This window comes from Ochotona princeps, chromosome 9 (assembly GCF_030435755.1).
Source record: "Ochotona princeps isolate mOchPri1 chromosome 9, mOchPri1.hap1, whole genome shotgun sequence".
NCBI classification, from domain to species: Eukaryota; Metazoa; Chordata; class Mammalia; order Lagomorpha; family Ochotonidae; genus Ochotona; species Ochotona princeps.
The window spans coordinates 76716496-76855894 of record NC_080840.1 but is presented as its reverse complement, the minus strand read 5'-3'; the positions used below and the strand labels follow the sequence as shown (position 1 = coordinate 76855894).

Below are 139399 nucleotides of genomic sequence, written 5' to 3'. Positions count from 1 at the left end.
CTGCATTCCAAGGCAAGTGCAAGGTCCTAGCCTCCGGCCTGCCCTCTGCTCCGCGCCCTGTCCCTTCCATTCCCCCAGCTTGCCTTTGGCTTTCCACCTCTCGGACTGCCCCCAGCCCGGCGTTCTCCTAGCGCCGCTCCCGCGCCTCCTCCCGCCCCGACCGCACCCTCCCCTGGTCAGGCCACCTGGGCAGCATCCCGCGGCGCCAGGCCGTTCGCACTTGGACACAGGCCCCGCGAGCGTGCAGGGCAAGGCGCGCGTGCACGGCACGGGGCTTTATTGCCTCACCGCGGCTGCAGCGCGCGCGGCTCGCCCCGGAGCGCCGCGCCGGCAGCAGGTTGGCGTTTACGCGTCCCTTGGCAAACAGGCGCTGCGGCCGCCGGGTTGCCGGTGGGCTCGAGTTGCTGCTCCAACATGTGCAGGCGCAGCGTAGTCTCCGTCAGCATGTCCAGGAGCACTTCCTGCTGCAGTTTCAAGTAGTTGTTCTCCTCCTCTAGTGCCTGACTCCGGACCCGCTGCACCTGCGCCTTCCAGCCCACCAGAGCCGGCGAGGGCAGCGGTGCCCGCGATCCCCGCAGCGAGCCCTCGGCTGTCCAGCGGCCGCCGCGGAACACATAGGCCTCGCCGTTGAGGCACATGCGCGGCGCTCCGTAGCTGAGGCCTAGCTCAGCCTGGCGCGTGCGGTGATCCAGCAGGTAGAAAGTGGACATGGAGGAGATGCGGCGCAGTGGCGGGCGCCGAGGGGAGAATCGCCGGGAGAAGTTGTCGGCCCAGAACTGCCGCAGTTGCTCCCACAGGCGGCTGGCGTGGCTCGTGGCCAGGCACTGGAAGGCCGCCAGGGCGAGAGCCTGGTGGACCACTAGTGTCTAGTTTACAAGTGCCCACAAGGGAGCCGCAGGATCCTAAATGGTGAAGGCGGGCCACGGCCACTGTCAAGGGAGCAGCAATCAGGGTGAGCATCCTGCTCCGGGCTGGCCACCCCACCACACAGCTGCCCTTGACTCTTCCCCAAAGATGACCCCACAAGGAATCCCTGGGCATGGGCATGCCTAGCAGGGCCCTGTCTCTCTGAGCTGGCCTGGGGTAGAAGGAGAGGGACTGGCAGCCTGGGCTTCAAAAAGGAGCCATTTTGCTAGGTCGATGGGGGCCAGCTGATGGGGCACTTCCTGAGGTTCTTGTTGCCAGGAACAACAGAAAGGGAGGCTTGGAGCTGGGCCAGGACTCAGATGAAGATGCTGTGTAGATTGGGGTATTCTCATTAGACTTGGTTCTGTGGGTGCGTGGGTGGGTGGGTGGATTGAGGCCTGGGGTCAGAGTTAGAGCTAGCCTCTGTACCTAAGCGTGTCTGCTGCTAAGATCCAGTTGTAGAGCTAGCACAGGCACTGTAAACATGCCCTGAACCAGGAGTGCCCTGTGCCTCCCCCCACCACCCTGCCAGCTGGGAAGACAGAAGTGAGCCCAGGGCACAGTACTGAGTGCCAGGCCTAGACTAGCATTCAGGGCTGCAGGTAAAAGGGCCTGTGCACAGGAAACAAGAGTTTGTTCTAAGCAGACTGTACCCTGGAGAAATCTGCAGCCCAGATAACAGGCAGATCCTGTTCGGCTTTGCTTTTTCCCTAGTATGTTGTCACCTTTTGCTCCCTCCTCCTCCTGCCCCATGGAGTGGGAAAAGAGAGCCGGGGCCCCTTCTGCTGTGCTCTCAGTTAACTCAGCACCTGCTTCCATCCTCATCCACCTCTCTGGCTCAGGGAGGTACTCCTTCAAGCCCCACATCCAGACCCACCCTTCAGGTTGCCCCTGCCAAGAACCTCTCACCTGGAAGACGTGGTGGAGGTGCCAAGCTGCCGTCCCAGACCCGGACCCCATCTCTGAGCTGCTCAATCCCTTATGTATCTGCTATGACTCATAATGCCTGCCTGCCAGGCCAGCTCAGGACAGGCAAGAGCTGTAAAACAGGCCCTGGGTTGGCCCCTGCCCGCACACAGTGCATTTCCTGAGTGTGGCCGGTTGTAAGTCCTCTTGGGGGAGAGTGAGGGACATGTTTCCCTGCTGAGCTGTCAGTCTTTTTTTTTTTTTTAAGATTTTTTTTTTTTTTTAATTGGAAAGTCAGATACACAGAGAGGAGGAGAAACAGAGAGGAAAATCTTCTGTTCGATGATTCACTCCCCAAGTGACCGCAATGGCCGGCGCTATGCCAATCCGAAGCCAGGAGCCAAGAACCTCCTCCAGGTCTTCCACGTGGGTGCAGGGTCCCAAGGCTTTGGGCTGTTCTCGACTGCTTTCCCAGGTCACAAGCAGGGAGCTAGATGGGTAGTGGAGCTGCTGGGGTTAGAACTCGCACCCATATGGGATTCTGGCACGTTCAAGGTAAGGACGTTAACCACTAGGCCACCCCACCAGGCCTAAGCTGTCAGTCTTGACAAGGAGGGGGGTCCTGAGCTGGCAGGCATGTCTCCTCAGGGATGCGCTAGAAGCAGAACCTGTGCTGACAGCTCTTGTCTGAGTGTACCATGAAGTGGTCTCAGGAAGGCATGAGGGCAGCAGGGCAAACTAGGGACTCCTAGGGAGGGCCCCTGCCGGTTGGGAAGCCCTCTTTGGTTTTCTCCCTCGCTTCCACACCCCTTCAAGTTCAGTTCCCTCTTGGCAAGGACAACTGTGAACTCTCAGCTGTCACTGAACAGCATCCATGGGATGGGGTCCTGCCAGCAGTAGGATTCTGGGATGCAGGGCTCACAGCACAGGCAGGGAAGGAAAGGAATAGAGAGTGGAAAATGACAGGAAATAGCTAAGTGGGTAAGAGCTTCTAGCAGTGATAATGTGCAGTAAGATACAGAAAGTGATTTTGGGACAGGAGGAGGGTTGGGACAGATCCAAGCATGGTACTCAGAAGGCACTTGACATTCACACCAAGACCTGAATCATGAGGAGTCCCTAGCCCCATGATGTTCTGGGGCCTAGAGGCAGGAAGGCGCTGTGAAAGATAAACACCAAGTTTGGGTCAGTGGTAGGAAACAAAAGCAACCCCACCTGCCAAGCTCACCTGTTGTCTACCATCTCCTAAACATGGCATTCCAGATCACCGGGGCCACTTTCAGGGCATCTATGTGAATCCACACTCTGTTCAGGGCACCCACATGGATGAAGGAACCCAAGCATCTAGGGGATCATCTACAGCTTTTCCAGGAAACTGTATCAGGAGTGGAGCAGCTGAAACCAGAACTGGCATCCATACGGAATGCCTGTATTGTAAGCAGTGGCTTAACCCCTCTTTTTGTTGAGGTGTAGTTGAAAAATCAACCATGTAAGGGCCATAACCTAGTAAGCTAAGCTCTGCCAGTGGTGCTGGCATCCTGGCTTCAAATCAACTCCCCTCTGGCTATCAGGGTCATCTGGGGAATAAACCAGACTACAGAAAATCTCTCTCTTTCTGTCCTTCTCTTTGGAACTGTACCTTTCAAATAAAAAGAAGATAATATTTTTTTAAAAATCAAGCATATATTTGGGGCCGGCGTGGTGGCCTAGTGGCTAAAGTCCTCGCCTTGAATGCACCAAGGTCCCAAAAGGGTGTCGGTTCTAATCCCAGTGGCCCTGCTTCTCGTCTAGATCCCTGCTTGTGGCCTGGGAAAACAGTCAAGGACGGCTCAAACCCTTGGGACCCTGCACCCACGTGGGAGACCCGGAAGAGTTCCTGGCTTTGGGTCGGCGCAGCATCGGCCGTTGTGGTCACTTGGAGAATGAATCATCAGACGGAAGATCTTCCTCTCTGTCTCTTCTCCTCTCCATATCTTACTTTGCAATAAAAATAAATAAATCAAACATATATTTAAAATGTACAATTTTGTATGTTTCTCCAAATCAAGATATGAAAGGATCCAATATCTCCTGTCTTCTCTGGTCCCATCACTGTGTATTAGCTTGCATTTTTAATAGGATTTATTTTATTTATTTGAAAGAGTGACAGGGAAGAAGAGCCAGAGATCTCGCATCTAGTGATTCTTTCCCTAAATGCTGCAATGACTGCAGCTGGCCAGGCCAACCCAGAACCAGGAGCTTTTTCTGGGTTTCCCAGGTGGATTCAGGCACTCAAGCTCTTTTCTTTGTTTGTTTGCTTATTTGTTTTTATTGGAAAGGCAGATATAAAGAGAAGAGGAGAGACAGGAAGATCTTCTATCTGCTGGTTAACTCCCTAAGTGGGGCCCGGCGGCATGGCCACCTTGAACGCACCAGGATCCCATATGGGCGCCGGTTCTAATCCCGGCAGCTCCACTTCCCATCCAGCTCCCTGCTTGTGGCCTGGAAAGTCAGTCGAGAACAGCCCGATGCTTTGGGACACTGCACCTGCGTGGGAGACCCGGAAGAGGTTCCAGGTTCCTGGCTTCAGATTGGCGCGCACCGGCCCGTTGCGCCTCACTTGGGGAGTGAATCATCGGATGGAAGATCTTCCTCTCTGTTTCTTCTCCTCTCGTATATCTGACTTTGTAATCAAATAAATAAATCTTTAAAAAAAAACAACTCCCTAAGTGGCCACAACAGCTAGAGTTGAGCCGATCTGAAGTCAGGAACTAGGAGCCAGGAGCTTCTTTCAGGTCTCCCACATGGATACAGGGTCCCAAGTCTTGGGCCGCCATCTACTGCTTTCCCAGGCCACAAACAGGGAGCTGGATGAGAACTAGAGAGATGCCTCTTGAATCAGCGTCCATAGGGCATGCCTGCACTGCAGATAGCAGCTTAATTGCAGCATCATGACACAGGCCCTTAGTTTGTATTTTTTTTTTAAGTTTTATTTTATTTTTATTGCAAAGTCAGATATACAGAGAGGAGGAGAGGCAGAGATGAAGATCCTCCGTCCAATGGTTCACTCCTCAAGTGACCACAATGCCCGGTGCTGTGTCAATCCAAAGCCAGGAGCCAGGAATTTCCTCCAGGTCTCCCACGCGGGTGCAGGATCCCAAAGCTTTGGGCCATCTTCCACTGCTTTCCCAGGCCACAAGCAGGGAGCTGGATGGGAGGTGGAGAAGCCAGAATTAGAACCAGCGTCCATATGGATTCTGGCGTAGTAGTCTTCATGTAGGCTTGGTAGTGTGGCTGGCAGGTGTGTGTGTGCCTTTTTCATGGTAGGAGAGTCGTACCACATCCCCATCAACCATGAATTGAAGTTTCTGTTCCTCCATGGCCCAAACAGCATGTGGTATGGTAATATTTTTAATTTTAGTTATTGTAGTCCTGTGGCTTTAATTTGCATTTTTTACGGCTAGTGATATTGGGCATTCATAGTACACACTTTGAATAATTAATTGTTCCAGCCTTCGGCTAATTTGAAAGGTTGAATTGTTTGTCCTATGTTAAGAAAATTTATGTGGGGCCAGCACAACAGCTCAGTTTGGCTAATCCTCCACCTGCAAAGTGCCAGCATTTCGTATGGGCACCAGTTTGTGTTCTGGTTGCTTCACTTCTCATCCAGATCCCTGCTTATGGCCTGGGAGAGCGCTATAGGATGCCTTAAATCCTTGCACCTCTGTACCCATGTGGGAGATCAAGATGAAAGTTCTTGGTGCATTGCTTCGAATCAGCTCAGTTCTGGACATTATGGCCATTTAAGGAGCGAACCACAGGATAGAAGATCTTTCTATCTCTGCTTCTGTCAGGGTCTTCCGTCCCGCAGAAGAATTCACCCAACACTCCAGGCTGTTTCCTGAGGCACTTTATTTTTCCAACCAGTCCGTTTCCCAGCCAGTCGACTCGACTTCTCCCTTTTCCTCCCGTTTGTCTCTGCTTCATTCCCCAGTCTCCTCGTCGCCCCTAGTCTTCTTCTGTCCGTCCGTCCTTCCGTCCCAGTCATACCCTGTCCTCCATCTCAGTCCATCTGTCTCCGTCTTCCTGTCCTGTCTTCCTTCTTCCTGAAACCCCCACGGCTAAATACAATCCTAGTCCAATCAAATTAAAGGTCACCGATGCACGCGGCAGGCACGCCAATCATAACTCTGATCACCCGTAGCACACGCGCCAAGCATGCAGCTACGGGCCAATCAGAAGGCACTTCCTGAAACCTGTGTACCGCCAAGCTCTGGGGGGAGGAGAAGTCTCAGGGCCATCTAAGGGCACACGTGCAGTGCTCCCGACATGCTTCTCTATGTAAATCTGCTTTTTTAATAGATTTTTTTTTTCTGAAGAGTTTTAGAGGCAGAGCAGCAGAGAGAGAAACAGAACCTTCCATTCACTGGTCCACTCTCCGAATGTCTGCAATGTTAGGGGCTGATCCAGGCCAAAGCTGATGGAGGCTGAAGCCCAGCAAGCCCCATCTGGTCTCCCTGGGAGTGATAAGGCCCCATCTTCACTGCTTTCCCAGTAGGTTAGTAGAGAGCTGGATCAGAACAGAACAACGGGGTCTTGAACTCACACTGTGATGTGGGATGCAGACATTATAATGCAATGGCAGGTTAAATTGACCCTGAATTATCTGTCTTACAGAAATTTAGCACTTTAACAAAAGTTAGATAAAACTCGTTGGCAGGGAGGGAAGAAGGGAGTGGAAGGGATAGGAATGGGCTGGTGCTCTCACATATCCCACATTCACAGCAGTTCAAGTTCCAGCTACTCTGTTTATAATCCAATTTCCTGCCAAAGTGCCTAGGAAGGCGACAGGAGTTGGTGCAAGTGGAGACCCAGACTTTGACTGGCCCGGCGGCAGCCGTGGCAGCTGTGGGAGCAGTAGCTCAGAAGTAGACAGAAGACATTTCCCTCTCTCACTTACGTTCATGCTATCTTTCTAATAAATAAAAAAAATTTTTTTCAAAGTCCTTTGTCAGATATATTCTGCGGTCATTTTCCCCTAGTCTGTGGCTTGCTTTTTAGGGTACACATTTTAAATTCAGATGCAGTTCAATGTATTAATTTGTTTTTCTTTTATAGCTCAGAACTTTGATGTATTTGAGAACTGTTTGCCACACCCAAGGTAAATAAGATTTTCTCCTCTGTTTTCTTAGGCTCTATGTTTTTTTTTAACTTTACATTAAATTTTTTCTCCATTTTGAGTTAAATTTTTTTTTAATTTTTTTCTTTTTATTGTATTGTTGTTGACAATCTTTACATAGTTAATTACAGTTAAAGGAAAAAGAAGAAAAAAAAAGAAAAGAAAAAAAAGGTTCAGGGGGATAGGAAAGTGGGCAATGCCATTCCATCGTGTATCTGAGGTAAAGGGGGATATTGAGGGAGAAGCCCCACCCGGTTTCCCGCCCACCCTGAGACCCGGATGTGGGGCATGCTCTGAGATATGTGCTCAAGTGGTGTTAGTAGTTCTCCAGTTATGAATCGCTGCCAGTTTCGCTCGATGAGGTCGTCCACTGATTGACATGGTCCATCATAAAGTCTCCGTTTGCCCCATAATTTGCTGCCAACATATAGCTGAGATGAATGACTGTCCCGTTCTGTCTTCTGTCTTTTCTTGATTAGAGTTCTGAGTCCAGCAGTTCGATTGGGGAGATCTCCAAAGATACTTTGAGGTATTCCTAAATTAGTTTTTTGTATGTTCTACCAAGCACAGGGCCCGGCACAGTCCATCACCCCGATCAGCTGGTGGTTGCAACTGCTGGGTTGTTTCTGTTTTCAGTCCCGAGTTGCACTGGAACCAATGGGTGTTGCAGTCCAGTCTGGTTCGGCCCTTACATCAACCAGTGGGAGCTGCAGCCTAGCCGGGGCGACCCACAATAACCCCCACCAAGCCCGCCCCCTACCCTGGTTTGCCAGTATGTGTAGCAGAAGACCAGTCTGTCCCCCATCCCATTTGGCTCTGGTACTTGTCAATGGGTATTAAAGCTTAGTTCTATCTAATCAACTCAACCATCCAGCCCTCACAGATGTTGTTGAGTGCCTCTCTATCTAGCCATCCCAGCCCCCGTCCTAGTTTTCATGCCCTCCCACGGGAATAGTGATCCAGGAAGGGGGAACCCACTTTTCCCTCCCAGGTCTCTCTGTCCCGGTTTATGCACTCTTTAGGTGGTCCTGTGATTTGACTTGACAGAATTAGTCCCCAGTGCCAGCTTCTGCCAGCTGATGCTGCGGCCCTGATCTAGTCCACATGCAGCGCACAGGTGTTATAGCCTTGCTTAGTCGGGTCTGTCTCTATCCCAGCCAACACTCTCCAGTGGGAGTAGCTGACCGGCGAGGGGACCAGCCCCTTAATCCCTCCACCAGCTCTGCCCCTTCCTTCCTGGATCTCACATGTGCTGGATGGGTGCTGCATTCATATCCAGTACAGGCAACCATGCCCTGGCATTCCATAATGTGTACTGGTTTTGTCGCAACCAAACCCGGCCCATCCCGCACTCTGGTCTGGCGATCGGATTTGCCAGTGGTTGACATGAACTGATTCAGCCCGGTCTGCTCCTGACCCATGCTGAATGTGTGCCAGTGGGAAACTTTCCATGGCCTATTCTGGGCTGTTTCCTATCATGCTTCTTGCGCTTACCTGCAGGGACTGTGTCCTGCCAGAGGAGTTGCCCAGGCTCCTCCATAGAACCCCTCCCAATGCCAGATTTTGCGCTTGCCAGGGGGTTCTTGAGCCAGCCCTACTCAGTTCGCCTCCTGTCCTAGCAGGAACAGTGGTTTTTCCTGGCTGGCTTTCACCCCATTCTGGTTCTTGTTGTTGGATGTTTCAGCCCGGCCATGGCTCGTCCATACCCACATACAGCTCACACATGGCTCAGAAGAGGAGTGAGACCCAGCCTAGTCAGTCCCACATCTACCCTGGTTCTCCATAACACCAGATGGTATTGGGATCTGAACCGGCCTGGTGCATCCAATCCCAGCCCACACTAGTGCCTCGGGTGACTGCAACTGTTTCCTAGATAGAACACAGCCCCCATTCCAGCACATACACTCCTTGGTGGGAGCCTCATCCCAGTTGTGGTGTCCCCTTACCTCCCAGTTTGGGCCTGTTCCTAGCTGTAAATCACGCACCTGCCCGTGGTTGCTCTGAGGACCATTAGGTGCAAGCCTCAAGTTCATTTGGGATTCCCTCATTGCCAGCATTCTGTTTCCTCCATTTTGATTGAAGGGATCCCCATAGAGACTTTGAGGTGTTCAGAGATCAGGTTACTAGCAAGCACAGTGCTTCACGCCCGCAGCACTGTGGGTTCAGGAGGGAGCCTCCCAGGCAGCAGGTCAATGAACCAAAAATCAAAAACTCTCTGACGGGCGGCCAGCAGGCGGAGCCTGGCGCCAAATGGCGCACCGGCCGCCCTGGAGCAGCTCCCCACGTGTACGTGGTAGCTACTGTGTGTTCCCAGGCTTGAGGCGTGGCCATCCCAAGGCCCCCCGGCAGGCAGTGAGGTAGCTGCCTGCGGAGGTTCAAGTCCTTGGGCCCCAGTCCCACCCTTCCTGGCTCCTCCCCCCAGCTCAAGCCACATGGCGAGCAGTAGGGGAGGCCCAGACTTGCTACACAGACCCCCGGGACTCACCCAGAAAAGGGGTAGCCATCGAGGTTCCGGCAAATCTGGGAGCAGCTCCCCACGTGTACGTGGTAGCTACTGTGTGTTCCCAGGCTTGAGGCGTGGCCATCCCAAGGCCCCCCGGCAGGCAGTGAGGTAGCTGCCTGCCGGAGGTTCAAGTCCTTGGGCCCCAGTCCATTTTGAGTTAATTTTTGTTTAATTATTTTTATACAGATGTCAGATTATTCAAAAGGTTAGCATCTTCCTAGCTACCTGCTGGATGCCATTATATGATTGTGTGTGTGAATCTGGAATTTCTGTTCTTTTTAAAAACGTTTTTAAAGGTTTATTTTATTTTTAATTGGAAAAGCAGATACACAGAGAGAAGGAGATACAGAAAGAAAGGGCTTCTGTTCATTGATTCACTCCCCAAGTGGCTGCAACGGCCAGAGCTGAGCCAATCCGAAGCCAAGAGCCCAGAGCTTCTTCTGGGCCTCCCACACGGGTGCAGGGTCCCAAGGCTTTGGGCCATCCTCGACTGCTTTTCCAGGCCACAAGCAGGGAGCTGGATGGGAAGTGGAGCAGCCGGGACGCAAACAGTGCCCATTTGGGGAACCAGCATGTGCAAGATAAGGATTTAGTTGTTAGACTATCTCGCTGGGCGTTCTCTCTCTTTTTTAAAGATTTATTTATTTTTGATTTTTTTTTTTTTTTTTTGGCAACACAGTGAGGGTCCTTTATTTTTATGATCTGTGGAAAACTGACATTCAGATTTCAAATTTTACATTACAAAATTAGCAGCAGCGGTTTTAAACACTTCTACAATGCTGCCAGGTTCCACTTTGCTGACACTAATGAGGTTATTATTATTCCACATTCACAGAGCAAGACCTGGCCCAACAGCGTCTACTGCCACCCACATGCCGCAACACTCAGGATCCATTGGTGACTTCTCTTCTTCCATCTCTTCCTCACCATCATCAGCAGCTCCTGATTGTGCTCTCTGTCAGGTATCTGACCGGCCTGCAGCAGCCCCTTCAGCCTCTCCACTTCAGCCAGGGTCGACGCATTGGCTATTGCATTCTTTATTGCCCCGACATCCCTGGGAGACGGCCCACCCTTCTTCTTGTCCGTCGGCAGATCAGCACCTGGATTAAAAGCTTTGCTTCTCCTAGCAATATCCTTTGCAAGCTGTGCACCCCGTTTGCCCTTGAACATTTTCTCTGCTTCGTGATGCTCTTTTAGCTTCACTTTTTGGAAATCCAGTACTCTGACTTGGGGAATCTTGTAAATGACATAGAGTCTGTAATGCTTCTTGTTGAGGCCAATGCTTCTTGGGAGGCCAAGGGGTCCAGGTCAGCCAGTTCCATGAGACTGTTGTTGGTGAGGATGAGCTCCATGAGGCAGGGCAGAGCCTGGTCAAGCCCCTTGCCTCTCCGTCATATCCGATTGTTGTTCGCTAACGAGGTTTTCAGTCTTCTCAGCAGAGGAAAACCATCCAATTTCCTGATCTCATTGTCCGAAAAGTCAATGGCATCAGACTGGTCTAAGGTAGCACCCGCGGAGGTCCAGCTCACGGTCCTGCACAGCGTTGGTACCTGCGCCACCTGCTCAATCAGCTCCGCCGACAGCTTCACCATGTTGCCACCGCAACCACCACCGCCCACAGCTCCGCAATTTTTGATTTTTTTTAAATTGTAAAGCCAGACATAAAGAGAGGAGAGACAGAGAGGAAGATCTTCCGTCTGATGATTCACTCCCCAAGCAGTCGCAGCGGCTGGAACTGTGCTGATCCAAAGCCAGGAGCTTCTTTCAGGTCTCCTGCATGTGTGCGGGATCCCAAGGCTTTGAGCTGTGTCCTTGAATGCTTTCCCAGGCCACAAATAGGGAGCTGGATGGGAAGTGGGGCCACTGGGCTTAGAACCGATGCCCATATGGATCCCGGTGCATGCAAGGTGAGGACTTTAGCCACCAGGTCACTGCGCCAGGCCGTCTTCTTAAAAATGTTTTAAAAGAAACTTATGGCCAGTACTGTGACAGTGCATTAAGCTTCCTCCTGTGACAGCAGCATCCCACATGAGAGCACGTTTAAGTCCTGGATGCTCCATTTTGAATCTAGGTGTCTGCCAATGTGCCTGGAAAAGCCTCTGTTCCCTACTCCTGGCTTAGGACTGTCCCAGGCCTAGCTGTTGCAGCTATGTGGGCAGTGAACCAGCAGATGGAAGATTCTTTCCCTGTAACTCTGCCTTTCAAATTAATGAAGGAAATATTTTTTAAAGAGACTTTCATTTATTTGAAAGGCAGAGGTGGGACGGTAAGGAGATTGCCACCTGCTAGTTCACTCCCCATGTGGCTGGGCCACAGGCTGAGCTGGGAGCTGGGGGGACCAAAATGTCTGAGCTGTCACAGCTGCCATCCAGGGAGCACATTAACAAGAAGCTGGGATCAGAGACACAGCTAGGACTTGAACTGTGGCACTCTGATGTGAGAGGACCACATCCCCAGCAGCACTTTTAAAAAAAATTGTATATATTTTATTTTTGATAATTTTTACATATTTGATTAGGATGTGAAGGGTCAAGGGCTAGAGGAATGTATGAGACCATTGTTTTGGCATTCTCTTTTTTCCTTCTTATATCTGGGGGAACAGAAAGATAGGGAGAAGCCACACCCAGTCTCCCAACCATCCCAGGGTCCCCAGTGTGGGGCATGCTCCGAGGGTCTTGCTCAAGTATTCTTCGATAGTTCAGCAGTTCTGTATTGCTGCTGATCTTGCCACTTCAATCACAATGAAATCTCTCCAGTATCCACTGGCTGACATAGTCCACCTTTGAGTGTCCATTTGCCTAAATATTCACTGCCAAACCTTAGCTGGAGTAATGGATTGATTTGTTCTGTCCTCTGTCCTCTGCCATGGTACCAGGCATTCTCTGCAGGATCCAAAGTACTGCCATATCCTCTGTGTGCGTCTGGATATGCTGTCCACTGCTCTGTCTAAGCCACCGAGGAGGCCCAGCTCTGACACGCATTCCACGGTCAGACCATGACACCTGCAATTTTCTCCATGGTTGGAGTTCTGAGTCTGGCAGTTCATTTGGAGGGATTCCCAACGAAACTTCATCTGAGGTGATATCAGACCTGATTCTTGTGTGTACATGCCAATACAGGGTCCGGCACAGTCCATCACCCAAATCGGCCTATGCTCACATTGTTAGTTGCAGTTGCTGGATCAGTTATCTCCAGCCCTGTCTTCTACACAAACTAATGGGTGTTGCAGCCCAGCCCGATCCTGCGCACTACACACTCAGCCCCCACTCAAACCGGTGGGAGCTGAAGCCTAGTTTGGAGTGACCCACAGTAATCCTCACGAGGCCCACCTCCTGCCCTTGGTCCCATGCTTGCCAGTATGAACAACAGACTGGTTCTGTCTATCCCACATCCCATTCTTCTCTGATACATGTCAATTGGCATTGAAGCCTGCTTCAACCCATCGAGTACCACTATGCAGCCCACATATATGCCTGAGCTGTCACTCTCTGTCTAGCCATGCCTGCCCTAGTCCTGGTTCTCATTCTCACTAGTCGGAGTGGCAACCCAAGAGGGAGGTGCTCACTGTTTCCCTACTGGGCCCATTCCCATTCCTGGATCTTGCACTCTCCAGGTGGTACTGCAGTTTAACTTAATAGAGTTTTTCCCCTGTGCCAGCATCTGCCAGCTGATACTGCGGCAAAGCCCAGCCAACCCTCACTCTGTCTGGCTTATGCATGTATCAGTAGTACAGTCCACCTAACCTGGGTTGTCCCTGATGCAGCTTACATGCAGGCCAACAAGTCTTGTAGTCCTGCCCAGCCTGGTCTGCCCCCAGTCTCAGCTCTCACGCTCACCAGTGGGATAAGTGGCCCAGTAGAGGAGACCCCCACAGTTCCCCTACTTCGTTTGCCCACTCTCCCCCGGATCTCATGTGTGCTGGTTGGGTGCTGTAGCTCAGTTTGGCATGGCCTGTGTTATCTTGGCATTTGCCAGTGGGTACAGTAGCCTCCTCAGGCCTGGCCAGCCCCCGATTCCAGCTCACGTTGGTGGGAACTATAGCCTAGCCAGTTCATCCATCCCCCAGTCCTGTCCCTGATTTGAACTGACTGGTACTGAGGCCCGACCCAGCATGATTCACGCACCATCCTGGCTCAGTTTCCAGAAACAAGCCTACCTGCTCACTGTTCAGAACTCTGTCTCTTGTCCCTGGGACACTTGGGGCTTCCTCCAGGCCTCTGAAGTTTATCTGATGAACCCTTACTCTAAGGCCAGGATTATATTAAATCAAAACCCCATTCTCTCTCTGTCCAAACTATGTGATATATGAATGTATATAATTGGAAATGTTTTCCAGCTGACAGCTCTGTTGATGGTGTGATTTATTTATTTATCTATTTTTTTAAAGATTTATTTATTTTTATTGGAAAGCCGGACATACAGAGAGGAAGATCTTTCGTCCGATGATTCACTCCCCAAGTGAGCCGCAACAGCCGGTGCTGCACCAATCCAAAGCCGGGAGCCAGGAACCTCTTCTAGGTCTCCCATGCAGGTACAGTGTCCCAAAGCTTTGGACCATCCTCAACTGCTTTCCCAGGCCACAGGTAGGGAGCTGGATGGGAAGTGGAGCTGCTGGGATTAGAACCGGCGCCCATATGGGATCCCGGGGCTTTCAAGGCGAGGACTTTAGCCGCTAGGCCACGCCGCCGGGCCCTTTGCTGTAGTTTTATATAATTATTTGAGTACTAAAAATGAACGTATAAGGAGTTTATATATATTTAAACAAGATTATTAGATTTTTTTTCAAGGATTTCTTTATTTATTGAAAGAGAGTAGAAGAGATCATTTTACACCCATTGTTTTACTCCCCAAATAGCCACAATGGCTGCAATGATTGGGACTGGGCCAGGCTGCAGCCTGGAACCTAGAACTACAACCAGGTGTCCAAGCAGGGTGGAAGGTACTCAAGTACTTGGGCCATACTCTACTACTTTCCCAGGTTGCTTAGCAAGAAGCTAGATTGAAAGTGAAGCACCTGGGAGATGAGTCGGTGTCTGTATGACATGCCAGAAGCATAGGTAGAGACTAAGTTTGTTATGGCACAGCACTGCTCCCCGCCCCCCCGCCCCATGAGTTGAATGTTCAGACAGGGGCTAGTGTTGCATTACAGTGGGTTAAGCTACTTGCCAGAAATGCTGGTATCCTCCGTGAACACCAGTTTGAGTTCTGGTTGCTCTTTCAATCCATCTTCCTGCAAATTATACCTGTAAGGGAAGCAGATGATTACCCATGCCTTTGAACTCCTACCACTTAAACAGGAGAGTCTGATGAAGTTCCTGACTCTTCGCTTCAGCCTGGCCTAGCCCCATTCTGTGCTATGAGAATGAGCTAGTGGATGGAAGATAGCTCTCTCTGTGTGTATCTCTTCCTCTCAGTGTGCACTCTTTGAAATAAATTAACTTATCTGCAAAAATACAATGGGCACTTGGGCATAGTAGTTAAGATACCCACATCCTACTCTCTGATGGGCTACAGTGTCCAGCAACAAGCATGAGAACCAGGGTGGGGAGATTGGGCCTGGCTGGATAGGTGGTGGCACTTGCTAGCATAAGTCTAGGCTGGATAGTGGAGTCAGTTGGGCTGAGCTAGGTTGCAGCACCCATTGGTGTGTACATACGGCCAAAAGAATGTGGAAGAGACCAGACCAGTCTGCTGCACATACCGGCATGCGCAGGAACCAAGGCTGAGGGTAGGCCTGGTGGGAGTTACTGGGGGATTGCTCCAACTGGGCTTCAGTTCCCAGTGGTGTGTGTGAGGGCTGTGTGTGTGGTGGGCAGGGTTGGACTGTATTGTAGTATCCATTGGTTTGTGTAAGAAGTGGGGCTGGAGACAGAACTGATCCAGCTACTGCAACCACCCGTGTGTGTAGGCTGGTGTGGGTGATGGACTGAGCCCAGCACCATACTGGCTAGCACACACAGAAGTCAGGTCTGAGGTCACTTCAGGCAAGGTTTCTTTGTGGACACCCTCTAACTGAACTATTGGACTCAGAACTCCAACCATAGGGAGAATTGCTGGATCTCTGGTCTGATTGTGGAATGCATGTATCAGAGATGGGTCTCCACAGTTACTAAGATGGTGCAGTGGAAGGCATACCCAGATGCACATGGGGAATATGGCAGTCCACTGGGGCTTACAGAGGATGTCTAGTAGCAGAGGATAGTGGGCATAACAAATTGAACAGCTCTCCTTGGCAAGTGTTGACAGCAAGTATCTGGACAAATAGAAAGCCTAAGGCAGACTATATTAGTCAATAGACCTTGGAAGGATTTCCTCATCCTTGGAGCAACAAAATCAACAGCATTTCAGAACTATTGCAACAACTTGAACCCTTAAAACCCTTGGAGCATTCTCCACATTGGAGACCTTTGGGTAACATCAGGTAGCCATTCCCTATTCCCAGGTACTGGTGCCTTAGGATGTTGGGTGCGGTCTGTCCCCTTTTCTCCCCTCTTCTTCCAGAAACAGGAAGAAGAAGAAGTAAATTGGAAAATAAATAAAATAAAAAGAGTGCATCGGTTTGAATCTGCACTCTACTAAAAAAAAAAAAAGATGGGGTGAGGTATTTATTTGAAAAGTCGAGTTACAAAGAGAGAGGGGAGATAGAAAAAGAGAGTGAGAGCTAGGACCCAGTGCAATAGTTCAATGGCTAAATCTTCAATTTACTAGTGCCGGGATCCCATATGGGCTGCTCCACTTTCCATTCAGCTCCCTGCTTGTTGCCTGGGAAAGCAGCCGAGGAAGGCCCAAAGCCTTGGGACCCTGCACCCGCATGGAAGACCCGGAAGAAGCTTTGGATCAGCACAGTTCTAGCCATTGCAACCATTTGAGGAGGGAACCAGCAGATGGAAGATCTTTCTGTTTCTTCTTTTCTCCACAAATCTGATCTGCCTTTCCAATAAAAATAAATAAATCTTAAAGAGAGAGAGAACTCATCCACTAGTTCACTCTCAGGTTAGCTGCAGCATCCAGGGCTGGGTCAGGCTGAAGCCAGGATCTTCATTCAGGACTGGTGAGTGTGTGCAGGAGTGCAAAGATTCAGGCCATCTACCGCTGCTGTGCCACACCATTAACAGGAATCCGTATCAGAAGCAGAGCAGCCAGAACTCAGATCAGTACCCATGTGAGATGCCAGCAGGTAGTTGCTAGCTTTGCTGGCTACACCATGATGCCAGCCCCACATTCTGCTTGTGATCCTGGCTGCTGGTTTTCGCTTTGCCCAACCTCAGCTGTAGAACAATCCTCTGCTGCTTTCCCTGGTCATAAACAGGGAGCTGAATTAAAAGATCAGCTGGGACACAAACCGGTGCCCAAATTGGATGTTGGCACCACAGAGAGAGGCTTAATGTGGTATGCCACTATACCAGTCCCACAATGGATAATTTTATAACAAGCAAATTGTATCTCAATAATTTTTTAAAAAATGATATGAGGTAAATAGAAATTTCTAGATATGTAAAATTTCAAAAACGGTTATGGGAGTAGGCGTTAGGGCAACAATTGGAACTCTACTTGTGATGTCTGTTTACCTTGTCAGAAGGACTGGCTTCAAGTCCTAGCTCTGCTGCTAATTCCAGCATGCTCATGCACACCCTGGGAGGCAGCAGGTTGATGGCTCCCTGCCACCCCCACACAAGCTCTGAGTTGAATTCTTCTGGGCTCCTGACTTCAGCCTGGGCCATTGCAGGTATGTGGGGGAGTTAATCAGTGGATGTAAGATCTCTATTTATCTCTGTTCTTTGAAATAAAAAAAAAGATGATTAAAAAACTTAAAATTTATGGTGCAGGTTTTTTCCCCAGGGAGCAATAGAAGTATATACTCATATCTGTCAATTTATATGTTGTAAATAGAAAAAAAAAAAGAAGAAGAAGGCATCAGGCTCTGAAGAGAATCAATAAGTACAAATCTTAATAGCCAAAATTTGGACCTAGCTCCTGTGTCCCCAGGTCAGAACCTGGGTTAGAATGATGTGATAGAATTGCTATTGTACCCCAGATACATAAAGCAAACAAAGTAGAAGTAATATTCTTACCCACTTTCCTGTAGCCCTTGAACCTTTTTAACTATGTAATGATTATCAAAACTATAATAAAAAAGAAAAAAAATAATTGCTTTTGTACTCAGCAATGAGAAGAAACAGCTCCCTGCTGCTCGCTGCCGCGTGGGTGAAGCTCTCCAAACAGGTTCATTGGAGCCAGACACAGGGTGCTGGGCAGCAGTCCACCCCTTAGGCAGAGCACAGGGAAGAGGTTCCAAGATGTTCCTTTGGTGCCTGAAACCCCGGAGAGTCCAAAATCCTGTACACTGTTCCCAGGCATATGGTATTCCTAGAAAAAAGCTCAACTATAATATCATATCCAGTAAGAGATTAATCAATAGTAAAATAATAAATAATAAATAAAAACAGATTAAAAATTACAATCCCATATTGTACTGAAAGTGGTTTAAAACATCATTTCTGGAATTGTCTGAGTTATACTTGTGGGCTCCAGTTGACTGCAAGAAGTTAACTGTGGGTGGGGTGAGGAGAGCTACTGAGTGCTGCAAGATTCCTTTTACATGAAGCTCCAGAAAAGACACATCTTGTGTAGAGACAGAAAGCAGACCAGGAGATGGAAGCTTGGTAATGGGTGTAAATGTTGTACAATGCTAACACTGGGTTTGGTTCTGGGTTTCCCGGGTAGGAACCCTTGCAATTTCCTCCTGAGTGGCAAGTCTCTCTTGTAGCATAATAAGCTGCTCTCCACCACACCTGGCCTTAAGCCAGTGAGGTGATTATTGGTAGCCTCCAAGCGGTTCCAGAATAAGGAACCATAGCAAGGGAGCCACCCCTGTGATCAGAGATTTGGAACCTTCAAGGCCCCCCAACTCCTGCCTCGTGGGAGGAGTGATGACCTGGAGACAGTTAATAAATTATGTCTACAGTTAATAAATTATGTCTAAATGGTTAAACCTTCATAAAGACGTAAGGTCGGAATTTGGAGAGCTCCTACACTGGGTAAGAATTGTGGTACCAGGAAGGAGGCATACCCAGAAATGGTGAGGAAACCCCACTCACCCCACCACCACACCTACCCTGTAGCCGTGCCTTAGTTGTGTTGTCCTCATAAACTAGCAAGGATCAGGAAGGCATCTTTTCGAACCTAGTGAGTCTGTCTTGCAAATTACAGCATTTGAGGGGGAGCTAGCCATCTGCCTGACAGAAGTGTGGGAATACTGAGCACCCTTTTGTAGCTGACTTCTGATGTGAAACCAGCCTTGTGGGACCAAACCCTGGACCACTGGAGTTGAGTGCCAGAATTGAATTCAGTGGACGGAAGTGGTATTAGAAGAATGGCCACCACGGTACACATATGGAGCTGAGGAGAGAGAACCTCAGAGAAACAATCTGAGGAATGAAGGTGTTCTGTGTGTTCTCCTTGAGGGTGATGGGCGCTATGGTTTGGATGCCACATGTCCTACAAAGGTGCCTGTGCTGCCAGAATCTTGGTCCCCAGTGTGGTGTTGCTTGGAGGTGGCAGGACCTGATGGAAAGTCCTCAGATCTTTGGACTCCCTGCCTCTGAAGGGATCAAAGTAGTTCTCAGGAGTCCTGAGTTGGTTCCCCCCGACAGCAAGCCCAGCTGTGAGGCTCTTTGGCTCCCATCTGCTGATGGAACCCACATAAGCTTCCCACCATGGTGCCCTGTGCTGTTGGGCCTTTACCTGACGCTCACTGATGGGACTACCCAACTGTGATCTTTCCATCTCCAAAACTGTGAGATAAATATATTTATTATTATTATTATTATAAAAGTATATAGTCCAAGGTATTTAATTATCCTATGTATGATAACGTGCATACATTTTTAAATGATGGAACTGGACTTTTAAAAATTTTTATTTTTGATGTTGTTTACATAATTGACAAGGATACCTACCCATGAGGACCACTGATTAGGATGGGGAGGGTCAAGGGATGGGGAAGGTGGGTGAAACAATTACTTCCAATTGTTCTGTTCTTCCCTTTTCTCCTGTATCTGGGTGGTGAACGTGGAAGGGAGGGAGGGTGAGGGGGCCACCCCTAGCTGCCAGACTACATCAATACTCAGGTAAGGGGGATGTCCACTTGATGTCATCTTAGAAACCCCGATGTGGAGCAGAACGTTCTGAAAGCATTCCTTGAGTAGTTTTAATACTTCTGAGATGCTGTAGGCCTCGTTGCTCCAAGGTTGAGAAAATCCTTTCAAGGTCATTGGCTGACAATCTACCCCAGTACTTCCACTCACAGACACTTTTACTGCCAAAGCTCAGCCAGCAGAGTTGTCCAACCTGTTCCATTTCCTGTCTTCTACTGTGGCACTCAATGTCCTCTGTAAGCCCAAATGAGCTGGCCATTACTTCCCGCTTATGTACCTGAGCAAGCTATCCACTGCACAAGAATCAGCAATCGAGGAAGCCCAGTTCTGACACATGCATTACAAGGTCAGACCACAAATCTTATGATCTTCCCTGTGGCCAAAGTTGAGTCCAGTGGTCTAGCTTGGGAGTCCCCAAGAAACTTCACCTGGGATGAATCCAGATCTGACTCTTGTATGTGCCAGCCAGGGTCCAGCTCAGTCTATCACCCACATCAGACTCTGCATACACCAGTGATTATAGTTGTCTGCTCAGTTCCATTTCCAGCCTCATTTTTTTAAATTTATTTTATTTTATTGTATAGTTGTTGACAATCTTTACATAGTTAATTATGGTTAACAAAAAAAGATTCAGGGGGTATAGGGAAGTAGGTAATACTATTATGTCCATATTATTTCCATCGTGTATCTGAGGTAAAGGGGGATATTGAGGGAGAATCCCCACCCGGTATCCCGCCCACCCAAAGTCCCGGATGTGGGGCATGCTCTGAGATATTTGCTCAAGTGGTTTTAATAGTTCTCCAGTTATGAATCGCTGCCAGTTTCGCTCGATGAGGTCGTCCACTGGTTGATATGGTCCATCATAAAGTCTCCGTTTGCCCCATATTTCGCTGCCAACATATAGTTGATATGAATGATTGACCTGTTCTGTCTTCTGTCTTTTCTTGGTTAGAGTTCTGAGTCCAGCAGTTCGATTGGGGAGATCTCCCAAGAAACTTTGAGGTATTCCCAGACTAGATTCTTGTATGTTCTAGCAAGCACAGGGCCCGGCACAGTCCATCACCCCGATCAGCTGGTGGTTTCAATTGCTGGGTTGTTTCTGTTTTCAGTCCTGAGTTGCACTGGAACCAATGGGTGTTGCAGTCCAGTCTGGTTCTGCCCAGCACATACTCGGCCCTTCAACCAGTGGGAGCTGCAGCCTAGTTGGCAGCCTCATTTTCTATGCAATCTGATAGGTGTTGGCAGCCCAACTTAATCCAACCTGCCATAGGCCTGGCCCTTATGCACACCAGCCGTAACTTCAGCCTAGTTGAGGCGACCCCCTATGAACCCTTCCAGCCCCAATTCCTGCATGTGCCAATCCATGCCTCAGCCCAGTCTGCCCCCATTCCTGGCTCTCGTGCACCTCAGTAATAACCACAGCCCAGTAGTTTAGCACCCTTAACTCCCCAGTCAGGCCCATTCCCAGCCTCAGATCTTGAGTGTGCCAATGATTTCTCTGACCCAGGCAGGCATGACCTATCCTGCTTCTTGGCCCTTGCTCTCAGTACTGCAATCTAGCCCTGCCCTGGCTGTCATGCAAACTGGTGGTATGATAGCTTAGCCTGGCATGGCCCACATTCCCTCCTGGTTTCTGCACGTTAGTGTGCTACAGTTTGGCCCTGCCTAGTCCTGCCTGGTCCATCCCCAGAGCCAGCCCATATATGTGCAGAAAAGTGGAAAAGCCTTGCACAGTCTGGCCTACACTCAGCTCTGACTCACTTGCCTACCAGCAGAAACTACAGCCCACTGGGTGAGTTCCCCAAGTTCCCCACCAGGCTTATCCTCAGGTCCAGTCTCACACATATCAGCAGGTGCCAAGCCTATACCCGGTATAACCTGCCCTACCAGTCTCAGCCTTTGTGTGTGTTAGTGGATGTTGTAGCCTGACCCACCCCACACCCAATTCTTGGGTATTCCTGTGGGTGCTGTAGCCTGGACCAGCCTGGCTGCTCCCAAACCCAGTACCCATGAGTTCTGTAGTCTTCCGTGGTCATGGTTAGCTTAGCCTGTCACCACCCCAACTCTCAAGCAAACCAGCAGGTATTGCAATCCCATAGAAGTGAGCTCACAAATCCCCCACAGAATCTGCCCCCAGACCCAGTTCTCTCACATGCCGGTGTCTTAGCCCATCCTAACATGGTCCACCCCTGCCCTGACTCATTGGCAGTTCTGTGGTCTAACCTTGCCAGGCAGGTCCCCCAGCCCTAGCTTTTGTGTGCATCAGTGGGTGGTGGTCAGTGCCAACTAGTCCAACTCAGATCTCCCATGTTGGTGGGTGAATTGGTCTGATCCAGAAAGTTCTTCCAATTTCCCTCCTCCAAACTACATGATTTCAGCCCCCTCATTTCCCTGCAAGTGCAGTGGTCTGGTTGGTGGGAGTCCCCCAGAATTCACTCTTCACCTGTAACAGTCTCTCTCAGGGGTTCCCTCTCCTACTTCCCTGAGCTATCTGCAGGCCTGGTGCACTAGTACACTGGCCTAAAGTTGACATTTTCAAATGTGGCGTTGGAGTGGACTTGTGGCTCAGTGGTTGGGACACAGTTTGGAAACCTTCAATCAGAGTGCTTGGGTTTGAGTCCATACTCTTCCTCTTCTGAGCCACCTTCCTGCTAATGTTTCCTCTGAGAGCCAGCAGGTGATGGCTGAAGTATTCAGGTCCCCGGTGCACACAAATGAGACCTGGTTCCTGGCTTCAGTTCAGCCCAGCCCTAGTTATTATGGGCATTTGGGGGAGGAAAACAACAAATGAAAGCAGCAAGTGAAAGATCTCTCTCTCTCTGCCTTTCAAATAAAATGAAAAGAACTTCAAAATGTTTAAGCTTATTTTATTTTTAGAAAATATTTGTGTATATATTTCAAAGTCAGAACCAGAGAAAGAGTATCCATCTGCTTCTGCACCCCCCACAGGGCCCCACAATGGCTTTGGCTGGACCATTCCAAAGCCAGGACTCAGGAGTTTCTTTCAGGTTTCCCTCATGAGTGCAGGGGCCCAAATATTGGGCCAGCTTCCACTGCTTTTTCTAGACCATTAGCAGGGAGTTGGATACAAAGTGGAGCATCCTGGACACCAAGTGATACACATAAGGGATGCTATATTATAGGCATAATTTTACCTGCTATACTTGGGCCTGGCGTGATAGTGTAGTGATTAAAGTCCTCACCTTGAATGCACTGGGATCCCATATGATCTCCGGTTCTAATCCCAGCAGTTCCACTTCCCATCCAGCTCCCTGTTTGTGGCCTGGGACAGCAGTGGAGGATGGCCCAAATCCTTGGGACCCTGCACCTGCATGGAAGACCTGGAAGATCTACTGGATCCTGGCTTTAGATTAGCTCAGCTCTGGCTGTTGTGGCCACTTGGGGATTGAACCATCGGACAGAAGATCTTCCTCCCTGTCTCTCCTCCTCTCTGTATATCCGCCTTTCCAATAAAAATAAATCTTAAAAAACAAACAAACAAAAAAAAACTTTACCTGCTATGCTATAATTCCATCCCTGAAAACTTTTTTTTTTTTAATTTGAAATGTGGCATTGAGGGTTTGAGCAAATAGGCAATTCAAGTCCAGAATAAGAGACTGAAGAGCAGTCCAAGGGAGGAAGCCATCCAAAGGAGTAGGACAGGGCTGTTAGGAGACCTTGGCTGAGAACTACAGCATTTGAATGTTTTGGGAGGAGACTCCACAGATGGAGAGTTCTAGGGTACAAGAATCCTATAGAAAACTCCAGTTGGTCCTGGACTTGGGCGGGGGGGCGGTCAGCATGGAAAGGACAGTGGACAAGCATATTAAACCATATAAACTAGTGAGTGCAAGTGGAAGTGGCTGGTAGAGCAAGGAGGGAGGGTGGAGCAGATGGCAGGTGGCTGTGAGAGAGGGGAAGAGCAGCAGTCCCCCATTCCCTACAGCTTAAGGGGAGGCACATTCCTGCTGCCCTCCTGGGATTCTCAGACACCTCAGGGCATTTTCCCTGAGTTGGTTTCAGCCCATTTCTGTTTCTTATCAACGACAGTGCCCCAGGGTAAAAGTTCTTAAACTTTTAGGTAAGAACATATCCTAATGCATAAGGATTTCTTACAAACCAATACGAAAAAGACAAATTTCTATAATGGAAAAATGGAAAGGAACACAGACGGTTCACAAAGGAAGAAACATGTGGCTAATAAACATGAAAAAAATGTTTAACTTCACAGTAATGAGATTTCATTGGATGTAATCATACACTCTCCCACCACCATCAATCTGACCAGGCCAGGTTAGTGTGAATATAGAGAAGTGACCATTGCTGGCTGCGGGGTTCTCCCCATAGATTCCTCTAGTACCCCATTGCCAAAGGGGGTGAGCCTGCTGCCCGCCCCCCAGCCTCCCGGAGTGCGAGAGACAAAGAGAGGGACAGGGGTTCTGTCCAGAAGTTCCGGTTTATTTGGGAAGTACAGATACTTTTATTTTTTTATTAATGGCAGGTGCTGCGCTGATCTAAAACCAGTAGCCAGGAACTTCTTTCCGGGTCTCCCACATGGGCGCAGGGTTCCAATGCCCTGGGCCGTCCTCAACTGCTTTCCCAGGCCACAAGCAGGGAGCTGGATGGGAAGTGGAGCTGCCAGGATGAGAACCAGTGCCCATATGGGACCCCAGTGTGTTCAAGGCGAGGACCTTAACCACTATGCTGGGCTGGGGGAGGTGGCTGGGAGACCTAGGTTAGCCTGAATAAACCACCTTTATGCCTTAGCACCGACTTCAGACTCAATGATTTTCTGGTTAAGATGGGCATAGCTCACATGGGCGTGCTTCAACTCAGCTCCTGACTCCAGCTTCCAGCCGGGGTGGCAATGGTGCAAGTACTTGAGTTCCTAACATTCAGGTGGCAGGCCCAGGTTACTGAGATCCTGGCTTCTGCCATGGGCCCAACCCCCACTGTTGCTTATAAGAGCTCTCTTTCTCTCTGTGTCTCGAGAGAAAAGAAAAAAAAAAAGCCTAAGCAGAAATGTTGGATTTATTGATCTCTTTAAAGCCATACATGCAGGTTACAAATGTCTCCCCCCTGCTCCCAGTCTCAGGCCCCTCACTCCAGGTTTCAGCTGCCTTTAGCAATCTGTGCATCTTTCCAGTAAGCTTGCTTGTCTGAGTTCCTATTTATGGGAAACATGTCCCTCTTTAGTGTGAAAGGAAGCCTACTTTATTCAGTACTTTTCCGCGTATCACCTGTTTGCCAGTCTGTGTTCAGCTCATGCTGCTCATTTGATCCTAGTCAAAAGGCTGAGCAGCGATCACCTCATGCTTCTCCGTAACGCAGAACACGTTATGGCAGGCCTGAATCTCATTTTATTTGTATGTGTGTGTGTTTTAAGATTTATTTATTTTTTATTGGAAAGGCGGATATACAGAGAGAAGGAGACACAGAGAGAGACAGAAAGATCTTCCATCCACTCCCTAAGTGGCCACAACGGCCGGAGCTGAGCCAATCTGAAGCCAGGAGCCAAGAGTTTCCTCAGGATCTGCCACCCTGTGGGTGCAGGGCCCCAAGGCTTTGGATGGGAAGTAGAGCATCCAGGACACAAACTGGCATCCATATGGGATCCCAAAGCATGCTAGGCAAGAGCTTAGGCTACCGCACCAGGCCTGGAAGACCCTGTTTTTATTTCAGCAGTTTTCTATGATGGAAGGTAAACCTGTAGCTACCACTGTGATATTGCTATAAACAGTAGCTGCAATGCACATCATTGTATATATATATATTCTACACATAAGCATAGTTTATATAGTGGATGTATTCTAATGACCTATTGATTATCAGTAGGGAAGAAAGACATAGAGGGGGGTCAGTGTTGCGGTGTAAGTGGGTAAAACTTCCATCCATGACTGCAGCATCCTATTTATATCCTAGTTGTTCCACTTCTGACCCAGCAAAGGCCTGGGAAAGAAAGCATCTGGGCAGTGAACCAGTGGGTGGAAGGTCTCTCTATCTCTCCCTCTGTAAAAGTCATTTTCAAACAAATAAATTATAGATATGTGAATTATACACATAAATTTTGTATTACACAGATAGTATGCATTCCCAGGGGTGGAAATTGCTGCATTCAAGGATATGCACATAGATATAAGTCATGTATTTGGAAAACCATCTTGCAGATTATGTCATAAATTAAAATATATTTAACTGCATCTCCCACTTCTACATCTAAAGCTAGAAAATGACAATTTCTGTCAATAAAACAATCGAATACCTCAAATTACTTTTTAGACAGCTCAGGAAAGACCTTGCTCCTCAAGGCTCTGTTCTGTTTTCTCCTCTGAGGAACATTATATATTGAAGCCCCCAAATTCTTATCTCACTTCTGCTCCGGCTTGGGCCCAGGCCCAGAACTCCTTGCCTGGGGGCTTCTGGCTTCACCTCCAGCCTCCCAGCCTCAAAGCTCAGTGCTGGTTTGGGATTTTCTTTGCCTAGCTGCCTCACTCTAATGGGCTAGTCTTTGTAACATCAACACTTCCTGGATTTATTTCTATATAGTCTGGGCTTCCTTAAACCTGTTCTTTTTTTTTTTTTTAAAGATTTATTCATTTTATTACAGCCAGATATACAGAGAGGAGGAGAGACAGAGAGGAAGATCTTCCGTCCGATGATTCACTCCCCAAGTGAGCCGCAACGGGCCGGTATGCACCAATCCGACGCCGGGACCAGGAACCTCTTCCAGGTCTCCCACGCGGGTGCGGTGTCTCAATGCATTGGGCCGTCCTCAAACTGCTTTCCCAGGCCACAAGCAGGGAGCTGGATGGGAAATGGAGCTGCCGGGATTAGAACCGGTGCCCATATGGGATCCCGGTGCGTTCAAGGCGAGGACTTTAGCCGCTAGGCCACGCCACCGGGCCCAAACCTGTTCTTTTTATCAGCATCAAGAGATGACTTTTCAGCTGGCCTCAAAATCTGATAGTCTTCCTTTCAGAGTTCCCCGGAATCATATTTTCTTAAACATCTCAATCAAGATGCAGATCTAAAATCTCTCTGGCTAGGGTCTTCAGAGCTGTTCTGAACCCAACTCTGAACTGGCCTCATGCCATTCACGCCACCCACATCCTGAGACTCAGTCTCCAAGCACACAATACCATTTTCTTGCCTGTGTGTGCCTCCTCCTCCCCTCCCATCTAAAGAGGCTGTCCTCCAGCTGCCCATCTATACAAAACCAGCATACCAGGCTGATCCAGCCCAAATCTTGCTCCTTTCCTTGACCAACCTAGAGGGGAGCAGTTCTTCCGTTCAGGACCCCATCAATACTCTCCTGTACCTTCCTCCTTTGCTGGAATGTGTCCTGCTCACAAATAAAAAGTACTTCAAAAGGTTCATTGAGACATGGAACTAGAAGATCAATTTAGGTGTTGGACTTACCTGTGAGTTGTCTGCCTCTCATAGGGAGTGCTTGAGTTTTGAGTCCTGGCTCTGCTCCGGATTCCAGCTTCCTGCTAATGCACACCCTGTAAACAGCTCATGGGTGGGGCCCTGCAACCCACAGAGAAGACGACCAGGCTGGATTGGCCATAGTGAGCAGGCTAACAGGTAGAAAAAAAAGAGTATTTACCATTCTCTGGTACACTCACCCAATGGCCACAGTGGCTGGGACCGGCAGAAGCCAGGCGCTTCTTCTGAGTCTCCCAGGCAGGTACAGGGGCCCAAGCAGTTGCACCATCCTCTGCTGCTTTCCTAGGCCCATTAGCAGGGAGTTGGATGGGAAATGGAACAGCCAGGACTGAAACCAGACCTCCATGTAGGGTGGCGGTGCTTTGGAGGTGAGGGTTGGGAGAGGGGAGCTTACCTCACTGAGCCAACAGTACTGATCCCCCTCAATTATATTTGCGTTTTAAAGTTTATTTCTATGGGAACATTTTTCTGAACTCGCACATGGATTTTTCCTAAGTATGTCCGTGAAATTTCTCAGGATCCCTCATATAGTTAGCCATAACTACATTTTAAGCAACTTACTTGGAACATGTGGCATTCAGAATGTTAATCTGCTTTGATTACATCCACTTCCCCAGGTAATGAGGCAAGCAGAATTCTTACACAAATATGGGTGCTGGGATTTGCAAGAGACTAAGCTCACACAACCAAACCCAGATCACAACCTGTGTCGTCCCCTTCCAGGGAATAAAGCCATTATTTATAGGGCGACACGCCTGCTGGTTGTAGTTTCTGAATACTCAAGGATCCGGAGTACTTCAGGTCTTGCAAAGGTCGTGAAAAAATCTAGGGCCATTTCCATTTCCTGAGGTTCTCGGGGTATATAAGAGCGGGTTACAAAAGATGGTGGCGCCTTTCACAACCTTTGCCTGGGCACCATCCTTTTCTCTCAACCTCCTTCCTCTGCGTCTTCGTGTGTAACCTCGCCTTTGAAAACAACACGCAAGGGAAGGCCAGATAAACCTCGCGCCGGGCTACTCTGGGCTCTGTATCCCGGTGAGGCGCCTGGGCCCACAGCGATGACTGTGCAGAAACCGAGGCGCCAGCTCGCACCGCGCAATGCGGACCACTCCGGGACGGGCGAGGAGGCCGCACCGGCGCCCGTCAGGGTCCGTCCGCGATGCACCGGCACTGGCCCTTCCGGGTGACCCACCCGGCCTCCTGCCCCTTTCTGCCCCCATCACAGAAGGGCACGAGAAGCCCGTGCCGCCTCCCAGCTCCGAAGACCCCACACGCTCGCACAGCCGCCTCAAGCCGGCCGGACCAGGCGGCCAGCCCGCCCACTGAGCCACCAGGGCAACGCGACGCGGGAAGGCCTGGCCAGACCACCCCGCCCACGACGCGCGCGCGCGCCTGGGGCTTCCAGGCGCAGCCCGCCCTCACGTCTTGTGGCCAACCAACGGCCACTTCCTGCCTCCTTCTAGACCAATCCCCGCAGTCCACGAAGAATAGCCCTAGGGGGCGTATGGGAAGGTGTCTGAAGTGACGGCCACATCGACCAACCGGGTCTCGGAGCCTGCGCGATGGGGCGGGGCTTGGCGCTCGTCGCAGCTATTCAACAACGAGGGGCGGGCGCTGGGCCGGGCTTCGCGCGGTGGGGTCGCTCGCGCGGCCGCGGTGGCCGAGGCCTCTGGGTTCTGCGGCACGTGACGGTCGGCTCTCCTCTGCCGCCGTCTCTCCTGCAGCGCGGGGCCCGGCGTGTGGGTGGAAGGCATCGGCATCAGTGCCCGGAGGTGAGAGGGAAGGCCTGCCCCCGGTCCTCGCGGCCTGGGAAGATCTCGGGGGCTTGAGGAAGGGGCTGCCGCGGCAGAATGGTCGGGTGTGGCAGGGGGCCCAGGGGTTGGGCTGACTCTGCAGGGCCCAGGCCTGTGGCGGCCGCGAGGGGCGAGGCCCTGCTGGAGTTGGCGGAGCCTGGCCGAAGGCCTCGCCGCCGGGGGTCGGGAGGCGTGGCAGGTGCCCTGGGGGGCCTCCGTTGACCTTCTGGGAAGCGAGCTGACTCCTAGGGTTTTGCTTCTAGGGGTTTCTGTCTGGGCGGCATCTCGGTGGACTGGAGTTGTGGGTCGAGGTCTGGAGTGGGGTTGGGCCTAGATAGGTGTTTCTAGTCTTGCGGGAACGGGGAACTAGTGGACCGAAGAGTGAATAAATGGGAATTATCGGCACAGGTTCAGTGTTTGAAAAATGAGAGCCGAGAGGCAACACTGGACGAGGAGCACCCTGCAAAGAGTGCGGAGAATGTACCAGAACGAGAGTGGTGATGGGAAAAAAAAAAGTTGCAGGCGTACACACTGGAGCCACCTTACTGTGGTGTGGGGAGTAAACCAGGGCTGTGCAGGACGTCTCAAAGTTGGAGAACCATAGGAGGAAGCTCTTTTTTTCTTTCTTTTTTTATTTTTCAATATGAGCTAGAGGCCTAGAGAGGTTTGAAATGACTGGCCCAAGGTCATGCCTTCGCGTTAATGATCGCTTTGGGATTACGATTGAGGGCTAGGCACCTTTGGTGTTAATGGTTCAGACCAAGGCCTGTGAACTTGCAGTGCTATTTCTTACCCTTTGTGCCCGGTCCCTAGGATAGGTGTAAATGGGACAGGGAATGCATGATAATTGCCCCCATAAAATAGAGTGAATGCCTCGGCCCACCACCCTGGCATTGTGGTCTTTGGAGGTGACTTAAGGCTTTTTTCCCAGGACGCGCTGTGTGCATTTTAAGGTGATGAAAGAAATTGAAGTTGGTGGGTTTGCTATTTGGATATGAGACAATAATGGTTGAGGGAAGTTAAGCAGAGTGAATATTAAAGGCCTGGGGGCAAAGGTGAATCCTGGTTAAATTTCTTTTTCAAATTTAGGATATTTGGAAAGTTTTGCTTAATAAAATTTTGTCTTAGGGTTAAGAATTGTCTATCTCTCCGGCAGAGTGGAGGGGTAGCAGGTGTGTGCCTTCAGTGTAGTGAAGGTTCCCACAGCAAGACCCCTACCTGTGCGGGAGTTTTCCCTTGCAGCAGCCAGGTAACTGGATCGTGACAAGGCCTCGGGAACTGCATGGGAGTGAATGTCCCCAACAAAAATTTTCCATCCTATCTGGAAGTGGGTGTCAGCGTCCACCCACCTTACTATCTTAACCGGGCAGTTCCATGATTGCATTATCTTCCAGGGGCCCCAGGAGCAAACAGTTTTTACAGTTTGGGCCATCGTCCATCGTTATTGCATCCTTTTAGTTAGCAGAGTTCCTTTTGCCCTGGTGAGATAGCTGGAAGAGGCAGTTGGTGAGCAGACATATAGGCTCATAAACCGGAGTTCTTGGCCTAGTGTGGTAACCAACTTCTGAACCTCTGTGGTTCTCACATCTTGAAAATGGATCTAAGAGTCTCCTTCATGCCTCATCTTTAGCAGACAATCGAGAAGTGGAAATGATTTGCTGGTATGTGAAGGTGGCTTTGAAGTATAATAAACTAGTTCACGTTAGCTCCTAAGAAACAATAAAAAGGTCCATAATTGTAGTCTACATAGCTTACTGTAAAACTAAGCCAACAAATGGATTTTTAAAGCTTAACTGTGAGCTGTAAAAATTAAGGATTTTGTTTCCCAACAAATTCTGAGAATCCCCAGCGTGTTTTGAGTACTCATATCTTCAGCCTCCTTGGTTTACAGAAAAAATAAAGTGCAGTGGGGAAATCAGTTATAATGTCTCTGCAGTGGAAATTAAAATGATAAATGTAAATAAAGTTGTATAGATCCAGATGTAATTTTAAATGGGTGATCGTTTACAGTATAGGTCACTGGAGTTCTGTGTCTCCTTCATCCCCTTGAAGTGCTTATCTTTTGATAAGATGGACAAACATGGTAATGAAGTGAAAAGGTACAAAAAGTAGTGTTAAAATGGTTTATCTGTGGCTAGAATCACTTTCCTTCTTTTCCACTAAAAGGCTTAAATTATGTGAAAATTCAGTTTTGGAACAATTATAATTTAACAAAAGTTATTTTAATATCTAGTAACAGCAGAAATCACTGCTGATATTGCATGTGTGCCATAAAACAGACCCTATCAATCAGTTCATGTGCATTCTGTTTGTTCAGCAATCCAGAGAGGATGTTGTTATCGCTGAAGAAATGCAGCATAAGTTGGGCATTTGCCCCGGATGGCAGGTCATTAGCTTGTGCCTGCACTCCTGTCTGGCTGTGACCTTGTGAAATGGGGAAGGTAGGGCCCGCTGAGGTCCTTATCAGTGAGGGTCTGAGGGTTCTGAGGTATCTCAAACTCTTTAATGTTAACATGAAACTTAACTCCTGTTTTCTTTAAGGATTTTTTTTTGAGGGGGGAGGGAGTTTAAAATAGCTTAAAATTTTAGCTTACATGAAAAGACTGCCTTTTGAAATGCATTGCCTTTTTTTTTTCTCTTTTTCTTTTTTAAAAGATTTATTTGAAAGGCAGAGTTGCAGAGAGAGAAGACGGCACACACACACACACACACACACACACACTCTCTGTCTGCTGGTTCAAGACTGGGCTAGGTGGCAGTTGGAGTGTCACTCAAGTCTCCCACGTGGATAAAAGGGTTCCTTCTGCTGCCTTCCTGGGCACAGGAGCCAGCAACTGGGTTGGAAGTGAAGCAGCCGGAACTCCAACTGGCCCATGTGTGGGGTGCTGGTGTCGAAGGTGGTAGCTTAGCAGGCTGTGCCACTGTGTTAACCCTGTTTGTTTGCATTTAAAAAAAAGATATTTATTTGAAAGGCAAAGTGATAGGTCTGTCTGCTGGTTCACTCTTCAAATGGCTGTAGCAGGCAGGGCTGGGCTGGGCTGGAGCCAGGCACCAGGAACTCCTTTCAGGTGTCTTGTTGGGTGACCTGCCTGCCATCCCAACACTTAAGAGGCTAGATGGGAAGTAGAAGAGCTGGGACTAGAGTTGGCACTCCACGCTGTGGAGGTTAAATCTATTGTAATACAATACCAACTCCACTGTGTGTTTTTTTTTTTTTTTTAAAGATTTATTCATTTTTTATTACAGCCAGATATACACAGAGGAGGAGAGACAGACAGGAAGATCTTCCATCCGATGATTCACTCCCCAAGTGAGCCGCAGCCGGTGCGCGCCGATCCGATGCCGGGAACCCGGAACCTCCTCCGGGTCTCCCACGCGGGTGCAGTGTCCCAATGCATTGGGCCATCCTCGACTGCTTTCCCAGGCCACAAGCAGGGAGCTGGATGGGAAGTGGAGCTGCCGGGATAAGAACCGGCGCCCATATGGGATCCCGGGGCATTCAAGGCCAGGACTTTGGCCGCTAGGCCACGCCACCAGGCCCTCCACTGTGTGTTTTTAAAACCCAAGCAAGAACATTATACTTTTATGTTCCTCTCTGTATCTTCTTGTAGGTTAGAGGAATTAAGAGTTGAATCTCTTTTTAAGAGACTCTCATAAAGAAATGTGTAGAACTGGGCCCAGCGTGGTAGCCTAGTGGCTAAATCCTCAACTTGCATGTGCCAAGATCCCATATTGGTGCCAGTTCGTGTTCCAGCTGCTCCATTTCCCATCCAGCTCCCTGCCTGTGGCTTGGAAAAGCAATCGAGACAGCCCACGTGGGAGACCCCAGAGAAGCTCCTGGCTCCTGACTCTGGATCATCTCAAGTGCAGCCATTGCAGTGACTTGGGGAGTGAACCAGCTGTCTTTCCTTCTCTGCAAGATCTACCTTTCCAATAAAAATAAATCTTTAAAATCATAGAACCAGTTGACATCATTTGTGAATCCTACCAAGTAGTTTGAGAGGAATTAAAACCAATCCTTAGCATCCCCAGAAATTCTTTTTAAAAGACTTTATTTATTTTTATTGGAAAGTCAGATTCACAGAGAGGAGGAGAGATAGAGAGGAAGATCTGCTTCTGAGCCAGTGCTGAGCCAATGTGAAGCCAGACGCTTCTTCCGGGTCTCCCATGCGAGTGCAGCATCCCAAGGCTTTGGGCAGTCCTTGACTGCTTTCCCAGCGTGTGCCAAGGTGAGGATTTTAGTCAGTAGCCTACCGCACCAGGCTCCCCAAATCTTTTTTAAGGAGCTTCTTGTGAATCTGAAGGACAGGAATCAGTCTTCCATCTGCTGCTTCACTCCCCAGGTGGCGGCAACTGCCAAGCAAAGGCCAGGAGTGGTCTTCCCTGCTTGCCCAAATGCATTAGCAGGGCACTGTCAAACCAGACCTAGCATGGCTAGGTGATAATTTGACCCACTGCACCATGTTAGAGCTCCTTAAGTTCTTGAAAAACTGTGCGATGGGGGCACTTAACTCATTCTATGAGACCAATACTATGTGGTGTTGCTCTGATGCCATAACACAATTACATAAGGAAACTATAGGCAGAAATCTTCAATAAAATCCTAGCAAACTGAATTCAGCAACGTATTTTATGGTTTCCTTTTTTCTGAAGATTTATTATTTATTTGAAAGGCAGAGTAACAAGGAGAGAGAGATATTTTCCATTTGCTGGTTTATTCCCCAAGTGGCTACAAGGGCTAGGTCTGGCCCAGGTTGAAACTGGGAGCCAAGAGCTTCATCTTTGGTCTCCAGCCTCTGTGACAAGGGCTTTAAGCACTTTGGCTATTTTCAGCTGCTTTTCCAATCACATTAGTAGGGAGCTGGTCCAGCAGAGTTATACAACGTGACCAACTGGAATTTATTCCAGGAATGCAAGGTTGGTTCAGCTATGTAACAATGGATGTAATACACCATGTTAATAAAGGGTGGTCAGCACATGATCAGAGCCAGAGAAAAGATCCTTTCATGAAGAACATGACTCAAGGAAGTCGTCTCTTGGAAAAATAAAATACACTAACAGACAAACTTGAAAATAGTTTGAACTTCTTACTTAGAGATTTTTTTCTGAGTAGACCCATGTGTGATAAAGTTTCCGGAAGTTAGATTTAATATTTCCTCAGGGTTGTCCATTCCTAAAGTTTATCTAAGTGGTTACCTGAATGTTTGCTGAACATAATTGTGATAATATGATAAATGCCAAAAAGTTTAAATTTGGGGAATTCCTACAGAAAAGTATACGGTAGGGCAGAAAAAAGTAAGCATAGACGTTTTCCTATCTCAGTACTATGATTTATAAATACACTGTTGAAAGAAAAAACAGCATGTAACTAGAGGGAATCATGTTTTCCTCTGCAAATTTATTCAAACATTAGACCTTTTATGGTCAGATCCCTAAGTTGTTTTGAAGGACAAAATATTTATTTATGCTTGCAAAATGATGGACTTCATATTTTTTATGTTAATAGTAAGCCTTGGAGCCAGTAGTGCTGCCCACCACATCTGAAAGTAGGAAAGGAGAGACTCTGGAAGTTCAGTAGGCTGACAAGGCCACACAGAACCAAGGCATCTGACCAGCAGATGCACTGTTCCGCCTTGTGTGTCAAGAGTTGGTGGTTTGGTTTGCTTTTTTAGTGATTAGTTAGTTTGGAGGGTAGAGTGATAGATAAAGACGAGACAGAAAGATCCGACTGCTGCTTCACTTCTCAGTGGCTGCGACAGTCTGTACTAGGCCAAGCTGAGGCCAGGAGCCCAGAACTCTACTTGAGTCTCCCACGGCTTCCCCCCAGCTGGATGGGAAGGAAGCAAAACAGCCAGCACTTTATAACCAGTGGCTTAACCGGCTCCGCCACTTTTCATTTTATTTGGAAGAGTAAGTGAGCTAGTGAGAGTCCATCTAATGTTACGGTTCATTCCTCAAGTGCCCACAACAGCCAAGAATTCAGTCTGCTTTCGGACCTGGGTATTTAAGGCTTTTTCCTGCCTCCCAGTGTGTCCATTAGTAGGAAGCAGAGAGGTAAAGAATTGGGGCAGGCATTTGTGTCCCTCAGCAGAAGGCCTGGATTGCATTTCTGGCTCCAGCTCCTGACTCTAACTTTCTGTCAGTGCAGACTCTGGGTACCTGTCACCCGTGAGTACCTGAATCCTGTCTTTGTCCTTGAGCCCAGCCCCAACCTTTGAATGCATTTGAGGACTGAAACAATGCATGGGGGAGCATGCTCTCTTTTTGCCTGTGAAATTAAAAGAAAAAAGTTTTTAGGGACTAGCATTGTGTTGTAGATAAAACTGCCTGCAAATTGGTTACCCATATAAGTCAATCCCCGCTGTTCTATTTCTTAGAATGCCTGAGAAAGCAGCAGAGAATGTTCCAAGAGTTTGGGATCCTGCACCTGTGTGGGAGACCTGGAAAATGCTCTTGGCTCCTGTCATTCAGTCAACCCGGCTTCGACTGTTTTAGCCATCAGGGGCAAACCTGCGGATGGATGATTCTTTCTGACTGTTCCTCTCTCTGAAATCTGCCTTTGAAATAAGTAAATAAGTCTTTTTTTTTTTTTTAAGATTTATTTATTTTTATTACAAAGTCAGATATACAGAGAGGAGGAGAGACAGAGAGGAAGATCTTCCGTCCAATATTCACTCCCCAAGTGAGCCGCAACGGCCAGTGCTGCGCTGATCCGAAGCCGGGAACCTGGAACCTCTTCTGGGTCTTCCACGCGGGTGCAGGGTCCCAAAGCTTTGGGCCATCCTCAACTGCTTTCCCAGGCCACAAGCAGGGAGCTGGATGGGAAGTGGAGCTGCCGGGATTAGAACCAGCGCCCATATGGGATCCCGGTGTGATCAAGGTGAGGACTTTAGCCACTAGGCCACGCTGCCGGGCCCTGAAATAAGTAAATAAATCTTTAAAAAAAAGGCTCAATTGGCTTACCCATCCCTTCCAAGTGCAGGGAGCCTGTACCCATGTGGGAGATCTGGAAGAAGCTTCATTAAAAATTTTTTTGGGAAAGATTTTTTTTTTTAATTGTAAAGTCAGACTCAGAGAGAAGGAGGGGAAAGATCTTCCATCCACTGGCTGGAGCTGAGCCAATCTGAAGGCAGGAGCCAGCAGCCTCTTCTGAATCTCCCATGTGGGTGCAGGGTCCCAAGGCTGTGGGCTGTCCTCAACTGCTTTTCCAGGCCGCAGACAGTGATCTGGATGGAGAGGAGAGCAGCCAGGATTAGAACTGGTGCCCATATGGGATCCTAGATCATGCAAGGCAAGGAGTTGAGCTGCTAGGCTATCATGGTGGGCCCTTAAAATTCTTTTACAAGGAGAGGATCAAAGTATTAAATGTAAGTGGATTAGGTGATCTTTGAAGTTTGCTTCTGTTTCTGAACATTTAGAAGCCAACTCTTTTCGCTTAGTCTTTGAAGTATTGGAAAAGAAGCCCAAAATTGTGCATAACGGAAAAGCATCTTCACTGACTGATTTCATCTTTTAGCTTTGCTGGGGAGGTTGTTTGGCACAGCAGTCCCTGCTTGGGGTGCTCCTATCCTGTATTGGAGTGCCTGGTTCCAGTCTTGACTAGTTAGCTTCTGATTCAGCTTCTTGATAATGGGTACCCTGGGGGGCAACAGGGCTCCAGGACTTAAGACTGCCTTCCCTCCCACACTGGAGACTGAAGGAGTCCCAGATTTCTGGCTCTGGTAGGTATTTGGGGAATGAAGCAATGGATAGAAGTTCTGTTTCTCATTAAAAAATATATCATTAAAAAATATATCATTAAAAATTGCAAAAGTGATACTTTTTTTTCTTAAAAATTTATTGATTCTTATTGCTGAGTCAGATATACAGAGAGGAGAGACAGGAAGATCTTCCGTCCGATGTTTCACTCCCCAAGTGACCACAACAGCCAGTGCTGCGCTGATCCGGAGCTGGGAACCAGGAACCTCTTCTGGGTCTCCCACAAGGGTGCAGGGTCCCAAAGCTTTGGGCTGTCCTCCACTGCTGTCCCAGGCCACAAGCAGGGAGCTGGATGGGAAGTGGAGCTGCCGGGATTAGAACCGGTACCCATATGGGATCCCGGTGCGTTCAAGGCAAGGACTTTAGCCAGTAGGCCACACCGCCGGGCCCATGATACTTATTTTTTATATCCTTTACCCAGCTTTCCCTGATAATGACATTTTAACTATAGCACAATATCAAACTAAATTTTTTTTTTCTAGGGATTTCTTTTTATTTGAAAGAGTTAAAAGAACAGAGATTTTTTTCCCCTCCACTGGTGTTTCCTCAAATGACCACAACAGCCAGGACTGGGCTAGGGGGAGCCAGGAGCTTCTTCCTGATCTCCCATGTGGATGCAGGGGTCCAAGCATTTAGGCCACTGCTATCCTGGGTGTGTTAGCAGGGAATTGGATCAGAAGTGGAGCAGCTAGGAATCCCATCGATTCCCACATGGGATGCCAGCATGGCAGATGGTAGCTTAAGCCATTAAGTCACAGTGCCAGCCTCCTTACATTTTTTAAAATTACTTAAAGCAGAGACAGGCAATGCGATCTGTGCCCGTTCATTCCCCAAATGTCTGCACCAGCTTAAGCCAGGAGTCCTGAGCCCCATCCACATTGCCCACATGGGCGGCAGGGGCTGTGAACTTGGGCAGCCTTCCAGAGCATGCATTAGCAGGAAGCTGGAATCAGAAATAGAACCAGGGCTAAAACTCTGGCACTCTGAGAAGTGGGTACCCTGATAAGCAGCATGTTAATATCTACATCAAACACCCAATCCAAAGCAGAAATTTGACTTCACTACAATCTACAGACCTTAATTCAAATTTCACCAGTTTTTGTATGTACTTTTGTAGATGTGTGTTGTTCTAGGTAATTATATCAGCAATTTATTTCAGAAATTTTATCATTTTTTAAATAGAAAATATTAATATGAGGATTTTTGTGTGTTTGTTTTTAAGGTATTTGCTTGAAATCCAGAGTTACAGACATAAGAGACACACATTTTGCATCCTCTGGTTTACTCTCCAGCTGACCACCAGTGGTTGGGACTGGGCCAGGCCATATTAGAGGAGTCTGGAGCTTCATCTAGGTCTCCTATGTGTGTGTAGGGAGCCGTGAAATTTGGGCCATATTCCTCTTCTTTCCCTGGCACATTAGCTGTGAGCTGGATTGGAGGTGGAGCAGCTGAGTCAGTGCTCGTGTGGGATGCCTACATCTCTGGTGGCTGCTTAGCCTGTTGCCAGACACACTAGCAAGAGACTTAAACAGTATTAGCTAACTCGCATTTTTTACAAGCTAGATGAAGGTAGGTTTTGGGCTTGTTTGGTTATGAGTTTGCTTTTATATGAAGCTAAAGAAATTGATTAGTAGAGCCAAAATTGTAATTTGTTCATGATCTCTGAAATCATGGGAAGACAGACAAGCTGTTTTCCAGACTTCCTTCAGTCTATTAAAAATTAAGCTTCTAGAGTTTATGGCTTGGCTGTGTACACAGACCCTGCTCGACCCTCCCCTGTGAGTATTTGGTATCTGGTTGGTGTCCATGGAGTGGAAAGCTATCAGGAAACCTTGGTTTGGTGTCTACTTTGTACCGGGCTGTCAGCTAGGAACAAGATACGTTTTCTTCTAACCCTTTTTAACATTAAATTCTTTTTTTTTTTTTTTTTAATATGTTGGATAGGTAAAGCAAAACCTAGTTCACTGTTCAGATGCCTGCAACGTACCAGAATAGGATGAGCTGAAGGGCAGGACATGGGATTCAGTGTAGGTCTCCCACACAGGCAGCAGAACCCATTGATTTGCTGCCTTCAAGGGTTTGCTTTCGCAGGAAGCTGGAGTCATGAACCCAAGTGTTCTTGTGTGGAAATACATCTAATCCAGCACCTTAGTCACCAGGCAGAAGGCTGGCCCCATGTAACAGACATTCTTGCAGTCCATACTTGTGACCACTGGAAGACAGATTCTCTTTTCAACTAGTTCAGGATATCAGTCAAAACCTGCACCATCTAGCTTAGCCCTACAGTATTGGTTTTGTTGATAACTCTTAAGGATTTCATAAAGTGAAGCCACACAAAACTTGAATGTACAGGACCCTACTACACACACACATACACACACACACACAATTGAGTATTGCTGTTTCAACTCCAGTACCTGGTCCTCAATGAGCCGTTGATGTTGTACTTTGTTTGCAACTACTGTGCTTAACACATTTTGCTTTACTTTTATAAAGTTATGGTTGTGTTTAAGATATATTTTCATTGGAAAGGCAGATTTACAGAGAGAAGGAGAAATAGATCTTCAATTCACTGGTTTATCCCCAACTGGTTGCCGTGCTTAAAGCCTCTTCCAGGTCTCCCACACAGGTCAGGGTTCCAGAGCTTTGGGCCATCCTCTACTGCTTTTCCAGATCACAAGCAGGGAGCTGGATGGGAAGCGGGACATGAATCGCACCAGTAAGGGACAAGTGGCGTTCAGCCACCCGAGATTGAGCAATAACAGGTCTGTGACGCCCTTAAATGTCCGGGGCTGCACGCGCGCTACGCTGACTGGCTCAGCGTGTGCCTACCCTACACCGGCAGGCGCGGGTAACCCATTGAACCCCATTCGTGATGGGGATCGGGGATTGCAATTATTCCCCATGAACGAGGAATTCCCAGTTAAGTGCAGGTCATAAGCTTGCGTTGATTAAGTCCCTGCCCTTTGTACACACCGCCTGTCGCTACTACCAATTGGATGGTTTAGTGAGGCCCTCGGATCAGCCCCGCCGGGGTCGGCCCACGGCCCTGGCGGCGGTCGAACTTGACTATCTAGAGGAAGTAAAAGTCGTAACAAGGTTAAGTTTCCTGCACTTTTAAGGAGGGGTATTAGCCAATGGAACCATTGTGCCAGGCCCTCCTAGTAGTTGTTGGTTTCATATTTTGGTTGTTAAGTCTTCCAACACTATAACAAAACAAGAGGGTCACTGGAGGGCCCGGCGGCGTGGCCTAGTGGCTAAAGTCCTCACGTTGAATGTGCTGGGATCTCATATGGGCACCGGTTCTAGTCCCGGCAGCTTTACTTCCCATCCAGCTCCCTGCTTGTGCCCTGGGGAAGCAGCTGAGGACGGCCCAAAGCCTTGTGACCTTGCATCTGTGTGGGAGACCTGGAGGAAGTTCCTGGCTTTGGATCGGCACAGCACTGGCCATTGGGGTCACTTGGGGAGTGAATCATCGGACGGAAGATCTTCCTCTCTGTCTTTCCTCCTCTCTGTATATCTGACTTTGTAATAAAAATAAATAAATCTTTAAAAAAAAAAAAGAGGGTCACTGGAAATTGAATCCCTAATAATCATTGTAGTTTCCATCACCACCATAGTCACTGCCAACATTCCTTCCTTCGCTGTGGCCATCGTGTCCTCCATCATATGCATCGCCTTGGTTTCAATCTCTTGGGCCACTGCAGTAGCCCCCTTTGCTACTGTAATCAGGACAGCTTGCCATAGTTGCCACCTCCTCTGCAACATCTTGTGCTGCCGCCACTTCCATCGTATTTTCCTCCTTTTTTAAGGCTTATTTATTTTTATTGGAAAGGCAGATATACAGAGAGGAGGAGATAGAGCAAGATCTGTCTGCTGACTCACTCCCCAAGTGGCCACAATTGCCAGAGCTGCACTGATCTGAAGCCAGGAGCCAACACCGTCCTCCGGCTCTCCCACACAAGTGCAGGGTCTTAAGGCTTTGGGCTCTCCTCAGCTGCTTTCCCAGGCCACAAACAGGGAGCTGCATGGAAGCAGGGCCGTTGGGACTAGAACCTGTGCCCATATGGGACCCCGGTCATGCAAGGCGAGGAGTTTAGCCACTAGGCTACAGCGACGGGCCTGTGTTTTCTTCTTCTACCACTGCCAAAATTACTTCCAGCACTTCCCAAGTTTCCTCCATGACCCATAAAGTTGCCTGATCCATGAACATGGCTTTTGGATCCAGCAGCAAACTACATCTCAACTATGCTTATTAATAGCATGGTATTTCGGGCCTGGCGGCGTGGCCTAGCAGCTAAAGTCCTCACCTTGAACACGCCAGGATCCTATATGGGCGTCGGTTCTAATCCCAGCAGCCCCACTTCCCATCCAGCTCCCTGCTTGTGGCCTGGGAAAGCAGTCAAGGGCAGCCCAAAGCCTTGGGACCCTGCACTTCTGTGGGAGACCTGGAGGAAGTTCCTGGCTCCTGGCTTTAGATTGGTGCAGTATCGGCCGTTGTGGTCACTTGGGGAGTGAATCATCGGACGGAAGATCCTCCTCTGAATATCTGACTTTGCAATGAATCTTCCAAAAAATAATGTTATTTCTCAGCAGCAATTTGGATATCATCATCATCAAAATTTACAACAAGAGTCGATTCTCTCCCATCCTGCATGTCTTCTATACTTCCGTTTTCAATCTTGCTGTACTTCTCAAGTTTTACTTTTTTGTATCTGCTTTAATATCACAATAACAACAACAAAAAATCTCCCGTACTGTTGACCTTACTTTTTTTTATATGTAGATAATGGAAAGGAAGTAGTTACTGTGTATGCTACTGGTCCTTGGAACGGCTGGCATGAGGCTTTACCAGTCCTCTCCAGGAACGTGTCTGTGGTTCTACGCTGCCACACCTCTGTCTTTCCTGGCAGAGCACACATTGCTGATTCTACCTCTTCCACACAAGAGAAAAATCACAAAACCCTGTACATTTCTTTCTGGGCTCTCATGACCACATGATCTTGAGAATAGCTTCAAAGCTTAGACCAGTTAGTCGTAGCAGTTTTCCTCAACTGCTGTGATTGCTTCCTTTCCTGCACAGCATACACACATATATACGCACATGCAAATACACACACCAGTGGCAGTGAGGCACCAAGGTTGGAAGCAGAAGTTTTGCATCCGTTTGAGACCGAATTCTTTTCCGGCTAATACTATTCTTTATAAAGCAGCACATTGACCTTACTTTTTTTTATATGTAGATCATGGAAAGGAAGTGGTTACTGTGTATGCTACTGGTCCTTGGAACGACTGTCATCCAGGCTCATGATGGACATGATGATGATATGATTGATATTGAAGATGACCTTGATGATGTCATTGAAGAGGTGGAAGACTCGAAATCCACACCAGAGGCCAGCACTCCTCCCCCGTCCCCAAAGGTTTGAAGTGGCCTTTGTTCTTTTACCACAGGGGATCATTGGTTTGTAAAGATTGTTTTCCAAGGAAAGCCAGTTTAGTTTGGCAGCTTTTGTCACATCTTACCAAAGTCTGAATGGCTGGAGTTTGAGGGAAAGCTATGCAAGTTTTTTGACAATTGAAAACAAATTAAGAAAACGTTCTCCCAAGAAAGCATGCTGCTAGTATTTTGATTAAGTGATTTTGTATTATCACAGGTCACCTACAAAGCTCCAATTCCAACGGGGGAAGTGTATTTTGTGGATTCCTTTGATAGAGGAACTTTGTCAGGGTGAGTATTTCCTAGGGAAGAAAAATCTTGGAGGCCAACATGTTTGTAACAGTGTACTGTCACTATTTAAGTGACAGAACACTTCAAAGCAGGGTGGTTAAGAATGCTAAGATCAGGATAATCTGATTTTATGAAAATTTAGCATTGTCTCTCTTCACAGGTAATTTTAATTTTAACTTGTGGCTTTGTTTGAATTATAGGTGGATTTTGTCCAAAGCCAAGAAAGATGATACTGATGATGAAATTGCTAAATATGATGGTAAGAATTGCAGTTTGGGGCCCAGCGGCGTGGCCTAGCGGCTAAAGTCCTCGCCTTGAAAGCCCCGGAATCCCATATGGGCGCCGGTTCTAATCCCGGCAGCTCCACTTCCCATCCAGCTCCCTGCTTGTGGCCTGGGAAAGCAGTCGAGGACGGCCCAAAGCCTTGGGACCCTGCACCCTTGTGGGAGACCCAGAAGAGGTTCCTGGTTCCCAGCATCGGATTGGCGCATACCGGCCCGTTGCGGCTCACTTGGGGAGTGAAACATCGGATGGAAGATCTTCCTCTCTGTCTCTCCTCCTCTCTGTATATCCAGCTTTCCAATAATAATAAAATCTTAAAAAAAAGAAAAAAAACCCAAGGCTGGGATGGAATATTCAGCCTAGTGGTTAATATACCTTAAAAAAAAAAAATTGCAGTTTGATTTGGATATAAAAACATGTTGAGTTTTTTTTTTAAGATTTATTTATTTTTATTACAAAGTCAGATACAGAGACAGGAGGAGAGACAGGGGAAAATCTTCCGTCCGATGATTCATTCCCCAAGTGACCTCAACAGCTGGTGCTGTGCCGATCCGAAGCCAGGATCCATGAACTTCCTTCAGGTCTCCCACACAGGTGCAGGGTCCTAAGGTGTCCGGCCATCCTCAACTGCCTTCCCAGGCCACAAGTAGGGAGCTGGATGGGAAGTTGAACTGCCGGGACTAGAAGCAGCGCCCATATGGGATCCCGGGGCATTCAGGGCGAGAACTTTAGCTGCCAGGCCACCCCACCAGGCCCAGCATGCTGCGATTTGACACTTTTTCTCCGTAACAGTTATTGATGCTGGTTTTATTTGTCTATTTTTTAAGATTGTATAATTTATTTATTTGAAAGTGTTATAGAAAGATAACTTGTATCCACTGGTTCACTCCTCAGATGGTCTGCTCAGGCTGGAACATGGCTCAAGCAATTAGGTCATCTTGCACTGCTCTCCCAGGCCATTAGCCTGGGATGGCTTGGCCACAGACCAGTGCCCATTGGGATGTCAGCATGCAGGCAGCAGCTTTCCCTGCTGCACCACGATGTTCACGTTGTCTGTTAAGACTACTTTCAAAGGGGTATCTGCCTCAAGATTTGCAGTTTCACTGTTTGTGTTGCCCTCGACGTGTTTAATAGGATTAGTCCTATTTAATCATTTATGCTGCTGTCTGTTAGGACAGTATTTTCCAAATCATGCTAGAATGAACACAAAATATTAAAAAATTAATTATTGTGGGCCTAGCATGGTAGCCTAGAAGCTTAAGTTCTTGCCTTGTGTGCTGGGATCCCATATGGGCTCAGGTTCTAATCCTGGTGGCTCACTTCCCATCCAGCTCCCTGCTTGGTGCCTGGGAAAGTATCAAGGATGGCCTTGCGACCCTGTGCCCATGTGGGAGACCCAGATGAGGCTCCTGGCTGCTGTATTCAGATGGGCGCAGCTCTGGCCATTGTGGCCGCTTGGCGAGTGACTCATTGGATGGAACATCTTCCTCTCTGTTTATCTGTCTTTCCAATAAAAATAAATTAAAAAAAAAAAAAGACAAAAATGAAAATTAATTATTGTGATAGACTACTTAAACATGTACTCTAGAAGAGCTTTTTTGTGTTGCTTTGTAGGAAAATGGGAGGTTGATGAAATGAAGGAAACCAAGCTTCCAGGCGATAAAGGACTGGTCTTGATGTCTCGGGCCAAGCACCATGCCATCTCTGCTAAATTGAGCAAGCCCTTCATGTTTGACACCAAGCCCCTCATTGTTCAGTAAGTGTAGTGCCTGTTTGTTGAAAACTTTTTAGATGATTTATTGTAACATTCTTACTGTCTCTCCAAAAAAGTGATTATGAGGGGTGTTCAGAAAGTTTACAAAAATATTTCATTTGAAAAATTTGTGGTTGATTTAAAAAAATTGTTGCACCAAAACACGTGTTTTTTCCACATGGTGAAAGTACTCTTACAAAAGTTACAGTAGGGATAAGCATCTTAAAATAGCTTCTTCCTGTGTAACACATTTTGAAGCAAACGATTGTTCATCCTTTTGATGGTAAGCAGATTTCTGGATTTTAAAAAAAGTGTTTCTTGGGATTCTGGAGTAAGGTTAAATATTTTAGTTCAAAAGTAGTAGAAATGGATCTTTCTCTGAGATGAACATAACATCAGTGGTGAAACAAGTGACCCAGTGGGAGGGAAGTGAAGTAATTTATGGGTGCTTCCTTAATGCCATCAAATTTCTTCTGCTATTTATTATTTATTTTTCTGAAATTAGGTATGAGGTTAATTTCCAGAATGGAATAGAATGTGGTGGTGCTTATGTGAAGCTGCTTTCCAAAACACCCGAGCTCAACCTGGTAGGTACTGCTCTTGGTGCTGCCACCCACCCACCGTTAGCGGATGGGACTCTTAGAGGAAAGCAGAGGAAGTTTCATAGTGCCTGGGAAGCTGAAGGTCTTCTCCCCTGCTGTTTCCGTCTTTGAGAGGCTTGAGAAATTGGGTGTGACAAGAATATGTTTTTATTTGAAATGTGAAATGTAAAAGTTGTCATCATTTGTTTTGATCTTCTCTCTAGCTTCTGATTTATTAATTGTAGTTTCAGTAAGTATTTCTGTTTGATGAAAGAATTAGATGGGTTAGTTTTTTTTTTTTTTTTTAAGATTTATTTGTTTTTCATTACAAAGTCAGATATACAGAGAGGAAGAGAGACAGAGATCTTCCATCCAATGATTCACTCCCCAAGTGAGCCGCAACGGCCGGTCAGAGCCGGGAACCAGGAACCTCTCTTCCGGGTCTCCCATGCGGGTGCAGGGTCCCAAAGCTTTGGGCCGTCCTCAACTGCTTTCCCAGGCCACAAGCAGGGAGCTGGATGGGAAGTGGAGCTGCCGGGATTAGAACTGGCACCCATGTGGGATCCCGGCGCGTTCAAAGCGAGGACTTTAGCTGATAGGCCACGCCACCGGGCCCTAGATGGGTTAATTTTAAGCTCTGTTCAAAATTGCTGATTATTTTTCATTCATAGCTAAACAAACCTTACAAAGCAATCAGCTTTTCTTTCAATGATTTAGTTTTATGAGTAACTTTAGAATTACTGAAAATAGAAATAATCTATTTTGTTTCTATAGGACCAATTCCACGACAAGACCCCTTACACAATCATGTTTGGCCCAGATAAATGTGGAGAGGATTATAAATTGCACTTCATCTTCCGCCACAAAAACCCCAAAACAGGGGCATATGAGGAAAAGCATGCTAAGCGGCCAGATGCAGATCTGAAGACCTATTTCACCGATAAGAAGACACATCTCTATACATTAAGTAAGAATGCTTGGTAGTTGGGGGATTTCATGGCTTAAGTATCTGTCAGCACTGTGATTTAGTGATTGCACATCACTGTGCTACAGATGCAAGTCTCAGTGCGTAAATGAGCCTAATGTGTCCGCACTGGGAGCAGCTTTTCATCTGTAGGCTGAGTTGAGAGCTGAGGTGTGAGACCATTTTAAGAATTACCTTTTGTGTCTCACAGCTGCTTTGTCTGTCCTCTTTTCTTCCATTCATTTGCTTTCTTGCTGCTAAAGCACAGTAAAAATACATATGCAGATCTTCAAAATTACTGTTTCATTGAACTTTTGGGGGGATGCCCTAATGCCTGCATAATTGGATAGGTCATTGGAATAGGTTTTTGTTGTTTTCATTATTATAGTTTTTAACTTGCATGAAAGGCACAAAGTTTACTACCCAATTGCATGCAACAAAGCAGAAGCTGAGGGCTCAGTCCTGGTTTTCCGTGGGTGGCAGTGACCCAGTCACCTGAGCCATACCCTGTTGCTTCCTGAGTGCACAATAACAGGAACTTGGAATGGGAGCAGAGCTGCACCTCCCGCCCGGGCAGTTCCAGTGAGGTACAGAAGCGTCTTGGCTGACATCCTGGCTGAGAGGCCAAATACCCACCCTAGTTTTTGGTTTTTTTGTTTTTGTTTTGTTTTGCTGGTTTGAGATCCGATATATAAATTGACATGACTTTTTTCCTCAAGAATAAGAATATAATAGTCTTTTGTTTTTTACAAAAGTAATATGTGCTCAGGGTATTGCAGTTCTAAAGATGACAGTAAGCAAAATGAAACTGTTAGTTACCTAATGTGACAGGCATTTGGCCTATTAAGATGCCTCTTTCTCACATACAAGGACCTAGGTTTGATATTCCAGTCTGTTTTTTAACGACATCTTCCTGCCAGCAGACTCTGGGAGTTGTGTTTTGTTTGTTTTGTAAGATTTATTTATTTTTATTGGAAAGGCAGATATACAGAGAAGAGAGACAGAGAGGAAGATCTTCCGTCTGATGGTTTACTCCCCAAGAGGCCACTACGGCTAGAGCTGAGCCAATCCAAAGCCAGGAGCTATTCCAGGTCTCCCACACGGGTGCAGGGTTCCAAGGCTTTGCGCTGTCCTCAACTGCTTTCCCAGTTTCCCACAAGCAGGAAACTGGATGGGAAGTGGAGCTGCTGGGATTAGAACCTGTGCCCATATGGGATCCCAGCACATTCAAAGGTGAGGACTTTAGCTGCTATGCTGTCACGCCGGGCCCTGGGAGTTTGTTCTAATTGTGGTCCTACACCCATGTGGGAAACCTGTGTAGAATTCCTGGCTGCCAGTGTCTGCCTAGCCCAGCCCTGCCCGTTTGGGGCATTTGGGGAGCTCTCTGTATGTTTGTTTTTCTGAGAAACAAATAAACGAACAAATGTTTACAACTTATCTGAAATAGTAGTAATATATGTGTTTGTATATATGTATTTAAAGGCACATTTAAGTTTCTTCCCTAATCTATAAGACTGAGTTTTCCCAGACAGTGTCTGTTTTTATCGATATTGGCAGTGTAGAATCCTGTCACCCATCTGCGTTGTCTTGTCAGACACTGAGCTGAGGGTCCACGCTGTACCGTGCATCTCACTCAAAATGGTGTTAGGAATTTGAGCTTACGTTTTTACTCTCTTTTGGTCTTTAAAAGAACAACCATGAGTGAATATGTGGTTTAGCAGATAAAAGGTTTATGTAATTTGGAATTTTAGTAACATGGATGGTGACAATACTTCCTCTGTTAAAAAAGGGTCTTAATTACTAGAAGCTAGTTGTAATAAACTTAATTTGCCTGCTGACTGATATGTAACATTTGTGTCACATTGCATTAATTTTTTATATAATTCTGAAACAAAGTCTTTTGGTGTTCTGAATGTGAAACTATTGTTGGAGTCCTGGAAACCCAAAGAACTACCATTTGTGTTCTGCAGATAAGGAAAAGGGGTAATCTTGCCCAGGGTCCCAGCAGCCTGGAGTGGTGGATCGTGTCTGACTCCAGCAACTGGTCTCGGGCTTGTATGCTGCTGCTTTCTGTTAGAAGGCATGTGATAAAGGGAACTTTGCAGTGATGATTAATTAATTGCTTTTCATTGCATTTAATTTGCTTCCAGTCTTGAATCCAGATAATAGTTTTGAAATACTAGTTGACCAGTCTGTTGTGAACAGTGGAAATCTGCTAAACGATATGACTCCGCCTGTAAATCCTTCACGTGAAATTGAAGACCCAGAAGACCGGAAACCTGAGGATTGGGATGAAAGACCAAAAATACCAGATCCTGATGCTGTGAAGCCCGATGACTGGTGAGTTTGGGGGACCTTTCTGGTTTGAGTACAGGGGAGTGTTTCAGAACTGCAGACAAGGACCGTATTTGCTGTGGTGCCACAGTTGGTTTGTGACAGGACTCTGATCTCTTGATTTGGCTGTTTCAAATGTGCCCTTGAATTCACATTTACATTTGAAGTACTGAAAGGTTAAATTTCAGTTTGAAATTATTCCATCTTTGCTCTGTGTTAGACCATGGAGAACTATCCAGATGGGTTTGTCCTCTATCCAGGGTTCCCAGTCATGATGTAAGGTGGGTAAAAGCCACAGTGTAGCCTGAGCAGGTATTGCTTGGTGACCAGAGCAGCAGGTGTAACCACCTAGGCCTAATCTCCTGGAATAGGGCACAGCAGCTTGAGACTTGAAAGAGGGCAGGGTAAGATTTTTTTTATTATTATATTTTTGACAATCTTTACATAGTTAATTAGGGTAAAAGGGTTCAAGGGCTATAGGAAAGTGGGTAAGACTGTTATTTCCATATTGTTTCCTTCATGTATCTGAGGTTTAGGGGGATATTGAGGGAGAAGCCCCACCCAGTTTCCCACCCACCCCAGGTCCCGGATGTGGGGCATGCGCTGAGAGATACTCATTCAGTTGGTTTTGAGAGTTCACCAGTTATGAATCGCTGCCAGTCTCGCCACTCCAAGCACGATGAGGTCGTTGAAGAATCCACTGATTGACATAGTCCATCATAGAGTCTCCATTTGCCCAGTATTTCACTGCCAACATATGGCTGAGGTGGTTGATTGGCTTGTTCTGTCTTCTGTCTTTTCTTGGTTAGGGTTCTGAGTCCAGCAGTTCGATTGGGGAGATTCCCAAAGAAACTTTGAGGTATTCCCAGACCAGATTCTTGTGTGTTCTAGCAAGCACAGGGTCTGGTACAACCCGTCACCCCAATCAGCTGGTGGTTGCAATTGCTGGGTTGTTTCTGTTTTTAGCCCCGACTTCCATTGGAACCAATAGGTGTTGCAGTCCAGCCTGGCTCTGCCCACCACATACTCGGCCTTCACGTACACCAGTGGGAGCTGCAGCCTAGTCAGAGCGACCCACAATAACCCCCACCAGGCCCACCCCCTACCCTGGTTTGCCAATGTGTGTCGCAGACTAGTCCAGTTTGTCCCACATCCCATTTGGCTCTTGTATATGTCGACGGGTATTGAAGCTTAGTTCCATCTAACCAGCTCAACTATCCAGCCCTCATGGATGTTGTTGAGTGCCTCTCTGTCTAGCCACCCCTGCCCCTGTCCTAGTTTTCGTGCCCTCCCGTCGGAGTGGTAACCCAAGAGAGAGGAGCCCACTATTTCCCCCCCAGGCCTCTCTCACTCGTGGATTGTGCACTCTCCAGGTGGTTCTGTGGTTTGACTTGACAGAATTAGACCCCAGTGCCAGCCCCTGCCAGCTGATGCTGCGGCTAAGCCCAAACAACCCTCTGCTGGCTCCACCCCCCTCCCTTCCTGGTTCTCATGCATGCTGGTTAGGTGCTGCGGTCACATCCGGTACAGGTCACTTCACCTTGGCTTTCTGTATTGTGCACTGGTCATTGTTGTGACCAAACCTGGCTCGACCCACACTGTGTTCTGGTGCTTGGATTGGGCAGGGTAAGATTTGACTAAGTGGTGAAGAAGCGGAAGGGCATTACTGATTGAAGAAGAGTCATGCAGCAAAGAGGAGGAATGAGTTTGACACAGATGAGAGCTCCTTTAATATGGGACCTTTTGTGGAGGCTGAGAATTAGAGTGATGAGAAATGAACTCTGATGTGTATTGGACAACAAGCATGGCTATAATCACACTAGGCCTTGTTCAGATACGTAGTTTATAAATATTTTCTGGTGAATTATTTAAAATTTTTGAGGCTAAGGCCTAAATTTAGAATTCTGTGAGAATCACAATGAGATTGTATTGTGATTCTCCTGCCAGTGTTGTCATACTTTGTTCTGTGTTTAAGGGATGAAGATGCTCCTGCTAAGATTCCAGATGAGGAAGCCACAAAACCTGAAGGGTGGTTGGATGATGAGCCTGAATATGTCCCTGACCCTGATGCAGAGAAGCCAGAAGACTGGTAAAAGATTCCCTTATCTTTTAAAATGGCCTGTCTTATTTAATTGTTTGGGAGACAGCAGGAAGCACAGAATACTCCCAGCCTTTGATTCCCTCATGGGACCTGCAGAAGTAACCTGAGCTGGGCTGGGGTCAGGAATTTAGCCCAGGTCTGTCTAGGTCTCCCACAGGTATAGCAGAAGCCACATAACTGCTAACTGCTGCCTCCCAGGATCTGCATTAGCAGGAAGCTGCACAGGAGCCACAGGCATGGCTCAAACCCAGGCACTCTGTGGGGGCTGCTGGCATCTTAACCAGTAGACACTGGTTATGTATCCAGTAGATACTGCGGTTATGGCTTTTTTTTTTTTTTTAATAAAGTAAAGTTTTAAGCCCAGTGCTCATGCTTACAGTTAACCCAGTTTCATTACTGGGTTATTAATTTATTTTTGTTTGTTTTTTAATGTATTTGTCATGTGAAGTTGTTGTTAACTGGAAATAGAGAAGCAAGAGAAGATGAGAGTTGTGCAGTATGGCCCTGTGTCAGCATCCCGTAGCCTATGTCACTTATCCCTGGTTGCATATTTCCACAGGGATGAAGACATGGATGGTGAGTGGGAGGCTCCTCAGATTGCCAACCCTAAATGTGAGTCAGCTCCTGGCTGTGGTGTCTGGCAGCGCCCTATGATTGACAATCCCAATTACAAGGGCAAGTGGAAGCCTCCCATGATTGACAATCCTAACTACCAGGTTTGTGCCTCTTATGGTTGAATTGCTCTTCTTGGTCTGTGTGTATCTGCTAGGAGGTTTGATCATAGGTTGCTTGCTGTGTGCAAGCTACTGAATGATACACAGAAGGCAAACTCCTTAGGGTGAGACAGAGCTTAGCGTACTGAGAGTTGCAGAGAGAGAGACCTGGAAGCTAATGGCTAACAAGAGAGTTTCTTTAAGCCACAGGATCTGAATCGAGTTGAGTGATGTGTGGTGGGTGGAGGACTGTAAGAGGAGTTGCACAGACAGCAGGGTAAAGGAGCTTGTGATGCTCTTGCCTGTGTTGTCACTGCCCCAGGGATCTGCGTGCTGTGAGCATTTCTCTGGCCTCGTGATTTACAATTGATTGCTGCTTGAAGAACCTGTACCTTTTATTTTAAACCACCAGTGGAAATGTCTGTTTTTAGGCTTCCTTTCCCACCAGCAGTTGATTAGAATGGAGGCTGGAATGGTTTGGAATGAAGTCAGGGATGATGAAGATTTGAAAATAAAATCCAGAAATCTTAGAAATTGCCTGTGTGGAACACCAGACGCATCTCCTTTCTGCTGTTTATTTTTTCCAAGTTACTTCATCACTTGCACATAATTCATCTTAGCGATTTTCTATAATTTGTTGATTATTATCTGTAATAATCCTATAAAACATTTTTTTTCCCCTAGGGAATCTGGAAACCTAGGAAAATACCAAATCCAGATTTCTTTGAAGACCTTGAACCATTCAAAATGACTCCTTTCGATGCTATTGGTTTGGAGCTGTGGTCAATGACCTCTGACATTTTTTTTGACAACTTTATCATTTCTGGCGACAGAAGAGTGGTGGATGACTGGGCCAGTGACGGGTGGGGACTGAAGAAAGCTGCTGATGGAGCTGCTGAGGTTCGTGGGCTTGGACTTATTTCCTGAGGAAATAATTGTTCATAAGATGTCTTTCTTCTTCTCTGGGGATATTGGCATAAAAGTTTCACAAAAAGGGTACCTCAAGATGCATAGCTTCAGTTTGGGATGTGACCTCATCCATGTGGTGACTAGAGTTCTGTGTTTTTTTGTGTAGGATTTTTTCAGTTCATCCATGTATATGTCTTAGTTTGCCACTTCGGGTATACTTTAGGATGCTCTTTAGTGCTAAATCTTGATTCACGCAACACAGAAATTTTAAACTTCAATGTGTAGTGGAGAGCCAAAGGTGGAGAGCCAAAGATAGTGAGATCAAGACGTTCTTCATTCCCTGATCTTGAGGTTAAAGGACCTTTGGCCAAAATTTGTATTTAATGTAAAAAGGAGAGCAGGAAAGTGAAAACTTACTTTTTTAAAAAAAAATAAACTAAACCCTTTTTTCCTGGACTTTGATCTATTGTGTGTTTTTTTTTTCAGCCAGGTGTAGTGGGACAGATGATTGAGGCTGCGGAGGAGCGCCCATGGCTCTGGGTGGTCTACATTCTGACTGTGGCTCTGCCTGTGTTCCTTGTTATCCTCTTCTGCTGTTCTGGAAAGGTAGGCGTTTCGTTTGGAGTCACCCTAACAAAGAATTCCTGTGATATTAGAAATTACTAAGATGGTGTAGGCAGTTAGCCTGCCCTGGTTTCCAGTCATGACTACTCCCCCCACCCCCATCTCCCTGCTAATGTTGACTTTGGGCATCAGTAGTAGTGACGGTTGTAGCTGTAGGATAGGGTCCCTGCCAGTCAAAGATTTTTTTTAATGTTATGTGACTGAGTTGCCTGAAGTTGTATTTGTAATGACTCAGTAGTGGCTGAGCTGCATTTGGTGTTAGCTCCTCAGTGCCAGCTCTGTGTCCAGGTCTTAATGTTGGTGACATTGTTACCAACATCAGCAAGGCCATGTAGCTCTGCTCTTGCTGTCCTTACCTTTTCATTGGTTTACCTTCCACCTTGAACTACACACACACATGCTTTCCCATACATCTGTCTGTGTATATAGCTTGCTTACTTGTGCCTGTAGGCGCTCAGTGATGCCATGATGATGTGCTAATGAAAACGTGCTCAAAACCATCCTGCTTTGAAAATTGTTTCAGAAACAGCCCAGTGCTATGGAGTACAAAAAGACTGATGCTCCTCAACCAGACGTGAGAGAGGAAGAGGAGAAGGAGGAGGAAAAGGACAAGGGAGATGAGGAGGAGGCCGAAGAGAAGCTGGGTAAGAAGTAGACTGTTACAGACCTACCGTTGTGTTGTGATACTGATTAACTAGTCGAAACAAAAGGAAAGCTTGGTTCACATGTGCTTTAACTGTTTTAGAAGAGAAACAGAAGAGTGATGCTGAAGAAGATGGTGGCACTGTCAGTCAAGAGGAGGAAGAGAGGAAACCTAAAGCAGAGATAAAGCAAGAGGTAATCCCGATGTATTTGAAGCAGGAAGTTGAAGGCACATTTTAAGTGAAGAATATTTTCAAAGCATGGCTCTGATGATAAAAATTGTAGAGTCAGTTTTGTTTCAAATATAATAAAAAATCTTAAAGACTTGCAGAATGAGGAGGTACAGAAGGAGGTTCTATCTGGTGGTTTTTTCCCCACATGGCCGCAATGGCCAGGCTGAAGCAAGGAGCCAAGTACTTCATCCAGTCTCTCATGCGGGTGGCAGGGACACACATTTGGGCATTTTCTGCTGCTTTCCTAGGTACTAAATCAGTAGGGCTGGATCAGAAGCAGAGCAAACATCATTCAAAATGATGCTCATATGGGATACTACCAGCATCACAGGTAGCTGCTTAAACTGTTATACCACAGTGCCAGCTGCTATTTGCTAACTTTAAGCTATGTCTCAATTTGAGGTTTTTTTTCTATACTGAAAATAGTTTTTTAGGTTAAACAGAGGTTTTAGAGTGAGTATAATAAAATACATATTGAAATTTCCAAATTGTTACTTATTTCTTGCACAAATCACTGCATTCTGAACTATTCCTTTTGCCCATTCATTCAGCAGAATATTTGTTGAGTGCCCATGGCATTATCAGGAATGCCCTGGCATTATCAGAAAGCAAGATACACAAAGATATCCTGCCTGCCTTTAGGGGCTTAAATTCTAGAGACAAGGCCAATAGACAGTGTGCAACAAGCATTGTAAGGAAGTGAAAGAACACTTAATGTTAGGGAACAGTAAGCTACACAACTTAGAAGCAGGAAAAAATATCAAATGCTGGTGGTTAAGGGGGTTGCAGTATTAGAGACCTTGTTGGAAAGATGACATTTGAGCAAAGTCTTGAAAGGGGGTGAAGGATGATTTTGCTTGGCGATAGCACCCGGGAGAACATTCCAGGTCTTTGCACAAGCCTTCGGTTGTCCTAAAGACAGTAGAAGGCACTACAGAGGAGGGTGCACATAAGCATGATGGTAGGAGAGGTCTTGTGGCGGGGTAACTATGTGTGACTGAGAGAGTAACATCCATATCCACCTCCACGCCTTTTTCTCACGAGTCCTGAGTCTCAGCCTGTGAGGTTCTCCTGAGGCTCCCATCCCAGCTACCGAAACTCCTTTGTCTCCTCTCAAGTTGGGCCATCATGTGCATGGGCCTAGTAAATTGTATCCACAGAGTTTCTGGTCTTTTCAATGGAAACATGGATTTGATCTAATCATTCTCTGGTTGGTTGGTTGGTTGGTTTTCCCCACAGATGAGTTACCCTCAGTCTAGCTGGTCTTGAAAATGTGTGGAATTTCTTTTTAAATGTGCTAATTAGTGAATTTTTTTTTCCCATTAATAGGAGGATGAAATTTTGAACAGATCACCAAGAAACAGAAAACCACGAAGAGAGTGAAACAATCTTAAGAACTTGATCTGTGATCTCTCCCTCCCCTTCCCTTGCAAGTGCGGTCCTGGAGAGGACCTGGCACATCTTAGGTTGACACTCAGAAAACCTCAAGACGTCACCATCAGCAGGTCCCAGTTGAACACTAGTCTCTGTGATTTTAAACATCTAGCAGTAAATAATTGCAGTTGTGACACAAAGGACCCTGTTTGTAGAAAACATTGAACATAATGGTTGTAAGATGTAACATGAAGCAACTAACTTGTATTTTTGTTTTTAAACTTTGTTTTTTAAGATAGAATAATAGAATTTTGCCAGTCTTTAAAACCTTGGCTTAATTTACTATATTAATCTGTCCATTCAAAAATAATACCAACTTCAGAATGCAAAGGGGGTGAATTACAGTTTTTACAACTTTTTTCTTAAGTTTGGTAATTGGTATACAAAAACATTTGAGTGTCTCTATCCCTCAAGACTGATGATGATCATGTCAGAGTGCAGCCATCTGTGGTTATAATCTTGTTTTGCTTGCTTCCATTTCTCAGTTCCTCCTAAGGAAATTGAGGTGAGGGATTGGATGGAAGCCCAAATTTATATAAGGATTCTGTTTAAGTTGTATTAAAAATAGACTTTAAAAAAAAAACAAAACTTTTTCACTGGATGTTGGTTAGACCATAACGTGTGTATTGCCTTGGGCCTGCAGTGAGTGGAGGTGGCTTGGTGCCTTGGGCATGTGGAGCATTCTGGACTGCTGCTGCCGGAGCAGATACAGCAGGGCATGTGGGCTCCAGAGTAGATGCGCTCATCACTCTTGACTGTGTTGACACTGTTTTCCTCACCCATGTCCCCACATTCCCAGCTCTCTCCTTTGCTATGCATCTTCACAGCGCAGCTTCCAGTCCGTTGCTGAAAATAACTATAAGCTCTGCATAGTGTTAAGCTTTATTGTGATTGCGTGTATGTTTCTTTTTTTAAACAGACCCACACCTTTCTAGGGTCAAAGTACAGGATAAAATATACATTTCCATTTCTTTTACTCTGAGGAAAGACTTTAGAAGTCTGATCCAGAGATGAGCCAATTCACAATTGACTAATTGAACACAGGATAAAAGTATTTATGAGAGGAGTGGCATATAGCATGAATTATCACATTTCTGTAGCTGCTAAATATTTTAAGTCTTTATTTGAAATTCATGTAACAGTTGGGTCTTAAATTTACATAATAAAGCAGTCCTTTCAATTTTTTTAAACATGGTTTGTAGAATTTTTTTTTTAAAGTGATCATAGGTTTGTTTTTTTCCCGTGGAATGCAGATGGGTGCTATTGGGAATCTCCCTGTCACTAGCTGTCATCACACCGCATTGAAGTGATTCAGGATTCAATGGGATTTTAGCTTTAGTCTTTCTTCAGAGCATTTCAGATGTGCCCATGAAACTGTTTCTTGCACTGAATGTATAAACACTCACGGTGTTTATGTTGGGGATTTTTGGGGGGAAGGAAGTATATTTGTAAAAGATGAAGGTTGAACCGTTTATCACTTAAATTCCTCTGAGGGTGGGGTGCGTTTTTGTTGCTGTTCAGTGCTTATCCTTTTCATCTGCTGTTCTGTGGTCACAGTGACCTTAGCTATGTAGTAAACTTTCCCAAATGTATTGAGTGCAAATAAACAGTTACTTAGCAAGACCTGAAGTATGTCTGCCAGTTTCTCCTGGAAGCAAAGTGGTGCATCTCCACAAATTGTAGCCTTCACTTTCTTGGAGGTTCCATTTCATTCCTCACTTTGTTCCAGCTGAGAGGTGAAATGACAAGTTTAGATCGTTATTGTTCCTTGCTTTTCCAGCGTTAAGCAGAGTTGATTCAAAACAAAACAGTCGCTTTTCTTTTGTTCAGTTAATTAAATGTTTGCCACATTAATAAGTTAACTTATGACCAACATTAGATTTTAGCTCTTATTAAACAGGTTCTTATATCATTATTTTACAGGCTGGTTACTGGTCCCACTGTTGCAAAATGCTCACTCTTTAGATTATGTTCCCCAATTTTTCTTGACCCACAGAGAACGCTTTAGATTGTCACATGACTAAGCGATGTAACATTAAAATGCTGTGTTAGCTCCTTCAGACTAACCCTCTTTATAGTCCCCATCTGTGCACGTGTCTTGCTGTTTCAGTAGTGGATTCAGCTTCAGTGGACCACCACAGGAGAATTTGCCAATACCCACAATTTGTTAGGGACAGTAAAATACCTATCACCACATGTATTTGAGTCCGTCTTTTTTTTTTTCATATTTAGTTCTGGCCCCTTCCTGCCTAATTGTGGTCTAACAGTTTCTGTGTGGAATGCTGTGGGTAGTTTTGGGGTAACATGATTTAGAGGTTCATTGAACATTTCCCCATCACCCCCTTTATTTGCAAAACACAGAAAGAACCCTTCCCTCCCCTCTCCCTCACCCCTGTTTCCTCCTCCACATGGCTGCAGCTTCCCGGGCTGGGCCAGGCCAAAGCCAAGAGCTCTCTTAAGTGCCTCGGTGCAGGCACTTTGATGGGGGGCATTCAGGAATCCAAAGACTTAAACTGTAATGCCAGACGGCCACTCCCAGTCAACTTCACATGATCGGGACCAGCCTCCGTGTTACTCATACACTTCCGTATTTCACAGCTATTTGGGAAGGTCATCCCCCTAAGAGTATGTGCCAGTAGGCTTTCGGATTGCTTTGCTGAAGTGACGCTATGTAGCACTCTCCTAAGTTACCGGTACCCTTCTTTCAGTAGTTCATTTAGAAGCAGGGCTTTCCTGCTTCTACTAAGTCAGTTGTCTGCTGCGTCTTTTTCTTTTTTTGTTCTGGCTTAGTATTAGTGGAGAACAGGCCTTGATGGGGCTGGGCGGAGCCACAGGCAGGCTGTGCGAGCTCCTGCTGTCAGTGCAGCCTCCCGGGAGCTCCTCGGTTCACCTCTTACGTGCTCCTAGCATTTCCGGTCGACCCCCTCCCACACCATGCAGCTTCGCTGAGCACTTCCTTCCTCCAGCTGCAAGTTTTCACTCTGCCGACCGTGCTCGCAGTCCCGGCTCAATGCAGTCGGACTCCGCACATCTTCTGGGTCTTACAAAAACTTGTTCAGGCATTGTAAATGAGACTGGCAGGAGACGGAGCAAGACAAAGCGTCTGCCGAGTCCCCCGGCCCCGCGGCCCCTTCTGACGAGAAGGGAAAGTGGCCGGCGCTGGAACTGCGTGGCCAGATCCCGGAAGGCGGAGAATGGGGAAGCGCTGCCCGCCAGGCGGCTGGCTACGCCGCTCCGAGTCTCGGCCCTGCTTCCCTCGGGGGACCCGGAAGAGCCTGCCCTCTGGGGCGGTGTTCAGGAAACCTCCGGTCGCCGCTCGGACGCGCTCCCGTCAGTCACCCGAACCTGGACCTCCAGGACTCGGGCCCGCCCACCCGTCGCGCTCCAGTTCCTTTTAAATACCGCTCGGCCGCCCCAGTGTGCTTCTGACGTGCTCGTCTCCACGCCTGTGGGCGGCCCGCTGCTGCTCTCCTCATTGGTCAGAGCTTCTGTCAGTCAGCCGTGACGCGAGAGGTCACGGCAGGCGCCCCGCCTTCTTCCGAGAGCCCCGAAAACAATTTTAAGATGGCGGCGGCAGCGGCGCGGAAAACAATGGGGTCGGGGCGGCGGGGACAGGCCGCGGCCTGAGGTGGGCAGCGAGCGGCGGTCTGGGGTCGGGCCGAGCGGGCAAGGAGGAAGGTCCGCCGCCGCGCGCGAGCCCCGCTCCGCCGCCCGCGGGGGCATGGCGCGGCCGTGAAGCGGACAGGGGCCGCGGCGGGGAGCGCAGCGCGCAGTGCCAGCCGGCCCCGAGAGGCCGGGCCCCGGGCCCGGTCCGAGCAGCCCGCGGCCCATGGTGCTGCCCACCTGCCCCATGGCGGAGTTCGCGCTGCCACGGCACAGCGCGGTCATGGAGCGCCTCCGCCGGCGCATCGAGCTCTGCCGGCGCCACCACAGCACCTGCGAGGCCCGCTACGAGGCCGTGTCGCCCGAGCGCCTGGAGCTCGAGCGCCAGCACACCTTCGCCCTGCACCAGCGCTGCATCCAGGCCAAGGCCAAGCGCGCCGGCAAGCACCGGCAGCAGCCGCCCGCCGCGGCCCCGGCGCCCGCCCCGGCCCCGGCGCCTCCGCCCGCCCCGGCCGCGCGCCTGGACTCCGCCGACGGCTCGGAGCTCGGCCGCCCGGCTGCGGTGAGTAAGAGCGGCTGGAGGGGAGAGGAGCGCGGCGGGGAGCCGGGCGGTTGTCATCTCCGGGAAACGGCCCTGTGACCTCGCTGTGGTCCTTGCGTGAGCCCTGGGCAGCTGAAGGGTTTATTTTGGAGACGGTTAGCAGAGGTCAAGTTGCCGGATCGTAAGGAACTTGGAGCACTGCAGGCCTGGCTCATTTATTCAGCAGATGTTGATTGGGTCCGTGCTGTAAGCAGGGCCCGGGCTTTAATATGGAAATCAGTCGGCCTTTCAGTTCACCGAGCCAGACTGCTTCTGAATGGAAAAATACATATAATAATAAATCTTTCATTGACTTGCCATGCAAGTATTCCTTGTTTAGGCCTCACTGTGTACTTAAGATCCCTGCGGAACTGTTGTCAACTCCAGCTTTAACTTAGGAGGCCTGTGTTAACTCTCTACTGTTACATAGTTGTTAGCTGCATTGATTGGTTTCTCAGTAGGTATTGGGGAAATTTGTAAGTTTAAAAGTTGTGTCTCCCTCCACCTCTGGCCCGAAAGTAACTTAGAGAAGAGCATTTTTGTTTGTAATTTTTTTTTTTTTTTTTTTTTTTTTTTTTTTTGTCATTTGTAAGTTAAGACGAATGTTACCAATTCAGTTTGCTCAGTGTACTTGGTCTGACTTAAGTCTTCAGGCGGTGTCTGCCTTACTCTTGAAACTCTGCAGGCTTCTCTGGCTTCAGGGCTGAGGTTCAACCTTTGGGTCTGGTTTTCAGGGGGCAGTGTGTCCTCACCAGTCTTTACTGCCCCTACCTTCCCATCCACTCCTCCCCGCCCCCAATACACACACACACACACACACACACACACAGCTTCTGCTCTCATCTTCCTCTGCCTCTCCAGCACCAGCCTGGCTCCACACCCCACTTTCTTTGCTTATTGTATGCACTGCTGCAACTCTTCAGTAAACTGGGAGATTGTTGGGCTTCTTACTCCCCGCAAGGTGCCTACCTGGTTCATGATGGGTGAGTATAGGTGTAAACACACTTCCTAAACCTGAGTGGCTGCTGCTAGACGCTACCCTGCACCTTCCAGAATCCCACCAGGTCGCAGAAGCCGCTCCTCAGCCCCTGCCTCTGCTTAAAGGCTGGAGTCAGACTTCCGTGGGCCCACAGCAGTTAGGATCTCCCTTTTCCTTGGGGAAACCAATCTGAGACTTTTTTTTAAAGATTTATTTATTTTTATTGCAAAGTCAGATATATACAGAGAGGAGGAGAGACAGAGAGGAAGATCTTCCGTCCAGTGATTCACTCCCCAAGTGGCCGCAATGGCCGGAACTGAGCTGATCCGAAGCAAGGAGCCAGGAGCTCTTTTGGGTCTCCCACGCAGGTGCAGGGTCCCAAGGCTTTGGGCTGTCCTCCACTGCTTTCCCAGGCCACAAGCAGGGAGTTGAATGGTAAGCAGGGCTGCCGGGATTAGAACCAGCACCCATAAGGGATCCCGGTGTGTTCAAGGCAAGGACTTTAACCGCCACTAGGCCATGGCGCCGGACCCTGGGATATTTATTTTGAGCACAAAGTCACATATTTAGGTCCCATGTAACCAACTAATTGAAAGCTTCTGGAGGCAGGAAGGACCAGGTCTCGGTGCTGTAGCGCATGCTCAGTGAATCCCATTGGACCTGGTGGTACTGGTCCTGAGTAGTCCAACCTCCTGTCCACTGACCGCAGAATGCGGAGTGTCTAAACCTGACAAGCCAACTTACTGACAGTTCTTGTAAAGTTAAGGTCTTGTAGTGTTAGAGTAATAAAAGTTCATGAAACTGATAGTTTCACAGGTCAGTTGCCTTGAACCTCAGCTGTGTAGTAATAATGATTCAATCTTTGGTTAAGGTGGGAGTAGGTGAGTTTTTCAGTGCTGAATTCTTGAAGAGAACCTGGGCGTTTTCTTTAGGAAGAGAATCCTGAGCATTGGCCCCTGAGTCTGGCTTCTCAGCCCTCTGGCTGTGAGAGGCTGCTGTTTGCCGAGCTAAGTTGCTGTGCGACCACGTGAAGGCCTGACCCTGGACTCCTTCAGTGTAAACTGTGGGGTGGGAATTATGCTTTTGGGTCTTTGCTAGGAAGAGAGCCCATTTCATTGCAGGCTTCACGTGGTTTTAGTTGAGTTTCGTGGCCTTGGAATGGGCTCACGGGACCAAAAGGAGAGGATTGCTAAGGCATCAAGGGCATTTTCCATCACCTTGCACCTCATTTTTTAGGATTAGGGGAGAGAGTCCTTGATGAGGTAGGGTTTGGGAGATACCAAGGAGAAGGTGTCCCTTTTAATCATTATTTTTCATAACTGTGTTCTAATTAATTACTCCTTGCGTTAGGAAAAATTCTTTTTTTTCTGCGTGTGTGGTAGTACTTTGAGGCAGTCATGTCACAGCCAAATACTTACCAGCAAGCCACATGCATGCGTGAAGAGGGATCAGACACACTGCTGTTCACCTGTACTTCAGCTGATTGGTTCTCTTCTTGGAGAGCCCCACTGCCTAACTCCTGAGCATCATCATCTGCTGGAGGCAGATCGGGGACCAAGCTGCAGGCCCTGTCTCCTAGAGTTCTTGAGCCCTGAGCATCCATTGCCTGCTTCTGCTGGAGGCGGAGAGGGGGCCGAGCCGCAGCCCCGTGTCTCCTGGCATTCAGGGCCTGAGCTTCCCGATGTGCTTTTAAAAACAAGGAGCAGAGTTCCAGTGACAAGATTGACTTTTTACTGGCAGTGCTGGGTTGTGGTGGATTAGACAGTCACTGTGGCACACACTCACTTTGTACGTGAACTAGTCTTTGTAATGACTTGAACATTCTCCATCTGTGGTAACATGCTCTTTAGGTTCATTTCCAGTCCCACCATCCACTGTTGAGCAGAGAGAAGTTGTGTGTGTGTGATGGTTGTGGAAGGAATGGGACGGTTGCGTACCAGCCTCTCATCATGGGAGCTGCCTTCCTGACTTAATTTAAAGTGTGAAATTTCTCTCTCTTCCTAAGATTTATTTATCTGAAAGTGTCAAAGAAAGATGAGCATCTGTTAGTTCACTCACTCAAATGGCTGCAACAAGCATGGCTGGACCAGGCCAAAGCCAGGAGCCAGAATCTCCATCCCAGCCTCCCTTGTGGGTGGTAGGGGCCCAAGTACTTGGGCCAGCACCTTCTCCTTCCCAGGTCTAATGATGGGGAGCCTCATCAGAAGCAGGACAGTTGGGATCAGACCAGCAAGCCTTATAGGCTAAGGTGTGATTTGCCCATTCCCTTGTTCTCTCTCCTCTGTTTCCCTATCTCCCTCGTCCTATTTGCAATTAATTTCAGACTTGCTGAAAAGTTACACATACAGCTGGAGGAACATCTATATATTCTTTTTTTTTTTTTTTTTTTTTTTAAGATTTATTCATTTAATTACAGCCAGATATACACAGAGGATGAGCCGCAACGGGCCGATGCTGCGCAGATCCGAAGCCGGGAACCAGGAACCTCTTCTGGGTCTCCCATGTGGGTGCAGTGTCCCAAAGCTTTGGGTCATCCTCGACTGCTTTCCCAGGCCACAAGCAGGGAGCTGGATGGGAAGTGGAGCTGCCGGGATTAGAACCGGCGCCCATATGGGATCCCGGGGCTTTCAAGGTGAGGACTTTAGCTGCTAGGCCACGCCGCCGGGCCCAACATCTATATATTCTTTACCTAGCTTTGTTGTGCCATTTGTGTGGGCAGTCCCCCCACCACCTTACTTTGGTTCTTGGAACCCCCTGAGGGGGCACTGAACAGTACAGAACTCTGCCCTCAAGCACCCTAGGGTATGCCTTCTGGGTGTTAAGAAAGGCGTGTAAAGTTTTAGTGATTACTTTATAGATCAAATGTTTCGTAAGAAGTATGCAAGTAAGATTATTTCCACGAAGTAGGTATTTTTGACTGTAACACATGTATGGTATTGTGAGATGATTTTCTTCAAAAGATGACTGATTTATCTTTAGGATCCTATTCTTTTGCGTGACATCTGGGACCTTGTCCTGGTTCTTCTTTCCCTTTCCCACTGGGTCTTCTCCTCAGCTTGGAGATGTGAGCACAGCGCTGCACCAGGAATCCTTGCTGCCACAGCTGCTTGCTCTCAGGGGTCCCTCTTCTTCCTGCCCTGACCCTTTCCACCTGCACCCGCTCCCGCCCATCTACCCACCCTCGGTCATTCGCTTTCGCTTCCATCCCCGCAGAAAATACCAAGGGTGAAATGGCCAAACTTGTTAGCTTCTTAGCTCATCATTCTTCTTGACTTCTTCCTAAGGCTCTTGGCTTCTGCTCTCTTCTTTCTTTCAAGGTCTTTGTTTTGTTTTTCCTCATTCTTCTTCCTGCCTTCTCTTAGTAATTCACATAGCATGTATTTGATTGCTTAGGCATGGAAGATGTCACCATGAACAAGAAAAACCAAAACTGTTCTCACAGAGCAAGAGAAGATCAGTAATTTTAATAGATATTATTAAGTTTTAATATATGCTAAGCAAAAATTCAGGAGGGGACCTGCCGCGATAGTGTAGTGATTAAAGTCCTTGCCTTGCACACCCAGGATCCCATATGGGCGCCGGTTCTAATCTCGGCAGCCCTGCTTCCCATCCAGCTCCTTGCTTATGGCCTGGGAAGGCCGTGGAGGACGGCCCAAATCTTTGGGACGCTGAACCCACCAAGGAGACCCAGAAGAAGCACCTGGCTCCTGGCTTGGATTAGCTCAGCTCCAGCTGTTGCAGTCACTTGGGGAATGAACCATCGGAGGAAAGATCTTCCTCTCTGTCTCTCCTCTCTGTATATCCACCTTTCAATAAAAATAAATAAATCTTTTTGTTTTGTCTTGTTTTCAGGTTTGTTTTTTATTTTTCTTTACATTTTATTATTATTATTATTATCATTGTATGGTATAATTCCATAGGCTCCTGGCATTTCCCTTATCCCCTCCCCAATTTCCTCCCCCCACCAGTTCCTCTATATCATTACTAAAATATATTTCTTCATGCACAGTCATATGTCCATCATTGCGGGCATGGACAATGGCAGAGAGTCCAGCATCCTGTTGTCAAGATATAGTGAACAGTTTCATTGTAAGTCCATCTTTGGAAGTAGAGATGCATACTACATTGTATCCTCACACCTGGATGTTAGTCTCTATTTCACAGCTGCTGTACATCCCCTCAAATGAAAAGTCATAATATAAAATCAACAATAGAAAGAAAAATAGAAATTTACAATGCCATGAAGTTAAATGACACATTACTAGTTATGACAGTATCCATTACATAGCTACTATACATCCCCTTAAATGAAAAGCCACAAAACAAAATCAACATCAGGGAGAAAAAAGAAATTAACAACACCATGAAGTTAAATAACATGCTACTAAATGACTAACGTGTAGCTGAAGAAATGAAAAATCAAGAACCTTCTTGAAAAAAAGTGATGCTACTGTATGATCTACGAGTCATTCAATGATTTAATCAGAAGAAAGTGTTTTTGAAGAGATAGAACTAACAGAAAACAACAAAACCCATGAGATGTAGTTTCTGCTGATTTTTGTTGAAGTGTGTCTCTTCTACACAATAAATAGATCGGTTTTGTTTTTTAATCCAGTCTACTAATCTATGACATTTGATTGAGCTTAAGCCATTTACATTCAAGCTTAATATGTATGGGTGGTACTTTGGTCCTGTCATTTTAGGAATGGGTTGTTCATTGGTTTAGTCTTCTGTTGTCATTTTACTGGGATGTTCTTCCCATTTGCCTTTGGTTTCGGTAGGTGCTATTCCTCTTCTCTGTGAAGAAAACATCTTGAAGTATCATTTGTAGGGCAGATTTGGAAGAGGCAAATTCTTTTAACTTTACTGTGCAAGAATTTTATTTCATTTTCAAAGACAAAAGAAAGCTTTGCTGGATATGTTATCCTAGGTCGACAATTTTTTTCTTTTGGAATCTCGAGTATGTCACTCCATTCTCTTCTGGCCTGTAGAGTTTCCTGTGAGAGATCTCCTGTGAGTTTAATTGGCATTCCTTTATATGTCAATTGAATTTTTTTACGTGCACATTTCAGGATCTTTTCCTTATGTTCAGTTGAAGAGAACTTGAAGATCTTGTGTCTTGGTGAAGATCACTTTTGATCAAGACTGTTGAGTTCTGTGCCCCTCCTGGATCTTGTTTCCCAATTCTTCCTCTGGATAAGGGAAATTTTCCTTTATTATTTCATTAAACACATTTGCAAACTCAGCTTCTGTTTCTGCACCTTCTGGGACTCCCATAACTTTTTTTTTTTTTAAAGATTTATTCAGTTTATTACAAAGTCAGATATACAGAGAGGAGGAGAGACAGAAAGGAAGATGTTCCGTCCAATGATTCACTCCCCAAGTGAGCCGCGACGGCCGGTGCGCGCCAATCCAAAGCAGGGAACCTGGAACCTCTTCCAGGTCTCCCACGCGGGTGCAGGGTCCCAAAGCATTGGGCCGTCCTCGACTGCTTTCCCAGGCCACAGGCAGGGAGCTGGATGGGAAGTGAGCTGCCGGGATTAGAACCGGTGCCCATATGGGATCCCGTGGTGTTCAAGGCGAGGACTTTAGCCACTAGGCCATGGCGCCGGGCCCTCCCATAACTCTTATATTAGGCTTTTTAATAGTATCTTTCAATTCTTGAATACGTTTTTTGGTCTGATCCATCTCTGCTTCCAGCTTTTGGTTTGCTTCCCCCTAGTGACAGGAAATATCTTCCAATTCTGAGATTCTTTCTTCTACTTGCTTCATTCTATTTTGGAGACTCTCCATTGTACTTTTAATTTGCTCTACTGTGTTCTTAATTTCTGATATATCAGCCTTGATTTGCTTTATTGCTTCCTTAAATTCTTTGAACTCTTGTATGTGCTTCTCATTGTTGATCAGAAGCTTTAAAATAAGTTTTGCAAATTCTGTGACCCCCATTTTCTTGATGTCTTCCTCAGTTAACTCTGAGGTTGGCGTAGGGTTTTGCTCCTTTGCAGGGAAGTTTTCAGTAATATTCATTGTGCCTTTGTCTCTTCCTTTGCTCTTGGTCATTGTACTTCTGGTTAGCAGAGTCTTCTCCTTGGGACAGGTTTCTAAGCTGTGTCACCCACAGGTCTACAACACAGTTTTACTTACTATTGTTGGTACACAACTCTTGCTTGCAGCCACTTATGCCACAACCTCCAGTGAGTTCCAGGTCTGGGTTCTTAGGCTAGATTTCGACCGTGGTCTCTACAGCCCCAGCTCCTGGCTCACCACTCTCCACCTCCTGTGGTACCGGCTGAGGCTGCACCGTTGTCTCTGCAACCTTTCTCCCACTTCCGGTTGGAGCAGGTTCCAGGATTAGAGAGACACCAGGTATCCTATATAGTTAGGTTGTTGGTGGTGCTGATCTTGCCAGAACCTGTTGGATGTTATGTCTGGTGCCACACAGACCTATTTTGACCCGTACGATGAAACGGTATTATTTTCCTGTGGGACCAGTGCAATCCACTGAGCTAAGTGAGTTCTCACGAGCTCAGCACATGCACAGTTCTCTGTTGTCCCCTGCAGTCCTAAAGCTATTGCCACAGTGTGCAAAATGGCGCCTGACATACCACCACTGGAAATCTTAATCTGCTGGCCGTCAGGTCTGAGGGCTACCCAGACATCAGGTCTGAGGGCTACCCAGACCTGTCTTGGGTGGAACCTGTAGAATGACACGTCGCTGCAGTTCACTGAGTCAGAAATGAGTTCACTCCCAGCTCAGTGTATGCTCCGTCCTTTCCCTTGCCTTAGCCTCTGTAAGCAAAATGGCGCCCAATCCAGCTCTAGAGGACTGACTGGGCTGTGAAATCCACCCTGTTCCCTCACTGCCCGTCTGGGATCTGCTGCTCTGTCTCTGCTCTTGGTCAAATCAAACGGACCAGCAGGACAGACAGTTCTTTGGGTTCACCTCCCAAGCTCCCAGTGAAAGTCCCTTCCCACCTGGCTGCTGGTGGAGTTCCGGCTGCTGGTGGAGTTCAGATCGCTGTTAGCTGAATGCTGCTGGAGTATCAGTCACTGCAACACCACACCATTGTGTCTGCTGCTTTGCTGTGTCTGTCAGTCTCCAGGTACCCCTCTGCTGTTGTTCTGTCCTTTCCTATTTCCTGGAATATGTCCTCTGTGCTTCATCCTGATTAAATGTTTTTCTTTTTTTTTTTTTTTTTTAAAGATTTTATTATTATTGTAAAGCTGGATATACAGAGAGGAGGAGAGACAGAGAGGAAGATCTTCCGTCCGATGTTTCACTCCCCAAGTGAGTCGCAACTGGCCGATGCGCGCCAATCCGATGCCGGGAACCAGGAACCTTTTCCGGGTCTCCCACACGGGTGCAGGGTCCCAAAGCTTTGAGCCGTCCTCAACTGCTTTCTCAGGCCATAAGCAGGGAGCTGAATGGGAAGGGGAGCTGCCGGGATTAGAACCGGCGCCCATATGGGATCCCGGGGCGTTCAAGGTGAGGACTTTAGCCACTAGGCCACGCCGCCGGGCCCTTAAATGTTTTTCTATCTGTTTAAACGTGTCCTTACCCTATTCCGCCATCTTGATTCTCCAAAAATAAATAAATCTTTAAAAAATTTTTCACAAAGTAATGTGGTACCAAATGATTGTACCTGCTTAACATAAGGGCTGATAATGTGAGATGCATAAAACTTTTTCCCTTAATGTAAGTAGAATTACTGAAATCATAGTAAGGTCTGGACAGCAGGCGGCAGTCCGTCATGTGGAAGCCTGAGGAAAGAGCATTGTTGTTCCAACACCTTCAGTCTGTGTGGCAAGAGAGTGCTGAGCTTAGGGGAAGAACAGAAAGGTCCTGGCATCTGGAGAGGCCAGGCAGGGGCAGAGCCGGTGTGAGGGCCTGCTGCAGGAGGAAGCAGTGGGATCATGGCGTAATCCAACTGAGGCTTTTCTTTTTGTTCTCATTTCATTTGAATGGCAGAGACAGAGGTCTTCCGTTTTCTAGTTCACTGTCAGCAAACCTGCTGCAGGCTGAAGCCAAGCCCTGGAACTTAGTCCTAGTTGCCTACGTAGGCAGCAGGAACCCAGCTATTTGAACTGCTGTGTGCTGCCTCCCAGGGTGTGCGGTAGCAGGAAGCTGGATTAGAAGCAAAGAAGCCAGGACTTAAGTTCCCATACAATATGTGAGCTTCCCAGGCAAGGACTTAATAAGTATATCAAATGCTCACTCCTAAGTTACCTTTGTGGGGCCCGGTGCAATGTCCTAGTGGCTAAAATCTCATCTTGCAAGCACTGGGATTCCATATGGGTGCTGTTTTGTATCCTGACTGCTCTACTTCACACCCAGCTCCCTGCTTGTGGCCTGGGAAAGCAGCGGAAGACGACCCAAAGCCTTGGAACCCTGCACCCTTATGGGAGACCCAGAAGAAGCTCCTAATTCCTGGTGTCAGATTGGCTCAGCTTTGGCTGTTGCAGCCACCTGGGGAGTGAACCAGCGGACAGGACATCTTTCTGTGTCTCCTTTCTGTGAATCTGCCTTTCCAATAAAAATAAATGTTTAAAAAATTCTGTTGCTAAGTGGAGGGTGTGTGCAGTTAGAATAGGCAAGAGTAGATGCAGTTGAGGTTTTGTGGTGGTCCAGGCTGCTGGAAGTGCTGCTGGTGGAGAAGGAAATGGGTTTGTAGGGCACCTCCTGAAGGTAGAGGTAACAGGATTTGGTTGCGGTCTGTCATTCTTGGATGTAGGAGAGAAAGAGCAAGCGACAGTGAGAATTGGAAAGGGAGGGTTTCTGATTTGCTGGCTGGGTGTCACGTTGTACCTTTCTTTCTGGGAGGCATCGCTGACTCCCAGGACTGCAGCCATCACCTGCACTGAGCCAGATCCACGTTTTCACTCCCTGCATTCTAAGACACAGTCTCTTTTTCCTACCAAATCTCTCTGTTTTTGTTTTCCCTCATTGTTTTGCCAAGTCCAGTTACCCAGAGTGGAACCCTTGGAATTACCCACTCCTTTCCCTTCATCCCAGGCCCCAGGTGGGGGTTTGTTTCCAACAGCATTGAGTCCCAGCTGGAATCCTGGACTCCTGTGGTTCATGGACCTGTGACACAGAGCTTGGTGGGCACAGAGGGCCAAGTTAAGGGCTTAGAGCCTGTGGGAATACAAGGGAAAGGAAGGGGTGCCGCTTGAGTATATTTGGAAGGCTTTAAAGAATTGACTTTCAAGATGGGTCATAAAGTTTCCAGAAGCTTTTCTCAAAGGGTATTACACAGAATACTAATTTCATAAGCTATTAAGAAAGTTCTAGAATGGAACAAATTTGGGAGACAGTGTGCCAAGCAAATTTGAACTGTTTCCTTTATTTATGACATTTCTATACCTTTAATATGTGGATATGCAGGAGGGCTTGAGCTTTTATCAAGGGACATCTAATAGGATTTTGATTCCTTGGATAGTCACATGGGGTAGTTTTTCAGTTTGATGGCTGAAGTGCTAGACACTAGAAGATAAAGATGGAAAGGTGTGGGCAAGAATCATGAAAAGCTTTACTCTTTGCGTGCTGCTTGCCTGCCTAAAAATGTATTGTTTGGCAGTTTTGTTGTTGGAGCACCGTGGAGTGCACACACACAACACGAACTAAGAGGGTGTGATGTCACCGAGTGACAGACGCTGAGTCGGCCATGGTTAGATAGGCTCCATCACTGAACAGGACATTAGGAGGTGTCACATAACAGTGAATTTTCAAACACACATTTTTTTTTTAAGATTTATTTTATTTTTATTACAAAGTCAGATATACTGAGAGGAGGAGAGATAGAGAGGAAGTGGAGCCACCGGGATTAGAACCAGCGGCCATATGGGATCAAGGCAAGGAACTTAGCCACTAGGCCACGCTGCCGAGCCCTCAAACACACATTTTAAATTGACATCTAAAGCTTTCATCGTTAAGTTTTTTAAGATGATCACAAATTAGAGCACATTTATTGCGTGGGTCAATTGGGTATGTAATCGTTTAAGCAGTATATCTATAGGGTAACAATTTTAAATGCTACATAACTTAATAGCAAGTAGCTATTTTAAAGATTTTTTTTTTTTTTTTATTGGAAAGGTGGATATATACAGAGAGGAGGGAGAGATAGAGAGGAAGATCTTCCGTCCGATGGTCACTCCCCAATGAGCACAACAGCTGGAGCTGAGCCAATCCAGAGCCAGGAGCTCTTCTAGGTCTCCCAAGGATTTGGGGCATCCTCAATTGCTGTTCCAGGTCACAAGCAGGGAGCTGGATGGGAATCAGGGCTGCTTGGATTAGAACCGGCGACCATATGGGATCCCGGGCGTGCAAGATGAGTATATTCACCACTATGTTATCGCGCTGGGTCCACAAGCAGCTATTTTAAAAGGAGAGAATAAAAGGGAAAAAACTGCTATTTATATTTGTACGGATTAATTTCTAGAGAATTATAAATATTAACATTTAAAAATAAGTTACTTCACTTGGGCTCAGAGTGGTAGCCTAGCACACACCAGGATCCTATTTTGGGCACTGGTTCTAATCCCGGCAGCCCCGCTTCCCATCCAGACCACTGCTTGTGGCCTGGGAAAGCAGTTGAGGACGACCCAAAGCCTTGGGACCCTGCACCCACATGGGAGACCCGGAAGCAGCTCCTGGCTCCTGGCTCCTTGCTTCGGATCAGCTCAGTTCCGGCCGTTGCAGCCACTTGGGGAGTGAATCAATGGACAGAAGATCTTTCTCTCTGTATATCTGACTTTCTAATAAAAATAAACCTTAAAAAAAGTTACATCCTGGATCCGGTGCAGTTGCTAGCAGCTGAGATCCTCGCCTTGAATGTGCTGGGATCCCATATGGTCGCCAGTTCTAATCCCGGCAACTCCACTTCCCATCCAGCTCCCTGCTTGTGGCCTGGGAAGGCAGCCGAGGACGGCCCAAAGCCTTGGGACACTGCACCGTGTGTGAGACCTGGAGGAAGTTCCAAGCTCCTGTCTCCGGATCAACGCAGCACTGGCTATTGTGGTCACTTGGGGAGTGAATCATCGGACAGAAGATTTTTCTTTCTGTCTCTCCTCTCCGTATATCTGACTTTGTGATAAAAATAAATCTTAAAAAAAAAAAAAGAAAAGAAAAAGTTGCGTCACGTTTTAAAATGTAGTCAGTTAATATCTCTATAGTGCTGTTTTTCATTAACCACTTAAAAAATATTTTCCTTTAGCAAAAATATTTTAAAGATTTGTTTATTTGAAAGGCAGATTAAGAGAGATGGAAAGGAAGAGAGAGGTTTTCCATCTGCTGGTTCACACCCCAAATTGCTATAGTTGGAGGAGAACCACTGAGCCAGACAAGCCAGGAGCCTCTTATGGGTCTGCCACTTAGGTGCGGGGGTTTATGTATGTGGGCCGCCTCTCACTGCTTTCCTCAGTGGATTAACAGGGAACTAGGTTGGAGATAGAACAGCCACAGCTTAGACTAGCACTCATGGGATGCCAGCAGTGGCCGCAAACAAATTTTAAATCTACTTTTTCTCTCAGAATTGGCATTTCTATTTTTATCACAAATAACGTATATGATGTATTTGAACTTAGTGTGCTTGAAAATACTTTTGTCACCATAGCGTATTCCTCCACAACAGAGCTAGTGTTTAGCCTGCCAGTGAAGATGCCTGCGTCGTGCTGTGGGCTGTGTTCCAGTCCCCACTCAGGCCTGCTCTTGCAGACCTTGGGAAGCTGCAGGTTCAGCTCCTACCTTCAGCCTTGGTCCAGCCATACCACTGCAGGCACTTGGCAGAGAACCAGTGAATGGGGACTCTTCTTCTATCTCTTTGAGCTTCTCAAATTAAAAAAATATATATTTTAATGTAGCTTGGGCCAGTGTTGCAGTGAAGCAGGTTGAGCTGCACCCATGTGTCCTGGCTTATTCCACTTCTAATCTAGTTGTTTGCTGATTTGCCTGGGAAAGCTGTGGAAAATGGCCCAAGTGCTTGGGCCCCTGCCGCCCACATGGGGAGCCTGGAAGGAGTTCCAGATTCCTGGCTTTCACCTACTCTAGCCCTGGCATGTGCACTTCTCTGGGTGTCTCTCTCTTTCTCTATGTAACTCTACCTTTCAAAAAAATAAATCTTTTTAAATTTTTTAATTAGGGGGAAGAACGGAGATAGGTGCCAGACTCAGCAGGCTAATCTTCCATCTTCAAGCCCCAGAATCGCATCTGGGTGGCAGTTCATACTCCGCCTGCTCACTTACCAGGCCACCTCCCTGCTATGGCCTGGAAAAGCAATGGAGGATGGTACAGGTATGTGAGACCCTGCACCCACCTGGGAGACCCAGAAGAGAAGGCTTCAGATTAGCTCAGCTCTAGCTATTGCGGACATTCGGAGAGTGAACCAGCAGGTGAAAGATCTATCTCTGTTTCTCCTTCTCCCTGTAAATCTGCCCTTCAGATGAAAATGATTTATATGTATTTTTTTGTATTTGTTTTTGTTTTAATCTAGGGACTAGTGTGTTGGTGTTATAGGCTAGTGTTCTGCCTCAGCACCATATGGGTGCTGGTTGTAATCCTAGCTGCTCCACTTGGGGAGTAAACTAGTGGATGGTAAACTATCTGTCCTTCCCTCTCTCTAACTCTGACTTTCATATTTTAAAAAAAATCTTTTTTATGCTTGATTAATTGATTGATTGATTGGAAAGGCAGATTTACAGAGAAGAGGAAAGTCAGAGAGGAAGATCTTCCATCTGTTGATTCACTGCCCAAGTGAACACAGCAGCCCAAACTAAACCAATCCAAAACCAGGAGCCAGGAGCTCTTTTGGGTCTCCCACACAGATGCAGGGTCCCAAGGCTTTGGGCCGTCTTCCACTGGTTTCCCAGGCCACAAGCAGGGAGTTGAATGGGAAGCAGGGCCACAGGGACTCGAACCAGTGTTTAAATGGGATCCCAGCACATACAAATCAAAGGCTTTAGCCACTAGGCCACCTCGCAGGGCCCCAAAATAAATCTTTTTTGGGCCCAGTGTGGTGGCCAAGTGGCTAAAGTCCTCGCCTTGAACACGCCGGGATCCCATATGGGCGCCAGTTCTAATCCCAGCAGCTGCACTTCCCATCCAGCTCCCTGCTTGTGGCCTGGGAAAGCAGTGGAAGGCCCAAAGCCTTGTGAGCCTGTACTCGCGTAGGAGACCCAGAAGAGTTCCTGGCTCCTGGCTTTGGATCGGCTCAGCTCCGGCCGTTGTGGCTCACTTGGGGAGTGAATCATCGGATGGAAAATTTTCCTCTCTGTCTCTCCTCCTCTCCATATATCTGACTTTGTAATAAAAATAAATAAATCTTCCAAAAGTAAATCTTTTCTTAAAATTTTAGTTCAAAGTAAATCTTTTAAATTTACTTTGACAATAAAATAAAACATATTTTTCTCTTTAAAGTGCTGTGCCATAGTGGGATTAAGCCACCACCTGCAATGCTGGCATCTCATATGCGCACAAAGGCTCACGCTTTACTAGTTCACTTTCCAAGTAGCCACAACAGCCAGAGCTGAGCCAGAGCTGAGCCAGGCGCTTCTTCAGTTCTCCCATGTGGATACAGGAGCCCAAACACTTGGACCATCCTCCAGTGTTTTCCCAGGCACATTTGTAGGAAATTGAATTGGAAGTGGAAAGGCTGGGATTCAAACTGGTCCCCATATGGGTTGCTAGTATTACAAGCAGTGGCTTAACTTGCTGTGCGACTACCCTGGCCCCTCACTTCACAGTACTTTGTGTAACCTGCTGTGCTCAAAACCTGTTGGAAAATTAAAAACTGTTCACTTTAAAATACTTTTACCAATCCAGTATTTTTTGGTTAAAAACTTTTATGGGGGCCTGATGTGGTGGCCCAGTGGCTAAAGTCCTCGCTTTGAGTGTGCCGGGATCCCGCGTGGGCATCGATTTCTGTCTCAGCTGCTCCACTTCCCTTCCAGCTCCCTGCTTGTGACCTGGAAAGCAGTAGGGACAGCCCAAAGCCTTGGCGCTCTGCACCCAAGCGGGAGACCTGGAGGAAGCTCTAGGCTTTGGATCGGCTCGCTCTGGCCATTGTGGCCATTCTGTAAATCTGCCTTTCAAAAAAATAAATAAATCTTTTTTTTTTTTTTTTTTTTTTTTTTTTTTTTTTTTTTGAGTTTCATGGAAGATGTGTACTGTGTCACCTAGTGGATAAAGCCATTTTGCAAGTCCAGTTGATGGTGGTGTTTTCATGACTGACATCTCACTGCCCAGAGCTGGTTGCCGGCATGCACAGCCTTGGACTGAGGCGTTGCCGCATCCCATGAGGTACATTACTTCCTCATCTCTTCCCCACATTATTATTTTTTTTTAAGATATATTTCTTTTTATCACAAAGTCAGATTAAAGAAAGGAGGAGAGATGGAGAGGAAGATCTTCCGTGTGACGATTCATTCCGCAGTTACCACAATGGCTAGAGCTGAGCTGATCCGAAGCCAGGATCCTCTTCCAGGTCACCCACCTGGGTGCAGGGTCCCAAAGCTTTGGACCGTCCTCGACTGCTTTCCCAGGCTACAAGCAGGGAGCTGGATGGGAAGCAGGACTGCTGGGATTAGAACTCTTGCCCATATAGATCCTGGTGTCTGCAAGGCAAAGACTTTAGCTGCTAGGCTACTGCACTAGGCCCTTGCCCACATTCTTGTTGCTCTCTTGTGGAGTACTCCTTTGAAGTTCTTCATGTCATTAGTTGAGAGTAGAAGAGCAATGTTTAAATTGAAAAACCTGTCCCTGCTAGTCTCTCTGTGGTTTGTCTGAATTCAGAACATCCCAACCTACTTTGGTAACTTAAGGCCTCAAGTCAGCAGGAGGGACTGGTGTGTGGCTGAACATTTGAAGCAGTATCCAGGACAGCACGCCCAACAGAGCAGCATGTTGTTGGGGTGTCGTCTGGCTGCACAGAAGCCTTTGTAAGGTCCAGATGACCTGATTTCTCCCGTGCCTTCCTGTGTCCGTAGTCCTTCCTCAGGCTAACTGGGAGCACCTTCTCGCTGCTCACAGCTCTGTTCCTGGGCCCGTCCTCCTGGATGCCCTCCTGAGTTGGCTCCTCCAGCTGCCAGGTATCTGCCCTCTGTTGGGACAGTAGCCACACTAAGCCATAATCAGTCAGTCAGCTTTTGCTGTACTCCATCAGATGTGAGCCACTTGAGAACAGTACCAAGAGGCTAGCCACATCCTTGGCAGTGAGCAAGTAATGGTGGGGTAAATATTAGCACATGACATGATGAAGGGAGCTGTGGAGTTAGAGTTGGAAGCTGTGGCATTAGGCCGGCAACGTTTTGTTTGATTATGTTTTTAGGGTTGATCGATTTATTTGGAAGGCACAGTTGAAGAGAGAAGAAGAGGAGACAGAGAGAGATCTTCTATCCTGTGGTTCACTCCCTGTGTGACAGCAACAGTCAGGCCTGAGCCGAGCTTCTGTGCCTCCTATGTGGGTGCAGGAGCCAGAGAACCTGAGCTAGGTTCCCAGGCCATTAGCAGGGAGCTAAAGATTGTAAGTAAAACAGAGAGCGCATCAGCTGGCACCCACGTGGGACACTAAATAGTCTTACCATAGTCTTATTTAAAAAGAAAAAAAGAGTAACTTTATTTTTAATTTTAGAATCAAGAAACTTTTTACAAACCATATGTTCGAAAAATTTATTTTCAGTAATGTAAGAGCTTACTAATAAAGGTGTATAGTGATTAGAGACTAATTTTAAAATCAAAGATATGATAACTTCTGTAGTTCTCTAAATATGAAAGAAGAAAAATTCTTCCTGGAATTTATGTGTTGCTGTGTAGTTCTTGGTTGCTGTAGTAGTCAGAACTTAAGGGAATTACAGGCCAGGAGTCAAGAAAACCTGAGTAAGGCAGAGTTTTAACCTAAATGAATTACATGATTTTAGGCTCCAGTTCTCTCTTCTTTTGAAAGGTATTAAGGGGGGAAAAAGTTCTAAGAGACCAGAGATTGGAAGCTTACTGGAAAAATATTACAGGGAAATCAGTCCTGCACAGTCTAGCCTCTTTTTTTTTTTTTTTTTTTTTGTTGTTGTTAAGATTTATTTATTTTCACTGGAAAGTTGCAGGGGACCGTGCAGTAGGTGTAGATGGCACGAAGGTGTGAAGAGAACAGCTCCCCTGCTTGGCAGGGCCCAGGGGAGCTTCCAGCTGTTTGGCAGGGCCCGGCGGATTTCTCTCTGACCACCTTGATGCAGTCTCACCACCCTTTTGCATGGACACTCAAGCACCCCACTAAGAATCCTGTAGTCTATTGAGGCATTGTTTGCCCCTGTGAGATGGCTTTGGCAAGTAATATGAGCTTGAGAGTTAATGTTACTGATAATGTCTTGGTGAGTGGACCTTTAACCGCGCACAGGAGTACAATTAAACCCATGCCATTTCTGGACACCTTGTTGTGTGCCTACCCATTGTCCTGAAATCTGGCCCAGACATATAACATGCCTGCTGGAAAATGGCTTAATAGAATTTTACAAACTAACAGAATTGATGGGAGTATGAGTGGAAACTGCTATGGCAAAAAATATATAGTTACTGTGACCTTAAAGGTTAGCCTGTCCTTGCAACTTTTAGAGCATAGAAAATGCAGCTGTTTTAGCCGTTTTTATAATTTTTTTAACTAGAGGAAATTTAGGGCAATTTTACTAACATCACAGAGATATACTTTTGATTATTGTTTAATTGTCTATGGGGTTGTAGGGTTTGCAGTTGTAGGGGGATTTAATGTTTGAAACTTTTTGCCTTAGATCCTTATGTTCTTTTCTTTTGATGTATCTTTCCCATTATGTGATAGATAAGTTGTGAAAATAAAATGTAGTAGGTAGGAATGTTTTACTGATTAGTAGGTAACCATCTGTGCCTCGGCCTTGGAGTTCCGGCTGTCACCTAATGGCTACTTCTGAAGAATGAATAATGGCTTGCTTTAAAGAAACTGATTATAGTAACTTACAGAATTATCTTTAAGAGCACCTGGTTGACCATGAAGTAAAAATTAATTGGACATCTGTGTATGCTGTCTTAGTTCTAAAGTTAAAGATAAAAAATCAAACGTTTGTGCAGAGGCTAGTGATGTGTCTAAGTAAATAAAAAGGAGAGCTTTTTTTGGAGAAAAAAGGCATATAGCAAGAACACACCAAGTGTCAGTGTCTGTGTCTTTCTTTATCGCCGACTCCACGCACCCTTCCCGAGCTCCGAACTCTCGGCTGGAGCTGGACTCCGGCAGAAAGTCAGATATACAGAGAGGAGGAGAGACGGAGAGGAAGGTCTTTCATCTGCTGCTTCAATCCCCAAGTGATACAATGGCTGGAGCTATGCCTATCAGGAGCCAGGAGCCTCCTCTGGGTCTTCCACATGGGTGCAGGGTCCCAAGGCTTTGGGGTGTCCCTGACTGCCTTCCCAGGCCACAAGCAGGGAGCTGGATGGGAAGTGGGGTCCGCTGGGATAAGATGAGGTCCGCTGGGTAAAGGATCCTGGCATGTGCAAGGCGAGGACTTTTGCCACTAGGCTACTGTGCCCATCCCGCAGTGTAGGTTCTTTAGCAGTGTGGTTTAGGGGAGTCAGTAGCCCACAAACTATCTCTTCTCCTTATTGGGGTTTGAAAGGTTGTGAGTGTTGCTGACTAGCTGACGGTATCAGGGCTTTTTCATTAAGGAGCCCTGAGCTGACTGGGGGTAGTCTACCGTGGACACCAGGGCAGCTGGCTGTGTCACTTACACATATGTGAAGTGCCAGCCTAGGGCTCATGGCATTCAGTTGGATATGCTGAGACATTGTAAGTAGCCCCACTGCCAGGTCGAAATGGCAGTATATTATTTAAGCTACACAACAATTTCAGCATGGTCAGTGTCATAGAAACTGAAACACAGAGGATACCTGGCCAAGGTGGCCAGTGAGGAAGACAGAAGACAACACATTTGTGTTGACTGAATGTCAAGGTCAACAAACACCAGATCAACCAAGTCGTGAAGAAACTGCACCATTGATGTAGTGACAGTCAATGCTCTGAGCAGACCCAGCAGAGAAGAGAACGCATCTATGGAACTAGCTCCTGATTACAGTGATCCGAGGGTTGCCAACAAAATTGGCATCATCTCAGCTGAGTTCAACTGACTACTTCTAAATATGTATTTCCATCACTAAACAATGACAGTAGATCTGATAGTAATCTCAAAGTGTATCCCTTGCCGAAGTGTAACAAGAATGAGCAAAATGAAGTCAGTTTCAGAGAGCGAAGGTGTAAAAAATTAACTGTTATGCACCCTTTTTTTTGCTGTTTTAATAATTTTTTTATTGATTACATTGCATTATGTGACATGGTTTTATAGGCGCTGGGATTCCCCCCACCCCTCCCCAAACCCCCCAAACCCCCACCTATGGTGGATTCCTCCACCCTGTTGCATTACCAGTTCAAATTCAGTTGAGATTCTTTCATTGGAGGCATCTACCAGGCATAAAGTCCAGCATCTTATTGTCCAGATAAGTTCATCAGATGCACCTTTTTTTAAATTTAAAGATCTATTTATTTTTATTGGCAAGACAGATATACAGAGAGAAAGAGAGACAGAAACATCTGTCCACTGGCTCAGTCCCCAGATGGCCACAAAGACCAAAGCTGAGCTGATCCAGAGCCAGGAGCCAGGAGCCTTTTCTGGGTCTCCCACAGGGATGCAGGGTCCTAAGACTTTGGGCCATCCTCAACTGCTTTGCTAGACAACAAGCAGGGATCTGGATGGGAAGTAGAGCAGGTGGGACACAAACTGGCACCCATATCGGATCCCAGTGCTTGCAAGGTGAGGATTTGACCATTAAGCCATCGTGCCAGACCCACACCTCTTAAGCTAGTTCAGGGCAGGGGGAGTGGCAGCTGCCAGGCTAGCCCAGCTTCAGGAAGGTTCTTAGTGCGCTGTGGCCTGCAGGCACCCCACCACAGGCACTTCCCACTGCCAAGGGGTGGGGGATGAAGGGGAGTGTTGTGGGAGTCCGAGAAATGATTAGCTAGATTGTTGGCTAAACCAGCTCTTGCAAAGGTGGACATGAAGCCCAAGAAGGCAGCCAACAAGGGTGAGTCGTCAGACGATAAGTTCAAGGAGAGGGCAAACAGACTGAGGTGGCCAGCCAACAAAGTAAAGAATACGTGCCTGTGGAAGACAGACGGTAAAAATGAGGGGAGCCCAGCCTCTGGCGAAGCAGAAAACAGCAAAGCCAAGGCTGATTAACGCACACATTGTGTGTTATCAGTGGTCCTGTCTCCCTTTCTTGTACAATCCAGAGGAACATATTTGTCCACTATTTTATTTTTTTAGTAGCTCTAGAAATATTTTTTAAAGGTGCAGAAGCCCACCTCATCCCATTTTTTTCAGTGTAAATGATTTTTTTTAAGAGGTGAGATCATTTGCTGGTTGTTTATGTTTTGGTACAACCAGGGACAGTGGTAATTGGAGTAGGGGAGGCTCTGCCTGGGTGTCAGCTTCATATTGCGTAGGTGGGGTGGTTTTCATGTCCTACAGCACATTGCATCCTGAATGGCAATCTGGAGTCATGGTTGTGCATTTCATCTGTCTTGGAGATTTTCAGTTACTTCTTCTGTATTGGTCAGCAGAGCTGTTTTCAACTGGCTAATCCTCCACCTCCAAGTGGAACATTCCCATATACACACTGGTCTGTGTCCTGGCTGCTCCAGTTCCCATCCTGCTCCCTGTTTGTGGTCTGGGAAAGCAACAGAGGGTGGCACGAAGCCTTGGGACCCTACACCCACAGGGAAGAAGCTCCTGGCTCCTGCATTTGGATCAGTTCAGCTCTGACTATCGTGGCCATTTTGGGGGTAAACCAGTAGATGGAAGATCTTTGTCTCTGTCTCCCCTTCTCTCTGTAAATTTTTTTTTTTAATTATGCTGGGCGCCACGTGGTAGCCTAGTGGCTGGAGTCCTTGTCTTGCATGCACAGGGATCCCACATGGGATCCAGCTCACGGTTTGTGGCCTGGGAAAGCAGGTACACGGCAAATGCCTTGGGACCCTACACCTGTGTGGGAGACCTGGAAGAAGCTCGTGGCTCCTGGCTTCAGATTGGCTCGGCTCCATCTGTTGTGGACACTTGGGGAGTGAACCAGTGGACAGAAGCTATCTCTCTGTCTCCTGTCTGTGTATCTGCCTTTCCAATAAAAATCTTTAAAAAGAAAAAATGTGATAAAGTAGTGAAGCAGTTAACAAAATCAACTTCTTGGTTAACTCTGGGAGAGGTGCAGAGAGGGGATTAGGGGCTTGTTTTTAAGATTTATTCATTTTAATTGGAAAGGCAGATTTACAGAGAGAAAGATCTTTCTACTGGTTCACTCCCCAAGTGGCCACAACTAAGCTGATCCAAAGCAAGAAGCCAAGAGCTTCTTCTGGGTCTCCCACGCAGGTGCAGAATCCCAAGACTTTGGGCTGTACCCTGCTGCTTTCCCAGGCCACAGGCAGGGAGCTGGATGGCAAGTAGAGCAGCCAGGACACAAACTGGTGCTAATATGGGATCCTGGAGCATGTAAAAATGAAGACTGACCGCTAGGTTACTATACTGACCCAAAATCAGAAATTTTAAGGAGGCTTGTCAAATTACATTGGTGTGTGTGTTTTGCCTAGCGTATTATTAACATACACACTTTAAGCAAGGTGGGGAGGCTGAGGTTGACATGTTTAACCTCCAGGGTGACGCCAGTTCTGCTGGTCCTAGAGCTATGTTTTGAATACCAAAGCTCTAAGATGCTGAGGCCATTGTTTGTTAACTTGACTACTGGAGGTGTGGTGTTATTACATTTTACATTATTACTTGTGTATGTATGCAAGACGCTTTTCGCCTATAAAATGGAAAATTTAGTGTGAGAAAGATAAATAAAATGGTAAACCTGAAGAGTTAAGCATTCCAAAGCATAAAAGCCCTGATACTGTGTCAAAATTCTCCTGGGAAACAACCAGTGGAGTGTATACACCCCCAGTTGGCTCAGTGTGCATCCACGAGTCAGCTAACTACAGGGTAGAGGTACCTGGAAAAAAAAAGTTGCACCTTATTAAACATGTATAGTAGACTGGTTGGTTGTTTTTTGTGTTGTTTATTTGCCTATTCACTGTTCCCTACACAATACAGTATAGCTATTTAGGTATTGTAGGTTATCTAAGGTGAGATTTTAAAATATGAGAGGTTATGCATGGGTTCTATGCAAATATAGCACTTCTGTGTCGCTGTCCCGCAGCGATGGACTTGGTGCACGGAGCCGATAATAACACACGTGGACCCTGACTGATGGTCAAAGCCGTAGTTTATTAGAGGCATCAAACTTTATACACTGAGGGCCATATAGGATAAGGGAGGAAGTATTGAGCTCATCAACAAAACCATCAGTGCTTTTGTTTGAAACTCTTTTGTCTTGTATATTCCACAGGATGTTCTCATGTACATACTCTCCACTCAACTGTTCTTATGCAAATGATATCCAATAAGGTATACAAAAGGTAGCCATTTGGTTATTCTTCTCCAAATATTATCCAACCAACTGTAATCCTGTGCTCACTGACCTTCTAGGGTCACAATGTCCTCCTACACTTCTGTTTTGGTTTAAGACTTATTTTGTTGGGCCCAGCAGCGTGGCCTAGCGGCTAAAGTCCTCGCCTTGAAAGCCCCGGGATCCCATATGGGCGCCGGTTCTAATCCCAGCAGCTCCACTTCCCATCCAGCTCCCTGCTTGTGGCCTGGGAAAGCAGTCGAGGACGGCCCAAAGCTTTGGGACCCTGCACCCATGTGGGAGACCCAGAAGAGGTTCCAGGTTCCTGGCTTCGGATCGGCACGCACCGGCCGTTGTGGCTCACTTGGGGAGTGAATCATCAGACGGAAGATCTTCCTCTCTGTCTCTCCTCCTCTCTGTATATCTGACTTTGTAACAAAATAAATAAATCTTTAAAAAAAAAAAGAGTTGTTTATTTTGTTTATTTGAGAGGTAGAGTTAAAAGGGGGAAAAAAACAGAGATCTTCTGTTTGTTGATTCATTCTCCAAATTGCCACAACTGCCAGGAATGGGCAAGACTTGAAGCCAGGAGGCTGGAACTCCATCCAGGTCTCTCCCATGTGGCTGGCAGGTATCCAGGTACATGGAATGTCTTCCACTGCTTTCCCAAGGTGATTAACAGGGCACTGGATTCAAAGTGGAGCATCCCGGACTTGAACCAATGCTGGCATCTCATATGGTGGATTAATGTGGCCTGCCACAACATCATCCCCCAACTCGAGCATCCGAGGATTTTGTTATCTGTGCCAGTCCTGGAACAGTCTTTGAATTCCAGGGCACAGCTGCAGAAATTCCCATGTGTATTCTTGATTACAGGCAAGGAAGTGGCATCCCTGGTTCTCCAGACTGATGAGTCCTTAGTCTGCAGTTGTCAAGCTGGAGGAGCTGTGGTGTGGTCCCCATGCAGCTCCGAGCTCTAGGTGGGCAGATTCTAGGTTGCCTGTTCTTCTGTTCAGGTCCTCAGTGACAGGAAATCCATTCAAATCTGGCAGGACAGTTCAGTTTTTAATTTATTCAGAGACCTCTCACAGATATTCTTAGAGTCACAGTGAGCCAGTTATCTGGGCATCCTGTGACCTATTCAAGTTGACCAAAAACCAGCCATAAAATCCCACAACAAGAAACTAGCACTTGATCCCATGCTCTGTGGAGAGTCACATAAAAGATTTAAGTAATGATGATGATTAATTTGTTTATTAGCTACTATCTTTGCACTCATGTAGAGGGCAGAATAAAATGAGAATGGGTAGAGAAGGGCTGGCAGTAAGGAGGCCAATTAAGAAGTAAGGAGACTGGGCCCGGCAGCGTGGCCTAGCGGCTAAAGTCCTCACCTTGAAAGCACTGGGATCCCATATGGGCGCCGGTTCTATTCCCGGCAGCTCCACTTCCCATCCAGCTCCCTGCTTGTGGCCTGGGAAAGCAGTTGAGGATGGCCCAAAGCTTTGGAACCCTGCACCCGCGTGGGAGACCCGGAAGAGGTTCCAGGTTCCCGGCATCGGATGGGCGGGCATCGGATTGGCGCGCACCGGCCTGTTGCGGCTCACTTGGGGAGTGAAACATCGGATGGACGATCTTCCTCTCTGTCTCTCCTCCTCTCTGTATATCCGGCTTTCCAGTAACAATAAATCTTAAAAAAAAAAAAAAAAAGGAGACTTACCATGTACGTATGTTCAAACACAATAAAAAGGACAATAAAATGCAGAGGAGGGACTGTGGAAACAGAGGAAAAGACCAGGCTCCAGAGATGCCAACATGGAAAAATAGGCAGGATGTGGTGAATAATTGGGAATTTAGAGGAAATGTGTGGAGTTAAGGTTAAAATAAAAATTTCTGATTGAGGCCTGGCGGTGTGGCCTAGTGGCTAAAGTCCTCGTCTTGAACGTGCCGGGGTCCCATATGGGTGCCGGTTCTAATCCTGGCAGCTCCACTTCCCATCCAGCTCCCTGCTTGTGGCCTGGGAAAGCAGTCAAGGACGGCCCAAAGCTTTGGGACCCTGCACCCATGTGGGAGACCTGGAAAAAAGTTCCTGGTTCCCGGCTTCCTATCGGCTCAGCCCTGGCCGTTGCGGCTCACTTGGGGAGTGAATCATCGGATGGAAGATCTTCCTCTCTGTCTCTCCTCCTCTCTGTATATTTGACTTTGTAGTAAAAATAAATAAATCTTAAAAAAATTTCTGATTAAAAAAAATTCGTTTTCATTTGAAAGAGATCTTCCTTCTGTAAGTTCACTCCTCATGCTTGCAACACCCAGGCCTGCACTAGGCTTGAACCAGGAGCTTAAAAATCCTTGTGGGTCTCCCCAAGGTCACAGGGCCTCCCAGGCTGGGTTCATACCTGCTGTCTCCTGGTGTGCAGGTCAGCAGGACTGAACCTGAGTATAACAGCTGGAACACAGTCCCGGCCTCCCAGCAGGGGTGTGGCAGCGAACTGAACTCTCAGGAGAGCCCGTGCCATGCTAGGGAGTGCTGAGGAGTTGGATTTAGTCTTGCAGGCACCAGTGGGTGGCTTTGGCCAGGCAGCTGAGTGATACAGTACTCAGTCCACAAGGGCACAGAGCACAGTCCCTGTGGAGATTCCTCTCAGGTGTCCTGTGGGTGCCAGACCGCTGTGTGGGAGTCTCCCTCACAGCTTGCCTCTGAGTGCCCCTTTTAGCCCAAATGAGTATAGCCCTTCTGCACTTTGGTCATTGACTTTTGGTTAACTTTTTTGGTTAAAGAATGTTTAGAATTCATTTCCTAAGTTTTATGGTACAACTTGGGTACATATGTGCAGCCTTTTTGAGTCACAGTGCCCACTGTGCCAGTCTGCCCACCTGGAACCATGAAGCTGCAGGAGCATCCCTGCTGGGAATCCCTGCTGGGAATCCCGCTCCCAGCTGATGGGCCTGGGAAAGCAGCAGGAGGTGGAGTTAGTGCTTGGGTCCCTGTCCCCATGTGAAAGGCCTGGATGGATTCCGGACTCCTGGCTTCAGCCTGGCACAGCCTTGGCTGTGGCAGCCATGTGGGGAACACACCAACAAATGGAAAATTTCCATGTCTCTCTCTCTGTGACTGTGCTTTTCAAATGATTAAATATGGTTTTCGGGGGAGAGGGGGAATAAGACCTAATTGGCTGTCACTGCATATTCACAAACACGCGCTAACATTGCTTTTGAACCACACGTGCCTTTACTGTCTGCTCTTGCCTCGACTTGTTCTCACTAAGCTTGGTTTTCTTCTTTGTGAAATGGAGGCGACAGTATCTGCCATTGCAAGGTGTTTCTGCCTGACACAGTGCTTAGTGAATGACTGCCAAGGTAGACATCTAGCACCGGTTTGATTGCCACTTAGGATGCCACATCCTGTATTGGAGTGTTTGATTTAAGCCCCAGCTGTTCTACTTGGGAACCAGCTTATTGCTGAACACATCCTGGAAGTCAGTGGGGAAGTAGCTGACCAGAGACTGGATGCGGGGGGTCAGTTTCCTATTAGTGAATCAAGTCTGGTGCTGGAAGGATAGAGGTGAATGAGGGTGTTTCCTGTGCCTGAGCTGGCAGACAAACACCAGAGGTAAGCCACATGTGTGGTATGATTTTAGGTGTCACGGTGGAGAGCTGTGGCAAACTGCAGCCGCTCTGGACATGGAGTGGGACTTAGTAGGCCCTGCATGCTGTACTGTTGCATGTTGTTGCTTGCAGAGCTTCCTGGATGAGCAGAACCACCTGTCTGCCTACCTCCCTTAACCCAGTGCCCTTTAAGGCAGATGGTGTGGCCCCTACTGCTGCCTGCTGAATCTCACTATGCCCTAACCACATGAGCTGCTCGGAACACTCCCCTCGCAGACACCCTGCCAACCCTGCCGTCTAACTTCCCCTGCTGCTTCTCAGCTATAGAATGTAGTACCTTCTCATCAGCTCTGCCACTTTCTGGTCCAAGTCCTCATTTCTTCGTCTTGGATAGCTGCCTCCTCTTTGTCCCTGTCGGTGGTTGCCCTCTTCCAGTGTGCTCTCTGTCCCTGTTGATCTTGTCCCTCCACCCAGATGCTTGCACACGCTTCCCTGCTCACTCAAGTTGCAGTCTGTCACACTTGTCCCTCCCATCTGTCTTTCCTATGTCACTGTATCTTCATGGTCTTCCCTGCCTGCTGTGTTCCAGCCACCGGCCACCTCCCTGATGATCAGCTCCTACCAGGCTGTTGCCCAGACCTGTGTGCTGTTGTCTCAGCCTGGGTCTTCCAGCAGTGTTAGCATGGCTCCCTCTCATCTCCTAAGGTTTGAGAGCACACTTCACCCTCAGAGGCCTTGCGCGAGTGTCTTAGTTAAAATTAGAAGCCCCACAAGCTTCCTCTCAGTGCTGTCTAGAAAGTACTTCCCTGCTGGCCCTGCGGGACGGAGTTCTGCCTATGTTGCTTCCTGCTGCCTCCCCACGGCCCAGGGAGTGGCCGGTTCAAACAGCTCCCAGTGGATCTTAAAAGTTCAGTGAGAGAATGAGGAGTTTGTAAGAAAGGGTCAGTCTGGGCCCGGCGGCATGGCGTAATGGCTAAAGTCCTTGCCTTGAATGCCCCGGGATCCCATATGGGCGCCAGTTCTAGTCCCAGCAGCTCCACTTCCCATCCAGCTCCCTGCTTGTGGCCTGGGAAAGCAGTTGAGGACGGCCCAATGCTTTGGGACACTGCACCCGTGTGGGAGACCCAGAAGAGGTTCCTGGTTCCTGGCTTCGGATCGACGCAGCACCGGCCGTTGTGCTCACTTGGGGAGTAAATCATCGGACGGAAGATCTTCCTCTCTGTCTCTCCTCCTCTCTGTATATCTGACTTTGTAATAAAATAAATAAATTTAAAAAAAAAAAAGGGATAGTCACCCAAGAGGTCAAGGACTGAGCCGGGCACACACTGAGGAGAATGAGAGCAAGAGGCAGATTGGAGTATGCCCCTCTGACACGAAGGCCAAGAGACCAGGTAACAGCTGAGTGTGTACGTTAGGCGTGAGGGATCACAATTTGGGAAATATATACCCAGTGGATGCTTGTATCCTGCCCTCTGCCACACTGTCCCCGGGTGTGCAGAGAAATGTCCTGGGGAGATGACCCTGCCATCCTGAAAGGAACCTGTCTGTGAAAGGACAGCCTGCCAGGAATGACCTCGGAGGTAAAAACAGATCCGGAGAGAATGTGTGGATGTTGAGGGAGGGAGACCTTCAGAGAAGGAAGGAGTGGCTCAGTGCCCTGTGAAGGGGGTGCAGCTGGAAAAGGACCCAGCCAGTGGCCTGGGTGAGTGTGCCAGAGAACCGTGTGTGGAAACACTGGGAAGTGAAGGGAGAGGGTAAGCCGGACAGTGAGAAGTTAGCAGATGCCCAGTTCATGGTTGTGAAGTGCTTCACAGCCACCTCAGGAAGTAGTTGTAACTTCCCTCTCCAACATGCCCTCACCTTCCACCCACTCCTAAATGAGGAACCAACACTGTTCTACATGTTAAGTACTTTGCCTGTGAGCACATGCAGCTAATATGCGAACGGTTATGGCTGTCCACTGTGCTAAAGGGTAGAATAGGCTGGGGATTAAAAGATGGAAAGTATAGGGCCTGAAACTCAAGATACGCAAGTCCACACTGTACCACCTGACTGCAGCTCCTGGAGTTCTGGCTCCTGGCTGCAGCTCTCTACTGTTTGCAGACCCTGGCAGGCAAAGGGGATGGCTCATGTGATTGAGTTCTTGCTTCCCATGTGAGAAACTTTTTTTTTTTATTAATCATTTTTTTTTAATTGGAAAGGCAGATCAGATTTACAGAGAGAAGGAAAAACAGAAAGCTCTTCCATCTGCTGGTTCACTCCCCGGGTGGCTGCAGTGGCCAGAGCTGAGCCGATCCAAAGCCAGGAACTTGGAGCTTCTTCCAGGTCTCCCAAGCGGGTGCAGTGTCCCAATGCATTGGGCCATTTTCCACTGCTTTCCCAGGCCACAAGCAGGGAGCTGGATGGGAAGTGGAGCTGCTGGGATTAGAACCGGCACCAATATGGAATCCCAGTGCGTTCAAGACGAGGACTTTAGCCACTAGGCCACAGCACCGGGCCTGATTTTTTGTTTTAACGTGTGGTAATGATGTTGTGGTTATTTTTTAAAGAGCTTTTATGTTTTAGAGAAGTGTTTAAGGAAAAAATGTGATTCTTAGGCAAGCCAGGAAACAAGCAAGGTATGTAGGAGACGGGCTCTGGCTTTGGTGATTGAGCTTGTTCTTCTCTGTATGTGTGTAAATCTTCCGTAATAAGGGGGTTGTTTATGTTTGAAGATGCAGGGGAATTTGAATACTGCTGGGATTTTGGGTGAATTTTTATTTTGAATTTTATGGTACAATTCCATAGAGTCTGGTATCTCCCCCCCCCCGCCAAATTCCCATCTTCCCACTGATTCCCCGATATTGTTACAATAGTATAGTCCTTTATAAGAAGTCATAATTCCATTAGTCTGTCTAAGTGTGCTCTGACGCTGCTGGTACAGACAACGTCAGGCAATCTGGCATCCCATTGTCTAGATATGTCCAACAATTTCATTGGGAGTCCATCTTTGATTTGGAAGTAGGGATGTGTATTACACTATCTTCACATCTGTGTGTGGTAGTCTGTATTACTCCATCACTATACATTCCCTTAAATGAGAAGCCACAAAATAAGATCAACAACAGGTATGAAGTTAACAACAACAGAATTATAGCACCATGGAGTTGAAAAAAACGCAGCACTGAATAACCAGCACATGGGTGACGAAAGGAAAACACAAAAGCAGTTTGCATGGTGGTTTCCTTATATTAGAACATGTGGAATTTGTCGGTTTTGGATTGACTCATTTCACTGAACATAATGGTCTCTCGTTGGAATCATCTAGTTGCAAGTGGTACAATTTCATTCTTTTTAATGGCTGAATAATATTCCATGGAATAGATGTGCCAGTTTCTTTAATCTTCTTTGGACACACATCTAGGTTGTTTCCATGTCTTTGCTATTGTAGGTTTGTGCTGCTGTAAATATAGGATTGCAGATCCCCTTCTCATATGCAGATTTCAGTTCATATTCCTAGCAGTGGGATAGCTGGGTCATATGACAAATTTATGTGCAATTCTCCAAGCACTCTCCATACTGATGTCCATGGTGGCTGTACTAGCCTACACTCCCACCAGCAGTGAAGAAGGATACCATTCTCCTCACGTCCACGCCAGCAGGTATTGTTAGTAGAGTTCTGAATGTAGACTGATCTCACTGGAGTTAGGTGGTACCTCAACGTGGTTTTCATTTGTGTCTCCCTGACAGCTAGGGAGCCTGAGCATCTTTTCATATGTCTGTTAGCCATTTGAATCTGTTCTTGTGAAGAATGTTCGTTTCCTTTGCCCATTTTTTTTTCACAGGGTTTTTTGTTAGTTTGTTTTACTGTGTCTGGGTTTCTGAAGTTCTGTGTAAATCCTGGACCCGCACCTGTCCCCTGTCACTTCTTTTCTAAGAAGTTTTTCCCCATTACTATTTCTTGGAGTGTGCTTCCTATGTTTTCCTTTAATAGTTGAATGGTTTCTGGGTGTAGATTTAGGTCCTTGAACCATTTAGAGCTGATTTTTGTATACTGTGACAGGTGTGGGTCTCAGTTTTAATTCTGTAAGCTGCTATCCACTTGTCCCAAGCATTTTTGAAGACCAGGCTTTTTACCCAGGTTAGGGAAGTTTTCATTTATTATTTCATTGAATACACCTTTAATCCCAGCTTCTCTTTCTGCACCTTCAGGAATTCCTATAACTTTTATGTTGGGCCTTTTAATGGTATCTTAATTATTGGATACTTTTTTTTAGCTTGGCCCAGCTCTGCTTCAAGCTGTTTGTTTCTCCCTGATGACAGGAAATTCTGAGATTCTTTCTTCTGCTTCATTCATCCTATTTTGGAGACTCTCCACTGTAGTTTTAATTTGTTCCATTGTATTCTTAACTTCTGAAATATCTGCCTTTATTTGATTCATTCCCTGTGTGACATATTCCTTAAAGTCCTTGAACTCCTGTATTATGTGCTTCTCATTATTGGTCAGAAGCTTTATAATGAGTTTTTGAATTCTTTGTCCCCATTTTTTCATTGTCTTCCTCAGTTAACTCTGAGGGTGGTAGAGGCTTTTGTTCCTTTGCAGGAGAGTCTTCAGTAACATTCACTGTGCCTCTGTCTCTTCTTTTACCTTTTGTCATTGCAATTCTGGTTGGCAGATTGTTCCCCTTAATGCAGGTTTCTAAGATATACAGGTCTACAGGTCAGTTTTTATGTTCAGTTAGTTTCCCCAATTAGGAAGACACCAGCTGTCCTAAATAACTGGTTTGTCGGCAGCGCTGATTTTGTCCACACGTGCTAGCCATTAAATCTGAGTGCCACCTGGAGTTATTTTGGGTGGAGTTTGTAGAGTGCCACAATGGAACTATTTTTTTCTGGGGAGCCTGTGCAGTGTTCTAAGCTGGAAGTAATTTTGTTCCCAGCTTAGCTCTTGGGCAGCCCAGCTGTCCTCGCTTCAGTCTAACAGTGCCTGATCCTGTGAAAATGACTTCTAAGCTGTACTGACTTAGTGCATGTGCCTTTTACCACTGCTTCTCCTAATCTCTGAGCTCTTGCCCCACCCTGCAAGGTGGCGCCCGGCAGGGCATCGACATAGATCCACGGCTGTTGGCTGTCAGATGCAGGGACCACACAGACCCTACAGGATATGAGGCTGGCGCTGCTTTCCCTGTCAGCTTAGCTTTGTTTGATTAGCTAAAAATGAGCCTACTCTAGGCCCTCCCTTGTAATCTGCACTCTGCCCCACTACACAAGATGGTACCTGACAGGGCACTGCTGGAGCATCAAAGCTGCTGACTTTCATTTCTGGGGACCACACAGACCCTGCAGGACACGAAGCTGGCGCTGCCCTCCCCATGAGATCAGCTCTGTGCTAGCAGTCAGAAGTGAACCCACTGTGGGCCATCCCCTCAACTCTGCACTCATGCCCCCCAAACAAGATGGCGCCTAATCTCTGAGCTGTCAGTCCCATCGTGCCACTGGTCTCCCCTGTGAAATCTGCTCTTTCTCCGCTCATTGCTGGGCCAAACTATAGAGCTGGATTGGCAGATCTCGGACTGCATTTGCCTCCTGAGCTCTCTGTGCAAACCCAGGGTCCCACCTGGCTGCCACAGGAGCCAAGCTGCACCCGTCTCTGGATCCCTGGCTATCACTGGTGTCCAGATCACCACTTGCCAGCCACTGGTGGGTTTTTTTGTTCACTGCAACACCGCTCCACTGTGGCCGCTTCCTCCCCATGTCCAGGGGGTCTCCAGGTACCCCTCTGCCAGCTGCCTGACCTCTGTCTTTTCCTGTAATCTTGAAGCTCCTTGTGCTTCACCCTGTCTGATTCTCCATCATCCCAAACGTGTCTACACCCTATCTTAACACGCCATCTTGCCTTCCTCATGGAGTATTTTTACATACTGAAAAGTGATGTCTCAGGCTTGTTACGTTGTCCAGTCGACAGGGAGGGGCAAAGGAAAAGACTTAGGGGCTGGCATGGTGGCTTAATTGGCAAATCCTCCACCTTCAAGTACCAGCATCCCGTATGAACACTGGTTCCTGTTCCAGCTGCTCCACTTCCCATCTAACCTCCCTGCTTATGGCCCGGAAAGGCGATAGAGGATGGCCCAAAGCCTTGGGACCCTGCAAGCGCCTAGGAGATCTGGAAGAAGCTCCTCGCTTCAGATCAGCTCAGTTCCAGCCATTGCAGCCACTTAGGGAGTGAACCAGCAGACAGAAATTCTTTCTGTTTCTCCTTTTCTTTGTTAAGTCTGCCTTTCCAATAAAAATAAAATAAATCTTTCAGAGCAAATTTTTGTGGGCAACTTGCTGCACTGGAGCTTTCATCGTGTTGGGGCTGTGCCAAGGGGCCTCCACCAGTGGGAGTTTGAGTGCTCTCCCTCCTGGGCTGCTGCGCTGTGGCTCAGGGATTACGCCAGGCTGTTGGGAGTTCTAGTCACAGGCAGTTGCTGGTTCTGATACTTGTTTTCCTTTAAGTATTTTACAAAGAGTTGGTTTTGGCCCTGGCTGGTAGGGTTTCATGGTAGCCCGGCTTGTTTCTGGGCAAGGATGCCATTGTGGTCTCCTGTGTCTCCCTAGGCGTGGGGTGCACTTTAAGATGCTGACTCATGACTGGCCTGCCGCTGAGGCAGTTTCCAAGCACATTCCTCTTCAGGGTCCTTTGGAAGGTGAGCTGAGATCCTGAATTAACGGGGGTAAATCAGTGGGAATCAGTGGCATGTCCCCACAGTGCTTGAACCTTAGCAAAGTATCAAGTTGCTGTTTGTTGTATGTATTGTTTGTGTTCTCAGATCATTGAAACTGTGAATGCTGTGTGGAAGTGGTTGAGGAGAGGGTCTGTTCCAGCCACATCAGGATTCCCAGGTGAACATCAGAGAGCGGGCACAGCTCATGGGAAAGGGGAGAGTGGCTTGGAGTTTGATTGAAGTTACTGATATTAAATGCAGGAGTCCTGGTTTTCTGTGCTCCACCCTATACTTTTCACTGGGGTGAGCTGAGTGCAGCATGGGTGTGGCTGCAGAACTGGTGGAGTGTTCTGCTGGACTAGTGCCTGGAGGACACAGGAATGAGAAACCTAGCTCAGGACTAGAGACAGAGCAGCCAGGAGCTATTGAAGGGCTTTGGAGGACAGGATCATGCTGCCAGACTCACTTCCCATGCCGTCCCTCATACTGAGTGTGCAGGGCTGGTGGGTGGGGTGGCAACAAAATCAGCTCTAAGGAGCCGGGTGTTTGGTACCACAATTCAGTATGGGATGCTGTGCCTGGTTAGAGGCCCAGTTACTCCACTTCGATTCTAGATTCATGCTAATGCTCACCCTGGGAGGCAACAGATGTTGGCTTAAGAACTTGGGACCCTGGCACCCAGGTGGAAGACCTGGATTTAGTTCCAGGCTCATGGCTTGAGCCTGTCCAGTCTTTGCTATTGTGAGCATTTAGGGAGTGAACCAGCAAGTGGAGGCTCTGCTTCTGTCCTCTCTCTCTGCCTTTCAGATAAAATCAAAATTTTTTTAGTTGTCTTTAGCATAGAAAAATAATTCCAGTGAAGGGAGATCAGTTTTGGTGAAAGAACAGTAGGAGATTTCAGTAAATGCTAGGGTGGTAGACTTAATGGAACATGGTACTGCTTGGTTAACAGGAACAAAGGTACGGACACAGAGGACCCTCATTTCTGCCTTACATGGCTTGGTGACTCATAGTGACCTTTGAGACATAAACAGAGAAAGAATAGCAGAGCTGGAAGCAGCTGACTTGGCCTCTGTTGGACAACTTCTGCACTGTGTGTGTGGACCTGCAGAGGTGGGTGGCATAGGGGTGGGCATTGAGTTACAGGTGAGTGTTGGCACTGTGTAGCTCCCACAGTCTCTGCTCTTCATCCTAATAAAGGTGCCAGGACCATCAGGTGGGCACTTCTGGGAGGAATCAACCAGGAAATAAGATAGCGGGTAACCACAGTAAGATGACAGGTGGGCAACTTAACAGATGAGTCACCCCTAGAGAGATCAGAGGGAAGAAGTGTTCTGGGCAGGAGGGGGCGCTTTGAGCAGTGTAAAGCCTGGTGACCAGAGTGTGAATAGTCCTGCATCCAGGTCCCTCTTTTTTTTTTTTTTTTTTTTTAAGGTTTATTTATTTTTATTGGAAAGTCAGATATACAGAGAGTAGGAGAGACAGAGAGGAAGATCTTCCATCCGATGATTCACTCCCCAAGTGAGCTGCAACGGGCCGATGTGCGCCGATCCGATGCCGGGAACCAGGAACCTCTTCCGGGTCTCCCAAACAGGTGCAGAGTCCTAAGGCTTTGGGCCGTCCTCGACTGCTTTCCCAGGCCACAGGCAGGGAGCTGGATGGGAAGTGGAGCGCCGGGATTAGAACCGGCGCCCTATGGGTTCCCGGCATGTTATCACACTGGGCCCCAGGCCCCTCTTAAGTTTGTTCTGAGTGTCATGTTCAGTGTTCAGAGTTCCAGTGAAGAGAGACAGGAGGCACTGGCAGGACTGCTCCTGTGTTCCACAGCCACTTGTGCCAGCTCAGAGTGGAAGAGTGCCGGGGGTTGATTGGTTTGTTTTTGGTGGGTTTGACCACAGAGCACTCTGGGGTTGCAGCAGTGAATAATTAAAGAGACAGATGGAAGCTAAGGCTGCTCTCCTTAGAGACCTAGTGTAGAGACAGTGATTGAGTGATCACACGAGGTGCCTATTCAGCTGCATTTGAATGGCAAAAGAGCCTAGAACCCCTCTCCCAGAGTAGAGCATGGCATTGACCGTGGAGGGCAGTGCCTGCTTGGGGAGTTCCAGCAGGCTCAGGGGTGGGGCATCTTCAAGCTCCCTTATCACTTTACAGCCCCTAACTTTTAACCTGTTGGAGTGGTTTTCCTGTGTGTGCTGTAAATTCCTGAGGATTAGGTCAGGGTTTACTCATCTTTGCTTCCCCTGGAGTGCCCTGTGCATGTCAGACATGCCTGCAAATGCTCACGGCGTAAAATCTGCCAGGGTACCACATCCTACACTCCACAGCCTACCTGCATTTCCAGTTACATTTTCTGAGTAGTTTAGAAAACAGCCTGGTGTTTCTTTTAGCTAAAAACAGCCTACACTACAAAGTTGAATCCTTGCTTTGGAACGTGTTTGCAGCTGTTTGTGTGTGGATATTGGAAGAGGGAGTGGCAGTGGTTACAATTATTAGGACAAAGGAAGATTTTGTTACTAATCTAGACGGCCAGCTGACTCATCAAGGGCCTGCACTCTTTTCCATCTGGGTTCATAGACAGCCCAGACCTGGTACTGTGCAAAAAGAGAAAATAATAGGAAAATGATCCAGGAAGTAGTAACACCTTATTTTTTATTTCTTCTGATCAGTTGGATTTGAAAGTTATCTCAAAGAAACAGATTTAACAGTTAAGAAATGAGACATTTGGGCCCAATGGTTCAGTGCCCAAATTCTTACCTTGCCTGTGCCAGGATCCTATATGGATGCTGGTTCGTGTCCAGGCTGCTGCACATTCCACCCAACTCCCTTCTTATGACCTGAGAAAGTGGAAGGATGGTCCAAAGCCTAGGGACTCTGCAGCTGTGTGGGAGACCCGGCAGAAGCTCCTAGCTTCAACTTGGTCAACTTCAGCCATTGTAACCATTTGCAGAGTAAACCAGTGGATGGGAAAAATCTTTCTTATTGTCTCTCCTCCCTGTAAATCTAATCTGCCTTTCCAATACAAATAAATTATATGAAATAGCATGGGCAAAGCCTCATGATTAGGGCCTTTCCAGCTGTTTCCTCTCTTCTCTTTAGAAAAAAAAAAAAAAAGAAGAAATGAGACAATTTTGAGATGGGTGGGGAAAAAATGGGAACATTAAGAGTGGGGATTTTGGGCCCGGTGGCATGGCCTAGCGGCTTAAAGTCCTCGCCTTGAAAGCCCCAGGATCCCATATGGGCGCCGGTTCTGGTCCCAGCAGCTCCACTTCCCATCCAGCTCCCTGCTTGTGGCCTGGGAAAGCAGTCGAGGACGGCCCAAAGCCTTGGGACCCTGTACCCATGTGGGAGACCCGGAAGAGGTTCCTGGTTCCTGGCATCAGATCAGCGCGCATCGGCCCGTTGTGGCTCACTTGAGGAGTGAATCACTGGACGGAAGATCTTCCTCTCTGTCTCTCCTCCTCTCTCTGTATATCTGACTTTGTAATACAAATAAATCTTAAAAAAAAAAAAAAAAGACTGTGTTAGGCAGGTGTGAGTTCCAGCCAACCCAGCCTCCATGCATGGAGTTCGCTGAATTCTACAAATAGAGAGTTGGGGGAAATGGCCAGGTTCAGGTACACAGAATTTAGGTTTCCAGCGATGACCTCACAGCTGCACGTGTGTCCTCTGGCTCCACTCTGAGAATATTGCTGCCACATCTCAGTCCATCTCCCTTGCTGTGACAGAACACCTGAGCCTGTGTCATTTATAGAGAATAGGTTTATTTTGCTTGTAGTTGGGAGTCCACAACCAGGTGGGTGCATCTGCTCGGCTTCAGGCGAGGGTCTTGTGTTGCTTCCTGCATTGCAGAAGAATGAAAGGGCATGTGCCAAAGAGGTAAAACCCAAGGGGTCCCCTTACTTTACCGCAGTCTGCTCTCAGTACAGCTAGTCCAGGCCTGTGAGGGCAACGGCTCAACCGCCATCCGTTCAGAAACGCCGCGTTAGGAAGCGAAGCTGCATGTAAGTTTGGTGTGTAGCATCAGGCTCATCATATCCTGAAGAGCCCACTGCCAGTCTAGGGACACAGACGAGATGGGTGTGGCTTCCAGGCATGGAACTGTTGAGGGGAGTGGGGATGTGTTCCCAGGGCAGGCAGAGCCCGCAGGTGAGCACTAAGGGTATGGGCAGGTGCTGTGTAACTGAGTCACCCTTTGTGATGTCTTCTAGCATCTCCATGACACGGTGAAGAGGAACCTTGACAGCGCCGCCTCCCCACAGAACGGAGACCAGCAGAACGGTTATGGAGATCTTTTTCCCGGGCACAAGAAGACCCGCCGGGAGGTCCCCCTGGGCGTTGCCGTCTCTGCCAACGGACTGCCCCCCTCCTCCCCTCTGGGCCAGCCTGACAAACCCCCTGGAGGTGATGCTGTGCCAGCCAGCGGGAAGCACTCCATGGGGCTGGACTCCATCAACAAGAAGTGTTTGGCTGACACGAGCCTCCACCTAAACGGAGGCAGCAACCCCAGCGAGGCATTTGCTCTAAGCCTGGGAAAAGAGCTGAAGCAGGAACCTGTAGACGATCTGCCCTGCATGATCTCTGGGACCGGGGGCGCCATATCACAGAACAACCTCATGCCTGACCTCAACCTCAACGAGCAGGAATGGAAGGAGCTGATCGAGGAGCTCAACAGGTCTGTGCCCGACGAGGACATGAAGGACCTGTTCAATGAGGACTTCGAGGAGAAGAAGGACCCGGAGTCTTCCGCTTCTGCCACTCAGGCTGCCCTGGCCCAGGACATCAACATTAAGACGGAATTCTCGTCGGCACCCTTCGAGGAGGAAGAGCTAGGCTCTCAGCAAGTGAGGTCCGGGTCTGCAGGACAGACCTTCCTGGGGCCTTCGTCTGCCCCCGTGAGCACAGATACCTCCAGCCTCGGAGGCTCCCAGACTCTGTTCCACACCTCTGGGCAGCCCGGGACAGACAACCCCAGCCCAAACCTGATGCCAGCATCAGCCCAGGCCCAGAATGCACAGAGGGCCCTGGCAAGCGTGGTGTTACCTGGCCAGGGGCCAGGAGGGGCCTCAGAGCTGTCATCTGCTCATCAGCTCCAGCAGATCGCTGCTAAACAGAAGCGGGAACAGATGCTCCCGAACCCACAACAGGCCACTCAGGCTCCAGCCCCAGGCCAGATGTCCACGTGGCCACAGGCAGGGCCTTCCCACAGTCCTTTAGATGTTGCTTATCCCATGGAGAAGCCCGCCAGCCCTCCCAGCTATAAGCAAGACTTCCCTAACCCCAAACTGCTCATGATGAGCAAGAGCTCCCCGCGGCCCGGAGGCCCCTATCTGCAGCCCAACCACGTAAGCCTGCTGAGTCACCAGCCGCCAAACGGCTTGAATCAGAACTCAGTGCCTAGCCAGGGCTCGGTGCTGGACTATGGCAACACGAAGCCCCTCTCTCACTACAAGGCAGACTGCGGGCAGGGCGGGCCCGGCTGCAGCCAGAGCAAGCCAGGCCTCATGGCTTACCTTCCCCAGCAGATGCCGCCTCTGAGTAATGAGCAGAATCCTTTGTTTATGATGAAACCAAAGCCAGGAAATATGCCCTTCCGATCTATGGTTCCACCCGGCCAGGTGAGTGTGTTCCCGCTTTCTCCCACCCTCTGTATGTTGCAGATAGGATAAGCTTGCCTCTTGCCCTGGAGGTCATTCAAGGCTGAAGGAGTTGAGGAAAGAGAGGAAGGAGCTTATGCCTCTGTGTCTCTTAGGAGTGACAGTCTATAACATAACCAGGTTTGGCTTCTTAACAGGAAACAGTTCCCCCAACATAGGCTGATCTTTAGGCACTTCCTGCACAGCCTAGTGGCTGCGCTGTGCAGGGAAAGGACGCACAGAAGGTACTTCTGGAGGCTTTGCTGTTCGCCTTGTGCAGGCCTCGGTGTGGGTCACCTTGAGTCATTCTACGATGTGCTGCTCCCCAGCTGGTTCTTTGCTTGTTTCCTCCAGAGCCTGTAACCCAGCTGAATCCAATTGCTGTGTAGGGTAGGAAAAGACCCTTCGTGTTGTCTCCTGGTTTTCACTATTGTAATGCTGAGGTAAATGCCTTTGTGTGTTGGTCTCTGGATTTGAAATATACCCTTGTGCTTAAAAATTAAAAATTTAGTAGGCCAGTGTTGTGGCACAGTGGATTAAGCCACTGTTTGCAACTTGGATGTCCCATATCAAAGCATCATTTCAAATGCTGGCTGCTGCTCTTCTAATCCAGCTAAAATACCTGGAAAGGCAGCAGAAGATAAACCAAGCACTCGGATGCCTAGCCACCCACATGAGAGACCCAAATGGAGTTCTTTGCTCCTGGCTTTGGCCTGACCCAGACCTTACTATTGCGGGCTTTTGAGGCGTAAATCAGCAAATGAAAGATTCTGTGTCTCTCCCTCCGTGTTGCTCTGTCTTCCAAATAAATAAAGGAATATTTAAAAAAAAAAAAAAGGCCAAAACCCCAACACTGTTAAACAGTCCCTCCCCTTCGCATTGGGGGTTACGAAGCCGTGGACACCAAACCCTACACATGCTGTACATTTTCCTGTTGCCCCTTCAGCGTGGCCACATAGACCAGAAGTCATTTCTTCTTCCAAGGCTGTAGACTTGCTACTTGGGCCTTGGAACCTTATGGGAAGAAATAAGGGTTCCTGCAACATAATCCCTGTGAAAGCACAGCAGTTGATCTTACAGCCAGCACGGCCCCGTGTGCCTGACTGCCAGGCAGCAGGTGCAGCACAGATGGGTGGAGTGAGTAAAGAAGGGACAGGATGTCATCCTGCTACTCCCTGTGATAGTGACTCAAAGCTGATGAATTGTTTGCTTCTGCAGTTCTCCATTTTAATATTTTGGGAACAGATGTTGACCACAGGAGGGCTCTAGTGGCACTCTGAGGACATTGACACTCATATATGGATGAGGGTGTAGAAGATGAGTGTACTTTAGGGAAGTGACAGGCATTGCGTGTTGCTCATAAACCATAAAAATGCTCCTGAACCAAGACACATGCCCTGTAAGCTGACTTAACAGAAGTCATCCAAACTTACAAAGACATGTACAAGGTGCTCTTTTTTAAAATTGTTTGCGTAGTTGAGAGTGATACACGCCATGTAGGTGTCTGCTTAGGGTGAGGCGGGTTGACCTATGGAGGTTGTTGATAGGGACAGATGTTTCAGGTTTTTTTCTCCTGTGTCTACAGTGGGGAAAGGGAAGGGTCCACTCCTTGCTGTCAAACTACATTGGCACCCACGGATAGGGGTCAGTTATTTGATGACACCTTAGAGATGCTACAAGGGGAACAGTGTTCCCAGAGTGTCTTTGGAGTGCTTTTAATAGTTCTGAGACATTGTCGACTTCATTGCACCAGGGTTGAGAAAATCCAAGGCATACTGGCTGACCAAATCACTAGGCCCAGGAACGTGTTGCAAAGCTTTGACCAGGAGAGTGGTTCAACCTATTCTGCTTTCCATCCTCTAACAAAGCAGTTGATGTCCACTGCTGGCCTGGATAAGCTGGTTGCCATGTCCCCTGTGTGCATCTGGACATGCTGTCCATTGCACAGACATCAGCAGCTTAGGAGGCTCAGTCCTGATACATCCACTACAACATTATACCACATACACTGTGATTTCTGTGTAGTCGGGGTTTGAGTATAGCCATGTAGCTGAGGAGACCCCCAAGAAACCAGCCTGGGATGACCTCAGAAAGGCTTCATGGCTAAGGCTCACATCCTGGGGCAGTGGGGTAAGCTGCTGCTTGCAGCACTGTGTCTCATATCTTTGTATTCCATGTGTGTGTCTGTCTTTCCCTGTCTTTCTCTATAACTCTGCCTATAACTCTGACTTTTCTTTTAAAATTGTTTTTATGTTTATTGAAAGGCAGAGTTACAGAGAAAAGAGAAGAAAGATTTTCCATCTGCTGGTTCACTCCCCAAATGGCCACAGTGGCCAGGGCTGAGCCGATCTAAAGCCAGGAACCAAGAGCTTCCAGGTCTCCCACGTGTGTGCAGGGTCCCAAGGCTTTGTGCCATCCTCGACTGCTTCCCCATGCCACAGGCAGGGAGCTGGATGGGAAGTGGAGCAGCCAGGGCACAAACAGGTACCCATAGGATATGTTGGGGCTTGCAGGTGAAGAATTAGCCTATTGCACCATGAGTCTTGTCACAATAAAGTAAATCTTTTTTTTAAAGTGCTAGTTCTAATACCAGCTGCCCCACTTCAGATCAGACTTGCTGCCAGTGTCCAGACACTGCATGGGTGGGTCCCTGCTCCCCATGCAGAAGACCCAGATGGAGTTGGGCTACCGTTTAGTCCCAGGCCCAGCTGTTGGGGCCACTTGAGAAGTGAATCAACAAATCAAAGATCTCTCTTTCTGTCTTCCCTGGTTCTGTCCCTCTGCCTTTCAAATAGGTAAATGAGTTTAAGGGAGGAAAAAAAAAGGTGCTATCAGCCATCAGCCATGACCTTAGGAAAGGTAGAGTCCCGCAGTGACTACTTTGATAGCCAAGTCCCGCTTTGCATCTGGTGAAGTACTCAGGAAACCTGGGCCTGTGGTTCCAGGGTCACACAGAAACTCATCAGAATCAACCTGAGGTTCGACTCTCAGATGAAGCAGCTCATGAATAAGCACTCACAAGATGGAACTGGTGGCTGTCTTGTTGCTATTGGTTCCCCATTTTTCTTCTAAATGTTAGGTAGTGAGGGGTGGGCATTTGGTAGAGTTTAAAGATGCCATCTGGGATTCCTGCAACCCTTGTTGGCGTGCTGGGTTCAAGCCCTGGCTGCTTTTCTGACTGCATCTTCTTGCTGTTGAGCCCCAAGAGAGGCAGCAGGTCTCAGGTAGGTCCCTGCCACCTGCACAGCAGACTTAGATTGGGCTCCAAGCTCCTGGCTTCAGCCTGGCCCAGTCCTGCTTCCAGGATTTGAGAAGTGACCCACTGGGTGGGAGGTCTCTCTGTTCTTGTCCCTCTGCCTTTTAATTGAAAGTGAAAATCGGGCCCGCAGTGGTTAAGGTCCTCGCCTTGCGCCGGTTCTAATCCCGGCAGCCCCGCTTCCCATCCAGTTCCCTGCTTGTGGCCTGGGAAAGCAGTCGAGGATGGTCCAAAGCCTTGGGATCCTGCACCCACGTGGGAGACCCTGAAGAGCTCCAGGTTCCTGGCTTCGGATTGGCTCCTAACTCCGGCCATTGTGCTCACTTGGGGAGTGAACCATCCAACGGAAGATCTTCCTCTGTCTCTCCTCCTCTCTGTATATCCGCCTTTCCAATAAAAATAAATAAATCTTTTTTTAAAAAGTGAAAATAAATATAAGTTTAAGTAATGGTAATACTTGGGATAATATTATGGTTGCTTTTGGTATGATTCATTTTTGCCCAAGTATTAGCAGAACACCTGAATCTCTATAAAAGTTCTTAGTGACACTCAGTATTTTTGGAGCATTGCTCTCTGACAGAAGCTAAGCAGCCTCTTCAGTGCATGTGCTTGTGTGTGCGTGGATGGAGTACAGAGCTAGCCCCAAACCCTGGGTTCATACACACTTATCGGGCCCCTTCAGAGTGTCCCTCCACTTCCCGCTGCGGAGCAGGCTAGCACATGCTAGGTGGGTCGTGCTAGGCGCCTGCATATGCGGGCGGTGCAGCCCGTTGGTGGCTGGCTGTTCCAAAGGCCTTGGTCAGGGAGGGCGGCGTCCTCACGGGCAGTGCTGATCCGACTGATGAGTGCTGATGGACTTGTGCTTGGTTTCCTCTGACAGGAGCAGAACTCCTCCAGCGTCCCTGTGCCGGCCCAGGCCCCCAGCGTCGGGAGCCAGCAGCCTGCCGTGTCTGTGGCCAGCACCCACAGCAGCTCCCAGTACCTCGGCAGCCAGCAGGCCGCTGTCCTGAAGCAGCATCAGCTGCTTTTGGACCAGCAGAAGCATCTGCAGCAGCAGCAGCAGCAGTTCCTACAAAGGCAGCAGCATCTCCTGGCAGAGCAAGTAAGGGCAAAGGAGGAGAGCCACCTCCTGTCCCAATCCCCCTCCCCCAGTCACACAGCAGCTGCCAGCTTTGCTTCTGCTTTGCCTGCCTGGCGGCAACGCTTCACCCTTGAAAAGCCCCTTCCAGGAGTGTGCCATTTCTCCTGCAAGGGTGCCACATGTCAGAAGACGTTTGTGTCACCCAGTGAGGAAGAACGAGCCTAGAACCTGCAGCTGAAGCTACATTAGAACAGGCATTTGTTGCCGCTCTTGAGAAGCATCTGGTTGAGGCTGGCACTGTTCTGTAGGTTAAGCTGCTGCCTGCGCAGCACCAGATCCAACCTCCAGTGTCCCGTATGGGTGCTACTTTGAGTCCCATTGCTCCATTTCCAGTCCAGCTCCCTGCCAATATGCCTGCGAAAGCAGTGAAAGCTGACCCAAGTCTTTGAGCCTCTATACACACACAGGAGAATTGGAAGAAGACTCTGGCTTATGTCCTCGTTCAGAACCAATAGATGGAAGATCTCTCTTCTTCCTTCTGTTTCTCTGTAGCTCTGACTTGTAACTTTCAATCAGTAGATTTTTTTTTTTTTAAAGATGTATTTATTTTTAGTAGAAAGTCAGATATACAGAAAGGAGGAGAGACAGAGAGAAAGATCTTCTGTCCAATGATTCACTCCCCAAGTGATCGCAATGGCCGGTGCTGCACTGATCCGGAGCCAGGAGGCAGAAACTTCCCTCAGATCCCCCATATGGGTGCAGGGTCCCAATGCATTGGGTCATCCTCAACTGCTTTCCTGGGCCACAAGCAGGGAGCTGGATGGGAAACGGAGCCGCCGGGATTAGAACCGGCGCCCATATGGGATCTGAGGCGTGTTCTAGGCGAGGACTTCAGCCACTAGGCCACAGAGCCGGGCCCTCAGATCAGTAGATTAAAAAAAAAAAAAAAACAGAAAAAGGCAGCAGTAGCTGGCATAGCTGCATCCCACATTACAGTGCCCAGCTCTGCTCACTGCAGCTTACTGCTGTGCCCACCTGGGAAGCAGCAGCAGATGACTCCATCACTGAGATCCCTGCTCGAGCGTCCAGGCTGCCGGCTGGGACCTGACTCAACCTCAGGAGAATGAACCAGTGTGTGGAAGATACCTGTGTGGATGTGTGCGTGCACACATTGATTCTCTGCATTTTAAATAAATATTTAAATTATTTTTATTGTAAGGTCAGGTATCTAGAGAGGAGTAGAAGCAAAGAAAGATCTTCCATACATTGATTCACTTCCCAAGTGGAGCTAAGCTTAGCTTATCTGAAGCCAGGAGCTTTTTTCCCATGCCGGTGCAGGGTCCCAAGGCTTAAAGCCATCTTTGACTGCTTTCCTAGGCCACAAGCAAGGAGCTGGATGGAAAGCAGGGCTGCCAGGATTAGAACTGGTGCCCATATGGAATCCCATCACATTCAAGGTGAGGACTTTAGCCACTAGGCTACCAGGCTGGGCCACATGTAAACAGTTTTAAGCATACTTTTCAAATAAATGGTTCAGGAGCTGGCATTGTCACGACTGCTCCATTTCCAGTCCAGCTCCTTGCTAATACTTCTGGGAAAGTAGTAGAAGACAGTCCAACGGCTTGGATGCTTGCACGCATAAAAGAAACTCAGCTAGAATTCCAGGCTTCTGGATTCTACCTGGCTCAGTCATGGCTGTTGTGGTCATTTGGGGAGTGAAGCTTCAATGGAAGATTGCTCTGTGTCTCTTCTCTTCTCCCTTTCTGTCTCTGTTCTCTTTCTCTCTCTCTCTCACACTCTCACTCTCAGTCTCACTGTCACTCTCTTGTCTTTCTCCTTCCCTCCTTCTGTGTATCTCTGCCCTTCAAATAAATAAAATGAAGCTTAAAAAATAAAATTTAAAAAATGACTCATGGTTGACGGCTTCCAAATCGCTATCATGCAGAACTGTTAGTTTGCTGTAAGCTCAACGTGAAGCTGTGCTCTAAGTTCTCGAATTCATGTATGATGTGCTCACTTGGTCACATGCAACTGCCCAGGTTACAGACCAACCTTCTCAGGATATTAAATATGGAATGGAGTTTTTGCTCAACTTTAGGACATCTACAGTTCACTTTGGTGTGCCTGGATTCAAGCCCCCACTGCAGTTCGCATCCTGCTTCCTGCTGTTCCATACCCTGGGAAACAGTGGCTGAGGGCCCAAGTGGGAGACCCAGGTAGAGTCCCAGGCTCTACTTCAGCACGGCCTAACCCTAGCTGTGGTGAGCATTTGGGAGCTGAACCAGCTAGTCAGTGAAAGATGTGTGTCTTTCTCTCTCTGCCTATCATAAAAACAAGTAGTCTCATTCCTCCCTCCTTTTTTTTTTTTTTAATTTACTTTACTGATAGGGAGAGGGAGAAAACAGTCATCCAACCGCTAGTTGTCTTGCCGAATGACCACAGCGGCCAGGTCTGGGCCAGGTCAGGGCCAGGAACTCCATCTGGATCTTCCATGTGAGATTCTGGCCCAAGTGTTTGGGCTATTATCTGCTTTCCCAGGCACATTAGCAGGGAGCTGGATCAGAAGTAGAGCACAGAGGACCAAATCAGCACTGTTGGATGAGATGCTGTTGGTACATGCAGCAGCTTAGGCCACTGGGCCACAGCACCAGCCCCCGACACCTGTTGTTAGTTCACCACTCCTTAGGTTTGTCCTGTCCTCCTGTGGCCTGCAATCTCCCCGCAGGAGTTCACTGGCCTGTTTTAACAGGAGCCATTTGTGAGTGACAGCCTTGGGTGATTGACGCTTCTCTGGCCTGCCTTGGTTGTTGATTTTCTAGGAAAAGCAGCAGTTTCAGCGCCATCTGACCCGCCCGCCACCCCAGTACCAGGACCCAAACCAGAGCCCTTTCCCACAGCAAGTTGGACAGTTCACAGGTAAGGTGCTGCCATGGGAGCCGAGAGCGCAGGCACCTGTGGCTGCTTGCTGTTGGGTCCTGACTGGCCCCAGCTCTGTGCTGGGAGCTGGCTGGTGACTTGGGGTGAAGCAGGAAGCAGCCCTTTGCCTCTGTGTCCCTTCAGAACCCAAGCTGCTTCAGACACAGGGAAACTAAACACCCGCCTTGGTGTGCTCACTTCATGTCCCAGAGGCAGCTAGCTTCACAGTGGATGGGTGGCCAACAAAGGTGGGAATCCTGACTGAGCTGTCAGCTGTCCCCTTGGAGACGTGCTGCGGACCTTGCTCAGGCAGTGCTCTGAGAACTGCCCTGGCCCTACCTGCACTTCCCCTTGCAGTGGCTAAAAAACTGACCACATGCCTATGTCCTGGGGAGGCCAAGTGGGCTTTGAAGTTTGGGCTAACCGGGAGCTGCCGACTGGCCATGGCCATGGCCATGGCCCAGGCTCCCTCGCACATTGCAGTGGACCATTAAGGGAAAGCACATAGGTGCTCTCAGCTCCCTTCTTCACCCAGTTTTTATTGTGAGGAAGAGGAAACTGAAGCCCTAGCCCATGGCTGCATTGTGGCTCGCCCACCCGGAAAAGTCAGTTTCCCAGTTCTGATGTCCCTGAAGCCAGAAGCCCTAGACAGCCAGGAACCCACTGTCCCCAGCACGGGCTTTCTGCCGAGCCCCTCTGGCCCTCCGGGTTTTCTTCTTGGCCAGTAGAGCACTGATCATGAAATAGCTGGTATTAGGATAGTCCCTTATACCAGGGCTGAGAACTAACTCCTTGAGGTGTCTTGTCATCTTGTCACTATTGGTAGTATGATGCCAGCCTGATGAACAGGACCCTCTCTTTCTCCCAGGGTCCTCCGTGGCCACGCCGGGCATGAGCAACCTGGGTCCGTCCAGCTCTCGCTGCCCTCGAGTGTTCCCGCAGGCTGGGAATCTGATGCCAATGGGTGCTGGACACACCTCCGTGTCCTCTCTCCCCTCCAGCCAAGGCCAGCAGGAGCGAGGGGTGGCCCCCTTCGCCAGCTCGCAGGGCATGCCTCCCAGCAGTCTGTATGGCGTGGCCTCTGGCATCACACCGATTGTCACCCCAGCCCCGCCCCAGGCCTCCAACGGCCACAGCCACATGGCCCGGCAGACAGCCATCGGCCCGAGTGCCTCCGTGTCAGCTGCCTATGGACCGAACTCTCTGGGCAGCTCTGGCCTCTCACAGCAGCACGGTAAGGGAAGCCTGAACTCTGGCTTAAGCAAGCCTCAGGTCCCCCGGGTGTCGGCAGCCATGGGAGGCCAGAATGCCTCGTGGCAGCATCAGGGAATGCCGAGCCTGAGCAGCCAGAGCCCAGCCAACAGCACGGTTGGCCCCTTCCCGGCGGCCTCCAGTTTCCATATGCAGCAGGCCCACCTGAAGATGTCCAGCCCGCAGTTCTCCCAGGCGATGGCCAACAGGCCTGCAGCCCCCATGAACTCCACAGCGGCCACGGGCGCCATTCTGCCAGCTGTGAGTGCGCAGCCCAGGACCAGTGCCGCCGCCGCCCCACCACCAGCGGCCCAGCAGCAGGCCATGCCAGGCCTGAGCCCTGCCGCGCCTGAGCTCGGGGGCTTCAGCCAGAGCCCCGCCTCCCAGATGGGCGGCCGGGCAAGCCTGCACTGCACCCAGACCTACCCCATGCGGACTGCAGGCCAGGAGCTGCCCTTTGCCTACAGCGGACAGCCAGGTGGCAATGGGCTGTCCAGTGTGGCTGGACACACTGACCTCATCGACTCCCTGCTGAAGAATAGGACTTCAGAGGAGTGGATGAATGATTTGGATGACCTTTTAGGGGCTCAGTAGGGAGAGATTGGTTATGTTTTTAAGATCTATATCCTATATTTTTGTTCTCAGATTTAAGAAAGAGCAACTACTTTGGACCAAAAGTGCATGGCCCAGGATGCTGGGCAGGAAGAACCTGGGCCCATTCAGGGTGTGCAAGGCTCCTGGGTCAGCAGTGTAGCCCCTGGGGCTAGTCCCTGCCCATATGCTGGCAGCAGGCCCCTTGTTGCCTCTCACGGCGGTTCTCTAAGTGACCAAAAGCCCACAGCAGGAGCAGTGTGGCCCGGGGAAGAGGCCTGTGGGACTGCGCTCAGCAGTGCTCACTTCCTTTCAGCTCTGCACCTGCCCCAGCGCTGTGCACAAGTGTTTGTGGAAACTTTATATACCATAATTATTTTGCAACTTATAGCATAGAAAATATATATTTGTAATGTTAGAAAGGTTTGTAAACAGCTTAGGAGTGGTGAGCAGCCTTGGCAACATGTGGATTCCTCCTCTCTGTCCGCTCTCGGGAGGAGGGCAGGTGCTGGGACTCACCAGCAGCCCTGGGCAGTGCCTACTGCCCTCTGGAAGTGGCTCAGCGTGCGAGGGCTGTGCCCTCCAGGCGTGTGCAGCAGCTTCCCTGCACCTCTGCATGTCCCATGACCTTTCCGTCTGCCTCCTTCCTCTCTGCCGCTCTCCAGCCAAAGTGGGAAAGAGTGGTTTCTGTTGGAGGGGATAGAGCTAGCCAGGAGGCCACAGGCCTGGGGGAGGGAGCTCCGCTCCACCGAGGGCCTCTGCGCCCTGCACCATGACTTGCACTTTCACAGAGATCGCTTTATAACACTAACACGCCCTGAGATGCAGGTGGGTCTTGCTGTTGATGAGTTCTATGAGTTGATGGACTTGACTGAGCTGAGAGGCAGGTAGAGGTGCACACACAGGGCCGGGAGAGGCCATGCCTCACTCCCCGTGTCCCTGGAGCCTGAACGCGGCTCTGTCTAGAAACGTCACAGGTAAGAACTAGGCCAGGAGAAATATGGCCAGCCTGCAGTGTCCGGAAGGGCCTTGCCCACTTGCCCATTTGTTGTCTTGCACCACAGTGCCTTGTTTCTGGGGGTGCTCAGGCCCTCGGATCCCAGATAGCCATTTGCCAGCACAGGTAGAGTAGGGGCTCTTTCCCCTCTCTCAGCCTCCCTGCCTTGCCCCAGATCCTCAGCTTAGCTCTCCAAAACCCCCGTCCTGCCCACCACGCAGGCTGGCCAATCAGAAGGTGAGGACGGTGTGTCTGCAGGTTTTCTACCAAAAAACAGGGCTGGAGGCCAGCCTGGCCCTCTGCCGCGCCCCCAGGGCCACTGCCCTGCTGCCAGCCTGGCCCTCGCCCTCTGCCTTATTGCCGGGGTTGCCACACAGACAGGGGCATCTCATTGCTGCAGTGTCCTAGCAATAAAATGTGACTCTTAGTCGCGCCCAGGGAGCTTCCCGTGGCTTTATTTATGAATCTGGTTTTGGGGAGCAGTGGGGAGAGCTGACATCCGGCGGCCCCCTTCCCCAGAGCCACGACTCAGAAGAAAAGGGTGCTCGGACTTCCTACACATTCGCTTTGTGTAAATAAATGTTTACAGTTTTATATGGAAGATGGAATGAGCGTTAGAGCTGCCGACTGTATATTTTTTACTTTTATAGATTTTAAAAAAAACTATCATCCTTTATATATGTGTTTTGGGGGGAGCTGTGATAAGTTTTATGGCAAACAGTTGGTATTGTTAACTTTTTATTGTCATCAAAAGTACATGAAAATCCTATTAATCCCGTTATTATTCTACTGCCCTTAACCCAGGTATACACCAAAAAAGAAATCTTTTCTTTTCTTTGTTTTATCATTATAAAAATAATAAAAGTATTTTGTTAGTATGGAAACTGCCTGTGCTGTTGACTTCTGTGGGCCCTGTCGTGGGGGGAAGGGCAGCAGGTTCCATGAGTCTCAGATTGTAGGATGACAGGTGCTAAATCGGAGCTCATGGCACGCTGAAACACCAGCCCCCTGAGTTGGACTGCACAGCCTCAAAGAAGCTGCAGGCCTACAGGGTCAAGGCAGGGGCCGCTTCCCTGGGCGCAGTAGGCTTAGCTTCTCTGACTGTGACACTGGCATTCCTGTCCCAGCTGCTCCACTTCCAATCCAGTTCCCTGTTTATGGCCTGGGAAAACAGCAAAGGATGGCTAAGTCCTTGTGCCCACACTCACATGGGAGACCCAGTAGAGGTTCCTGGCTCGGAATTGGCTCTGTTTCAGTCTTTGCAGCCATTTGGGGAGTGAACCAGCAGACAGAAGATCTGTGTCTCTCTTCTCTTTCTGCAAATCTGCCTTTCAAAGGGAAATAAAAACTTACCCAAAAAATGGGCCTGGCACAGTGGCCTAGCAGCTAAAGTTCTCGTCTTAAATGTGCCAGGATCCCATATGGGGCTTTCAAGGCGAGGACTTTAGCCTCTAGGCCACGCCGCCGGGCCCTCCCAAGCTCCTTTAAACTTTATCCGTCCAGCATCTCCCTGTGGCAAACCTTGCGCACACTTGTGGGTCCTTGGCCCAGGTTGACTTTGTCTACCTCTTGTTCTGGCAGGAACAGTGTCCTTACCCAATCGTCCTAAACACAATCCAGTTCTTACTGTTGAGTATTGCAGCCCAGCCTTACCTGGTCCACACCCAGACACAGCCCTCATGTGGTTCAGCGAGACATGAGACCTAGCCTAGGCCATGCTACACCCACACTGGCTGTCACAAACACCAGTGGCTGCTGGAGTCTAGCCCAGTCTGACGCTCCCCAGACCCAGTCCCCATCCATGCTGAGGGAGATTGCAGCCATGTCCAGCCAAGCCAGGCGTGTTCCAGACACAGATCCTGTGTGTGCCATCGGAGATTGCTGTTCCATATACTTCCCAGCATATTCTGCCTCACGTGCTGATTAGTGTCATGGACCAGCCTCACCTTACCCATTCCCTGTCCCAACTCTCACTGGGAGGTTCTGTGATCTAGCCCTGCAAGTTCAGTGGCCTTGTCCATGGAAGACCCTCAAAAGTTGTTCCTCACTTGGTCATGAACCCTCAGCTCCCTGTTTGACCCCACCTGTGTCATCCCCCAGACTAAATGTCAGTCCACACCCCTGAGTCCCCAGAACATGGCACTGGGTGAGCCAAGGACTTCACCCGGCACCATTGGTGCCCGGGCCACCCAAGCCCTTTCCTGCCCTAGGGGGCCATGCCACCCAGCTGTCCATACCTTTGCTGGTCAAAAGACTTCCAGGCTGGGGAAGGGCCTGAAGCCCAGCTGAGTCTCCCCTTCCCCAGGGAGCCATGCCACCCAGCTGTCCGCACCCTAATTGGAGGTCCACATGGGCATGTATCCCTCTTAACTACGTAAACATCATCAAAAATAAAATGACTTTATTACTTTAAAAAATTCAAGACAGTAATCCAGACCAGGCAAGGTTACAGTACCCACCATCACACATGTGGGTCAGGTTGGGGGTGGGCCAAGCTGGGCCAGTTCATAGCACCCACTGGCAGATGTGAGTACCAGGACAGAGTACAGGACAGGCCAGGTCAGGCTGCAACACCAGCTATTTCACATTACGGCCAAGACTGGAGGCTGGCTGGACTGGGCTAGGCTACATCAGCCACCAGCATGAGCTTGAACTGGGGGCAAGCTGTGCTGGACCAAGCAGCAGCATCCCCAGTGAATAGCATGCCCAAATGTACATGGGAGATACAGAGTCCATTGGGACCCGCAGAGAACGTCTACTACAAAGCAAAGGATTAGAGGGCAGAACAAATTGGACAACTCTCCCAGCCACAAGCATTTGGACCTTGGTAAGATTTCCTCATACTTGGAGCAACAAAATCAACAGCCTTTCAGAACCGCTTGAGCAGTGCCCTTGGAGCATACCCCACGTTGGAGACCCTGGGATGAGTGGGAGGCTAGGTGAGGCTTTTTCCCTTATCTCCCCCTCTCACCCCAGATACAGAAAAAATAAATTTAAAAAAAATGTGGAAACAATGGTCTTACCCACTGTCCTGTGGCCCTTGACCCTAATCAACTATGTAAAGATTATCAAAATAATAATTCATATTTTTTAAAAATCAAGTATTGTGCTCTTGGAGCATGCTCCACATCGGGGACCCTGAGATGACATACGGTGGCCGTTCCCCAACCCCGGGTACTGTTGTGGCTAGGATGCTGGGTGAAACTTCTCCCCTCTCTCCCTCCGTTCCCCCAAATACAGGAAGAAGAAAAAGAAAACTGGAAACAAATTGTTTAATCCACTTTCTCTTATTCCTCGACCCTTCCCATCCTAATAAGTGGTCCACCTGGCATGTATCCTTCTCAACTATGTAAACATCATCAAAAATAAAATGTAAAGAAAAATGCACAAGATTAGGTGGCCAGTGTGATGGTTCAGTTGATCCTTCACCTGATGCATGCACCAGGATCCCCTATGGGCGCCAGTTCTAATCCCGGCTGCTCCACTTCCCATCCAGATCCCTGCTGTGGCCTGGGAAAGCAGTTGAGGACGGCCCAAAGCCTTGGCACCCTGCACCCACATGGGATACCCGGAAGAAACTCCTAGCTCCTGGCTCCTGGCTCCTGGCTTTGGACCAGCTCAGCTCCAGCCGTTGCGGCCACTTGGGGAGTGAACCAGCACTCAGGAAGATCTTTCTCTCATTGTCTCTCCATAAATCTGACTTTCCAATAAAAAAAAATCTTTTTAAAAAGAGAAAGAAGGAAAGAAAAGGAAAATTCATTTTCTTGTGCAATAAGGACTGAGAAAGTATCTGTCCTGGACACCATTGTTCCCATAACAACAACATCCTGGAAGGCTGGCACATGCCCAGACAGCAGGGTCGCAGGGCACGGGGTCCTGCAGGCTGGATCTGCCCTGCCCAGCGTGGTGCTGTGCCCAGCCTGTTTCTTAGGCAAGGAAGTCAAAGTGCAGAGGAGTAAGTAGTTCTAGTTCTTGTTCTTTTTTTTTTTCCCCAAGAAAGGGGAAATAAGTCACATGTGTTTGTTCGTTTGTGCAAAAAGGAAGGCAGGAAAGATAACTCAGAAACCAGAGATTAAGCCCTGGCAGGCAATAGAAGGCGAGGGTTGGGGAGGCTAGGAGGAGGGCTCAACTGCCTCTCTGAGCAGAGCTTTGAATCATGTTAACATTCACATAGTGAATCCAAGCAACACAGATGAGAGAAATCCATCCTGCGTTTTCAAAGAAAAGAAACAGGTGGCTGAACAGCAGTTCAGAGGACTAAAGCCGTTAACATCCTGGCCTCAGAGAGCAGAGGGTGGCCCCACCCTGAGGCCCCCGGCTGAGGGGACCACAATGCAGAGACCTCAGCCTGCCTAGCTGAGGCAGCATCATGCAGACAGCAGCAACCAGAGCTTTCTTAGGGTGGGGGGTGGGGGGCGGGGAGCAGGAGAAGGAAATAGGCAATTGTCTTAACAGCTCCACATTCTGCATTGGCCCATGTCCACTGAACGGGAAAGTTCCCTCCACACAACCTTAAGGGCGAACAGGAGCTCCCTGTGTACCCCCAGAGGGAATGTGCCACCTGTAACACGGGCCCCTTGCTTTCAGTTTAATAATGGTAGTTTAAACCTCCTTTTAAAAATGTCAAAGACTGGGCCCGGCGTGGTAGTCTAGCAGCTAAAGTCCTCGCCTAGAACGCGCCTTGGATCCCATATGGGTGCCGGTTCTAATCCCAGCAGCTCCACTTCCCATCCAGCTCCCTGCTTGTGGCCTGGGAAAGCAGCAGAGTGTGACCCAAGTCTTTGGGACCCTGCCACCACCTGGGAGACCCAAGAAGTTCCTGGCTCCTGGCTCAGCTCCAGCTGTTGCGGCCCCTTGGGGAGTGAACTAGCCAATGAAAGATTCTCTCTGCCTCTCTCTTTCTCTCTCCTCCCCCTACCCCGTGTGTGTGTGTCTCCATCTCTCTGTAACTCTGCCTTTCAATATAAATAAATAAATCTTTTAAAAATAGATATAAAAGATGTTCATAGAGGCCGCCATCATGATGTAGTTGCTTAAAGTGCTGCCTGCTACTCCAGCCTCCCATATGGGCACCAATTCAATTCCTGGTTTGTCCATTTCCAATGCAGCTTCCTGCTGATGGCCTGGGGAAGCAACAGAGAATGGCCCACTCCTCTACACTCATTTGAGAAACCTAGATGAACCTCTTGAGTTCAGTTCAGCCCAGCCCCAGCCCTTACAATCATTGGAAGAATGCACCAGTGGATGAAAGATTCTCCGTGTGTGTGTGTGTATGTGTGCAGTCTCTCCTCTCTCCCTCTCTCTCTATCTATCTCTCCCTCTCTCTCTCTGCCTTTTAAAGAAATAAAATCTTTTCCTCAACTGTAAGCAACTGCCTAGGCAAGTGTTACGCTGCTGGGAGAAAAGCAACCAATAGCTGGCCAGTATCCTGGACTTGGTTAATGCTAAATCTGTATTAACTATACCGCAGTGGCAACTAATAGTTGCCTAATCTAGTTGTTTAAAAAGATATGTGGCAGAGGGCAGACGCCAAGATGCCAGGAGACAGGGCCTAGGGACCAGTGTGTGAGTGTGCATGGGCCCTAGGTAGGCAGGCAGGGCCCCAGGTTGGCACAGCACACTGTCAGGAGACTGGGCCTGAGGATCTGCACACTTTTGGGCATGGGGGGCTGTGGATTGCTCAGGGAAGGAGCTCTGGGCATATGTGGGAGGGAGGACTGCTGAGGGAGGATGTGAGAGGTGTGGAGTGACTTCTTGGGGATTCTACCAATCTGGTTATTGCACTTGCATGTAAATAAGGGAGCTGAGACTGGGTGTTTTAGAGGAGGAAAACCAGAGGACCTTTTATGGCCAAACCAATATACTCACCCACATGGGAGACCAGACCTGGGTTTGTTGATCTCAACCGCCACCTACTGATGTGCACGAAAGCCATGGTTAGGAGGCCTGCAAGCAACGGCTAGACCTCAATACCCAACAGTGAGTGTAGGAACAGGGGATGGGTAAAATTAGACTGGGCCATGACACTAACCTGCACACAAGAGAACTGGGTCTGAGAGCAGATTTTGTGGGGGAGCATGGGCTCACCCCTGTGGAACTGCAATATTCACTGGTTTGATCAAGAACTATGGTGGGTGAGGGCTGAGCGAAGCATAACCGTGGAACTCAGTGATACTCATGGGTACTGGGGTTGCAAACTGGTCAGGCTGCTCCAGGCTGCAGCACCCATAGGCACACCCAGGAATAGTGTGGGGTGGGCCAGGTTGTAACACCCCAGCACATGCAAAGGCCAAAACTGGGGAGGAGGGGCAGACTGTACTGAATAAAGACCTAGGACCCAGGCCCAGTGCTTGTAACCTAGCAGCTAAAGTTCTCAACTAGCGTACGCCCCGGGATCCCATATGGGCGCTGGTTCATGTCCCGGCAGCTCCACTTCCCATCCAGCTCCCTGCTTGTGGCCTGGGAAAGCAGTCAAGGATGGCCCAAAGCTTTGGGACCCTGCACCCGCATGGGAGACCTGGAAGAAGCTCCTGGCTCTGGACTGGCTCAGCTCCAACTGTTGCGGCCGCTTGGGGAGTGAATCATCGGATGGAAGATCTTCCTCTCTGTCGATCTTCCTCTCTGTATATCTGACTTTCCAGTAAAAATAAACAAATCTTTTTACTTTCTTTTGATAATCTTACATAGTTGATTAGGGTACAAAGGGTCAAGGGCTACAGGAAAGTGGGTAAGACCATTGTTTCCACACTAATATCATTTTTCCCCCCATATCTGGGGTCAGGGGAGAAACAAAGGGAGAAGACCCCACCCAGCCTCCCATCCATCCCAGGTCCCCGATGTGGGGCATGCTCTGAGGGTCCTGCTCAAGTGGTTTTGATAGCCCAACAGTTCTAAATTGCTGCCAGTCTCACCACTCCAAGCACGATGAAATTTATTCAGAATCCACTGGCTGACATAGTCTCTTCATGTTTGGGGTTCTTAGATCAGATCAGCAGTTCAGTTGGAGGGCTCTCCAAAGAAACTTCATCTGAGGTGATCCCAGACCTGATTCTTGTGTGTGCTTGCCAGTACAGGGTCCGGCACCGTCTGTCGCCCAAACCAGTTTATACACATGCTGGTCGCTGCAATTGCTGGGTCAGTTCTGTCTCCAGCCCTGTCTTCCACGCAAACCAATGGGTGTTGCAGTCCAGCCTGATCCTGCCCACTTCATACTCAGTCCTCATGCAAACCAGTGGGAGCTTCAACCTAGTTGGGGCGACTCCCCACAACCCCGACCAGGCCCGATCCCTACCCTGGTTCCTGTGCTTGCCACTACGTACCGCAGACTTGTTCAGTCTATCCCGTTTAGCTCTCATATGTCAATGGGCATTAACTCCTAGTTCAACCCAACTAGTGCTACTATAAGGTCCATGCACATACTGGCGGGTACCTGTCTGTCTAGCCACCCCGCCCCTGTCCTGGTTTTCATGCTCTCCAGTAGGAATGGTAAACCAAGAAGGAGGTGCCCACTATTTCCCTTCTAGGCTACTCCCAGATTATGCACACTCCAGGTGGTTCTGGAGTTTAACTTGACAGATTTAGCCCCAGTGCCAGCCTCTGCCAGCTGATGCTGCGGCAAAGCCCAACCAACCCTCACCCACTCTAATTTTTGCTTGCACCAGTCAGAAAAGTCAGCTCAACCTGGCTTTTCCCTGATCTAGGTCACATGAGACCCACAGGTGTTGTAGCCCTGCCTGGTCTGGTCTGCCCCCATCCAAACTCATGCTCTGCAGTGGGAGTGGTTGTCCAGCAGGAGAGCCCACATTCCCCCTGCCGGCTTTGCCCCCTCCCTCCCTGGTTCTCACATGTTTGGGTGCTATGGCTGCATCTGGTATGGCTCACATCACCTTGGCATTCTGTAATGTGCACTGGTTTGTGTTGTAACCAAACCCGGCCCAACCCACACTCTGTTCTGGTGCTCAGATTCACCAGTGGGTGATGTGAATTGGTTCTGCCTGGTCTGCCCCTGACCTATGCAAAATGTATGCCGGTGGGTATCTTCTCTGACCTGGTCTGGGTTGCTCCTTATCATGGTTCTTGTGCTCACCTGCAGGGACTGTGTCCCAACAGAAATGTTTCCCAAGCTCCTCCATCAGAACCTCTCCCTATGCCAGATCTTGTGCCTACTGGTGGGTCCTTGGCCAGCCCTACTTTGTCCACCTCTTGTCCTGGTAGGAACAGTGGCCTTTCCTTGCTGGCCTTCAATCCATTCCAGTTCTTACTGTTGGATGCTTCATCCCAGCCAAGGCTTGTCCCTACCCAGACACTGCTCACACATGGCTCAGTAGGGGCAGAGACCCAGCCTAATCTGTCCTACATCTACCCAGGTTCTCCAGAGCACCAGATGGTGCTGGCGTCTATCCCAGTTAGGTGTACCCAGCCCCCACTCACACTTGGGCCAAGGGAGATTGCAGCCATATTCAGACCAGAACGCAGTCCCACTCCAGCCCCCGCACTCTCCCATGGGAACCCCAACCCAGCAAGGGTGTACTCTCACAGCTCCCCAACCGAGCCTGTTCCCAGCCCCAGATTATGCACACACCATGGTTGCTCTGACCTAGTTGGCTTAGCCCCTCAACTGTCTCAGCCTTTGCCTTCAATGCTGTGGCCTAGTATCCCTGGCTCATGCAGACCACTCAGTGTAAGAGCCTAGTTTGACCTGTGCTCCATCCTGATTTCTATTTTTCCCTGTGAGTTAAGGTTTGCTCAGTTCAATCCAGTCCATCCCCTTCCAGCTGCAGCTTGGCCCACCCCACATCCTATTTTAGGTGCACATTCAGGTGCTGCTGCCTTGACTTGCCCAGACTGTTGTCGGTTCCTTTACCCAAAAGTGATAGCAGGCTCCATGGTCACACCTAGCTCAGCCCATCACCACCCCAGTTCACGAACTAACCAGCGGGACTTGTATTTCCACAGGGTTAGGCCATAGAATCTTCCCCCACAGAATCTGCCCCGACCTTGTTCTTTCGTGTGCTAGTTAATGTCTTGATCCTGCCAAGTGTGACCTGTCCCCAGTTCCACCACTCAGTCAGGTACTGGTAACTAGCCCTGCCAAACATGGCCCCAACCATTAGCTTTCATGTGGACTGGTGTGTGGCAGTCAGTGATGCTCTATGCTAACAGCCCATCTCAGGATTCCCATGTGGGCTGGTGAATCAGTCTGGCCCAAATAGATCTTATGGACTCTCCCCTCCAAGCCACCAGGTCTCAGTCCCCATGCTTGCCAGAAAGTTCCATGAACCCATTGCTGGGAATCACCCAGAATCCATCCCTCACCTACACTCACTCTGACCTTATCCATGGATATCCCTAGGCAGCAATTACATATCCTAAAAACCCCAGATCTTGCTGCCGGGCAAGATCTTGCTCAAAGCCTAGGACTTGGTCACTGCCTGGTAGCAGTGACTTTGGCTTGAGTTCCCAGCATTGGGTCCAGCCTGGCTGGGGCACCTCCCACAGCCACCACACTGCAAGGGGCTCCTCTTGCCCCAACCCTACAGCTGAACACTGCCCAAACTCTTTGTGCCACAAGATGTTAGTGGCAGGGCAGAGCCAGGGCCTTAATCCAGTTCCCAAGTTTCCTTTTTTAAGATTTATTTATTTTTATTGGAAAGGCAGATACATACAGAGAGGAGGAGAGACAGAGAGGAAGATCTTCCATCCAATGGTTCATTCCCCAAGCGGCTGCAACGGCTGGGGCTGAGCCAATCCGAAGCCAGGAGCCTGGAGCCTCTTCCAGGCCTCCCATGCGGGTGCAGGGTCCCAAAGCTTTGGGCCGTCCTCGACTGCTTTCCCAGGTCACAAGCAGGGAGCTGGATGGGAAGCTGGCCGCAGGGACACAAACTGGTGCCCATATGGGATCCCGACATGTTCAAGGCGAGGACTTTTAGCTGCTCTGCTGTTGTGCCGGGCCCCTCATTGTGTACTTAGCCTGAGGGAAGAGATCTCTCGGGACTGAAGAAAGCTTAGGATTCAGTCACCGCCTGGCAGCAGTGACTTTGGCCTGAGTCCCCACTGGCATGTGTGAGATCTGGGTCTGGGATTGGGCCTGGTGGAGGAAGTTGGGAAACCACTGGTGGGCTGTCACTCCCACTGGTGAGAACGTGAGTCAGATGTAGGTGTTGGCCAACCCAGGCAAGGCTGCTTCAGTTGTCCGCAGGTGTGTGGGCTGGTTCTGGGGTAAGGTGGGAGGGTGGGGGCTCCAACCAGGGCCAGGCCAAACCTTAGCACACTGGCATGTGCAGAAGGCAGGATAGAGTGCAGCCATGCAGGGCTAGGCTAAGCTGTCACACCTACTGGTTTGCTTGCAAGCCAGGGATGGGGGCAGGCTGGGCCAAGCCAGGCTACAGCATCCACCAGCTGCAGTTAGTACTGGGGATGGGCCAGGGCAGGCCAAGATATAACATTTGATGGCAAGGCCAAACTAGGTGAATGGGTCATGCCAGGCTGGGTTGGAACATCCACAGACATGCACAAGGTCTGTGGCTTGGAGCAGGTCTGGTTAGGGAGCTAAAGGGCTAGACTTCTGGGCTGCAGTTCCCACTGGTGAGCGCAAAAGCCAGAACGGGGGCAACAAACTGGGCTGGACATGGCTGTAGTATCCTTGGCACAGGTATGGACAGGGCCTGGGGTGTGCTAGACTCAGCTGGATTTCAGCACCCACCAGTGCTCCCAAGAACCAGAGTGGGTGTAGGACAGGCTGGGCTAGGTCTTGGCACCTGCTGAACCACATGAGTGGGATTTGAGGGTGAACTAAGTGTGGCTGGGCTGTGGCACCCAACAGAAAGAGCCGGAATCAAGGGATGGGGATGAGGTAAGATGGAGTTGCTGGCTTCCAGCTTTGGCTTGGTCCAGCACCAGCCACTGCAGCCTTTTGAGGAGTGAAGCAGCAGGTGGAAGATCCCTTTCTTCTCTCTTTGCAACTCTGCAACTCTGCCTTTCAAATGCAATATTTATATAAATGAAAAGTTAGTAAGGACACTCACATTCCACATTGATGTTCCTGACTCCACTCTAATCCCAGATCCCTTTTAATGCAGGCCTTGGGAGGCAGCAGTGATATGCAAGTGGTTGCAATAGTTCTGAAATGCTGTTGATTTCATTACTGCAAGGTTGAGGAAATCTTTCCAAGGGACATTGGCTGACATTGTCCACCTTAGAGTCTCCACTTGCCACACTTGCTGTCAAAGCTTGGCCAGGACAGTTTTCCAATTTATTCTGTCATCCAAGATACTCAATGTTCTCTGCAGGCCTCAATGAACTGCCATGCCCCCCATGTGCATCTGGGCATACTGTTCCCTGTACAGGCTTCAGCAACCTAGGAGGCCCAGCTCTGACACAGGCACTCCACGGTCAGACCACTTTCCGGTGCTTTTTCCTGTGATTGGAGTTTTGCATTCAGTGGTTCAGTTCAGGAGGTCTCCAAAGAAAACTCACTAGAGGTAACCCCAGAACTGACTCCTGTGTGTGCCTAGGGTCCCCAACATAGACATGTTCCAAGAGTTCTGCTTAAGTGGTTTTGATCGTAGGATGACATCCCTGGGTACTGATACCTGTGGGCTGCTAGGGCCTGTGCTCTCCCCTTCTCTCCCTGCTTCCACCAGGTACAGAAAGAAAAAAAAAATTGGAAACAATTGTCTCATCCACTTTCCCCAATTTCTCGACCCTTCCCATTCTAATCAGTGGTCCACATGGGGAAGCATCCTTTTCAACATAATCTAAAATAAAATAAAAATATTATATGAAAATGTATTTACTTATTTTGAAAGGCAAAATGCCACGGAAAGAGACAGAGATCTTCCATCTATTAGTTCAGTCCCCAAATGGTTAGCGCTGGGCCAGGCCAAATCCAAGCGCCAGGGGCCCAAGCACTTGGGTCACTTTCCATTATCTTTTCCCAGGCCATTGTTAGAGAGCTGGAGTGGAAGTGGAGCAGCCAAGACTAAAACTGGCTCTCATATGAAATGCCAGTATTTAGGTGGTAACCTTACCCACTACCACAGCACAAGCCAACCTCCATCCTGTACTGGTTTTTAAACACCTTTATTGACACAGTTTATAATATGTGAATATTAGTTTTCTTTTAATTGACACAGAAAGAGAGAGAGAGATACTGATTCAATCCCTAAATTCCCAAGTGGAACACGGTTGGATCCACTTTGAAGCCAGGAATAAAGAACTCAATTCAGGGCCCGGTGCAGTACCCTAGTGGCTAAAATCCTCGCCTTGCACATGCCAGGATCCCACATGGGCACCGGTTCTAATCCCAGGGAGCTTACCATCCAGCTCCCTTCTTATGTTCTGGAAAAACAGTTGAAGATGGCCCCAAGCCTTGGGACCCTGCACCCGCATGGGAGACCTGGAAGAGGCTCCTGGCTCCTGACCTTGGGTCAGCACAGCTCCAGCCATTGCAGCCACTTGGAGAGTAAATCAATGGATGGAAGATCTTCCTCTCTGTTTCTCCTCCTCTCTGTATATCTGACTTTCCAATAAGAATAAAATAAATCTTAAAAAAAAAAAAAAAAGAACTCAAATCAGGTCTTCCTCAGTGGGTAGTAAGCATCACTGTTGTCTTGCCTGTCAGGGTCAGCATTAACAAGAGAATGGGGAGAGCTGGCATTGTGGCAGCCGCTTGCAGTGCCAGCATCCCGTATGCAAGTGCCGGTTCTGGGCCCAGTTCCTTTGCTGACCCAGCACCTTGCTAATGCAGGACCTGCAAATGCATCAGCAGATGATCCAGGTGCTTGGGTTCCTGCCACTCACATGGGAGATCCAGATGGAGTGGATGGAAAATATCTTTTTTTAATTTCTCTGTCATGCTGCCTTTCAAATAGATGATAATAGATAGATAGATAGATAGATAGATAGATAGATAGATAGATAGATAGATATAAATAGACTGAAGTCAGGAGCCAGAGCCAGGAACCACTATATATTTTAGCTGTTAGGCTAAACACCCATTCAATGTGCCTGTTTGAAGTGAACAATTCAGTAATTTTTAGTAGATTTAATCAAGTTGCATAAACGCTATACCAAGCCAATTTTTTTTTTTAAGATTTTATTGTTATTGCAAAGCCGGATATACAGAGAGGAGCAGAGACAGAGAGGAAGATCTTCCATCTGATGTTTCACTCTCCAAGAGAGCTGCAACGGGCCGGTGCGCGCCGATCCGAAGCCGGGAACCTGGAACCTCTTCCGGGTCTCCCACGTGGGTGCAGGGTCCCAAAGTCTTGGGCCGTCCTCGACTGCTATCCCAGGCCACAAGCAGGGAGCTGGATGGGAAGTGGAGCTGCCAGGATTAGAACCGGCGCCCATATGGGATCCTGGGGCTTTCAAGGCGAGGATTTTAGCCCCTAGGCCACGCCGCCGGGCCCACCAAGCCAATTTTAAGACACTTTGATCACCTCTCACACCCTAGACCAAGATACCCACAGTTCCCTTCTCCCTGGATCTACCTTTTCCAATCATTTCACCCAAGTAGAGTTTTAATAGGTGGGTGTTTTTTGCATTGGGTACAATCAGCACAGTGTTTTGAAGGCCGCTGCCCTGTTTGACTGGATGTCTGGTGACACTTGAAGATCTGCAGTCTGGCTTCATGGTATTGCATTTTTTTTAAAGGTTTATTCATTTTTTTTATTACAAAGTCAGATATACAGAGAGGAGAAGAGACAGAGAGGAAGATCTTCTGTCCGATGATTCACTCCCCAAGTGAGCCGCAACGGCCGGTGCTACGCCGATCCGAAGCCGGGAACCTGGAACCTCCTCCGGGTCTCCCACACGGGTGCAGGGTCCCAATGCATTGGGCCGTCCTCAACTGCTTTCCCAGGCCACAAACAGGGAGCTGGATGGGAAGTGGAGCTGCCGGGATTAGAACCGGCGCCCATATGGGATCCCGGGGCGTTCAAGGCGAGGACTTTAGCCGCTAGGCCACGCCGCCGGGCCCGGTATTGCATTTTTTTAAACAGGTCCTAGGCAGCTGAACCCATGTGTGTCACCGTGGTAACCAAGGCCCTAAGGCTGGGGTCCTGGGAGACCCTCACTAATGGCTGTTGGTGTCACCAAGAAACCTGAGCTTTCATGTCCAGTTGGCCTCAGACACAACAGGATCTCTAATCTCAGGAACCAGAGCCAAGGGATGGATGTACATCCTGGCGTCAGAGCACATAGTGTATAAAGTACCATTCTTACACGCTATCTCCTGTGCTTGGGAGAGGATCACGCCCAGGTGGACATAAATTAAGTTGGTCTGCTGCAAAAGGACTTCTTGGAGTGGTGGTGAGGGTGTGGAGGACTCAGCCACTGGCACTGGCTAGAATTTATATGGCTCATGAGATGGATCCATTTGAAGAAAAACGGAAGATTTCTGAAACCAGGATGTGCAAGGCCTATGCCCCTAATCAGCATGGAGTGGCTACGGAAGGCGAGATTTATATCCTTCAGCAACCCTTTAGAGGTCAGAAACCTCAGGAGGGAATGGAATGGAACAGACAGGTAGTAAGCTTAGAATCACAAATTAGAAGTCAGGACTCTGGGGTCTAGTGCAGTGGCTTGACTGGCTAATATTCCACCTCCAAGCTCAATATTCCACATAGGTGCCTGTTTGTGTCCTGGCTGTTCCACTTGCCATCCAGCTCCCTCCTTATGGCCTGGAAAAGCAGTGGAGGATGGTTTAAGTCCTTGGGACCCTGCACCCATGTGTAAAACCAGGAAGAAGTTCCTGGCTCCCAGGTTGGGCTAACCAACTGTACCCACTGGAGCATTCATAAGCCAGAGTGCATACGGGCTGGTTGGGTTTTGCCGTAGCATCATCTGGCAAGTGCTGGGACTGGGGCAAATCCTGTCAAGCTGCAGAACCACCTGTAAAGTGCAACATCCAAGGCTTGGAGTGGGCCCAGTAGGGAAATTGTGGGCACCTCTCTGATGGGTTGTAACTCCCACTGGTGAGTATGAAAACCAGGGTTGGGGCAGGCATGGCTAGACAGAGAGTGGCACCTGTAGGCACAGTGTGGGCTGGATAGTGCGGCTGGTGGAGCGAGGTGTCAATGCCCATTGACATGTACGAGTTAAATGAGATGTGGGACAGGCTAGACCAGTCTGCTGTTCATACTGGTAAGCACAGGAACCAAGGCTTGGGAGACCTGAGGTGGGGATCATTAGGGGTTATTCCCTCTAGGCCACTACTCCCGCTGGTGTGCATGAGAGCCAAGTGTGTTATGGGCAGGATCGAGCTGGGCTGAAGCACCTATTAGTTTGCATAGGAGATGGGGCTGGTGAAGGAACAACCCAGCATTTGGGGTTAGGCTGATGTGGGTGACAGAGCCAGAGCCAGTATTGGCAAACACACACAAGAATCAGCTCTGGGATTATCACAGATGAGGTTTCTTTGGGAATCCTCCCAACTAAACTGCTGAACTCAGAACTCCAAACATAGGGAGAATTGCAGGTTGCATAGTCTGATCATGGAGTGCATGTGTCAGTACTGGGCCTCCTCATTGGCTCAAACAGTGGATGGCACACCAGATGGAAATGGATGATATGGCAGTCCATTGGAGCCTGCAGAAGACATGTGGTGCCATTAACAGAGGGCAGAACAAATCGACCAACTACCCCAGCCAAGTGTTGGCAGTGAATATCTGAGTAAAGAGACTCTAAGGTGGACTATGTCAGCTGGTAGACTCTGGAGGAATTTCATCGTGATTGGAGCAGCAAAATCAACAGCAATTCGAACTATTAAAACCTCTTGAGGGCCCGGCGGCGTGGCCTAGCGGCAAAAGTCCTCGCCTTGAAATCCCCGGGATCCCATATGGGCTCTGGTTCTAATCCCGGCAGCTCCACTTCCCATCCAGCTCCCTGCTTGTGGCCTGGGAAAGCAGTCGAGGATGGCCCAAAGCTTTGGGACCCTGCACCCGCGTGGGAGACCCGGAAGAAGTTCCTGGTCCCGGCATCGGATCGGCGCGTACCGGCCCGTTGCGGCTCACTTGGGGAGTGAAACATCGGATGGAAGATCTTCCTCTCTGTCTCTCCTCCTCTCTGTATATCCGGCTTTCCAATAATAATAAAATCTTTAAAAAAAAAAAAAAAAAAAACCTCTTGAGCAGGACCCTTGGAGCATGTCCCACATCGGGGACCCTGGGATGACATTGGGTGGCTATACCCCATCTCCAGGTACAGAGGCAGTTGGGAGGCTGGGTGTGGCTTCTCCCCTTATTTCCACCTATCCCCCCAGATACAGGAATACAGGATGAGGAAAAAAGAAAACGTGGAAGCAATGGTCTCACCCACATTCTTCTAACCCTTGACCCTTCCCACCCTATTGAACTACTTAATCATCATCAAAAAAAAAAAGAGGGGGTGGGGCCAAGTGCAATAGGGTATCAGCTAAAGTCCTCCCCTTGAACATGCCGGGATCCCATATGGGCACCAGTTCTAATCCCGGCAGCCCCACTTCCCATCCAGCTCCCTGCTTGTGGCCTGGGAAAGCAGCTGGGGACGGCCCAAAGCCTTCGGACCCTGCACCCACGTGGGAGACCTGGAAGAAACTCCTAGCTCCTGTTCTTGATTGGCTCAGCTCCAACTATTGCGGCCGCTTGAGGAGTGAATCAACGGATGGAAGATCTTCCTCTCTGCCTCTCCTTCTCTCTGTACATCTACCTTCCAATTAAAAAATGAATACATCTTAAAAAAAAAAAAAAAAGAAAAAACGAAGTTTCTGGCTACTGGCTTTGGATTGGCTTGGCCCCAGCCACTGGGGAGTGAACCAGTGCATGGAAGAACTCTGTATCTCCTTTCTCCATGAATCTGCCTTTCCAATAAAAATAATTTTTTAAAAAAATTTTTTTAAACCTTACCAGGAAACCCCAGAAAGATCTAGCTATTTATTTGAAAGGCCAACAGAGAGGAAGATACACAGGAAGAAAGTCTCCCATCCAGATGGTCGCAGTGGCTACAGCTGCTGAGGCCAAAGACTGGAACCTGGAACTCCATCAAGGTCTCCCACCTCAGTGCCGAGTACTTGCCCATCTCCACTGCTTTTCCAGGTGCCTTAGCAAGCAGCTGGATTGGCAGTGAACCAGCCAAAGTCATAGATGGTGACTAAACCTGCTGTACCGCAACAGTCTTATATTAATGTTAATCTCTGGATTTACATTGTTGGTAGTTAGATGCTAACAGAAACTGCATGAAGGGATAGCCCAAAGCCTTGGGACCCTGCACCCATGTAGGAGACCTGGAGGAGGTTCCTGGCTCCTGGCTTCAGATCAGCTCAGCACCAGCCGTTGTGATCACTTGGGGAGTGAATCATCGGACGGAAGTTCTTTTCTGTCTCTCCTCCTGTCTATCTGACTTTGCAATAAAAAAATAAATAAATCTTTAATAAATAAATAAATCTTTAAAAAAATTAAGTCAAAAAAAGAAAAAAAAAAGAAAAAATTTTTAAAGTCATTATTGTTCTGTGTCAAGTGCATAGTTTGTGCTGTGTGTCCCTGCTGCCGTCCCATTGCCCCTACTTGGCTGGTGTTTCTTCCTGCTGGAGGTCCTGGGCGTCCAGAAGGTTCCACAGGGCCACATAGAAGCTGGAGACACAGAGAGCTTGGGGAGAGCATTCACGTCTCTGATACTGCTGCCTCCAGGGCGGGACCCCAAGGCCCTGGGCAAGTGCCAAGCACCAAAATTCTGGAGAAAGGCTCCAGAGGCTGAGACCAGCTCCCTTCTCTGGCCAGGAACTTCCTTTGAAGCTTCCTGCAGCTTTTTTTTTTTTTTTTCCACAGCTATCATTTTATTCTAACACATTGCATGTATGGATATAACAAAATAAGTCAATAGTAAGAAAATTAACTTCTCAAACAGGGTATTTAGAACTATTAGAATCACTCTAACAGTATAAGAGTTTTAAATCCAATAGAGACACTAAATGGTATCTCAACAAATTCTATAAAAATTGTTCATTAGTGGTGACTTTAAGTTCAATTGAAATTTGATTTTTCTTCACAGACTGTCAGTTTCAGAAACACAACAAACACATTTCCAGGTTTGAACCTTTAAGTATTTTGAGACTATGCCCTTTAGTGAAACCAACTAGGTAAACTGGGTGGCTTAGTACAACATTAGAACACAGGAATCTTCCATAGAAAATGAAGAATTTAAATATAGTAAGGGAACGCCCCTAGCACCAGGAAGTAACTACAGAAGATGTGATTCTGCATCCCTCAGCAACCCTTAGAATTAAGGATTGGGAAGTCTCTAAGGGGCAATATTAGGTAGGCAGCTAGTTCAGGGCCATGAGCTTGGAAGTCACTCCCTCAGCCTGCAGTGGTTACTGACAGGACCCCCACCACTGTGTACCAGCCCGGAGACATCATGTGGGTCGAGAGACATCACTCACAAACCCTAGAACCTCGCTGGAAAGGATCTTAACTGGTGATCCTGAGCACTCTCATGGCCTTGAAGGTGGCTGAAATCAACCCTAGATTCATCATTCCCAGCTAAAGAAGGCCACATCTGACCCGGAAGAAAAATGGACTGTTCAACACACTGGAGTACCCTTAAAGATAAGACTCTGTGGTTCTGTCAGGATGCTTAGGAATGGGAACTCTGGGATACAGGCATTAGGAATTTAAGCTCCAGGACCCTGCCAGTGTTCTGGACTACATGTGACTGAGACAATGGTTTGACTCAGGTGTTAGAGAAGTGGGGAATGTTATAGGGTGCACCCAGTGATACCCAGCACCCATTGACAGTGGGCAAATGAAATGTGGCCATGTCCCCTACCCTCTGTCCTCAAGGTGGGTCCTAACAGCAATGGAATGTTAATTCCATCCTCAACCACTCCCCCCACCACTTAGGTATTTGCTCCTGCCCACCTGTGACTCACCTATCATCTGAGAGAGGATGGTATTGCATTGTTGTGTAACCACTCCCCTCACAAGCCTCTTTAAAAGGCCTGTGAAGCAGGGGCTCTCTCTCTTTCTGGTCAGGTGCTTCCATTAACTCTGGCACCTCAACTCTTGGCTGACCCAGGACAGGTAATCCCTGGAGCATGGTCTCTGTGTAGTGCTTAGATGGGACAATGGATATAATAATGTTGTTTCTGGTCTGTGTATTATCAGGAGTTCCAGGAGAGGTGAGACCTAGCAGTAGTGGAATGTGGGCAGAGAAGCCAGGGAAAGGTGAATGTCTGCAGCTTTGTAAGTGGATTTCCTGGCCTAAGAGGAAATGAGGGCCCACACTGGATATGTGCATACACATGGGCTTTGAAGGAATGCCAAGACCATACTAGCAGGGAGAGACGCATGGCCATTATCAGGCAATGGGCAAACAGGAAACACTGCACCAGGACATGAGCAGAAACCAAAACAAGGCCTGTGGTCAGGGCAGCTCAGTGTTTGGCTCTCATTGCATGACTGCTCCTGCCAGAGCTTGCCTGGTGCCAGGGACAGGCGTGGGGACCACTCCGGCCCGTGAGAAGTCCCCACAGCCCCAGGCTGGGAGCATCAGGCATTCTGGGGTGCTGATGGGCAGTGGGCATGTGCAGGCTGTGAGACGCAGGCAACGGTACAGCAGGCACCAGGTCGCAGTGCTGCACTCTTAGCTGTGGGGCTCACATGGAAGGAGGCTGATTGGGGAAGCTGGATGGAGCTCAGGGGCCACAGGACTGATCAGGCAGATGGACTTAGGGTGTCTCCACTGCCCAGGGCAGTCCCCACACTTCCTTCCTGCTGCTTGCCTGTGGCCCTTGCTACTTCTGACCAAAACTCACGTCAAGTCAGCTGTGACCAGGAGGGGAAGTGGTTGAGCGGCCCTGGGAGCATGCAGGAGAGGTATGCTCAGGTGGTTGCACAGCCCTCAGAGCCCCGACCTCAGAGCTGCTGTGGCTCTCTATCTTGAGTTAGTCTCGGCTCACAAGTGCAGGCTATAGGACCTGAGACCTTGGGGCTTTGGGGGCCTGGGGTTGGGGGTCGGGGCTCTGCAGTTCGAGTCCAGTGTTACTGAGCAGCCTTGCAAAGGAAGTGCAGAGAGACAGGTAAGCAGTGTGCACAGGCCAGGGGTAGGGACCCCATGCCTGGGACTGGAGCCAGGATGAACTGGGAAGGGCCAGGGAGACACTGCAGCTAGGCAATCCCCCAAGTAGGGATGGGCAAAGGTGGATGGCACTGGCTCTACCAAGGTCAGGTCTATGCATAGATAGAGACAACAACAAGTGGGAGGAAGTAGGAAGGCTGTCCCAGTCTGGTTTCTGGCTCCCAGCCTAGCTGGGATCCCTGGCTCTGTGGGCCCGATCACATGCCCCCTCCTCCTTGTGTTCCTTTGTGGAGAAGGGCGGGGAGGCACTGGGGCCGCCCTTCCTCTGTGCATTAGATGTGTTGATAACAGCTCTATGGCTGGCCCTGTCTCCGGCACCATGAAGGACGAGGTGGCTCTCCTAGCCACTGTCACCCTCCTAGGAGTCCTGCTGCAAGGTGGGCACTCTCCTGTGGGGGGGGGGGGTGGCTCAGGCACCTGGCCTGAGTGCCAGCTGGAGGTGGGGTGTTTGTCACCCCAGGCTGGAGAGGGGGTGGGAGGTGAGCTGAGGAATCCTGGGTCGGGAACACAGCCAACAGGAGTGCCTGACGTAGGGGACCGTGTGCAGGCTGGTGGTCCCTAGACCAGAGGAAGGAAGCCTACTTGTCTGTTGAGCTGTGGGAGCTAGGAACTAGAAGGATAAGAGAATGAGTGGGGCCACCATGCGCCTGGGGCACAGCTAACCTCCTCAGTGGTCTCAAGCAGCAGGCCCCCATCCTGTGGCCTGGCAGGACTTCTCTGCTCCCCAACCTGCCTCACCCCCACATGTGCCCACTTCATCCTTATCTCAGACGCTCCAGAAGGCATGCTGCTGGCCCCGAGTGTGGGCTAGGATAAGGCAACCCCAGGGGGTGCACCCAGGATCGGCCTGGCTTGGCCTCTGGCCGCACCCGCAGGTTGGTCCTCAGGCCTGCACTGAGTTGGCATGGCAGGCACTCGGGCTGGCTCTGCAAGAGCTTGGCCTAAACGCCTCCCAGGAAGGCACCCACCCCTGGGGCCAAGGTCCTGCTTACTGAGCTCCCTTAGGGGCCAGCTACCCACAGTGGATTGGGGAGGGTGGTGGAGTCCCAGCTGCAGCCACTGTCAGAATCACTCTAGCAAGATGTGAGAGACCCCCTGAGACCTCCAGGGACACCCTGGTGAGGGCACTTCCTGTTCAGGGGGCCCTTTAGGAAAACTGGTGGAAATTAGACACACTGCCTGCTTTGCAAGTCAAACGACTCTTGGAGCCCAGGCAGGTGCTCTTGTGCCCTCCCCACCGGGCATCACAGGGTAGGCCCAAGCATGAGGAAGTTGGAGCGTGGAGCCCCGCGAAGACCCAGGTTCCCACCCACGCCTCACGACGCCCTCCCCCACGCTGCCCACAGCCTACTTTTCCCTGCAGGTCATTTCTGCGCGCAGGGCCTTCCGCGTGTCACCGCCGCTCACCACCGGCCCGCCCGGCTTCGAACGTGTCTACCGAGCCCAGTGAGGCAGCAGGGGTTGCGGGCAGCGGGATGGACAGGGTCGCCCCCGGGGGTGCCTGGGTCCTGTGCCAGGCCCAGCTACGCATCGTCTGGCCCGCCGCCCGCAGGGTGAACTGCAGCGAGTACTTCCCGCTGTTCCTCGCCGCTCTCTGGGTCGCCGGCATCTACTTCCACGAAGGTCGGTGCGCAAGGAAGGGGCGCGCGGGGTGGGGGGTGCTCGGCCACGCGCACAGGCGCTCACCGAGCCCCCCTCCTGTAGGCGCCGCCGCCACCTGCGGCCTGGTCTACCTGTTCGCGCGCCTCCGTTACTTCCAGGGCTACGCGCGCGCGGCTCAGCTCCGGTGAGAGGCGTGGCGAAGCTCGGGGGGCGGAGCACGGGCGGGGCTCCCTGAAGGCCGCGCGGGGCGGGGCTCCCCGAGGGGCGGAGCTCCCAGAGGGCAGGGGGCGGGGCTCCCTGAGGGGAGGGCGGGGCTGGCTGAGGGCCGCGCGGGGAGGGGTGGAGCTCGGGGGCGGGCGGGACGGGGTGGGGCATGGCCCACTGAGGGCGGGGCGGGGCGTAGCTCGGGGGCGGGGCTCCCGGAGGGCCGCGCGGAGGCCGGGGGCGCTGGCCTGATCCCAGCCGCCCGGCGCTCGCTGCAGGCTGGCCCCGCTGTATCAGAGCGCCGGCGCGCTGTGGCTGCTGGTGGCGCTGGCGGCGCTCGGCCTGCTCCTGCACTTCCTCCCTGCCCCGCTGAGCGCTGCGCTGCTCCGCCGGCTCAGGACGCTGCTGCCCTGGGCCTGAGAGCCTTCAGGAGAGGGCGGGTGCCCCGCCTCTGCCTCAGGCGTCTGATTAAAGTTTCTGTAACTGGACTCAGTTTGTGTAACTGCTTTCCCCGAGGCGGAGAGGGACGCGGTGTGGCAGGCTTCCTGGAGGGGGCGTGGGCGGGCCCTGGAGGAGAGGGGCTGCTTCCTCATCCCGTGCCGCTCCGCAGATCTTAGCAAGTAGGAGTGGCAGGGAGGGGGTCTCCTCCGACTTGGGGACCCAAGGGTAAGGCGCCCCGGTGATGACACCAGGTCCCTACAGGGCACCACTGGGGGGTGCGCGGTCACGGGAGCACTCACATTGGAGGCACATGCTTCATTAACCCTTTATTACAAGTCACGCTCTTATAGAAGTATATGTGGACTTACGTGAAAAAATCAAATGTATCCAAGAATAAAAAACACAGCACATAAAGTAGTATATGCATTCCAGTGTTCGCGCCGGAGACCGGGCACCCGAGGGGAAGCTCTTCTGCTGCGGCCCGGCGGACGATCTGGGCGGCTAGGCCGGCCCTCAGGCACAGTGTGGGGCCCCCTGCCTCCCCCGGCCTGGTGGGCAGCACCAGCTCCTGGGGCCTCCGGGCCAGCGGCGGACCCCAGGCCAGCCCAGCAGCGCAGCCGTGCTGTTGGCGTTGAGTGGGCATCCGCACCCGACCCTCCGGGGGCCGCAGCGAGGACACCGGCCGGGCCGCTGCGGGGCTCCCTCCATCCCAAGCCCTGCAGCTCAGTCGGCCTTCTTCAGGAAGATCTGCAGGAGCCATGGGGGGGAGGGGGCGCCTGTCAGGTGGCTATGGAGGCAGCGGGCCCCACCCCGGCCCTGGGCCATGCCTCACCTCACTCAGAATCACCCACACGGGCGAGTCGGTCTGGATGGAGAGGCGCAGCGCTTCCAGAGGCCCGAAGGCCGGGTCCACCTCGCCCTCGGCCACGCCCTTGTAGAAGGAGCCTGATGGGGCAGCACTGAGTCGCTGCCGGGGGGCTGCCGAGCCCAGCCCCACCCTGCCCTCCCGCACTCACCTATCTGCAGGTAGCCATCAGGGCTCCTCGGGTAGCGCAGAGTGGCCACGCGGCCCTCCTGCAGCGCCTCCTTGTCGGACTGGGGGTTCTGGGGGTGTGGGGGTAGCAGTGTCAAGGCCCTGAAGTTGGTTGCCACAGGAAACCCGTGCTGCCACGCACACCCACAGCCCGACCACACTCACGTCAAAGGGCAGCACCTCCACGGAAGTGTTGAAGAGCTTGTCCTCTGGGTGCTCGATGTTCCCGCTACGGAAGAAGAACCTACGGCCAGGCCGGCCTGTGAGCTGCTGGGAGGCAGCCCGGCCCCACGCCATAGGGTGGCAGACTTCTCCCAGGGCATTTACCAGCACTACCTTAGTCCTCGGCAGACACTGCCCCAACAGGAACCTGCCCTTCTCACATAGGGAAACTAAGACATGGCAAAGCCAGGTCATCTCCTGGGGCCACACTGCCCCTCCCCACCCCAAGGTGGACCTGTGGGTATCTGCACTGACCGCTCCAGGCGCAGTGGCTGGAAGAAGCGGAAGCGGATGAAGTCCCCGGCAGCCGGCGTGAAGGCCCAGAAGAAGTCCTCACGCAGGTAGGCCTTCTCCAGGGTGAAGTGCTGGTATGTCTTGAGGCTGGTGCTCACCTCAGCCGGCGGGTTCACGTGCTCCTTCCGCAGCGCCTGCTTCCCGAAGTCCTTGTCCTGCAGCCGTGGACGGCCGATCAGGAGCCCTGGCCTGGCTCTGCCTGCTGCCCCACTCCCCGGCCAGGCAAGTGCGCCTGCTGACCTTTACCTTCAGTTTCTGGATCTTGCCGGCCAGCGAGGAGTGTGTGCCCACGTGCTGGAAGAGTGATGGCTTGAAGCGGATGCGCAGGTTGGCCTTCTGCCGGTCGCAGTGCTTCTGTGAAGAAGAAGAAGGCCCCGGGGCTGGGCTCAGCCTGGCCGCACACAGGACACGGGTGGGTGGGTGTGCACTGCCCATGGTGGCTCAGCCCCTCTTCTGCAAAGCTCTGCTCACCGCATCCTTCTCTGGGTTGCAGACCTTCACCCACAGAATATGGTCCAGGAGCCAGTCAATGGGCTTGTCCCGGTAGAACATGAGTGTGAACTCCACGATCAGGCTCAGGTCCAGTGACTTGAACATCTTCCCTGGGTGGGGACAGGAGGACCGGGATAAAGCCAACCATGCTGAGCCGGCAGCACTACCCTTCACTGCTTCTTCCTGACCCACAGGGTGCAAGGCCAGGGAAGGTGCCAGGACTATGCCCACAGGTGCGATTCAGGCAGTGTTGACACAAGGGAAGCTCCCCATGCAGAGGGTAGTGCCCAGGCTGGCACGGTGAGGATGGCAGGGCGCACCGATGAAACCCAGCTGGGAGAATTCCAGGATCATCCAATCCTCAGAGGGCTGCTGCAAGGCGAAGTTCTTCATGGTGCTCAGATAGTTCGGCTTGGCTACAATGTCGTCCTCCAGCTGTACAGGGGCCAGGCAGATGGTGATGGGACTCAGGATGGGCACCAGTGGGCACAGGGGCAGGGCTCCCGACCCAGGGTCCCAGGACTGACCTGCACGTAGTAGACTCCCTTGGACTGTGCATACATCATGAGGAAGCAGTAGTCGAGGTTCTGTTTGGTCCTCCACCTATGGGGCCACAGATGGGGCCTCAGGAGCTGACACCTTGGTGCAGCTGCCACCCACAGGCCACCAAGTGCCTGAAGTACCCTCCCAACTCCCTCCCCACTTGCCGGGAGCCTCTGGTGGATGGAGACCCAGAACTACTGCAGGCCAGTGCCCCACACTCAGGCCCCAAAAGATGGGCTCCGGGCACAGGAGGGCAGGGCGCTTAGGAGGGCAATGCCAGTACCTGACTCTCTCCTTGGGGTCTCCAAAGGATTCACGGAGGCGGGAGAAGTCAGGGTAGAAGTGGGGGGAAGGGGAGATGACCTCCAAGAGTCCCGAGTGGATCTCCGTGGGGAACCTGGGTGGTGGAAACAGAAAGCCAACTGCATTGGGACATGTTACCTCCAGGGGCTGGAGGCCTCAAATCCCACCAGACCCTAATCCGTTGACTGCAGACCCCTCCCAACACCCCACCCCTCAGCCCTACCCCTGCGCTGCCTCCCTGAACCCTCCCACCACAGCTGTCTGGGGCTGCTGGGACTCACAAGGCCTTGATGTTCTCTGTCACTGCTGAAGTGTACTGAGGGTCAGTCTGTGGAGATATCAGGCACCTTCCCTCAGCCCAGATGCCAACCCAAGTAGCCCAGAAGATGGGATGGGGGAAGGGGCTCAGAATAGAGAAGCCCCCACAGATGGAGGGTGTGAGCCCCGTCAGGAGCCCAGGGAAGGCCGGGCTTGGATCCCTCCAGTGTCTTCCGCCCCCAATACCGCATGCCTGCATCACTCGCCTCGGCGATCAGCACCACGATGACCGAATCCTCCTTCTCCTGTGGGCTCAGCTCCGAGATGAGCGAGTGCAACGTGTCGGTGAGGTACGAGTGTACTTCGCGCCGGACGCTCGGGATGCCCATGACCACCGACACTGCGGGGTGCAGATGGTGATGTTGGACACCATCCCCCCTCATGCCCCACCACCAGCCTCGTTCCACTCCCCAGGGACACCCCTACCTCCGGTGCGGCCCTGGCCCACACGCACCGCTGGCTGCAGACTGCTCTCCTTGGCCAGCAGGTGCGGCAGGTGGTGGAAGACAGTAGGCAGGTGTAACACGTGCCTGTGTGAGATGTTCCAGGGCTTCAGCCGGGGGTCCTCTGCGGGAGGAGGGATCGGAATAGGACAAGTCAAATGGCACAGCCTGGGACCTGCGCGGTGCCCAGCCCTAGCCAGCCTGGTACTGCTCCGGAGCTCACCTGTCAGGCGGCCCCAGGTGTGGTTACTGTCACCCTCCCGCAGGGCCTGCCTCTCAGACACAGCCCTCTTGATCTCTTCCAGCACCAGGTTGAGCTCCTTGGAGCGCTTAAGGCTCTCCTGCTCAGCTGCGTGCAGACGGTCCCGCAGCGCCAGGAACTCTCGCTGGTAGATGTCCACCACGTCGCCTGTGGGCAGAACACAGCCATTAACAGGGCACGGGCTGGGGCCTGCCTCTGGCCCTGCGGGATGCCCTGCGACCACCTGCAACAGCCTCAGACCGAGCCCCTTGCTTCTGGCTAAGTCTCAGCCTCAGCCTTTCCCTTCTGCACCCACCCCTAGGCCTTGGGGGAGAGCCAGCCTCCCCGGTCTCCTCCCAGCAGATAGGAGGGAGCCAGGGCACAGGGTGCCCATTCTTCACCTCGGGCACTACCCGACTCCCCCACTTGCATAAGCGAGAAACTGCCAGACCAGGCCTTGGGTCGCCCAGCCAGATCCAAGACTGGCATGGGGAGTGGCCTGGAATGTGGACCTCTGGGCCAGCCCAGGGGGAGGGCTGCTTGGCAGCAGAGATGGCTCCCTGGGACGGACAGCGCCCAGGGAGTGGGACTGAGGTAAGCCACAGCTGGTCCCAGCAGCAGCAGCAGCTCACCTGCTCCTTCCCACCACCTCCCTTGGGAACTAAAGGCAGAACAGCCCCAGAACAGCCCAGCTGGGGAGGGAGATGGGAGTCAGGTTACTGGAACTGAGCACTCAGGGTCAGGTTACCCTGGAAACCTGACCCTAGAAGGCCACCACTTGGGTTCACTGCCTTGGCCTAGCTGGGGGGGAGCTGATGGGATGGGAGGAGCCTTAGGGCCAGGACTGGGGCACCAGGGCTCTTGCCAGGAACCCCACCCTGGCTTCCCAGCCCAGTGTATGGAGCTCAGGGTCCCCAGAACCACCTGGTCTCCCCTCTCCCCCAGGTCCGAGTCGACTAGCTGGCTGCCGGGAACTGACAGACCCCATGCTCCCAGGGGCACCTGCCCACACCTTCCCTTCCATCATGTCCCACAACACTGCAGACCCTGCAAGGGCCCTGTTCTAACCCTCAACCCTCTGACTGTGCATGCAACTGTCTTTGCCTGTCCAAGTCAGAAGCTGGGAAGGCAGTGGGTAGGATGGAGCAGGGCCTGAGGGGCTCTGGGCTGGGACAGGGTCAGCCAGAGAGAGCACTGGGGTGATGTGGGGCCTGGAAGAGTGACAGCTATCTGCTCCTTTAGGGCCTTGCATCCTGCCAGGAAGGCTGCCAAAGTCCAGTGGGCATCCTGGATGGCTGAAGCCTCTCTGGGGGTGGGCCCCTCTAGCAGGTGCTGAGGCTTACAGGGCGGCCCTTCTCCAGTGTGAGAGTTCCCTGGTCTACCTTGCCGGGAGTCTAGGAGTCCCTTCAGGGTGCTCTGTGCTCCTGGTGGCCCCTTCCTCACTGGTCCCTGGGACACCTGCTACACCTCCCATTCCATTTCCTCTTCCTGCCTGCTGCAGACTGTAAGCCAGGGTCTAACCCGGCTTCTAGCTGGCATCGCCCAGCTGCACTGTGCACTGGCCGTGGAGTTGGCTAGGTAAGAAAGAGAAGTGGTCACAGAATAGCTCAGATGTGCAGCTTCCTTTGAGGTCCCCAAAGATTCACTGACAGTCCCTAGATAGGGGGCAGCCCCAGGCCACCCCTCTCCTTGTCCCATGGGCTCCTGGGGGTGGGAGAAGGACCTCTGGTACTGAGTCCCTGCCCTTCTCTGACTGGGGCCAGCCGGCCAAGACACAGAGCTCCCAGGGTGGCCCCTGTAATTGAGGATGTGACCTCAAGGACTCATTCCCACCCTTCAGGCCTTGCCTTCATGGCCACTTTCCCAAGGACCCCCTCCTGTCCTCCCCTCAGGAGGGGACCCACCTGGAGACAACGGACTCCCCTTCTGTGGTCAGGCCCTCGCCCAGGTGGGTTCCTTACAGACAGTGTCCTGGCCACCACTCCTACAGGACCTGGGATGGATCCTGAGGGGTCAACCAGGCCACCCTCAGGCCTGGGGCGAGGTGCAGGAAATAGGGAAGCCCTAAGAGGAAGGCAAGAGAGGGTCACTGGCCTCTCTGCCTGTTGTAGCTCAGGCCTCCTGCAGAAAGGCTGGGAGGCAGGAAGGAAGCAGCTTCCGGGGGCCTCATGGCCAGGCTTGGGTGGACAACAGCTCAGAGGGCCTCAGCAGGCCCAACTTAGGCCCAACAACTGCAAATCCACCAGCAGACCCCAGGCCTGCTCCTGTCCAGTGCCCAGACCAGAGGGCAGGCTGGGGGAGGGGGCAGGCAGCTTCATCAAGTTTCACACATCAAGGGACAGGTGTGGGGAGGCGGAGGTCGCTCAAGGGGACTCCACAACAAATTACCCTGGGCAGCTCACTGCCTCCTCCGTGCAACTTCTGGAGGGGCATGGTCTGGGGACAGCAGGTCCAAAGGGCTCCCACCTGCTCCCATCCAGGTGCTCCCGGGTGGCACCCTGGACTACAGGGAACACTGGCCACCTCTGTGACCTTGTGTCTCCGCCCCCAGAGAACTCCCGGGGGCCTCGGCAAGCCAGGCGGACCCTCCAACCCCTAGCATGGGGGAAATAACGGTACCCGCCGAAAGCCAGCACCCCATGGGGCACTGACCGCCATGGACCCAGGGCCTAGCCCAAACCGCCGGGGCACCTCGTCATTTCAGCAGCAAACAAGTGCGGGGAGAGGAAGGAGGGGCGCCCCCGCGCGCTCGGGATGCGGATGGTGGGGGGCTCCGGGTCGGTTCCCGCGGCCACCGGTCGGCCCCAGGTGCGCCCCAGGTGCCGCGGGCGCCGGGGGCTCACCTTTCTGGCCGCTGAGCGCCGCGTACCAGGACAGCGAGAGGAAGGCGCACAGGCAGAAGAGCAGCAGCGTCAAGAAGGTGCCATTGCGGAGCCTCATCTCCTCGAATGCGCGGCGGGCGCCGGCGGGGCCGAGGCCTCATGGCCCGGGGGACCGGGGCCGGGGCGCGGAGGGGCCTGGGGCGGCGGGGCCCCGGCCCCGGGGCGCGGGTCGGGCCGGGAGCCGCGCCGACTGATGCTAACCGAGGCGAGGTAGCCGCTGGCCGCCGCAGCTCGGCAGCGGGGCCGGGCCGGGCGGGGCTGCGCTGGGCGGCGGGAGCCGCGGCCCGGCCTGGACGAGAGGCCGCCGAGACGACGGCGCAGGGCGGGGCGGTCCGCGCTTAAAGGGGCCGCGTGCGCCGCCGCCGCCGCCATCGCCGCGAGGGGGCGGCGCGCTCCGGGAGGGACGGAGTGGGCGGAGGAGGCGGCGCCCCCTCGGCCCCAGTGCGTTCTCCGGGGAGTGTGGGGCTTCCCTCGCTCCCCCAGGCCGGAGCGGGGGTCTGGACGGTATGGGGGACAGGATATGGGGCTTCCCTCGCTCCCCCAGGCCGGAGCGGGGGTCTGGACGGTATGGGAGACAGGACATGGAGACTCACCGCCGTGCGCGCCTCGCTGCTGTTCGGATCGCCTGTGAACCTGGGACCACGGACCGCTCTCGCGAGGCCAGAGCCCAGGCCAACGGGGGTTGAGAGGTACCTGGTGCCGGCTGGTGCCCTCCGTACCGAGAGTGGCATGGGTGGAAGCTGAGCCGGTAGCTCGGAAAAGCGGCCAGGTCCACGCGGTGGGCCGCGGGCTGCCTGGCCCCTCATTGCAGTGTGCCCATTGCAGACTTTCTCCTGGCCTTTTGTGGAACCCCCCAGCACTGACTAGAAGCCCCTCCCCAGCGGGGATCTAGAGGGAGGGCTCGGATTGGGAGCCCTTTGGGGTCCGGGGCACTGTGGGTATGGCAGAGAGGTCCACAGAGGCCGACGTGGGTGTCCCATGTGGCCCGCAGCTGCTGCACTTCGTGGGCTGGAGGACGCCTTGAGCAGACTGCCCTATGTTGCTTTCTGCTGAATGTGTGTGTAGAATGTGCCAGAAGACGGAATTAAACAGTAAATATATTTTGATATAAAACAGCAACTGGGAAATTCATGTACATAAGTTGTTTGAAAAGTTCATTAAGAAAAGAAAGAAACTATGCATGGATTTTAAAAAGTCATTCTTTCAGGGTCCTTGTGGCTCTTCCCCTCAGACGTTCTGGGTGCCCTTGCAAGGCCACCCACATTTCCCCCGGGCACTTCCAGGCTGCTGAGCTCTGCCTCTCCCCACCAGCAAAACGGACCTTTCAGCCATGGGTCAACCCCCAGTGCCTGAAGCAGTGACCCTGGGTCCCTGGAGGAAGGTATGGGAAGGGAGAGGGAGTGCAACCCACACAGAAAAGTCCTGCGCTTTCCTCTGCTTCTGCACTGTGACCGTGCCATTTGGTGCTGGGACTTTACCTCCAGCCCTCAGCTCACGTGGTCTTCACAGAGCACCTGCAGGAGGCAGCCTTTCCTGAAAGGCACAGCCACGAAGGCCTTCCATCTGCTGATTCACTCCTGAGCCAGGCTCAAACCAGGAAACCAGGCACCAGGAACTCCAACCTGCTGGTCTCCCTTCTGCGTGGATGCCACATCCCGGTGCCTTGGCTATCTTCTGCTGCTTTCCAGGCATATTAGACGGAGGCTGGATTGAAAGAGGAGCAGCTGGGACTCAAATTGGCACTCCAACATTGGGTGCCAGTGTTCATGCACTGTACCACAGAGCAAGCCCCATCCTTTTATCTTTTTTTAAAGTTAATTAATTAATTTGAAAGGCTGAATTACATAGAGGGATAGTCCATCTGCTAGTTCACTTCCCAAATGTCTGCAATGGCCAGAGCTTAGTCGATGTGAAGTCAGGAGCCAGGAGCTTCTTTGAGGTTTCTCACCTGGGTTCAGGGACCCAAGAACTTGAGCCATCCTCTGCTGCTTCCCAGGCCACAAGCAAGGAGTTGGATTAATGGCAGCCAGGACCCCACCTGGCACCCCTATGGGATGCTGGCACTGCAGGTGGAAGATTAGCTTACTACACCACTGTGTTTGTCCCTTTTTTATCCTTCTTAATCCAAGGTCCAGGGCCCGGAGGCGTGGCCTAGCTGCTAAAGTCCTTGCCTTGAAAATGCCGGGATCCCATATGGGTGCCGGTTCTAACCCCAATAGCTCCACTTCCCATCCAGCTCTCTGCTTGTGGCCTGGGAAAGCAGTAGAGGAAGGCCCAAAGCCTTGGGACCCTGCACCCATGTGGGAGACCTGGAGAGAAGTTCCTGGTTCCTGGTACCGGCCATTGTGGCCACTTGGAGAATCAATCATCCGATGGAAGATCTTCCTCTCTATCTCTCCTCCTCTCTGTATATCTGACTCTGTAATAAAAATAAATAAATCTTTTTTAAAAATCCATGGTCCAGGAACAAAACTGGGGAGACCCTGGAGCTGAGATGAAAGTTACAAAAAAAAAATTCTTTGATTTTACTCCCCTGTCACTAAAGCTTAGCGTGTGAGTCCAGTAGAAGCAGCAACTGTAGCCATGGCTGTCACAGGAAGAAACAGATGTTCGGCTTCTGTGCAAAGCCCCCTCCCCCCCAGACAGCAGCCCAGTTGAGT

At 49.6% G+C, this 139399-nt stretch overlaps 5 protein-coding genes and 1 pseudogene across 9 annotated transcripts; 3 read left to right on the top strand and 3 right to left on the bottom strand.

Annotated features, from left to right (window-relative positions):
• Positions 1-268: 268 nt before the first annotated feature.
• CBY3 (chibby family member 3) lies at positions 269-6757 on the bottom strand. The gene is made up of 2 exons (XM_012931071.2): positions 6752-6757; positions 269-866 (listed from the first exon to the last, which is right to left on the bottom strand). Exons 1-2 carry the CDS (start codon positions 6755-6757, stop codon positions 285-287), a joined length of 588 nt encoding a protein of 195 aa, XP_012786525.2. The 3' UTR covers positions 269-284.
• A 3408-nt stretch (positions 6758-10165) lies between these two features.
• On the bottom strand, positions 10166-11065 carry LOC101525326 (U2 small nuclear ribonucleoprotein A'-like; annotated as a pseudogene).
• A 17626-nt stretch (positions 11066-28691) lies between these two features.
• CANX (calnexin) lies at positions 28692-56560 on the top strand. Of its 2 annotated transcripts, XM_058668827.1 has the most exons (16): positions 28705-28851; positions 30029-30121; positions 41874-42053; positions 42288-42361; positions 42562-42620; positions 44258-44399; positions 44902-44983; positions 45752-45944; positions 48092-48281; positions 50251-50364; positions 50936-51092; positions 51774-51989; positions 52485-52604; positions 53146-53266; positions 53368-53459; positions 54827-56560. In XM_058668827.1, exons 3-16 carry the CDS (start codon positions 41877-41879, stop codon positions 54878-54880), a joined length of 1791 nt encoding a protein of 596 aa, XP_058524810.1. In that variant the 5' UTR covers positions 28705-28851; positions 30029-30121; positions 41874-41876; the 3' UTR covers positions 54881-56560. The 2 variants fall into 2 exon arrangements, with proteins under 2 accessions (XP_012786530.2, XP_058524810.1); XM_012931076.2 differs by lacking the exon at positions 30029-30121 and having other exon boundaries at positions 28692-28851.
• A 1887-nt stretch (positions 56561-58447) lies between these two features.
• MAML1 (mastermind like transcriptional coactivator 1) lies at positions 58448-106728 on the top strand. 3 transcript variants are annotated; one of them, XM_058668816.1, is made up of 5 exons: positions 58450-59096; positions 96090-97496; positions 101651-101872; positions 104671-104767; positions 105636-106728. In XM_058668816.1, the coding sequence occupies exons 1-5, from the start codon at positions 58761-58763 to the stop codon at positions 106610-106612; spliced, it is 3039 nt and encodes a 1012-aa protein (XP_058524799.1). In that variant the 5' UTR covers positions 58450-58760; the 3' UTR covers positions 106613-106728. The 3 variants fall into 3 exon arrangements, with proteins under 3 accessions (XP_058524800.1, XP_058524799.1, XP_058524801.1); XM_058668818.1 differs by lacking the exon at positions 58450-59096 and adding an exon at positions 91461-91860; XM_058668817.1 differs by lacking the exon at positions 101651-101872 and having other exon boundaries at positions 58448-59096.
• Positions 106729-127884: 21156 nt separating this feature from the next.
• LTC4S (leukotriene C4 synthase) lies at positions 127885-129951 on the top strand. Its single transcript, XM_058668831.1, has 5 exons — positions 127885-128098; positions 129068-129167; positions 129274-129344; positions 129426-129507; positions 129806-129951. Exons 1-5 carry the CDS (start codon positions 128017-128019, stop codon positions 129945-129947), a joined length of 477 nt encoding a protein of 158 aa, XP_058524814.1. The 5' UTR covers positions 127885-128016; the 3' UTR covers positions 129948-129951.
• Positions 129952-130281: 330 nt separating this feature from the next.
• On the bottom strand, positions 130282-137044 carry MGAT4B (alpha-1,3-mannosyl-glycoprotein 4-beta-N-acetylglucosaminyltransferase B). Of its 2 annotated transcripts, none has more exons than XM_058668828.1 (15): positions 136701-137044; positions 133840-134025; positions 133600-133740; positions 133380-133513; positions 133137-133183; positions 132836-132949; positions 132537-132612; positions 132330-132444; positions 131989-132119; positions 131764-131871; positions 131479-131672; positions 131167-131230; positions 130985-131072; positions 130801-130913; positions 130282-130715 (listed from the first exon to the last, which is right to left on the bottom strand). In XM_058668828.1, exons 1-15 carry the CDS (start codon positions 136795-136797, stop codon positions 130692-130694), a joined length of 1632 nt encoding a protein of 543 aa, XP_058524811.1. In that variant the 5' UTR covers positions 136798-137044; the 3' UTR covers positions 130282-130691. The 2 variants fall into 2 exon arrangements, with proteins under 2 accessions (XP_058524811.1, XP_004599534.1); XM_004599477.2 differs by having other exon boundaries at positions 131167-131245; positions 136701-137043.
• Positions 137045-139399: the final 2355 nt, after the last annotated feature.

What these genes read in the sequence shown, in the direction of transcription:
- CANX (XM_012931076.2), top strand. Translation starts at nt 41,877, where the DNA reads ATGGAAAGGAAGTGGTTACTGTGTATGCTACTGGTCCTTGGAACGACT. An exon ending in GCTGTGAAGCCCGATGACTG is followed by an intron (nt 48,282 to 50,250) that starts GTGAGTTTGGGG and finishes TCTGTGTTTAAG; the next exon opens with GGATGAAGATGCTCCTGCTA. An exon ending in TCTTCTGCTGTTCTGGAAAG is followed by an intron (nt 52,605 to 53,145) that starts GTAGGCGTTTCG and finishes AAATTGTTTCAG; the next exon opens with AAACAGCCCAGTGCTATGGA.
- MAML1 (XM_058668816.1), top strand. Translation starts at nt 58,761, where the DNA reads ATGGTGCTGCCCACCTGCCCCATGGCGGAGTTCGCGCTGCCACGGCAC. An exon ending in CTATGGTTCCACCCGGCCAG is followed by an intron (nt 97,497 to 101,650) that starts GTGAGTGTGTTC and finishes TTCCTCTGACAG; the next exon opens with GAGCAGAACTCCTCCAGCGT. An exon ending in GCAAGTTGGACAGTTCACAG is followed by an intron (nt 104,768 to 105,635) that starts GTAAGGTGCTGC and finishes TCTTTCTCCCAG; the next exon opens with GGTCCTCCGTGGCCACGCCG.
- LTC4S (XM_058668831.1), top strand. Translation starts at nt 128,017, where the DNA reads ATGGCTGGCCCTGTCTCCGGCACCATGAAGGACGAGGTGGCTCTCCTA. An exon ending in CCTAGGAGTCCTGCTGCAAG is followed by an intron (nt 128,099 to 129,067) that starts GTGGGCACTCTC and finishes CGCTGCCCACAG; the next exon opens with CCTACTTTTCCCTGCAGGTC. An exon ending in GCGCGCGCGGCTCAGCTCCG is followed by an intron (nt 129,508 to 129,805) that starts GTGAGAGGCGTG and finishes CGCTCGCTGCAG; the next exon opens with GCTGGCCCCGCTGTATCAGA.
- MGAT4B (XM_004599477.2), bottom strand. Translation starts at nt 136,797, where the DNA reads ATGAGGCTCCGCAATGGCACCTTCTTGACGCTGCTGCTCTTCTGCCTG. An exon ending in GGGCCAGGGCCGCACCGGAG is followed by an intron (nt 133,514 to 133,599) that starts GTAGGGGTGTCC and finishes TGCACCCCGCAG; the next exon opens with TGTCGGTGGTCATGGGCATC. An exon ending in GCAACCCAGAGAAGGATGCG is followed by an intron (nt 131,872 to 131,988) that starts GTGAGCAGAGCT and finishes TCTTCTTCACAG; the next exon opens with AAGCACTGCGACCGGCAGAA.